Here is a 129,858-nt window from a genome sequence, read left to right as displayed (position 1 = left end):
CCTTGTGCGAGAGGTGGCCCTAGTGCACCTACTTCCCATGTAAATATATGGAGGTGTCAATATCTGTGACATTTAATCATTTGAAGAAAGTCTATATAAAGGGTTGTGTGTGTCTGTGGCTCTACTTCCTTGCACCTATGTGTGTGTCAACGGGTACACAGTGGTGTCACTGTGACTGCTGCATGGGCCCTCAGCTCTGCTGCTTGTTTCGCTCTGTGGGGCCGCATCTCCAGATCTCCACTGCAGCAGTCGTGTGCAGAGGCCACCCGCATTAACCAGTCTATTAACCAGTTATATTTATAGACTTCTCCTGCAATAATTAACTCCATTCCCATTGTTGAACTTTTAATAGCTTGCCTTGTTCAATTAAATGTGGATGACTTTCCCACTAATGAAGTATGACATACTTGAGTGCCACCAATGTAGCCCACCGTTACAAATCAAACACACACCTGTTTCATAACAATAGACCGCTGTAGACCGTAGCCCTGAGAAGGTGCTGTGGGACAGAGATTGCTCCAAACCCCTCAGGTCACCTTAACTGACAAGATAACATGCAGGAGAGGAGATGCCGCATGCACCAATCTGCAGGGTGCAGGTTGATAAGTCAGTAAGCAGCCTGTCAAAAAGCAGCCTGCACCAGAGACTCTTGGTTTGCGCCCAGGCTCTGTCGTAACCGGCCGTGACTGGGAGGTCCGTGGGGCGACGCACAATTGGCCTAGCGTCGTCCGGGTTAGGGAGGGTTTGGCTGGTAGGGATATCCTTGTCTCATCGTGCACCAGCGACTCCTGTGGCGGGCCGGGCGCAGTGCGCTCTAACCAAGGTTGCCAGGTGCACAGTGTTTCCTCCGACACATTGGATGCGTGCTGTGTTAAGAAGCAGTGCAGCTTGGTTGGGTTTGTGTATCGGAGGACGCATGACCTTCAACCTTCGTCTCTCCCGAGCCGGTACTGGAGTTGTAGCGATGAGATAAGATAGTAGCTACTAAACAATTGGATACCATGAAATTGAGGAGAAAAAGTGCAAAAAAAACACACACAAAAGCAGCCTGCCAAAAAAAAACTGCCTGTCAGAAAACCAGCCTGTTAGAAAACAGCCTGTTAGAAACCAGCCTGTCAGAAAACCAGCCTGTTAGAAACCTAGCTTGTTAGAAATCAGCCTGTCAGAAAACCAGCCTGTCAGGAATCAGCCTGTCAGAAAACCAGCCTGTTAGAAACCAGCCTGTCAGAAATCAGCCTGTCAGAAAACCAGCCTGTCAGAAAATCAGCCAGTCATCTTTCGCCGTGCAGTTAGAGATGTGCAGTTAGAGATGTACTGCAGTACCATTGATGCTTTCTGAGGGGCCTGTGTCTGTGTGTCGGCTGGTCTTGTGGATAGAAGGCGTCTTTGTCATTAGGGAGGGCTTTTTAATCTGGCCCCAGGTCTTGTCTTCATCCTGTAGGCTGCAGCTTGGGTCCCCAGCCACACACACACACACACAACATGTGTGACACGCCCCGCGCCCATGCCAAAGGATTAGTCCCCCAGGCCGCGGCCCACACGGAAGGCAGGCAATCGGGGAGCCTTGCCAGGGCCTGCTTACAGGGTTTTATCCACTGTTCTACACTCCCTGGCCTCTCCCTGGTCATTTCAAAGCTATACACACATTGCCTGCCTGCCTGCTCCCTCCTGCTCCTTCTGTGGGAGCCATCGCAGTGCCACAGACCTGCAGCAGAGAAACACAGAGAGAGAGAGAGAGCAGTGTGCGTATGTGCGTGCGTGAACGTGCACTGCTGTGGCCAAACAACTTACGATGCAAAAAGCAAAAAAAGCACTAATCTCATTGGAGGAAAGGTTTTTAATAGGGACGAGCAGGTTGTCAGAGTAAACAGTCAGTCTAGTGTGGTTGCCTGTTGCTGGGAATAAATGGCAAGCCATGTGTCATGTTCTTCTCCAAAGAAGACAAGTGTCGAGGGCTTTAACAATGGACCGTGTAACACATAACAATTGGTGTGTTCAACCTAGCGACAGTTTCTCCCGCTGTGTCTATCAGCATTGGGGTGATTCATGCCACGCATTTCACAATTCAAATGAGCAATGTCTGCATCTCTGCATTGTCATGCTACAAAACTTGCTTGTATTCTAAAGTTGTTAGCAGGCATTATGTAAGTGGGGTGGGGGGTGGGGGGGGGCAATTGAATGGTTTCAGATGTGCAGTTGCTAGGCTGAGCTGGGATATCCAATCAGTTGCTAGGCTGAGCTGGGATATCCAATCAGTTGCTAGGCTGAGCTGGGATATTCAATCAGTTGCTAGGCTGATCTGAGATATCCAATCAGTTGCTAGGCTGATTTGAGATATCCAATCAGTTGCTAGGCTGAGCTGGGATATCCAATCAGTTGCTAGGCTGATCTGAGATATCCAATCAGTTGCTAGGCTGATTTGAGATATCCAATCAGTTGCTAGGCTGAGCTGGGATATCCAATCAGTTGCTAGGCTGAGCTGGGATATCCAATCAGTTGCTAGGCTGAGCTGGGATATCCAATCAGTTGCTAGGCTGAGCTGGGATATCCAATCAGTTGCTAGGCTGAGCTGGGATATCCAATCAGTTGCTAGGCTGAGCTGGGATATCCAATCAGTTGCTAGGCTGAGCTGGGATATCCAATACTATACATGAGTGGCAGATTCACCAGTAACACGCAGAAAGCTGAGCGAGCATACGTGTCCATCTCTAGAGGACAGAAGAGGTGGGAAGAGGAGAGGATGAGGGAGGAGAGGAGGCCTGGGTGACAGTGGGAGCTGCAGGAGGAAGTCTGACACCTTGCATTAATGCACTGCTGGCATTGTAACCAATGTTTAGCTAATTGTTCAGGAGCTGGTGGAGGAGAGAGGGAGGGGAGTCCGAGGGACGCTAATCCGCTAGTCTCCGGTTCTGTATTAATAGCACAATGCAACGCAGAAGCAAGGACTGACCTTTTTTAACTGATGGTTTCCCATGTGCTAACGTTCCCCCAACTTTCCCCACCTGAACGGATGCCACAAATAGCACAGTACAGCATCGCTGTGTACAAGGAGAGTCCCTGGGGAAGCTCAAAATTTACTCCTCGCAAAAACCTCAGTTAGCTGCAGGAAAAATAAAATATTCATCCTCGAGGTGGAGCGTTGGTTCTGTGGCAGCACTGCAGGTGTGTTTGTATGCCTGGTCGGGTGGGAAGAGTAAACATCAGGGAGAGAGAAGCTGCAGAGAGCCTAATAACATATGCATTCTGGAGCCAACAGTCATCTCCACTATGACTGACTGACGTCATCTCCACTATAACTGATGTCATCTCCACTATGACTGACTGACTGATGTCATCTCCACTATAACTGACTGACTGATGTCATCTCCACTATAACTGACTGACTGATGTCATCTCCACTATAACTGACTGACTGATGTCATCTCCACTATAACTGATGTCATCTCCACTATAACTTACTGACTGATGTAATCTCCACTATAACTGACTTACTGATGTCATCTCCACTATAACTGATGTCATCTCCACTATGACTGACTGACTGATGTCATCTCCACTATAACTTACTGACTGATGTCATCTCCACTATGACTTACTGACTGACTGATGTCATCTCCACTATGACTGACTGACTGATGTCATCTCCACTATAACTTACTGACTGACTGATGTCATCTCCACTATGACTGACTGACTGACTGATGTCATCTCCACGATGACTGACTGACTGATGTCATCTCCACTATGACTGACTGACTAATGTCATCTCCACTATGACTGACTGACGTCATCTCCACTATGACTGACTGACTGATGTCATCTCCACTATGACTGACTGACTGATGTCATCTCCACTATAATTTACTGACTGACTGATTTCATCTCCACTATGACTGACTGACTGACTGACTGACGGACGTTATCCCCATGATGAATGACTGACGTCATCTCCACGATGACTGACTGACTGACTGATGTCATCTCCACTATAATTTACTGACTGACTGATGTCATCTCCACTATGACTGACTGACTGACTGACTGACGGACGTTATCCCCATGATGAATGACTGACGTCATCTCCACTATGACTGACTGACTGATGTCATCTCCACTATGACTGACTGACTGACGTCATCTCCACTATGACTGACTGACGGACGTTATCCCCATGATGACTGACTGACGTCATCTCCACTATGACTGACTGACTGATGTCATCTCCACTATGACTGACTGACTTACTGATGTCATCTCCACTATGACTGACTGACTGACTGATGTCATCTCCACTATAATTTACTGACTGACTGACTGATGTCATCTCCACTATGACTGACTGACTGACTGACTGACTGACTGATGTCATCTCCACTATGACTGACTGACTTACTGATGTCATCTCCACTATAACTTACTGACTGACTGACTGATGTCATCTCCACTATGACTGACTGACTTACTGATGTCATCTCCACTATGACTGACTGACTTACTGATGTCATCTCCACTATAACTTACTGACTGACTGATGTCATCTCCACTTTGACTGACTGACTGTCATCTCCACGATGACTGACTGACTGACTGATGTCATCTCCACGATGACTGACTGACTGACTGATGTCATCTCCACTAAGACTGACTGACTGATGCCATCTCCACTATGACTGACTGATGTCATCTCCACTATAACTTACTGACTGACTGATGTCATCTCCACTAATAGTGACTGACTGATGTCATCTCCACTATGACTGACGGATGTCATCTCCACTATAACTTACTGACTGATGTCATCTCCACTATGAGTGACTGACTGATGTCATCTTGACTATGACTGACTGACTGATGCCATCTCCACTATGAGTGACTGACTGATGTCATCTCCACTATGACTTACTGACTGACTGATGTCATCTCCACTATGAGTGACTGACTGACTGATGTCATCTCCACTATGAGTGACTGACTGATGTCATCTCCACTATGAGTGACTGACTGATGTCATCTCCACTATGACTGACTGACTGATGTCATCTCCACTATGACTGACTGACTGACTGAAGTCATCTCCACTATGACTGACTGACTGATGTCATCTCCACTATGACTGACTGACTGATGTCATCTCCACTATAACTGACCGACTGACTGATGTCATCTCCACTATGACTGACTGACTGACTGATGTCATCTCCACTATAATTTACTGACTGACTGATGTCATCTCCACTATGACTGACTGACTGACTGACTGACTGATGTCATCTCCACTATGACTGACTGACTTACTGATGTCATCTCCACTATAACTTACTGACTGACTGACTGATGTCATCTCCACTATGACTGACTGACTGACTGACTGACTGACTGACTGACTGACTGATGTCATCTCCACTATGACTGACTGACTGACTGACTGACTGACTGACTGATGTCATCTCCACTATGACTGACTGACTTACTGATGTCATCTCCACTATAACTTACTGACTGACTGACTGATGTCATCTCCACTATGACTGACTGACTTACTGATGTCATCTCCACTATGACTGACTGACTTACTGATGTCATCTCCACTATAACTTACTGACTGACTGATGTCATCTCCACTTTGACTGACTGACTGTCATCTCCACGATGACTGACTGACTGACTGATGTCATCTCCACGATGACTGACTGACTGACTGATGTCATCTCCACTAAGACTGACTGACTGATGCCATCTCCACTATGACTGACTGATGTCATCTCCACTATAACTTACTGCCTGACTGATGTCATCTCCACTAATAGTGACTGACTGATGTCATCTCCACTATGACTGACGGATGTCATCTCCACTATAACTTACTGACTGATGTCATCTCCACTATGAGTGACTGACTGATGTCATCTTGACTATGACTGACTGACTGATGCCATCTCCACTATGAGTGACTGACTGATGTCATCTCCACTATGACTTACTGACTGACTGATGTCATCTCCACTATGAGTGACTGACTGACTGATGTCATCTCCACTATGAGTGACTGACTGATGTCATCTCCACTATGAGTGACTGACTGATGTCATCTCCACTATGACTGACTGACTGATGTCATCTCCACTATGACTGACTGACTGACTGAAGTCATCTCCACTATGACTGACTGACTGATGTCATCTCCACTATGACTGACTGACTGATGTCATCTCCACTATAACTGACCGACTGACTGATGTTATCTCCACTATAACTGACTGACTGACTGATGTCATCTCCACTATAACTGACTGACTGACTGATGTCATCTCCACTATGACTGACTGACTGACGTCATCTCCACTATGACTGACTGACGGACGTTATCCCCATGATGACTGACTGACGTCATCTCCACTATGACTGACTGACTGATGTCATCTCCACTATGACTGACTGACTGACATCATCTCCACTATGACTGACTGACTGACTGACTGGTGTCATCTCCACTATGACTGACTGACTTACTGATGTCATCTCCACTATGACTGACTGACTGACTGATGTCATCTCCACTATAATTTACTGACTGACTGACTGATGTCATCTCCACTATGACTGACTGACTGACTGACGGACTGATGTCATCTCCACTATGACTGACTGACTTACTGATGTCATCTCCACTATAACTTACTGACTGACTGACTGACTGATGTCATCTCCACTATGACTGACTGACTTACTGATGTCATCTCCACTATGACTGACTGACTTACTGATGTCATCTCCACTATAACTTACTGACTGACTGATGTCATCTCCACTTTGACTGACTGACTGTCATCTCCACGATGACTGACTGACTGACTGATGTCATCTCCACGATGACTGACTGACTGACTGATGTCATCTCCACTAAGACTGACTGACTGATGCCATCTCCACTATGACTGACTGATGTCATCTCCACTATAACTTACTGACTGACTGATGTCATCTCCACTATGAGTGACTGACTGATGTCATCTCCACTATGACTGACGGATGTCATCTCCACTATAACTTACTGACTGATGTCATCTCCACTATGAGTGACTGACTGATGTCATCTTGACTATGACTGACTGACTGATGCCATCTCCACTATGAGTGACTGACTGATGTCATCTCCACTATGACTTACTGACTGATGTCATCTCCACTATGACTTACTGACTGACTGATGTCATCTCCACTATGACTTACTGACTGACTGATGTCATCTCCACTATGACTTACTGACTGACTGATGTCATCTCCACTATGAGTGACTGACTGATGTCATCTCCACTATGAGTGACTGACTGATGTCATCTCCACTATGACTGACTGACTGATGTCATCTCCACTATGACTGACTGACTGATGTCATCTCCACTATGACTGACTGACTGACATCATCTCCACTATGACTGACTGACTGACTGACTGGTGTCATCTCCACTATGACTGACTGACTTACTGATGTCATCTCCACTATGACTGACTGACTGACTGATGTCATCTCCACTATAATTTACTGACTGACTGACTGATGTCATCTCCACTATGACTGACTGACTGACTGACTGACTGATGTCATCTCCACTATGACTGACTGACTTACTGATGTCATCTCCACTATAACTTACTGACTGACTGACTGACTGACTGATGTCATCTCCACTATGACTGACTGACTTACTGATGTCATCTCCACTATGACTGACTGACTTACTGATGTCATCTCCACTATAACTTACTGACTGACTGATGTCATCTCCACTTTGACTGACTGACTGTCATCTCCACGATGACTGACTGACTGACTGATGTCATCTCCACGATGACTGACTGACTGACTGATGTCATCTCCACTAAGACTGACTGACTGATGCCATCTCCACTATGACTGACTGATGTCATCTCCACTATAACTTACTGACTGACTGATGTCATCTCCACTATGAGTGACTGACTGATGTCATCTCCACTATGACTGACGGATGTCATCTCCACTATAACTTACTGACTGATGTCATCTCCACTATGAGTGACTGACTGATGTCATCTTGACTATGACTGACTGACTGATGCCATCTCCACTATGAGTGACTGACTGATGTCATCTCCACTATGACTTACTGACTGACTGATGTCATCTCCACTATGACTTACTGACTGACTGATGTCATCTCCACTATGACTTACTGACTGACTGATGTCATCTCCACTATGAGTGACTGACTGATGTCATCTCCACTATGAGTGACTGACTGATGTCATCTCCACTATGACTGACTGACTGATGTCATCTCCACTATGACTGACTGACTGACTGAAGTCATCTCCACTATGACTGACTGACTGATGTCATCTCCACTATAACTGACTGACTGACTGATGTCATCTCCACTATAACTGACTGACTGACTGATGTCATCTCCACTATAACTTACTGACTGACTGACTGATGTCATCTCCACTATGACTTACTGACTGACTGATGTCATCTCCACTATGACTTACTGACTGACTGATGTCATCTCCACTATGACTTACTGACTGACTGATGTCATCTCCACTATGAGTGACTGACTGATGTCATCTCCACTATGAGTGACTGACTGATGTCATCTCCACTATGACTGACTGACTGATGTCATCTCCACTATGACTGACTGACTGACTGATGTCATCTCCACTATAATTTACTGACTGACTGACTGATGTCATCTCCACTATGACTGACTGACTGACTGACTGACTGATGTCATCTCCACTATGACTGACTGACTTACTGATGTCATCTCCACTATAACTTACTGACTGACTGACTGATGTCATCTCCACTATGACTGACTGACTTACTGATGTCATCTCCACTATGACTGACTGACTTACTGATGTCATCTCCACTATAACTTACTGACTGACTGATGTCATCTCCACTTTGACTGACTGACTGTCATCTCCACGATGACTGACTGACTGACTGATGTCATCTCCACGATGACTGACTGACTGACTGATGTCATCTCCACTAAGACTGACTGACTGATGCCATCTCCACTATGACTGACTGATGTCATCTCCACTATAACTTACTGACTGACTGATGTCATCTCCACTATGAGTGACTGACTGATGTCATCTCCACTATGACTGACGGATGTCATCTCCACTATAACTTACTGACTGATGTCATCTCCACTATGAGTGACTGACTGATGTCATCTTGACTATGACTGACTGACTGATGCCATCTCCACTATGAGTGACTGACTGATGTCATCTCCACTATGACTTACTGACTGACTGATGTCATCTCCACTATGACTTACTGACTGACTGATGTCATCTCCACTATGACTTACTGACTGACTGATGTCATCTCCACTATGAGTGACTGACTGATGTCATCTCCACTATGAGTGACTGACTGATGTCATCTCCACTATGACTGACTGACTGATGTCATCTCCACTATGACTGACTGACTGACTGAAGTCATCTCCACTATGACTGACTGACTGATGTCATCTCCACTATAACTGACTGACTGACTGATGTCATCTCCACTATAACTGACTGACTGACTGATGTCATCTCCACTATAACTTACTGACTGACTGACTGATGTCATCTCCACTATGACTTACTGACTGACTGATGTCATCTCCACTATGACTTACTGACTGACTGATGTCATCTCCACTATGACTTACTGACTGACTGATGTCATCTCCACTATGAGTGACTGACTGATGTCATCTCCACTATGAGTGACTGACTGATGTCATCTCCACTATGACTGACTGACTGATGTCATCTCCACTATGACTGACTGACTGACTGATGTCATCTCCACTATAATTTACTGACTGACTGACTGATGTCATCTCCACTATGACTGACTGACTGACTGACTGACTGATGTCATCTCCACTATGACTGACTGACTTACTGATGTCATCTCCACTATAACTTACTGACTGACTGACTGATGTCATCTCCACTATGACTGACTGACTTACTGATGTCATCTCCACTATGACTGACTGACTTACTGATGTCATCTCCACTATAACTTACTGACTGACTGATGTCATCTCCACTTTGACTGACTGACTGTCATCTCCACGATGACTGACTGACTGACTGATGTCATCTCCACGATGACTGACTGACTGACTGATGTCATCTCCACTAAGACTGACTGACTGATGCCATCTCCACTATGACTGACTGATGTCATCTCCACTATAACTTACTGACTGACTGATGTCATCTCCACTATGAGTGACTGACTGATGTCATCTCCACTATGACTGACGGATGTCATCTCCACTATAACTTACTGACTGATGTCATCTCCACTATGAGTGACTGACTGATGTCATCTTGACTATGACTGACTGACTGATGCCATCTCCACTATGAGTGACTGACTGATGTCATCTCCACTATGACTTACTGACTGACTGATGTCATCTCCACTATGACTTACTGACTGACTGATGTCATCTCCACTATGACTTACTGACTGACTGATGTCATCTCCACTATGAGTGACTGACTGATGTCATCTCCACTATGAGTGACTGACTGATGTCATCTCCACTATGAGTGACTGACTGATGTCATCTCCACTATGACTGACTGACTGATGTCATCTCCACTATGACTGACTGACTGACTGAAGTCATCTCCACTATGACTGACTGACTGATGTCATCTCCACTATAACTGACTGACTGACTGATGTCATCTCCACTATAACTGACTGACTGACTGATGTCATCTCCACTATAACTGACTGACTGACTGATGTCATCTCCACTATGACTGACTGACTGATGTCATCTCCACTATAACTGACTGACTGACTGATGTCATCTCCACTATGACTGACTGACTGATGTCATCTCCACTATGACTGTCTGACTGATGTCATGTCCACTATGACTGACTGACTGATGTCATCTCCACTATGACTGACTGACTGATGTCATCTCCACTATGACTGACTGACTGACTGAAGTCATCTCCACTATGACTGACTGAAGTCATCTCCACTATGACTGACTGACTGACTGATGTCATCTCCACTATGACTGACTGACTGACTGATGTCATCTCCACGATGACTGACTGACTGACTGATGTCATCTCCACTATGACTGACTGACTGATGTCATCTCCACTATGACTGACTGACTGATGTCATCTCCACTATGACTGACTGACTGATGTCATGTCCACTATGACTGACTGACTGACTGACTGATGTCATCTCCACTATGACTGACTGACTGATGTCATCTCCACTATGACTGACTGACTGATGTCATCTCCACTATAACTGACTGACTGACTGATGTCATCTCCACTATAACTGACTGACTGACTGATGTCATCTCCACTTTTACTGACTGACTGATGTCATCTCCACTATAACTGACTGACTGACTGATGTCATCTCCACTTTTACTGACTGACTGATGTCATCTCTACTATAACTGACTGACTGACTGATGTCATGTCCACTATGACTGACTGACTGATGTCATCTCCACTATGACTGACTGACTGATGTCATCTCCACTATGACTGACTGACTGATGTCATCTCTATAACAAGTGGACACAATCATCCACTGAGTGTTACCTCTGATACAGACAGGCCAGGCAAACACAATTTTCCCAGAAGAGATTTATCTCTTTCCAAATACAAGTAGATATTTTCTGCTGGCTGCTGCCATGACATATTGGCAAACGTCACCTGTTCCACTATGAAGAATATCCTTGAAATGGACAGAAAAGACAAGCAGTGTATAAGTCCCTGATTTCCGGTGCTTATCTCTGGCTGGAACTTAACAACCGATGGCGTAGAATGTGGATTCATCTTGACTTTAGGCACATTTTGAGTTCTGAAAACATCTGACCAGCTTTTATTTCGGAGTGAAGTGTCCCTTTTAAACTCTGGTCTACTTCCTGACCTGCCCACATTCTGTCTAGTGAAAGCACTCATCCTTCATACCACTGCAGCACATTACAGTCTTTACAAAATATCACCTTGGTGCTCCAGGCCCAATGACACTCCAGTCATTTTGCTGTTTGCTGTGATCTTATTCATTTGGACAAAAGCCCCAGCAGTACTTGACGACATTGAATTACGTATTTTTTTTACTGTAAAATGGGGCAATATTTCCAAGGTTTCTCATTCATGTTCCGTCCGTAGTTCAGACGATGGGGCTATCTCGGCAAGGGCACGGGCCATTTGTAATGAGCCTCACATAAATAACTTCATTATTCTTCTGACTGCCGAGCAGCAAGGAAGGCAGGCAAAGGAAAGAGCAACCTTTTCCCCTTGCAAAGCACTGCAAATAATCCCATTGAGACAGACCACAAAGGTCATTCCTGCAGTCCACCAAGCCCATTTATTCTGGGAAGATCACATCAGAGTTGCAGAGACAGGATCCAAAATATGATGTAGCTTGACTGGGAAACTGATACGACAAAGGAGGGAGTGGAGAGGTTCCCTGAGGTAGGACCAGTCTGGGGTGATGCAATAAAGCCAAAAGCAAGGCTTTTTTTAATACGACTTCATCAGTCGCTGCCAACTAGGCTTGATACCTGCCTGGTGTGGTAATCGACCAGTTGGAGCGTTGGGCTAGTAACCAAAAGGTTGCTGGTTCAAATACCTGGGCCGACAAGGTCAAAGCTCCAGGGATGCTGTGCTAATATGGCTGACCCTGTAAAACAACACATTTCACTGTACCTATCTGGTGTATGGGACAATATAACAAAAATTATGGTAAAGGCTGGCATTGTGTTCTTCTATACGTTTGTGTCTTGAGTTTGTAAAGAATAGTTGCACTGAAGTCCTCATTAGTTTGAAGCACCCCACTGGGTACAGATGTCAGTTCAACGTCTAGTTTTCATTTTCATTTAGTTGAGTTGTCAAGTCATGTGAAATGAAGAAAACATTTCACCATGCCATTTGGCTCTACAGTGCCTTCTGAAAGTATTCAGACCCCTTGACTTTTTATACATTTTGTTATGTTAATCTAAAATGGATGAACAAATTTTATAATCTTCAGCAATCTACACACAATACCCCATAACGACAAAGCACAATACCCCATAACGACAAAGCACAATACCCCATAACGACAAAGAGAAAACAGGTTTTTAGAAATGTTTGCTAACTTATAAAAAACAGAAATACCTTATTTACATAATTATTCAGACCCTTTGCTTTGAGACTCCAAATTGAGCTCAGGTGCATCCTGTTTCCATTAATCATCCTTGAGATGTTTCTACAACTTGATTAGAGTCCACCTGTGGTAAATTCAATTGATTGGACATAATTTGGAAAGGCAAACACCTGTCTATATAAGGTCCCACAGTTGACAGTGCATGTCAGAGCATAAACCAAGCCATGAGGTCGAAGGAACTGTCCGTAGAGCTCAGAGGCAGGATTGTTTTTCAGGCACAGAGCTGGGTAAGGGTACCAAAACATTTCTGCAGCATTGAAGGATTAAACTCTTTGGCCTTTAATGCCATCACAACAGTGAAGCGTGGTGGTAGCATCATGCTGTGGGGATGGTTTTCAGCGGCAGGGACTGGGAGACTAGTCAGGATCAAGGCAAAGATGAACAAAGTTAAATACAGAGCGATCCTTGATGAAAACCTGCTTCAAAGCAATCAGGACCTCAGACCTGGGTGAAGGTTCACCTTCCAACAGGACATTGACCCCAAGCACGCAGCCACGACAAGCTTTGGGACATGTCTCTGAATGCCCTTGAGTGGCCAGAGCCCGGACTCGAACCTGATCGAACATCTCTGGAGAGACCTGAAAATAGCTGTGCAGCAATGGTCCCCATCCAACCTGACAGAGCTTGACAGGATCTGCAGAGAAGAATGGGATAAACTCCCCAAATACAGGTGTGCCAAGCTCGTAGCATCGTCCCCAAGAAGACTCAAGGTCGTAATCGCTGCCAAAGGTGCTTCAACAAAGTACTGAGTAAAGGGTCTTAATATTTATGTAAATGTGATATTTCAGTTCTTATCTTTTATAAATTAGCAACATTTTCTAAACACCAGTTATATTTTGGGGGTTGTCATTATGGGGTATTGTGTGTTGATTGAGAGGGGGGGACATTTTAAATCAATTTAAGAATTAGGCTGGAATGTAACAAAATGTGGAAAAAGTCAAGGGGTCTGAATATTTTCCGAAGGCACTGTAGATAAAAAAAATAACATTGGGGGGGGGGGTTGAGTTGAAATACACAGATTTGGACTTTTTACAAAATCCAATTAGTTTCCCACATTGATTAAATGTCATCGTTCAGTGTGTCTCGCGTATATTCTTGGGGGGTTGAAATGACGGGGAAACCAGGTTTTGCCCAGTGGGAAAGCCCATTCACGACTTATTGCAAATAAACTCAGCAAAAAAATAAATGTCAACTGCGTTTATTTTCAGCAAACTTAACATATGTAAATATTTGTATGAACATAAGATTCAACGACTGAGACATAAACTGAACAAGTTCCACAGACATGTGACTAACAGAAATGGAATAATGTGTCCCTGAACAAAGGGTGGTCAAAATCAAAAGTAAGTCAGTATCTGGTGTGGCCACCAGCTGCATTAAGTACTGAAGTGCATCTCCTCCTCATGGACTGCACCAGATTTGCCAGTTGTTGCTGTGAGATGTTACCCCACTCTTCCACCAAGGCAGACGTGCTCAATAGGATTGAGATCCAGGCTCTTCGCTGGCCATGGCAGAACAATTCCTGTCTTGCAGGAAATCGTTGAGATTGCCTGCAATGACAACAAGCTCAGTCCGAAGATGCTGTCTCAGCCTCCAGTATTTATGCTGCAGTAGTTTGTGTCGGGGGGCTAGGGTCAGTTTGTTATATCTGGAGTACTTCTCCTGTCCTATTCGGTGTCCTGAGTGAATTTAAGTGTGCTCTCTCTAATTCTCTCTTTCATTCTCTCTCGGAGGACCTGAGCCCTAGGACCATGCCTCAGGACTACCTGACCTGATGACTCCTTGCTGTCCCCAGTCCACCTGGCCGTGCTGCTGCTCCAGTTTCAACTGTTCTGCCTTATTATTATTGGACCATGCTGGTCATTTATGAACATTTGAACATCTTGGCCATGTTCTGTTATCTCCACCCGGCACAGCCAGAAGAGGACTGGCCACCCCTCATAGCCTGGTTCCTCTCTAGGTTTCTCCCTAGGTTTTGGCCTTTCTAGGGAGTTTTTCCTAGCCACCGTGCTTCTACACCTGCATTGCTTGCTGTTTGGGGTTTTAGGCTGGGTTTCTGTAAAGCACTTTGAGATATCAGCTGATGTACGAAGGGCTATATAAATAAATTTGATTTGATTTGATGCTGTGACACACTGCCCCAGACCATGACGGACCCTCCACCTCCAAATCGATCCCGCTCCAGAGTACAGGCCTCGGTGTAAAGCTCATTCCTTTGACGATAAACGCGAATCTGACCATCACCCCTGGTGAAACAAAACTGCAACTCGTCAGTGAACAGCACTGCCATCTTGTACCTGTCCCGCAGTTGTGATGTTCGGATCTACCGATCCCGTGCAGGTGTTGCAACACGTGGTCTGCCACTGCGGGGACGATCAGCTGTCCATCCTGTCTCCTTGTAGCACTGTCTTAGGCGTCTTATTGCCCTGGCCACATCTGCAGTCCTCATGCCTCCTTGCAGCATGCCTAAGGCACATTCACGCAGATGAGCAGGGACCCTGGGCATCTTTCTTTGTTTTTCAGTCAGTAGAAAGGCCTCTTTAGTGTCCTAAGTTTTCATAGCTGTGACCTTAATTACCTACCCTCTGTAAGCTGTTAGTGTCTTAACGACCGCTCCACAGGTGCATGTTCATTAATTGTTTATGGTTCATTGAACAAGCATGGGAAACAGTGTTTAAACCCTTTACAATGAAGATCTGTTGTTATTTAGATTTTTATGAATTATCTTTTTAAGACAGAGTCCTGAAAAAGGGATGTTTTTTTTTGTTGCTGAGTTTATATATTTGTCTAAAATATACAACTGCTATTGATTTTCCATCCTGCCTTCGGCATGTACAGATTGTTCAAAACATTCAGAATGAAAAATCATTTTTGTCAGTTCAGCCACATCCACCTACTTTACAATCTTGCTTAGGGTTGTTTTATTCGTTTTTTTCCTGTTCGTTTTTTTCTGCTTTACAACAGTCCAAAGATGAGTGGTAAATGATTTAAAATGATGCCACTGTGGCAGACCATGTATATGATGCCCTTACGTGACAAAGCACAAAATCATCTGACAGCACAACACATTTTTATCACACCATTCTCTACCTGCAAAAATTCTCTCCATAATTTCAAACAAAGTGTGTCACAAAGGCCATGCAGGCTGATTCATACCTGTAAAGTACCACATTTACCAAGGGGGGTTAAACATGGGAAATCATTTTGACATGTACATTTTATTTAAGGTGAATTCATAGATTTTTCATTGGTCCGTTCCCAGTGACTTTTTACATTTCCACCCCTGGCTGTAGCCTACTACTGTGTACAGGTTTGCTGTATATCTGGACAGCTTTCAAATTAACACTGGTGTTGTCCCGAGTGACACCATATTCCCTACATAGTGCACTACTTTTAAACACTGTCAGAATCCCAAATGACACACCATACCTACATAGTGCATTACTTTTGATCAGAGCCCAGAGGGCCCTGGTTGAAAGTAGTGTACTATATAGGGAATAGGGTGCCGTTTGAGATGCACACTGAACCCTTTCAGCCCTACTCCTCTCATCACCAGCAGCTATTTTCACAGCATTGTCAGGCATGTCAAATCAGATAGTGCTCTTTCCCACTGACGCAAGCTGATTAGGATGAGCCGGAGAGCCAGGTCTCATTCTGCTGACTCTAGCTGTAACTACATGACAGTGGGAGCTAGCGCTAGCTGTTTGCTACGGGTGGAAACTGCCCTCATCCAGCTAGCAGGTAACGCACACCAACTGTTCCGGTTGGTTTTGAATTGGAAAATATTCTGCTCCGTCTTTTTGCCAAGAAAAACTCTCTTTCATGATTTAGGCTAGGGTAATATCCAGGCAGTCACACATGCACAAACGATCAGCTGTATCTCATCCATAGCTCCATCATCTCTATTACCCTTTGTCCTCCATCCACAAATGCACACTAACAACAAAAAGCACCATTGTCTTATCACAAAGGCAACGTGGCAGCTGCCTGTATGATTGGCCCCTGGGATAATCTGGCAGTGAGCCGCCTGCCTTTGTGGATGGATTTGTGCTCAGAGATCGCCTACCTTGCATTGTAGGCCGGTGTGAGGAGCAGATTGCGTAAGAGGATCACCACAGTAACTGTGTAATTCAGAGGATGCTCAGCCCATTGCATCCTCTGCTACCCCAGCCATGCAGCCCCTCCATGTTTGTTTTACTAGTGAGTGTGCATGACTGGCTCCCCTGCTGAAGACCATTACCACAGGAAGACGCTGGCACAGGATTACCCAGCCCCATGGAGTCGAGGGGGAATTAGAGATCTAGAGACGGAGGGAGAGAGAATGGGGGGGTGGGGGGGGAGAAGCAGATCCCTCCTCCTCATACCCGCATGCAGGAAACCAGGGATGTTTCACACCCTCATGAAACTGTTCATACCTTCTGGAGCCTAGTCAATGAAAGCTGGAATGGACATTGTGGGATTTTGCTTTGTGTGTCTGTGACATATGTTACGTTTAGAACATTCTGTTTCCTAGAAATCCACTCCTCTTTCACATTATTCCATTGATGTCACTGGCAGCATTACGTGGTCAGCCTTGTGGGGGGAGGGAGGGTGAGAGAGAGAGAGAGAGGATTTTCACTCTGGTCCTCCCACCCCATGGTGCTCGGGAATCAGGAACACAACGACTTGACTAATTTAACCTGATCTCAGGATAGATTATAAAGGAACTTGTTGAGTGCACGAGAAAGGGCATTCGTCCCAAATGGCAGCCTATTTCTGACTTTTACAAGGGCCCATAGTGCTCTGGTCAAATGTAGTGCACTATATAGGAAATAGGGCACCATTTGGGAAACACTCAGGGGGCAAAACTCACAGGTCTCCTCCCTGGCTCCAGGGGACAGAGTGGGGCCTTAGTGGACCGAGGTGGCAGAGCGACTCATGATGTCCCATGGCCACGCTAGGCAGGCTTAGCTACTCGTTACATTAAAACAGGGGCTTCTGTGACAGAGTCAGCATTATGAAAGCTAAGAGGATTACGCTGATGGACATTTCTGGCGTTCTCGCCGTCAATTATCAAAATGAAAAGCAGTGACTGGGCAGGCCTGGCATGCCCTGCGGCACAGAAGAGCCTCTATCTCTCTCGGTCTGTCTGTCTTGTTTTCTCTGTTTATCTCGATCCCATTCTCTCCGTCACAGAAGGGGTTACTGACGTTCACAAGTTTTTTGTGTGTGTGCCTGTGCCATGGATTATAAAAAAGGGCATTTAAATTTTAATGTTTCTAAAGTGCAAAACTGTATGTTACGTAACTGTACTGTATAAAACTGTCCTAGTCGCACGTCAGTGGGCCAGCCATCCATGCTGCTCATGCCTATAACTCCCTCCATTCATGATCCCTCTCTCGGCCCACCCTGACTAGTTTGTGGCCCACCGTCCTCTGACTGGCCGCGGGGTCATGCGTGGGGCGTTCTACTAGCAGACATGGACGTTGATGTGACGTCATTGAGTGTGTATAGTGTGTGAGGTAGGGTGATGCTTTGTTGTGGTGGGTAGAGCCACGGCAGTGACCATGTGGTAGGAAGGCTTGGGCCCACCCTGGGGATTAGCACAACGCTGCCTGTGAACGTAATCAGCCGATACCATGTGCCCCCACTGCTGCAGCAGCGGACATCAGCCAATGACGAGCCACGACCGAGCAGGAAACATGTTAGTCACAACACTGACACCCTCACACACGGTTGTGTCTGAAATGGCACCCTCCTCCCTTTATAGTGCACTACTTTTCAGCATAGGGCTAAAAGAAGTGCACTTTAAAGGAATTAGGGAGCCCTTTAGGCCTACTGTCCATACACACACACTACAATGGGTAATTCAAACTACACAGGGATGACAACATTGACCTTATATGTGGATTACAAAAATTAACACAAACCAGCGAGCCATTTTAAAATCCATTTTTACTTTTCTCGGTCTCATAATAAACCTGATTTCAGTTACCTGAAATACAAGCATGAGAGAATGGACTATTCTAGCGTGTTATGTACATGACAGTGCATTATGCTAATTTACCAAGATATTACTGCAGGGACAATGTCATCTAACCCTGGAATTGCTGCTGTGTGAACACACTTGATAAAGGGAATCTGAGGCAGACAGAATGGATGAAACATGGCTCCATCTGGTGGTGTCATACTGTAACTGCAGCAGTACCATTTAGTAAAGCCCCTGTAATGGTACTTGCTTACATACAGGCAATTTCATTTCAATTCCATTTAATCAACTCAGGAAGTAAAAATGAAAATAAAATTTAAAAAAAATTAAAAAAAAAATGGACCTCATTGAAACATGGTTCACTTCCTTAATTGAACCCAACCCTGCAGACAGCGTATACGTCTCGTTCCCCTCTCTCGACCCACGGAAAAATGTATAGGAAACAAACACATTTATTTGTTCAGAAAAGGGAATTTAAAGGTCCAATATGCAGTAATTGAGTCACAATTTCCTGGTTGCTAAAATTCTAATAGTTCTCCTAATCTCAGTTTGTGTGACAAAACAAACAATGTATACTGTAGAGAATCATTGTACCATCTAAACCATAGTGAAATATCTTTTCAATAACCCAAAATATAGCAGTTTTGACTGTTAGAAGCTGGTGTATGAACCCGAAAGTAAAAGATGCAAAAACAAAACGTAATGGGAAGCATAGAAATACAACAGATCTATCACTTCTTAGCCTTGCTTTCAATGAGAAAGACCGATCAAAAAGTCCCATTTCATTGTGAATTTGGTTGGGTCACCCAAAACATTACATACATTTAATGAGAAACAAAACAGATAAACCATTTAAGCCTACGTCCAACGATGTTGGGACTCTCCAGCGTGTGGTAAGCTTTCACCTCGCCAGCCCAGTCCAGAGCCGAGGGGGCTTGAGGAGAGGTAAAAATGACCCTAAGGGTTACATCATGTGTTCACATCAAGAAGAGGTCACTCCAGAAAAGCCCATCTGTCTCTCACTGCGGTGGGGAAAGACGCACAATAAACAGTAAACAGATTTTTAAATGGGGGGGGGGGGGGGGAGGACAAATCAACACAGCAGTTGGAATTCAAACAGCTGGAGAGGCTCCCGAGGGGAGCTCAGGTAGCCTGTGTGTGGAGAATACCTAGAACCCTGTGGTCCTCTGGGTAATAGTCCTCGCTCCCCTCCATCCCGTCTGTGTGATACTGTCATGACTGACACCATCTCTGCTGCATGTTGCTCCTCTCTCCTACACCACAGCATACTGCTGATACAGCAGCTCACGGATCTTATAATAGTCATCACACAGGCATCCTTCCAGGCCGATGCGCCCCGCCTCCGTCTGTACGGGGGAGGAGATCAGGGTTAGAGGGGTCACACGTGCGTTATCACTGAAAAAATCACAAGCAGATGCAAAATGGAGATTGAGTGTTGTACAGAAGCAGAAATGGTTGATTGTCACAGGTTCCTAGTCATGGCTGTTACGTCTGCTCATTTCCAACGTTAAATAAAATGTATCATGTCGTTTCTGCGTCATCCTTCCTTCCCCCAGAGCATTCTTGTAAATAAATAACAATCGCTATTCAATTCAATTGAAGTTCAATACATATATAGCTGTTCATGTTGTTGACAACACAGGCCACCCCATGCACCCTCTGGGCTTATTCCCCATGTTTCATGCAGCAGCTCAGTGAAAGGGATGGTTTAGGCTGTCACAGAGCGCTGAATGTAAGGAGCCTTGGCTAGTGTGACCTGGAACGACACATAGGCTCCTGTTTCTGTAGCGTGAGGCATCTTGATGTACAAGTACACCCCCTGGACAGGACGCTCGTCTATCACAGGGCCTCACCCCCAATCTTTCTCCTTAATGCTGAGTGCCAAGCAGAGACATTGGTCTGACTCGGCCGGGGATCGAACTCCCAACCTCAGGGCAGACATTAACTACAAGGACACCGAGATTGAGCAGAATGAACACAGGGCTGAATTAATGACCGTACTGTGTGATGGGGAGACAGACAGACACACAGTAAACTCACCCTGCGGACGGCCACCATGTTGTTACACACCAGCACTCCTCCCACAAACTCAGCCTGGATGCCTTCCCTCAGCAGCACCTGCTTGAAGTCGGACAGGCGCGGCTCGTTGATAAACACTGACTGGTGGCCTGGGATCTGTGAGTTAGACAGGGTGTGCATGGGTTAGAACCACAACTGTTTTCTATACACCAGATCCAAGACAGTGTTGGACTCTATTGACTCTGCGGAACTAAAAACTAAAGTCTCTATACACATGATCCCAGACCAGTTGGACTCTGTGGAACTAAACCCATGCAGTCGCTATGCACTGGAGGTGAGTTTAACGCTTCGGTTTGCGGCAAACATGTTACTTAGAAACTATTTTAATGTATATTCCAAAATGTTATGGGGAAACATTGAAGGCACATTTTCAAAAGGATTTACTGTGGCATTTTACAGGCAATAATCAGACTGCAAATCACTTGGCTGTTACTAATACACGGCCACATGATTATCTGTGACGGCAGTTTAGACCCGAAACAGACACTTACGTTTGTCGCACACGACCAACTTTTTACGGACGTTAGCGGCTAACAAAATATACTGAACAAAAATATAAAACGCTAAGATTGAACTGAGTTACAGTTCATATAAGGAAATCAGTCAATTTAAATAAATTCATTAGGCCCTAATCTATGTTTTTCACCTGACTGGGAATACAGATTTGTTGGTCACAGCTACCATATAAAAAAAAGATGGGCCTCAGGATCTGATTACGGTATTCCTGTGCACTCAAATTGCCATCGATAAAATGCAATTGTATTCATTGTCCGTAGCTTATGTCTGCCCATACCATAACCCCACCATGGGGCACTGTGTTTACAATGTTGACATCTGCAAACCGCTCACCCACACAACACCATACACGTGGTGTGTGGTTGTGAAGCCGGTTGGACGTGCTGCCAAATACTCTAATACGGAGGTGGCTTATGGTAGAGAAATTAACATTAACTTATCTGGCAACAGCTCTGGTGGACATTCCTGTAGTCAGAATGCCAATTGCACGCTTCCTCAAAAAAGAGACATCATCATCTGTGGCATTGTGTTGTGACAAAACTGCACATTTTAGAGTGGCCTTTTATTATCCCCAGCACAAGGAGCACCTGTGTAACGACCATGCTTTTTAATCAGTTTATTGATATGCCACAACTGTCAGGTGGATGGATTATCTTGGCAAAGGAGAAATGCTCACGAACAAGGATGTAAACAAATGTGCACAACATTTGAGAGAAATAAGCTTTTCGTGCTTATGGATAATTTCTGGGATTTTTTTTGCTCAGTGTAAACGGAATATGTTAGCTAACATTAGCTAACATTTGCAAACTACTTCCCTTGTTGAAAGCACCTCTGATCTTAGTGAAAGCACCTCTGATCTTAGATCAGTTGGACTTTGTAGAACAACAAACATAAAGTTAATATATTGGTAACTCTGATCTCACATCAGTTTGACTGAGTGCAACCACAACTACACAGCTTCTGATCATTAGTTTTGACCATTTTATAATGAATTCATTTTGAAATACGTAAATCTAAATTTGGTTGATCACAATGTTTACACCATAGGACTATAACATTTGAACCTTAGTGTTGGTAAAGATTCCTGGGTTCAACTCTGTCGTCTCCCTCCCCCCCAGGGCCAGCGCTCGATCGCTCTCCCTCCCCCGGGGCCAGCGCTCGATCGCTCTCCCTCCCCCGGGGCCAGCGCTCGATCGCTCTCCCTCCCCCGGGGCCAGCGCTCGATCGCTCTCCCTCCCCCGGGGCCAGCGCTCGATCGCTCTCCCTCCCCCCAGCGCTCACTCGCTCTCCCTCCCCCCAGCGCTCACTCGCTCTCCCTCCCCCCAGCGCTCACTCGCTCTCCCTCCCCCCAGCGCTCACTCGCTCTCCCTCCCCCCAGCGCTCACTCGCTCTCCCTCCCCCCAGCGCTCACTCGCTCTCCCTCCCCCCAGCGCTCACTCGCTCTCCCTCCCCCCAGCGCTCACTCGCTCTCCCTCCCCCCAGCGCTCACTCGCTCTCCCTCCCCCCAGCGCTCACTCGCTCTCCCTCCCCCCAGCGCTCACTCGCTCTCCCTCCCCCAGCGCTCACTCGCTCTCCCTCCCCCCAGCGCTCACTCGCTCTCCCTCCCCCCAGCGCTCACTCGCTCTCCCTCCCCCCAGCGCTCACTCGCTCTCCCTCCCCCAGCGCTCACTCGCTCTCCCTCCCCCCAGCGCTCACTCGCTCTCCCTCCCCCCAGCGCTCACTCTCACCTCGTGGGCAGGCAGAGGCTCCAGGGTAGGGATGACATCACTCTCCTCCGACAGCTCGCGCACATCCTCGCCAAACAACGTCTTCATGGCGCGCTGCTGCGCCACCACGCTATGGTCTGTGGTGGCATCGTCAGCAGGGGTCACGTCCATGGCCAGCTCACTGTCTTCCACAACCTCCTCGCCAGTTCCCTTCTCGCCTTTCACCATGCCCTCCTCAGGCAGCACGCCTGTGTCCACCTTGACCACGCGCATGTCCAGTACGCCATCGATCCACGCCAGCTCTGTGTCCTTGGCGCGGCAGAACTGCAGCGAGCTCACCAGTGAGTCTTTCAACCGCACCTAGGGAAGAAGAACACAACCTCTTATGTACATAGAACAGAAAGTGGTTTAGCTCAACGTTTGTGTTTCTATACATTGCTGCACATAAATAAAACTACTTCTGTAGCTCAGTTTGTTGAACATGGCATTTGCAACACCAGGATAGTGGGTTTGATTCCCGGGACCACCCATACGTAATATTTATGCACGCTTGACTGGAAGTCGCTTTGGATAAAAGTGTCTGCTAAATGGCATATATTATAAAACATTCACAATTGACCCATTGTCTGATCCAGAATTCTAAGATGGCTTGACCTGGGTTTGATTAGTTACAGCAGGGGTGGGCAATTCCAGTCCTTGAGGGCCTGATGGTGTCACAGTCTTGCCCCAGCTAACACACCTGACTCCAATAATCACCAAAACATGATCTTCAGTTTAGAATGCCATTTGATTAATCAGCTGTGTTTGCTGGGATGGAGAAACAGTGTGACACCAATCAGGCCCTAGAGGACTGGAGTTTCCCACCCCTGAGTTACAGTAACCGTGACTAAAGCACATCAACTTTCTGACTGGTGAATCGTGATAACACAAAATGATATGTCAAATGGGTCAATTATTCACAGGGCATTAGTCAAAAACCTGTCCCAAAACATCCTACATGAGCATGTATTTTTTAATGACATTCTACCTGGTAAATGTGTGTCTCACTGGTGGCGTCCACAGTCTCCTGCAGCTTGGGCGTGTAGACCTTGATGTCCTTGGTGAAGGCCTTGCAGGACTCGGCCAGGTCCAGGCTGGCCTCGGGGGGGCCGTGCACGATCACCAGCTGCCGCGGTTTCATTTGGTTGATGATCTTCTTGATGGAGTCGCCGTCCGAGCGGCCCTCGTAGTCGATGTAAGTCACCCTGGCTCTGCACAGGAAGATCAGACCACAATTGATCATTTCTCAATATTTTAAATATGCATTATTAAGAAAAAATACTTTTAGGATCATATTAGAAAGAAATGGGCACAATTCATATTTTGTGCAAATAAAAAAATTACTTAGTCTAGGCAGTATAATTAAAATCACAAACGTACAATTTTTCAGAAATATGCCTATGTATGTCATTAGAATATATATCAGAATGATTTTAGCACTGAGAGGCTCTCAGCCTCCAGTATTTATGCTGCAGTAGTTTGTGTCGGGGGGCTGGGGTCAGTTTGTTATATCTGGAGTACTTCTCCTGTCCTATTCGGTGTCCTGTGTGAATCTAAGTGTGCGTTCTCTAATTCTCTCCTTCTCTCTTTCTTTCTCTCTCTCGGAGGACCTGAGCCCTAGGACCATGCCCCAGGACTACCTGACATGATGACTCCTTGCTGTCCCCAGTCCACCTGGCCATGCTGCTGTTCCAGTTTCAACTGACCTGAGCCCTAGGACCATGCCCCAGGACTACCTGACATGATGACTCCTTGCTGTCCCCAGTCCTCTCTAGGTTTCTTCCTAGGTATTGGCCTTTCTAGGGAGTTTTTCCTAGCCACCGTGCTTCTACACCTGCATTGCTTGCTGTTTGGGGTTTTAGGCTGGGTTTCTGTACAGCACTTTGAGATATCAGCTGATGTACGAAGGGCTATATAAATAAATTTGATTTGATTTGAATACATCTGCTCTCATTTAGGTGTTTGGGCCCAATTACTTGATCTCTAGGTTCTCCGTAGTGGAGGTACACTTGGTGGGTACTTTGGATGAGGAGTCCTGGTCCATGGGTTCGTCCCCGTTGGCCATGCCCGACTCCAGCTTGTTCTTCTCCTCCTCAGTGGCCTGGAGCTCTGGTACCAGGAAGTCCTCCGGTCTGGAGACAGACAGTCATTCATTCATTAGTACAATATTGTGTGACACCATCTGGAGCTGCTACAACAAAGATTCCAATGCATAGCTAGAGCTCATTATCCAAAGGGATTTCTTGTTTCTACATGACCTGATCTCTCCAGAATACTACTAGTTCACTGACGACCTCTCCATAATACTACTAGTTCACTGACGACCCCTCCAGAATACTACTAGTTCACTGACGACCTCTCCATAATACTACTAGTTCACTGACGACCCCTCCAGAATACTACTAGTTCACTGACGACCTCTCCAGAATACTACTAGTTCACTGACGACCTCTCCAGAATACTACTAGTTCACTGACGACCTCTCCAGAATACTACTAGTTCACTGACGACCCCTCCAGAATACTACTAGTTCACTGACGACCCCTCCATAATACTACTAGTTCACTGACGACCTCTCCATAATACTACTAGTTCACTGACGACCCCTCCATAATACTACTAGTTCACTGACGACCTCTCCAAAATACTACTAGTTCACTGACGACCGCTCCATAATACTACTAGTTCACTGACGACCTCTCCAGAATACTACTAGTTCACTGACGACCCCTCCATAATACTACTAGTTCACTGACGACCTCTCCATAATACTACTAGTTCACTGACGACCTCTCCAGAATACTACTAGTTCACTGACGACCTCTCCAGAATACTACTAGTTCACTGACGACCTCTCCAGAATACTACTAGTTCACTGACGACCTCTCCAGAATACTACTAGTTCACTGACGACCCCTCCATAATACTACTAGTTCACTGACGACCTCTCCAGAATACTACTAGTTCACTGACGACCTCTCCAGAATACTACTAGTTCACTGACTACAGTACCTGATGATCTCTCCGTACTCATCCCATTTGACCCTCTCCTCGTGGGTGGGGAACATGGGGTAAGACTTCTTGGCCTGTTTGAAGAAGCTGCCCTTGCGGACGCCGTCTCCCTTCATCATGAGATCGTGGTGTTTGGTTTTCACCACCGCCGGCAGCTCCAGGTCATCCTCCATGTCGCTCTCATCACTCGAGTCCACGTCCACCCTGAGACAGACACAAATATATTAGACACACACAATCTTGCTGTGTTTCGTCACCTCAAAGACGAACACATCTTCATTCTTGGAGAACAACCATGCTGTTATGTGGTTGTCTCGCCTAGTTCCCTTAAGATGGATGCACTGTAAGTCGCACTGGATAAGAGCGTCTACTAAATGACTAAAATGTAATCTGTGCACACATACAAACACACAGAAAACAGCTAAATAATACCCCTAACCCACCTGGAAGAATATTATTCACAGTGCAGTAGTATTGTAAAACGAATAGGCCAGAAATAAAGTGTCAGTGACTCACTCTTTTTCTTGTTCAAGTTTTTTGGCAGCTTCCTTCTTCATTCTCTCTTTCTCTAGGTATTCTTCCAGCTCTCTGCCTTCCAGCTTCACCCGTTTCCTAATCTGTCAACATGACAACAAAAATGTATGAAAAGGGGGGGGTGAGAAAGCCATTGTGACATATCAAGCTGTTCCCATGCTTGAGTTGAGATGGAAACTGGGAGACAGGAAGAGCCATATGGACACGCTGCACAAACAGATAAATCCAAAAATCTGAGCCAAAATGGCAGCTCGTCTTCCCTAAAGCCTTTTCTTATAGTTTCACCTCCAGGTCCAGCATCTTCTCCCCGGGGTTGTCGATGAGGTAGCGGCCCAGGGTGCCGGGCGTGGTACGGTAGGTAAGGATCACAGAGTTCTTGGCGTCCTGACACCATTGGATGAAGAGCTCACGGGAGAAGCCAGACTCCAGGTCGGGCTGACTGCAGAGCACCACCTTGGGGCTGGGCACGCGGGCCAGGTCGGCCAGGCTGTGGCACAGGGACAGGTGACGGAACTGGAAGGGGTTGTTGCGCTTGTCTTCGAAGCAGCGCATCAGCTTGTCACTCATCCACTCCACCTGTAGGGCAGAATATAACAGAGTCACCACTATTGTTACCATGCCTATTACAATGACAGAGTGATGCAAGACGAACTGTTTGAGGTACCGTGTTTGTGACATGCTATATTTTCCTAAATATATTAATTCCGTGCCACAAAATGCTAACATTTTATACCTTTCAGAAGATGCAGCATGTTACATATGACAGCCCATTTAAATGAGTAGTGAGCACTATTGAAACGTGAATAAAAGCACATAAGTACTTATATGTAGATGGTACTGGACCTGGGGAATTTTTACTTTATTTTTAGATCATTCAAATACTTTTTAGCTGTGCTTACATGTTGCAACTACACCAACAGAATAGTCCCAAAAGTGCAAACCCCACCCATCTGGCACTCCAGGCAGGCTGAAGCAGACTCAGATTGGACTGGTACTGTGTGGTCAGGTAATGAAAGGGTATGTGTGTGACTCTGACCTGAGACTTGGAGAACTCCACCACGTTGTAGCTGACGTTGTTGAGCAGGGCCAGAGAGTAGACCCCCAGCCCGGCGTCCTTTGTCCTCCAGATCTGGTCCAGCAGCTGAGCCAGCTCCAGTACACGGCCTGCCGTATCCACGGCGATCAGCACGTTGCCGTCGCCGCGTAGGGTCTCCATTACATTGGCTGAAGGAGGGGGGGGGTGGACAGAAGAATGGTAAATCACTTTTCCCTTCATATTCAACCAATAGGTATTACTTTAGCCTGGTCCCCGATCTTTTTGTGTTGTCTGGCCAACTGCTATGGTCATGACTTTCCAGTGACCACAGGTAGTTGGTAAGAAAGCACAAACATATCTGTGACCAGGCTAGGATTGCAGATGATTGAGTGTTGATTAACTTACTAAGGAGCTGCTCGTCCCTTTGCTTGCGACGCGGCTGCACGTATGTAGCGTTGAACGAGTCTGTGATGAGAAGAGAGGGACGACTCACCGACTCCAACGTACACCCATTCAGGTGGCTGGAGAAAACAAACAAACACTATAACCATCATTCCCCCTCTACTCAAGTCGCTCGCTTTCCCCCGCCACCGACAGCTCTCGCCTTCCCCGCCACCTCTCGCTTTCCCCCGCCACCGACAGCTCTCGCCTTCCCCGCCACCGACAGCTCTCGCCTTCCCCGCCACCGACTGCTCTCGCCTTCCCCGCCACCGACTGCTCTCGCCTTCCCCGCCACCGACAGCTCTCGCCTTCCCCGCCACCGACAGCTCTCGCCTTCCCCTCCACCCCTCAGCTCGCCTTCCCCTCCACCCCTCAGCTCGCCTTCCCCTCCACCCCTCAGCTCGCCTTCCCCTCCACCCCTCAGCTCGCCTTCCCCTCCACCCCTCAGCTCGCCTTCCCCTCCACCCCTCAGCTCGCCTTCCCCTCCACCCCTCAGCTCGCCTTCCCCTCCACCCCTCAGCTCGCCTTCCCCTCCACCCCTCAGCTCGCCTTCCCCTCCACCCCTCAGCTCGCCTTCCCCTCCACCCCTCAGCTCGCCTTCCCCTCCACCCCTCAGCTCGCCTTCCCCTCCACCCCTCAGCTCGCCTTCCCTCCACCCCTCAGCTCGCCTTCCCTCCACCCCTCAGCTCGCCTTCCCTCCACCCCTTCCCTCCACCCCTCAGCTCGCCTTCCCACATTTATCGCTTGCTCTTCTCTCCATCCCTCTACTCACAGAGTGTTTGTTTAATAGCTTACTGATTGATGAACAATTTCACAAATTCAGCTGTTCTTAAATCTTTGCTATGCTGTAATAAAGGCTTTACACTTGTTCGTTAGACCAGCCTCTCTGCTATTATTTATCATGTATTTAGTGTTGTTTACACTGTTCCAAATTACAAAAATTGATTTATAATAACCGCCTTTTATCTCCTTATTGCTATTATTATTATCACTATAATGATCATCATTATAATAATTAATGTCATGATCATAAGTAGGTTTAGTATAGCAGCCTTGTATAACCACCACCAAGCTGTAGGCATAAGAGCACATCCTGTTTAGACTTTATACTGTAACTTAGGCTTCAATACTTATATAGGCTACTGTCACACCCTGGTCTATGTATTTTGTGTTTTCTTTACTATTTTGGTCAGGCCAGGGTGTGACATGGGTTTATTATGTGGTGTGTTTTGTCTTGTTTTTTTTTGTAGGTATTGGGATTGTGGTATAGTGGGGTTATCTAGAAAAGTCTATGGTTGCCTGAAGTGGTTCTCAATCAGAGGCAGGTGTTTATCGTTGTCTCTGATTGGGAACCATATTTAGGCAGCCATATTCTGAGTGTTTTGTGGGTGATTGTCTCCGTCTCTGTGTTTGTGGCACCAGATAGGACTGTTTCGGTTTTTTCACGGTTCTTGTTTTGTAGATTGTTTTATTTTCATCTTTATTAAAGATGTACAAAACTAACCACACTGCATTTTGGTCCGCCTCTCTTTCACCAGAAGAAAACCGTTACAGCTACTGTATCTATCAATCATTCCTTCACACATCAGGAGTGATTCATGTTTTTAAATGCAATCAAGCATTTTAGTTTAAATGACAAAGTGACCCTTGAATAATTAGTAAATAAACTATTCCATGTTGGCAACTGCATTCACGAATGCATGCAACTGTTTTTAGTCTTTGCTGTCATAACCAAAAAATAAAACAGACTCTACGGTTCACCTAGAATGTATTTTGTGTTGTTCCAAACAGTCATAAAAAGTCTATTATAATCTAACAGCACCTGTTTGACATACATCATATGTACGCAGCGCTGACGACTCACCTTTTTATTGACCTCCAGTATTTACCACAACTATTTATTCCACACATCTGACTTCCTCTTTACCTCCTGAGCAACCAAACATTCCCCCGTTTTGTCACCCATCTGCAAACATTCCCCCGTTTCCAGTTTGTCACGACATCTGCAAACATTCCCCGGTTTCCAGTTTGTCATGCCATCTGCATACATTCCCCCGTTTCTAGTTTGTCACGCCATCTGCATACATTCCCCCTTTTCTAGTTTGTCACGCCATCTGCATACATTCCCCGGTTTCAGGTTTGTCACGCCATCTGCATACATTTCCCAGTTTCTAGTTTGTCACGCCATCTGCAAACATTTCCCCATTTCCAGTTTGTCACGCCATCTGCATACATTTCGCCGTCACATGTTCCGGTGTTCAGAGTTTGTTATAACCAATTTATTAATGTGATTATGATATGCTACAGGTCAGGCCCTATTGGTCACATGCATAAAATACATAAATGTGTCACGTGAAGACTAAGGGTTGAGGGAATAAGGAATGCTTGTTTTTTTGCGTGACAGAACTTTTGTCAGAATTGGCTGTAATTATTTTGCAGCTTCAGCAACACGGACAGCGTGATAAACATGTTGATGTTCTGTGGTATCGCTGCAGCAGGGAGGAGAGACAACGGGTGCAAGTCACACAGTCACTCAATGTTGTTTTTTTAACACAGAGCATCAAGTCTGATCCCGGCCCAATCAAACCAATTGCGTTCAAGATCTCTAGTCATCTGTGCGTCTTAATTATATCATCAAACAATGCACTTAAAGCATCAGACAAGCTCAGTGCATAGAGTTGATTTGATTAAAACACATAGGATGCGTCTACATATGGAAAAATACACATGATCAAATTTAGACCAATAGATTGGTCGAACAAACAGACGACCAAGATTTTTTTAAATTTTTAGTCTGGGATGGCCCTCTACTCACATCTCTCTTTTGTGGTTGAAGTCCACCGCGTAAACAATCTCCTCCTCCCCATCCTTCACAATCTTCCAGATGGTCCCTCCGATCATGTGACCAGCAGGAAGTGGAGTGATGGACAGACCATGTCCTTTCCCTGTAAACAAAATGTAGAAAGGTCGATTGAACCAGTGTTTTATGCTAGAGCAAAGAGATCACTACAACAGGAGTCAATCGAAATTGGACAGACTGTGTCTTTCCCTGTCAAATAGGAAAGATGGATTACTGGAGACCAATGTTATGGTTTGAACAGATACAGTACATTACTCAGGAGTCAATAGAAATGATATATTATAATTGAGTCATTATGTAACACTGATACATCGATTACTGACCTTTCAGATTGACAATCTGGGAGTACTTCAGCTGCTGGATTTTGTCGAAAGCGCAGTCCACATCATCCAGGGTGAACAGGTTGAAGTCCTCAGTGTTGTTGCGCGACTACCAAACAACAGATCACAAATGAGAGAACTTTTACAGTGCACTGTTACTCCCTCTGCCCCCACGTTTTGTTTCCCCACATTTAGGTTTTTACCCTAGCACTCCACAGCTGATTTTCCCCCACATTTAGGTTTTTACCCTAGCACTCCACAGCTGATTTTTCCCCACATTTAGGTTTTTACCCTAGCACTCCACAGCTGATTTCCCCCCACATTTAGGTTTTTACCCTAGCACTCCACAGCTGATTTTCCCCCACATTTTGGTTTTTACCCTAGCACTCCACAGCTGATTTTCCCCCACATTTTGGTTTTTACCCTAGCACTCCACAGCTGATTTTCCCCCACATTTTGGTTTTTACCCTAGCACTCCACAGCTGATTTTTCCCCACATTTAGGTTTTTACCCTAGCACTCCACAGCTGATTTTTCCCCCACATTTAGGTTTTTACCCTAGCACTACACAGCTGATTTAAAGAATCATCAGGCTTTGATTATTTTAATCAACTGTTTAGTGCTAGGACCCAAACAAATATGTGCACCTCTTGGGGTCCCCAGGACCAAGTTTGGGAAACGCTGGCGCAGTACATCGCATCCATCCCTTAGCCTGGTCCCAGATCGGTTTGTGCTGTCTTGCAGAGTTGGCAAGACAACAAAAACTGATCTGGGACCAGGTTAGCACCTCTGCCTCACCTGATACAGGTCATACATGAACATCTGACCCATCTTGTAGACGGGGATGGTGGCATATATGGGGCAGTTTAGGCCCAGCTTGCCCACAGCATAGGGCAGGGCCCCCAGGTGCAGGGGGTCAGGATGGGAGAGGAGCACCGCATCAACCTGGTGGACATACCTGGAGAGGAGGAGGAATGGTCCATAAGAAACCTGATTAACTGGGACAAGTTCTAGTTGTTGACATTAGGAATGAATTAAATTGAGACTGTGGTGGGGATGTCTAGATAGCTGACATCAAGACTCATTTTGACATTTTGCCCTGCCCGATGTACCCCCTTCATGTGTAACCAATCATTAGGCCTATGTTCTGAGTCTTCCCAAGTACCCCATTGAGACCTACTGGCTTAGATTATGGTGTGGGCTTCTACCTTTTCATGGAATCAATGATGTCCATGGAGAAGCTCTCATCCCAGCCACAGTCCAGGAGGAAGCGGAACTCATCCACCTGCAGCAGGTAGCAGAGGGCAGACTCCTCCTGCACCCCTGACACAGCAGTCAGTTTGATAATAGACGTCATTTTCCTCAGCTGTCATACTACAGGGACAAGACATAGAACCATTAGTTAATTAACTAGCTATTAACAAGATTATATTTTGAACCACTTCACATGCAGCAATATGCCTGCGATATGCATGTATTGTAAACTGAAAAATGTAAACAGCCATGGTCCATAGATGATATGGACATGATACAACTTCACAGCAGTTTCAATATTTACTAGACAATATAACACTATTTATCATACATCGCTAAGGTTAACTAGTTATGAGATCACAAGCTAAAGTAATTGTTAGCAGTCCTAGCTAGCTAACGTTAGCTAGCATGCTACGTTTGCTAGCAGACAAATGTTGCTATTATGGGCCATAGACTAACGAGTAACATACCATCAAGTGCCATACAGGTTTTAACTCCAATTGAGCAAAAAAATCAATAACACGAAGAGTCTAACATTACAATATTATGACATTTTTAGCAACGATTGTCCACACTTCTTCCATCGACTCAGACATTGTTTGCCGCTTAAACGTCAAAGGTCACTGGGAGATACCATTAAATCACATCTATGGCGGCGTAAATATACATAATTGTATTGGCAAAGAATAAATGCACTCGTTTTACTATTCAAATGAAAATGTTACTCCAGACTAATTAGCTCATATTCTGAATTTGAAGACATACTCAATTTAAAAGCATTTTTCATCACATACAGTTACAAGTTAACACCACCATTTTAGAGCACTTGGTAGGGTCCAATGTCCTATGAGCGAGTGAAGCCTTTTCTATATGTATTTCTATAGCCGTGCGTGCAATACTTCAACGTATATCTTGTAATCACAACATATTGTAGAATTCTTGTGGGAAGAACAGAGGCTTATTTGCTGCTAGATAACCAGCTGGAGTCCATCATAAATTAGCCCATGATGGGTGACTCTCAGTTCCACATGAGTCAAGAGACGCGATGTTCGGTCTGAACATGAACACGCATCGCTTGCGGTACGGGGTTAGAAGCACAAGGACCTTATCTTTCATAATGACAATAAATAATGTCCCACAAACAAAAGGTTACATTGATACAATTTTTTTTATGGTTAGGGTTCCCACATGGACATATTTCCATGTTACAGTGCTTGTTTACGGACTAACTGCTAATTAATTGTCTCTCCGAACACCTGTGTGTCAACTCAGCATGTCACTGAAAAATACTGCCAGCTGCAACTGTGTAAAACCCATTTAAAGCAGTGTACAGGAACATTGTGTGCCTTTTGCATTTGTGAAATTATTTTGTGATATAAAACTAGTGATTTTATGTTTCTAGACCCGTACCGTAATTGAGAATCGATTCGCATTTAGATGGAGTATTTGGCTGTAAGAGCCAATTCGCCATTTAAACACATGTATGGTCCATCCACCTTGGACTAAAGAGTGAAGTTAGGCTCCTTTAGTTCAATATTGGGCTAAAGTTGGCTTGCTGTGATAGTAACATCAACGATAGCTAGGTAGCTCAACAACAACAAAAATTAACGTGTATTTGCTGATAACAGTTATGTGGACACTTGGATAAACAGTTCGCTAACAACTAATGTTCATCTATCTTAGCCAACTGGTTGTGATCCACTAACAGTTAGCTTGCTATTATTTCCTCGTGTTCGAGTCTATGTATTCTTGCCAACTCCTTAGAACTTGACAGCAGAAAGGCTTGCATACACGCTGGTTTATTATGCTGTCACACAGCTATAGGTGCACCAAATATTTTTTTTCATACAATATGGCTGCATACAGTATACTGTAAATGCATTTGTGTTTTGCACCAACCAGGAAACATGGTGAACTTCGCTGCCCTGATGCGTGAACATATTTGTCCCCCTTGGCTTTGTGATCGGGATCTACATGGACAGCGCACAGGATCAGAAGCTGACTGCTTTCAGGAACAAAAGTGCATTGTACAGCAGGTGAGTTAAATCTGCACCCACTGATGCACAATTTTGAAGTAAACCATGCTGTGCTGGCGCAGATATTCTCTTTTCACAAACTATGGCAGATTCAAGACCAGGCCAGCCCTGTAGATGTCTTGTGGTTTGAATCAGGCATCAGTATCTAGCCTTCATATGAAATTATACATTCCTAGCAATAGTCCAAGTGTGTACTAATGGTCCTCTGAATATTCTCCCTTATGTATAGGGAGTTGAAGCCAGGTGAGGAAGTCACCTGGAAGTAGACCCACCCATCACCTGGAATATTTGTGTCCCAAGTCACATCTCCTGTTGTCTGGATGGTTTTCAAATCAAGTATGCCAATAAGAAGTTTCCCTCACTGTATCTTTATGGGTTGTATCGACTAATAAACATGTCCCTTTGTCAGCTAGTGAATCGATAATGCAAAGTTGGACATTTCTATAACAATGTACTTCCATTAGCAACACACAGAAACTAGGATTGATTTACACACCAATATGCAAGACTGTTTTAATGCAATACTTACTGAACAAGTAAAGGTTAATATTGTAAGTGGGCTATTACAGACCTATTACTTTTGATTGATCATTGTGTTCCAGCATTGCACCATCGTTTTTGGAAGAGCCTAGAGGAGTTAGTTGTAGAGGGCAATGCTGATGCAGTGCTCAGAGTTTATTCGACTGCTGTCCTAAAACCAGAAATTCTTCCTACACATAGTGAGAGGTGAATGATGCTGGTGCAGCATATATTTTTTGTGAAACTTGTTTTAGAGTCCCTCCATGATTCAGGATCGCTGCAGAGGTTCTGCGGTGTGAATAAGCCCTTTCTCAAACAGCAGCTCAGCCAAGGACACCTGGAAGAGAGCACAGAAATACATCTTTAAGAAAACTGCAGTGCAGAGTCCGACCCAAGCACTGACCAGCATAACGCGACCATCCACATATCTACACTACTGACATGCAGAAGACGGCATACATGTTGATAAACATACCTTGTCCTCAGCCGACTCGCATGGCAAACTGCCCACTGTCACAAACTTTGGATACGCATGAATCAGGAACTCCATGCCGTCTGTTTGCTGAAAGAGTTACATCATGTTGAGCACAAAGGCCATCACTGCAGTGCAGCATCTCAGGCAGGCACACGTCACTGCTATAGTAACAAGGCAATTCATTCATACCTCTGCTTTTATTTCAACGCTCTTGGGCGCCTCCTTGTGGTAGACTCTGGAGTTGTCTGCAGTGTAGTAAAGCCAAACTGCTTCTCCATCACTGCATAACCTGCAGCATCAAAAAGAAAAGTCAAGGTCATTTCTGGGAAAATGTTTGTAAGAGCTATGCTTTTGTAAGTCATAGGATATTTCCTGTCCGAGATCTACCTGGCGATTCCAGAACGGATTAGTCTGACTCTGGTCTGGCCCCTGATGGTCACACCCACGTCCACAGCCTCTCCATCCTCCCACCTGGAAGGAGCTCCCTGGACACTGCTGGCCCGCTCCTCTGTGGATTATCACTAGAATCAGTAATACTGGCCACGTGGCAGTCTAGTTTGGGAAGCCCTAGAGCAGAGGTTCCAGACTTTTCACTCAGGCCCCCCTTCCAGCATCAGGGAACATCCCGCACCTCATCCATTTCTATGGGCACTAGCACTGTTCATCACAAACTGTTCACACCCCTCTAGTTGGTGGAGAGAATATCTTGCAGGTTTACTTCCTACAATTATCCACATTTTGTCATGGGGTGCATAGAACATTTTGCCATTTTAAAGCACATTTTCTTGTGCAATTCTATACATTTTGCATGTCTAATGTGATATTAAATGAGTCTCATGTCAACAAAACCTATTGGCCCAAAAGAATAAACAGCTGAAATGGGCTAGTTTATCTGGACATTTCTGACAAGTTATAAATAGGTTAGCAATGACTGACATGACAAGAGGAACTGATGATGCACTACCCAACTTTGAAATTGCACTATGTACATTCAACTATTACAACTTTCAAGAGTAACTTAAACCGGATGGAGTTCCTTTGTTTGTTTTTTTGGAGGGGGGGCACAGTTTGGGAACTACTGGCTTAGGAGTCACAAAAGTCCATGTTTGAATTTCAGCAGTAGATACGTGGTACCTGCGGTGAGCATCGGGGGAAGACAGTCATGGAGATAGTCCCTCGCTTTCTGATCCACAGCAGCATCCACAGGAGCAAAGGTTGATAGCTTCTTCATCAGCCCTTCTATTCTGGATAGGAACTGCGCCCTGCGTGGATCCTCCTAGACACACACACACACACACGGCTTTCAAGAGGGTGCAACATTACAGAGAATGTTCAGATATACACTACCGTTCAAAAGTTTGGAGTCACTTAGAAATGTCCTTGTTTTTTGAAAGAAACGCACATTTTTTGTCCATTAAAATATCAAATTGATCAGAAATAGTGTATACATTGTTAATGTTGTAAATTATTATTGTAGTTGGAAACAGATGATTTTTAATGGAATATCTACATAAGCGTAAAGATGCCCATTATCAGCAACCATCACTCCTCTGTTCCAACACCAGTCTCAACGTCAACAGTGAAGAGGCAACTCCGGGAAGCTGGCCTTCTAGGCAGAGTTGCAAAGAAAAAGCCATATCGCAGACTGGCCAATAAAAAGAAAAGACTAAGATGGGCAAAAGAACAGACACTGGACAGAGGCACTTTGCCTAGAAGGCCAGCATCCCGGAGTCACCTATTCACCGTTGACGTAGAGACTGGTGTTTTGCGGGTACTATTTAATGAAGCTGCCAGTTGAGGACTTGTGAGGCGTCTGTTTCTCAGACTAGACACTCTAATGTACTTGTCCTCTTGCTCAGTTGTGCACCGGGGCCTCCCACTCTTCTTTCTATTCTGGTTAGGGCCAGTTTGCACTGTTCTGTGAAGGGAGTAGTACACAGCTGTGTATGATATCTTCAGTTTCTTGGCAATTTCTCGCATGGAATAGCCTTCATTTCTCAGAACAAGAATAGACTGATGAGTTTCAGAAGAAAGGTCTTTGTTTCTGGCCATTTTGAGCCTGTAATCAAACCCACAAATGCTGATGCTCCAGATACTGAACTAGTCTAAAGAAGGCAGGTTTTATTTAGTCTTTAATCAGAACAAAAGTTTTCAACGGTGCTAACATAATTGCAAAAAGGGTTTTCTAATGATCAATTAGCCTTTTTAAAATTATAAACTTGGATTAGCTGACACAACGTGCCATTGGAACATAGGAGCTGATAATGGGCCTCAGTACACCTATGTAGATATTCCATAAGAATGTTTATTTTTAATTCAGCCGTTTCCCACGACAATAGTCAATTTACAACATTGACAATGTCTACACTGTATTTCTGATCAATGATGTTATTTTAATGGACTTTTTGTTGTTGTTGCTTTTCTTTCAAAAACAAGGAAATTCTAAGTGACCCTAAACCTTTGAACGGTAGAGTATATATATTCTGTAGAACAGACATTCTAACTTGCCATGGGACATAGGCAATGATGTCAGCTCTATCCGTTCAACATTCCGAATTGTTCACCCTTCTGAACACACCCCTGTTGAGAGTAGGTGCTCAGAGGTCAATTGGACTCCAGAGACAAGTAAACAACGTGTCTGAAGTACCTTGTCGGAGTTCTGCACCCCCATGTAGGTCAAGTAATCCACAGGCAGGCCTCGTCTGAAGTCCACGTCCTCCTCCATGGCCATCTCTAGGGCTGCTGGGACCACCTGTCAGAGATCATGTTCTGCATCAAACACAACACAAGCCTATACTTCCAAGTACATCCATGTTGTATAGACATGACATTGTATATCATTCAATATATATATATTTTTGGACTCAAGTGTAAATTGAGCCATGCCCAATCTACATCAATGTTGATACAAAATGAGACAGAACTGGACAGTGTCACATACAAGGAGAGCAGAGGATTGATAACACACCTTTGCCAGTAGGTTTCCCCAGCTGTTCCTCTGGTAAGATGAGACAGTGATGTGGAGGGAGTGAGCATCCGGCAGGCAGTTCCCCTGGTGGATAAACCCTCGGGGGAAGTAGAGGAGATCCCCAGCCTCCAGAACCACCTCCAGGATGGGCTTCCCGATCTCCGACTGGCTGAAGTTAACTGGAGGAGGAGGAATACCAAACCATCTGTAAGGAATGAGACTGAGGCAGAGGGGACTGGGAAGTGATCGGTCGTGCTTATAGTCTATTTATAGGCACAAGGGTGGAGAAAGAAATACTTACGACTGGAAACGACAGGCAAGACCTCATCTTCTGACCTAAAAAGTGTAGCAATCAAACATCCCACAAAATATACAGAATTAGTTTCTCAGAGTTTAATTATATTAATCTGGTTCAAAATTGATTGATGCATGCTCTAGGTGCTGATCACCTTTTTGGGAATTTTATAAACTGGATTTAGACTGTTCATAACTCAGTCACCTGGGGTTGTAAACTCTCCAATGCTTCTTCCCTTCCAGCTGAACCACAAAGGCCTCGATGTCGTCATAATGTGGAGCAAAGCCTTGTGTTCCTGGAGGTGTCAGATACCTGGGGACACAAAACTACTTTGCTGTAATGTCACATGAGGTGAATCAGTATTCAGCATGAGGTAAGGATATAACATAATAGTTTGTCCTCAAAGAAGGAAATGTTCACAGTCCCATACATGTTCATTGACTTTCAGGGCTCTATTTTTAACAATCCTAACACAATGGTAAATCTTAGCGCTGGTGAAAGGGGTTTAGGATATTATTTCTATTTTCACTGGAGTAATTGTGAGCGCAATAGCTGGGGCGAAAGAGCTGGGTTTTGACTAATAAATAAAATTATAGGTGTGGAGAGGGCTTGGCTACTCACTGGCCAATCAATGCATGTCAAGGCTCAATACTGTATGCTGTTGTCTTAAGTTCTGGTTGTTATTGACAGTCTGCATTGTCATCCTAGTGGATTGATACAGTTTATTAAATAGCACAGGCTACAGTAACGAGTTAGAGCAACAGTATAAACATCCAGTGTTTGCTCAGTATGTTGAGGGTTGACAATCAACATTGTTGTAATAGGCTTCAACGAGTATAGGCCAACTCCGTTGACATGGAGTTATATGGCTGAAAGATACTTTTAGAGGAGCACATCTTTGGTAAGCGGACAAGAGGCGTTCTGTGGAAATGGGGAAACAAACCTAACGGAGTAGCCTATTCACTGCAGGTAGGCCTACGGGAATAACGCTTGACGGAAAAAGCCTCATGAGTAAACCATTTAGAAATGTTTTATGGATAGGCTATTTGGCAAATGCATGGCCATGACAAGAAAGACAGCAGACACATTGCTGTTATAGTAGGGTAAGGGGCCTATAAGGGATTTTTAACATTTTAATTCAAAGGAAACAGGAAAATAACTGACGTTTTTCTAAAAACGAAGGTCACTGGATCATCTCATCTCTTATTCCAAAACAACAGGAGCTGGCTAAAATAATGTACTATAGCCTACATAGATAACAGGAGCTGGCTAAAATAATGTACCATAGCCTACATAGATAACAGGAGCTGGCTAAAATCATGTACTATAGCCTACATAGATAACAGGAGCTGGCTAAAATCATGTACCATAGCTTACATAGATAACAGGAGATGGCTAAAATAATGTACCATAGCCTACATAGATAACAGGAGCTGGCTAAAATCATGTACCATAGCCTACATAGATAACAGGAGCTGGCTAAAACCATGTACCATAGCCTACATAGATAACAGGAGCTGGCTAAAATCATGTACCATAGCCTACATAGATAACAGGAGCTGGCTAAAATAATGTACCATAGCCTACATTGATAACAGGAGCTGGCTAAAACCATGTACCATAGCCTGCATAGATAACAGGAGCTGGCTAAAATCATGTACCATAGCCTACATAGATAACAGGAGCTGGCTAAAATCATGTACCATAGCCTACATAGATAACAGGAGCTGGCTAAAATAATGTACCATAGCCTACATAGATAACAGGAGATGGCTAAAATCATGTACCATAGCCTACATAGATAACAGGAGCTGGCTAAAATCATGTACTATAGCCTACATAGATAACAGGAGCTGGCTAAAATCATGTACCATAGCCTACATAGATAACAGGAGATGGCTAAAATCATGTACTATAGCCTACATAGATAACAGGAGATGGCTAAAATCATGTACTATAGCCTACATAGATAACAGGAGATGGCTAAAATCATGTACTATAGCCTACATAGATAACAGGAGATGGCTAAAATCATGTACCATAGCCTACATAGATAACAGGAGATGGCTAAAATCATGTACTATAGCCTACATAGATAAAAAGTGGCTGCTCCCAAATGTGATCTTTTAATAAAGCTTTGGTGATTAAGATTTATTTCAAAGAGTTCTCACAAGCCAAGCCCTTTATGGTAGTCTTGACAACTTGGCGAATGCATTACCCCAAAAAACAGACTTCATTGAGAGAGGAGACTATGCTTGGTTATGTTTTTAAATACGAGGTTACAGCACAAACATAACATTGCTCTCGTTCCATGTGCATATGGGCACTGTGCGTCAAGGCTGGATAGGCTGCGCTTCCGCTGGCAACCGGGTTATTGCTAAGACCAGCTTCTGGTTGGTCTTAAATAGCCCCACCAGCACTGCCTGAAATTGGCACACGTTTTTAAGGACACAGCTCAGATATTGCCACCCCGCCAACTAGCAAGCTCATATAAGACAGGTAAATCACCGATCCTGGCGTTAGGTGTACAAATGTCAAACGAGTATGCATTTGACAATTGCACTGGCTTAACGCAACCTGGAAATAGAGCCCTCAATGTTGTTCGAGAGCATCTCACTGGTCAGAGGTTGTCAGACAGGGTCACTCACACATTAGCTCCTGCCATGCTGCCAAACTGCTCCTGGAGGATGGACAGCACACTCCACACAGTGGAGGAGAAGGCCTGGGGGTTCAGCATACGGAGGGAGCAACCACTCTGTGGATTATAATAATAAGCTAACTAGCTAGCCGTTACACATGCATGCACACATTTTAGTCCCGGGAATCCAACCCACTACTGCCGTCATGTTCAACCAACTGAGCTAGAGGACACATGGTTGGGTTTCAATATTATGAGGTACTAAGAACTTACATGTTACACAGATATTGGTACGATCTAAATTCTAACCAACACTTGCTCACACAAAGTAAATACAAATTGGCTTTAATGAGGTTTTTACCTCATAGAACTCCCATACAGTGAAAGGAAGAGCCCTCCCTGGAGGATTGTGTGTCTCTCTTTTGCCGTTTGTGTAGCTGGTGACATCCAGGTTCACTCCATACTGAACATCATCCTGGAAATGTCAACAGCAACATTAACCTGATCTGATCAAACAAAAATTACCTTAGATGTCTAGCTAGTCATGACACCTTACCTGTCTTAAAATGCGATCAAACTCTGCTGTGGAGAACAGTCCCTTGTAGTAGTCTGGATTCTGACGTTTGATCAAAACTGGCTTCTTTTCCCATGTATCCCTGTGATGAAGGAAGTCAGTAAAGTTTAAAAAGTATATCTCCCTGTGCAATCTAGTTCATGACTGTACTGAGAAAACCAAAAGCTACCTGAAGAAGCTCTTGGAAGGAATGGGTTGGATGAGCCACTGGAACAGTTTGCTGGCCCTCTCCCGGCTGTTGCTAACTTCAGCCAGGTCACTCAGCAGAGCCTCTAGTGCTTCTCCGCTTTTCTCTCCACACTGCACCTCCTGCATACAGCAAGACAATGACAGGTATGGCTAGAGCACCACAGTCAAACAGTTAAAGAACGTGAACAAGTGGCTTCAATATAGAGGGAGAGTTTGATTGTACAAACTAACTTCTTCAAGTCTCTCCAACCTCTCCTCTCTCGGAGACGATTTGATGACCTGCTTGACCATCGGTTTCATTTTGGCCTTTTTGATGGGTTTAGGGGTCTGGATGCCATTTTCCTTCCGCTTCTTCTTCTTTGGTGTAACCTAGAAAATCATCCAGTAGGCAGAGGCAATCAGTTTGAAATCGTTTCATATAATCATATGCACATTACAAAAGTATATTCAACAGATGGACATTATTCAACAAGCCCACTTCACATTGCATCAGTTAGCTAGCTTTCTTCCGTAGATTTGTCAACCCAGTTGATTTGCGTGCATGCCTAACACAAGACACTGTAAAGTCACTTTTACCAAAACTATCTGAAATTGCAGGGGGGCAAACACCAGTAATAACGTAACCCCAAGTACCTGCACAGATGATGGTTTAACTTCAGGAGTCGATTCTAATAGCGCATTTTGGTACAATTCAAAAGCTGACACATGTTTCTTCTCCATGTTGTCGAATATTTTTCATTCCTGACGTCATCAGCATGCGACAAAAGTGACTCCTTTCGTGCTGTATGTAAATGAGACAACTCCAGCTTAATAAAACACTTTATCGCCCTCTATTGTGCAGGCAGTGAGATGCCGCATATCTCTACCAAAGATACTGGGGCCTCGCGCAAAAGTTGGAATTTATACAAATGTAACTTGATGTGAGAATGTGCTCACCTCCAGGCAAACTTTAGACCATGAGTATGCACATCTACTATTGTGCGGTTCGAGCAGATCCCTTTGTCAAGACGTTGACACATAAAACAACGAACCAGATATTTAACCGGATGTATAAATGTGAAGCATTCGGTTTAGCGTTTCCACTCACTACCAAATATGGTGATGAGAGTAAGCCCGGTGGCAAGCAGTGGGAGAAGATTGAGCTAGATGGGTTTTGGCTGACATTCTGCAAATGTTCTCATTGATGAAACATTTAATCCGCATGAAGTTATATGCTTTGTAGACTTTACCCTTTATCAAAGTTTGATTTTTTTTTTAGAAGGAGTGCAAGGGCGGATTGAGTTACAACACACCAGCACTTCACAGAGCAGGTGTTCCCAAATGGAAACATGCTAAATAAACTTAAAACTAGCTCTTATGAGAACCGCCAAAGGAAAAGAAGACCCAGAGTTACCTCTGCTGCAGAGGATAAATTCATTACAGTTAAATGCACCTCCGATTGCTTGCCAAGTAAATGCTTCACAGAGTTCAAGTAACAGACACATCTCAACATCAACTCTTCAGAGACCAAAGGAAACGTGAAACAGACACTTCATGGTCGAATTGCTGCAAAGAAACCACTACTAAAGGACAGCAATAAAAAGAAGAGACTTGCTTGGGCCAAGAAACACAAGAAATAGACATTAGACAGGTGGAAATGTGTCCTTTGGTCTGATGAGTCCAAATTTGAGATGTTTTGTTCCAACCGCCGTGTCTTTGTGAGACTCAGAGTAGGTGAACAGATTATCTCTGCATTTGTGGTTCCCACCATGAAGCATGGAGGAGGTGTGGGGGTGCTTTGCTGGTGACACTGTCTGTGATTTATTTAGAATTCAAGGCACAATTAATCAACATGGCTACCACAGCATTTTGCAGCAATACGAGATCCCATCTGTTTTGCGCTTAGTGGGACTATCTTTTTTTTAATCAACAGGACAATGACCCAAAACACTACTTCAGGCTATGTAAGAGCTATTTGGCCAAAAAAGAGAGTGATTGAGTGCTGCATCAGATGACCTGGCCTCCACAATTGTCACGCCCTGACCTTAGAGATCCTTTATTCTCTATTTTTGTTAGGTCGGGGTGTGTCTAGGGTGGGCATTCTAGTTTCTTTATTTCTAGGTTGGCTTGGTATGGTTCCGAATCAGAGGCAGCTGTCTATCATTGTCTCTGATTGGGGATCATATTTAGGCAGCCTTTTCCCACCTGTTTGTTGTGGGATCTTGTTTTTGTGTAGTGCCTGTGAAGACTGTATTGACTTCATGGTTCATTTGTTCTGTAATGTTTTGGTGACTTTAATTTATTAAACATGTGGAACTCTATGCACGCTGCGTCTTGGTCCGTTTATTCTACAGACGATCGTGACAACAATCCCTCAACCCAATTTAGATAGTTTGGGATGAGTTGGAACACAGGGTGAAAGAAAAGCAGCCAACAAGTGCTCAGCATGTGGGAACTCAATCAAGACTGTTGGAAAAGCATTCCAGGTTACTACCTCATGAAGCCTGTTGAGAGAGTGTGCAATGCTGTCATCAAGAATATAAATATATTTAGATTTGTTTAACACTTATTTGTTTACTACATGATTCCATATGTGTTATTTCATAGTTTTGATGTCTTCACTACTTTTCTACAATGTATAAATAGTAAAAATAAAGAAAAACCCTGGAATGAGAAGGTGTGTCCTACCTTGACTGGTACTGTACATTTCACTCCAACAATATTTTAGAATAAGTTGGATCTATTACCGTAAGCATGCGACACCAACACACCTCCAGGCTGTGTATGGGCTATTTGACCAAGAAGGAGAGTGATGAAGTGCTGCATCAGATGACCTGGCTTCCACAATCACCTGACCTCAACCCAATTGAGATGATTTGGGATGAGTTGGACCGCAGAGTGAAGGAAAAGCAACCAAGAAAGTGCTCAGCATTTGTGGGAATTCCTTCAAGACAGTTGGGAAATCATTCCAGATTAAGCTGGTTGAGAGAATGCCAAGCGTGTGCAAAGCTGTCATTAAGGCAAAGGGTGGCTACTTTGAAGAATCTACCATCTAAAATATAGTTTGAGTTGATTAACACTTTTTTTGGTTACTACATGATTCCGTATGTGTTATTGCATAGTTTTTATTTCTTTACTATTATTCTATAATGTAGAAAATATTTTAAAAGATAGAAAAACCCTTGAACGAGTAGGTGTGTCCAAACTTTTGACTGGTACTCTATGTACGGTCACTGTGGGGACGGTGCCTTCGATTAATGAAGCCGGTGACTATTGTGTTAAATTCCTCAATGTTATCGGATGAATCTTGGAACTTATTCCAGTCGGTGCTGGCGAAACAGTCCTGTAGCTTAGCATCCGCTTCATCGGAGCACTTCTGTAATGAGCGCATCACTGGTACTTTCTGTTTGTGTTTTTGCTTATAAGCAGGAATCAGAAGGATAGAGTTATTGTCATATTTTCAGAAGGGAGGGCGGGGGAAACAGTGGCTGGCAAACAGCCATGAAGTGGGTATACTCTAATTTTGCCAAAAAGTTCCTAAACGGCCCACCAAGCGAAGGAAAGATGCCCTGTGTGAAAAATTATTTGAGAAACAGTGACATACACTCTGAATGACCTAAAAGTATAAATCCCATATTGTCTTTCATAGTCAGGCCAAGCCAAACTGTACTTTGCAAGTAGGCTAATAGTATGCTTACTATTGAAACAGATACAGGAGGCTGTCAAATTAGTCAGATTTTTTTCATTAAGGTTTTCGCTCTCAAAGTCACACTTTTTAAAATAGAAAAACAACTCAATTACACGTTCTAAGTCCATAACAATGCTTAAACCACATCAGAAGACCACTTTTGACATCTGGGTAAAATCAGAGCACCTTCTGATCTGTTCCATCAGTCTTATTAATTGATACGGAGTATACCTCCACTGCATTACTTTGTGGGCTCCCGAGTGCCCCAGTGGTTTATGGCACTGCAGTTCAGTGTTGAGGTGTCACTACAGCCACTCTGGTTCAAGTCCAGGCTGTATCTCAACCAGCTGTGATTGAGAGGTCCGTAGGGCGGTATGGGTTTGGCTGGTGTAGGCCGTCATTATAAATAAGAATGTGTTCTTAACTGACTTGCCTAATTAGAAATATGTGTTTGGCATATACCCTCTACTGCTGGGGAAGTATCAGGATGTTTTCTCTGAATTTTAGATCAAATAAAATGTTATTGGTCACATACACATATTTACCAGATGTTATTAGGGATGTAGCGAAATGCTTGTGTTCTTATCACCAACAATGCAGTAGTATCTAATATTCAATTCCGTTTCAAATCATGAAATACACATTCAATTTATGAATTCAATGATAAAAATGTTGCATTAAACATAAAAAAAAATGTTATATTCAAATTCAATATCCTAATACAAATGTAAAATTATCAAATTCAAATAGAATTTCTGTTGGAACTGAAATCGCTCCATACCACATTTTCATTCACAGTTTTTATGCGAGTTAAGTCATACTGTATAAACAAATCATGACAGCTGTGATGGATACAGGAAGTTTCCTTACAATTTTGTAATTACCGGCAGATCATTTGTTCGTTGGACACGGCGGGATCTTTTTGGGGTAAAATGTATTATGCAATAAATGGCAGGGAAATGTATTTATGGGAAATATTGATATTATAGCCATCATATCAAAGTAAACTTGGAGTCACGCGATGATATGGAGGGTCCTCCCACTATGACTCGGGAAACCAAGCAGTTTATTAGGCTACATGTGAAATAAGTTATGATGAACTTCATAGGGTGGTGAAAGTGCAAGGTGATGAGCTTCATGCTCCTTTCCAATAAATATCGAGGATATTCTGTTGAAATTGTGATCGATGCTTGACCACCGTTTGACAAATAAAAATGATGCCCCTGCTACATACCCCTTAGTTCACATAATTTAAAGGGGAAATCTGTGATTGCAACATTCATTTTTGTACTTTTAAATTCATGATGTATGCCCATTGATTCTTGAAGAATACAACTTAGACTAAACTTGAGCTTAGTTCAACTGTCATACCCCATCAGGCTCCAAAATATAGGCCTAAGGGTGTTTTACTCCTTTTTTGATAAATAATGTAATTGTAAACAAACACTGTATAGCCTCGAAACATGGTTAAAACTGTAATATTGATGGATGATCAGTCCTTGCATCCAGAGCTCTCTGTCTATGACTCGAAGAGTTGTTACATTTCTCCACCTCATCCCCAAATCAGTGGCGAGATATTCTGCTTTGTTATTGTTTGAACTGCAGACTGCCCCTTTAAATGTTTAAATAATGACATCGACTGTTTATGGATGTAATCTTTTATTTTTCGTGTACATTAAGTACATCGTGTTGGCTTGTCCTACACTAGTATCAGACACCGTATACAACTCCCGAGTGGCGCAGCGGTCTAAGGCATCGCAGTGCTGTAGTTGTCTCTACAGTCACCCTGGTTCGAATCCCGCCGTGAATGGGAGTCCCATAGAGCGGTGCACAATTTCCCCGGGTTTGACCGGTGTAGGCCGACATTGTAAATAACAATCTCTTCTTAAACTGGCTTGCCAAGTCAAAGTAATACTTTTTTTCCCAACTCCTCAGTATACAGTCTACCCTTTATGGCCACCAGGTGTAGCACTTCACCTACAGTGTGTCCAAGGTTCAGCATCTCCTACTCCCAGAATGCCTCAGTGGTTTGCCAAGCCTTCAACAATGCAGCCTTGATCGTGCACACAGGGGGATCTAGCTACTCGTACAGCGCGCGATTGGCATGGACATGCTTACAAAAATAAAACTTAACACCGAACATGCCATTTTGTTATCAACTTTCATAACCCGAAATATGTTTTGAAGCTGATTGAAGTATATATATATTTTTTACATTTTGGAACCTCATACCGGGTGAGTAGCAAGCTAACTAAGCTATCTGACTGCTATTAATGAGGAGTCCTAGAAGAGGAAGGTTATCTGTGTTTCTCCCTCTGTCTTGCTCTGGCTTTTGAGTAGATAGTATACAGCTACCATCAGAATATACTTTTTCAGAAGTTTAGGAGAATTAATGTAGCAGGTTAGGAGAATGAGGTTAAGGTAATGAAAAGGGTGAGTTAGATAAAATGCTAAAATTCTCTCTGACATGCAACCTTTTGACATAAGATGTATCCCATCTAGCCATGTCACTGTGGTTCCACTAACTCTGCAAGAGAGAGGCCCTCAAGGTGGCTTCCAGTCAGCTGGCTGCATATGAGGCATGAGCCATGGCTGAAACAGCTGCTGCTCTCCTATTCTCACCCTCCAATTCCCCGTCCAGCCCTGTGCCCTGCTCCACAGCTGCCTTCCTCTCCCTCCCACAGCTCTGTGCCCTGTTCCACAGCTGCCTTCCTCTCGTCTTCCTCTACACCCCTCCCTGTACAGCCCTGTGCCCTACTCCACAGCTGCCTTCCTCTCGTCTTCCTCTACACCCCTCCCTGTACAGCCCTGTTCCCTGTTCCACAGCTGTCTTCCTCTACACCCCTCCCTGTACAGCCCTGTGCCCTGCTCCACAGCTGCCTTCCTCTCTCTCCCACAGCTCTGTGCCCTGTTCCACAGCTGCCTTCCTCTCGTCTTCCTCTACACCCCTCCCTGTACAGCCCTGTGCCCTACTCCACAGCTGTCTTCCTCTCCCTCCCACAGCTGCCTTCCTTTCCCTCCCACAGCTCTGTGCCCTGTTCCACAGCTGCCTTCCTCTCGTCTTCCTCTACACCCCTCCCTGTACAGCCCTGTGCCCTACTTCACAGCTGTCTTCCTCGTTTTTCTTCTCAGAGAATACTCTCTAAGGTTGCTGCAACATACCAGTGAATTCACTTGGTAGTTTACTGAAAACACACATCGAGGGATGCTATTAGGAAATCAGACATGCACAGGCCCAGGTAGAGCTTTTCAAAAAAAAATACACTTCCTCACTACTCACACATTGGTTGCTTCCCCAATTGCACCCTACTGCCTAATATAGTGCACTACTTTGACCAGGGCCCATGGGGTCTCTGGTTAAAAGTGATGCGCGATGTAGAGGATAGGGTGCCATTTGGGACACAGCCAGTGTCATCTGCTGTGGTCATGTGTTCATCAGCAGAGCACCGTGCCAGTTGATGCCTTAGGAAACTACAGAAAATCTGTGCATTCTGGATCACTAAGTACCTTGTGTGCTGTTCACTGTTTATGGCGGCCGTATATCGGCTCAACGATGGCCCCTCGAGGTATACCAAGGACCCCTGTCCCCAACAGGCAGCATGCTTTGCCCTGTACTATTAAGTCCGCCCGGGTACTAATGCAGCCTTATATAATGGGTTGTTGCGCTTTGCAGAGCTGCTATTTTACAACACTGATTCAGGAACTGAAGAATGACAGAGAGATCAAAGTCACCGTCTGAATAGTTTAGAGTGCGTTCTTTGGTACCCTTCTGGAGGAGTGCACACAGTACACTGGGCCTTAGTAAAAATACACACTGTGATTTCTCCCCGGTATGCCCTCTGTGTATCTCTCACGGTCGGTCTGTCTTGCTCTCAGTCAAATTCACATTCTAAATAACTTAGTAGGCAGACCTCACACTGTTCAGCCTTTCTGCAATAGTGTTGCAGAAATATGTTTAAAAAGGGTTTTTTCTTCATTTTCACCATTTTCCACATGTTTCTTGGCCTAAGCAAGTCTCTATTATTGGTGCCCTTTAGTAGTGGTTTCTTTGCAGAAATTTGACCATGAGGGCCTGATTCAGTCTCCTCTGAGAGTTGATTTTGAGATGTGTCTGTTACTTGATCTCTGTGAAGGATTTAGTTGGGCTGCAATTTCTGAGACTGGTAACTAATGAAATTATCTTCTGCAGCAGAAGTAACTATGGGTCTTTTTTTCCTGTGGCGGTCCTCATGAGAGCCAGTTTCATCATAGCGCTTGATGGTTTTGCAGCTGAACTTGAAAAAACTTTCAAAGTTCTTGGAATGTACCTGATTGACTGAACTCCATGTCTTAAAGTAATGATGGACTGTTGTTTCTCTGCTTATTTGAGCTGTTCTTGCCATAATATAGACCTATTTGGTAAAAGTCCATCTTCTGTATCCCCCCTACCTTGTCACAACACAACTGAATGGCTCAAATGCATTAAGAATGAAATCAATTCCACAAATGAACTTTTAAGAAGGTACACATGTTAATTGAAATGCATTCCAGGAGGCTGGTTGAGAAAATGCCAAGAGTGTGCGAAGTTGTCATCCAGGCAAAGGGTGGCTATTTGAAGAATCTGAAATATATTTTGATTTAACACTTTTCTTGGTTACTACATGAATCCACATGTGTTATTTCATAGTTTTTATGTCTTCACTATTGTTCTACAATGTAGGAAATGGTAAAGTGCCCCTAGAGCAAATTAGGGTTAAGTGCCTTGCTCAAGGACACATCAACCAAATTTTCAACTTGTTTACTCGTATTCCATCCAGTGACCTTTCGGTTACTGGCCCAACGCTGTAACCGTTAGGCTACCTGCCGCTCTGTACATGTATTACGTACTGTACACTGTGGACAAGCTACTAAACCTCTCTTCCTGCCATCCCCAAATCTAGTTGAGGCAATGTCCCAATGTCTGAGTCCACTCAAAGCTAATATCCCTCTCTATGGATGTAAGTTCTCTCTGACTTTCTTCCTTCTCTCCACAAGACGTGCCTTTAGGCTCTCTCTCACTCACCCAGCCACAGTGTGCAGAGAAACTGTTGAAACATTTAGAGGCACTGAAGGAGCTGACAGACAGTGCGGATGGGGTGGCACATTCATTTTCAATTCAACTTAGGCGGGGGGTGTAATTCTATCCAAGTGGAGTGCTCTGCTGTGCCTGTGGAAGCCGCTCAGACTAGGTGGAGAAAATAGGATTCTACTCTATTTTTGAAGTGGTGCCGTCGTTGTTGACCAATCACAGTACAAAACAGCCTGCATGTTGAGCCATCAGCACGCACTGTATGTCCAACAGTAGAACCTGCTTACTTGCCCACTCCAGCTAGCTAGCTATCAGTTTAGAATCCTTTTTAACAATACATATCTTTGTTTTCTAATACATTTGTTTATTCATAATTTCTGTTGCATGTAAATACGTTTTTACGCAATGTTTGTTTATTTTGAAGCAGTTCTCACCGCCAGCTGTCGCATCGACTGTGGGCTAGTAACCGGAAGGTTGCAAGTTCAAATCCCTGAGCTGACAAGGTACAAATCTGTCGTTCTGCCCCTGAACAGGCAGTTAACCCACTGTTCCTAGGCCGTCATTGAAAATAAGAATTTGTTCTTGACTGACTTGCCTAGTTAAATAAAGGTAAAATAAAAAAAATCACCACACTGTCTGTGTGGGTGGTCCATTTCAGTTTGTCAGTGATGTGTACGCCCAGGAACTTGAAGCTCTCCACCTTCTCCACTGCGGTCCCGTCGATGTAGATAGGGGGGTGCACCCTCTGCTGTTTCCTGAAGTCCACAATCATCACCTTTGTTCTGTGGACTTTGATTGAGAGGTTGTTTTCAAGGCACCACACTCCCAGAGCTCTCATCACCTCCCTGTAGGCTGTCTCGTCATCGTTGGTAATCAAGCCCACTACTGTTGTGTTGAGTTGGAGGCGTGCTTGGTCATGCAGTTATGGGTGAACAGGAAGGACAGGAGGGGGCTGAGCACGCACCCTTGTGTGGTGCAGATTAGTGGAGTGGAGGTGACGTTTCTTCACCACCTGGTGAATTCCTGTCAGGAAGTCCAGTTGCCCAGGATGGGGTTCAGAACCAGGGCCTCGAGCTTAATGATGAGCTTGAATGGTACTATGGTGTTGAATGCTGAGCTGTAGTCAATGAACAGCATTCTTACATAGGTATTCCTCTTGTCCAGATGGGATAGGGTAGAGTGATGGCGATTGCATCGTCTGTGGATAAATTGGGGCAGTAAGCAAAATGAAGTGGGTCTAGGGTGTCAGGTAACTTAGAGGTGATATGATCTTTAACTGGCTTCTCAAAGCACTTCATGATGACAAAGGTGCTAAGGGGCGGTAGTCATTAAGTTCAGTTACCTTTGCCGCCAAGGCTACAGGAACAATGGTGGCCATCTTGAAGCATGTGGGGACAGCAGAATGGGATAGGGAGAGATTGAATATGCCCGTAACCACAGCAGCCAGCTGGTCTGTCCATGCTCTGAGGACGCGGCAAGGGATGCCGTCTGGGCCGGCAGTCTTGCGAGGGTTAACATGTTTAAATATTGAATGGGAGTGACGAGTGTGTTGATATAATGGTAATATTTAAATTCCACTTTTAACAACCGTCATACTACTATAATAAGAAGATTCTGGGAGCTGTACTGTTAGATTTCATTGCAGCCTTTTGAAATTATTGACCATAACCTGTTGTTGAAAACTTTTGTTATGGCTTTTCAACCTCTGCCATATTGTGGATTCAGAGCTATATATATAATAGAACTCATGGTTTTCTTTAATGGAAGCTTCTCTAATGTCAAACATGTAAAGTGTGGTGTACCGCAGGGCAGCTCTCTAGGCCTTCTACTCTTTTCTATTTTTACCAATGACCTGCCATTAAACAAAGGATGTGTCCATGTATGCTGTTGATTCAACCATATACGCATCAGCAAACACAGCTAATAAAGTCACTGAAACCGTTAACCTCTCTGCACACGGAACCCGCTAGCGGGCTGAAATTCAGCCCGCTAGCGGTCGCTACATAAATAGTCATATTACACATTCATAAAAATACAAGTGTCCCACGTGTATCGAAAGCATAGAATCTTGCTAATCCAACTGCGTTGTCAGATTTTAAAAAAGGATTTACTGCGAAAGGATACGATGCGATTATCTGAGCATAGAACCCCATACAATTATGTTACGCACAGGCGTAACATAATCACAAACTGCATTAAAATAAATTATTTACCTTTGACGATCTTCGTCTGTTTGCAATTCCAATGCTCATTGTTACACAATGAATGATATTTTGTTTGATACAATCCGTTTTTATATCCTAACACGAAACATTTTGTGAACCGCTTGTGTCGTGAATTCCGTCTCATTCCATTTTCGATGACACATTCCAGGTAAATAACCCACACAGAACGTGACTTTTCCAGTCATGTTTGGCTTCACTGCAATCAACTGGTTTGTTTGTAACACAATCAAACGTGATGGGCCATTTCGCGGGACGTATTGACTGAAAGAAACCAATTTGAAGACAAGTCATGACATCATTGTGCACCAATGATTTGCCCGCTGTTTCGTTGATTGACTGTCTTTTAACCCAATGACCACTGATCGTCTTAATCTAGCTGGGTATATAGCCAATGAGCTGAGCAAAACGGAAATACGCCATGTTTATGTGTTGCAAGACCAACCCGTGTAGTAAGCTCCAGCGTAAAGTGAGTCATTCGCTATTGAAGTTTCATACCGTAAGAAGCTACGCATATTACGCACTGCATTGTTTGGTGAATGCGCAGATTCAGCTGTTTTATATATCAATCATTATGGCGACTAAGTCAGGGAAAGCTAAATCTAATTCTAGATATACAGATGTACACACAATTTTAGAATAAATTGATTGGGAAGGTGAGACAGACATTGTTGTAGGACGCTTCATTTAGCGATTGCGGAGGAATATTTTTTTTGAACGGGAGAGGACATCGTTTTGGACTGGTAAGTTCTTATCATGTTAATGCCCTTGTTTGAAATTAATAATATAGAATATTTTTTATTTTTTTATTTTTTATTTAGAAGGAATATATAAACATGTAATGTCATGAAATGTGAGATGCGTGTGTCTGCCGCCCCACCCCAACCCACATGAAATAGCCTATTTGAGGCTGTTGAGGAGAGGGCAGGACCACATCAATGGCCAAAGTGAAATGGAGACAGTAGATACAGCTGGTCTGTTGTAATATAATAAATCTAGCTGAAATGTCATAATATAAAAGAGACAGTAGATCTAGCAGGTAATAATAATATATTCTATCTAATATCTTCAACTTTCAACTCTGTATATATGTATGTATGTATGTATATATGTATGTATGTATGTATGTATGTATGTATATATATGTTTATTATACCTGTTGATACAGGGCTCATATGTGAAACTACTCTAACTGAACATTTTCTTTCACAGTGACACTGACTCCGAATGGGAGTCTTATCCGGTGTCCTGTGTGAATTTAAGTATGCTCTCTCTAACTCTCTCTTTCTCTCTCTCTCGGAGGACCTGAGCCCTAGGACCATGCGTCAGGACTACCTGGCATGATGACTCCTTGCTGTCCCCAATCCACCTGGACTTGCCGCTGTTCCAGTTTCAACTGTTCTGCCTTCGGCTATGGAACCCTAAATTGTTCATTTTTACTCTTGAGGTGCTGTCCTGTTGCACCCTCTACAACCACTGTGATCTCCACCTGGCACAGCCAGAAGAGGACTGGCCACCCCTCATAGCCTGGTTCCTCTCTAGGTTTCTTCCTAGGTTTTTGCCTTTCTAGGGAGTTTTTCCTAGCCACCATGCTTCTACACCTGCATTGCTTGCTGTTTGCGGTTTTAGGCTGGGGCTATATAAATTGATTTGATTTGATAGAGGACTGAGTGTCTTCCAAATATTGAAAGTGTGTAAATAGTTACCCATGTTATTTTGTAAATGTATATATTTTTTTCTTCTCCATATTTTTTTATCAATAATATTATTTATTTTCAAAAAAATAAAAAATAAATTTCCTCAATTTTTGGGGGGGGGTGTGTTAGAATACCATTTTGGTATTTTGTATATAGTTATTTGTTTCAAAATGTTTACCTTCACCAATTTGGCCACTTGGGTACATTTGGGCTACTTGTGTGGGACACCTGGGTGACTTCATGATAAATGTCATGTAGCACACTCCTTTTGGAAGTTATTATTCTGAAACTTTGCACAAGTACTGTTGCCGTCTTATATTTTTCACTGAAATTGTCCCCATCATCCTATCTGAATGTTTGTTTTGTCTTGTTCATTTTAAAGATGATGATACAAAAATAAAAATAAAATGTTTTCATTGTTTTATCTAAACCAGATCTATTGTGTGTTCTCCTACATTCAATTCACATTTACACAAACCTCCGAGTGTTTTCTTTCAAATGGTACCAAGAATATGCATATCCTTGGTTCTGTGCCTGAGCTACAGGCTGTTAGATTTGGGTATGTCTTCAGGCTGAAATTGCACAAAGTAGGGGGGAGCTGCAAGAGGTTAAAACAATGAACTCTTTATTTTGCCTAAAGACAAATCAAACTTAACATTCAGAAAAATGGCAGCATGACTGACTCGGCCTGGATTCTGTCTCTACTGGATGAAATCAAGGGGAGAAAGACATTCAAATTAAAAGTGCTTCTTAACTTTGACAACCGGTAGGTGCTTTGCCTTGTCTATTTTAAATAAACAGGGTACATATTTGAATAGGCAATATTAAATGTAAAAATAAAGTGCAACATCAAGTTGGCACCCCATATGAGATATCTATTCCTTCATGTTGAGGTTCTTCTGTAAAAATATAAGCATGTCAACATTCTCTGAAGCAAGACGAGAACGGCTTGCACTGACAATGTCCCCTGCGGTGGAGAACTCACTTGCAAGAGAGATTCCGGGACACGGAGGCTTTGCAACATGGTGAAAGTTTTGCAACATGGGGGAACTTGGACTGGTTTGTTTTCCACCACACAAAAGGATCAGCATCCACATGAAGGCATTCTTCTGCCTTGTATGTGGGGACCTCCTCAATAATTGTAGAAAAGGGCTTGGTCTGCTCCTCTGAAATGCTCCCCAAATAACTCTGACATGGGAGTCTTCTTTTGTGGAGGGGATAATGAGGATGGATTTTCTTCCTCTGTGGATAGCCCTGCTTGCTCTGCTTGAAATTGCAAGAAAAATGGCAAACATATTATTAAGTGTAAGTGACACACATCTCATCACAATGCACATGATAAAAACAAAAAACAATATGAAAAAATCATTTAAAAAAAGATCAAATACCTGATGTTCATGCACCACAATTTCTTTGTTTAGATCCTTGTAGTCTCTGTCACAGCAGCAAGGGCTGTAGCTCTGTGAAGGTAGTCTAGAAGATCTGGGTCTGTGTATCTTCTCTCCAAGTCCTGAGTGATGGCTGCCTTAGCCTCCCTGATGGTTGCACTGTCCTCAGGACCTGGTGCCATGGAGTTGAGAATCATTGTCTTTAGAGGGGGAATCATTGATGAGGTGGGACTTGTTTCACTGCTCATGAGACCCGTCATTGTTTTCAGGGGGATTGAGTAGCTGAATGCGTTCTTCTGCCAGCTTCAGTTCACCGTCAGTCAGCATGGCTATGTCTTTGACCGACTTCTTCACAGCCTTGTCCAATACAGCAGGGTAGATGGCCGGTTGCTGTTCCACAAAACATTCCAGCATGTCATGTATGGTATTCCAACAGGTTGTGACATCATGGATTCATTTGTGCTTTGATATACAGTTGAAGTCAGAAGTTTACATACACCTTAGCCAAATACATTTAAACTCAGTTTTTCACAATTCCTGACATTTAATCAGAGTAAAAATTCCCTGTCTTAGGTCAGTTAGGATCACCACTTTATTTTAAGAATGTGAAATAATAAGAATAATAGTAAAGAGTGATTTATTTCAGCTTTTATTTATTTCATCACATTCCCAGTGGGTCAGAGGTTTACATACACTCAATTAGTATTTGGTAGCATTGCCTTTAAATTGTTTAACTTGGGTCAAACATTTCGGGGAGCCTTCCACAAGCTTCCCACATTAAATTGGGTGAATTTTGGACCATTCCTCCTGACAGAGCTGGTGTAACCGAGTCAGGTTTGTAGGCCTCCTTGCGTGCACACACTTTTTCAGTTCTGCCCACAAATGTTCTATAGGATTGATGTCAGAGCTTTGTGATGGCCACTCCAATACCTTGACATTGTTGTCCTTAAGCCATTTTGCCACAACTTTGGGCGTATGTTTGGGCTCATTGTTTATTTGGAAGACCAATTTGCGACCAATCTTTAACCTTTTGCGTGTAGGGGGCAGTATTTTCGTTTTTGGCAAAAAAAACGTACCCATTTGAAACTGCCTATTTCTCAGCCCCAGAAACTAGAATATGCATATAATTGTCAGATTAGGATAGAAAACACTCTAAAGTTTCCAAAACTGTCAAAATATTGCCTGTGAGTATAACAGAACTGATATTGCAGGGCGAAAACCTGAGGAAAATCCAATCAGGAAGTGCCTCTTATTTTGAAACCTCTCTATTCCTATGCATGCCTATCCTCCATTTAAAGGGATATCAACCAGATTCCCTTTTATATGGCTTCCCTAAGGTGTCAACAGTCTTTAGACATAGTTTCAGGCTTTTATTTTGAATATGAGCGAGAAAGATCACATTGCGTAAGTGGTTAGGTGGGGGCTCTCAGAGTGAGTTTTGCGCAACAGAGTAAAGCGGCCATTGTTTCTCCCTGTCCTATTGAAAAACCTACACTCCCGGTTGATATATTATCAAATATATATTTTTAAAACAACCTGAGGATTGATTATAAAAAAACGTTTGACATGTTTCTGTGGACATTATGGATATTATTTTGAATTTTTTTCTGCGTTGTCGTGACCGCTCTTTCCTGTGGATTTCTGAACATAACGCGACAAACAAACTGAAGTATTTTGGATATAAAAATAATCTTTATGGAACAAAAGGAACATTTGTTGTGTAACTGGGAGTCTCGTGAGTGAAAACATCTGAAGATCATCAAAGGTAAACGATTAATTTGATTGCTTTTCTGATTTTTGTGACCAAGCTACCTGATACTAAGTGTACTTAATGTTTTGTCATGCGATCGATAAACTTACACAAACGCTTGGATTGCTTTCGCTGTAAAGCATAATTTCAAAATCTGAGACGACAGGTGGATTAACAAAAGGCTAAGCTGTGTTTTGCAATATTGCACTTGTGATTTCATGAATATGAATATTTGACTGTGGCGCTATGCTATTCAGCGGTTGCTGATGACAATTATCCTGCTTAAGGGATGGATAGCGTCAAGAAGTTTACTTCCTGACTGATGTCTTCAGATGTTGCTACAATATATCCACATCATTTTCCTCCCTCATGATGCCATCTAGTTTGTGAAGTGCACCAGTCCCTCCTGCAGCAAAGCACCCCCACAACACAATGCTGCCACCCCCGTGCTTCAAGGTTGGGATGGTGTTCTCCGGCTTGCAAACCTACCCCTTTCTCCTCCAAACGTAACGATGGTTATTATGGCCAAACAGTTTCATCAGACCAGAGGACATTTCTCCAAAAAGTACAATCTCTGCCCCCATGTGCAGTTGCAAACCGTAGTCCGGCTTTTTTATGGCGGTTTTGGAGCAGTGGCTTCATCCTTGCTGAGTGGCCTTTCAGGTTAAGTCGATTTAGGACTCGTTTTACTGTGGATATAGATACTTTTGTACCTGTTTCCTCTGGCATATTCACAAGGTCCTCTGCTGCTGTTCTGGGATTGATTTGCACTTTACGCATCAAAGTACGTTCATCTCTAGGAGACAGAACGCGTCTCCTACCTGATAGGTATGACGGCTGCGTGGTCCCATGGTGGTAATACTTACTATTGTTTGAACAGATGAACGTGGTACCTTCAGACATTTGGAAATTGTTCCTAAGGATGAACCAGACTTGTGGAGGTATACAATTTTTTTTCTGAAGTCTTGGCTGATTTATTTTGATTTTCAAGCAAAGAGGCACTGAGTTTGAAGGTAGGCCTTGAAATACATCCACAGGTACACCTCCAATTGACTAAAATGATGTCAATTAGCCTATCAGAAGCTTTTAAAGCCATGACATCATTTTCTGGAATTTTTCAAGCTGTATAAAAAGGCACAGTCAACTTAGTGTATGTAAACGTCTGACCCACTGGAATTGTGATACAGTGAATTATAAGTGAAATAATCTGTCTGTAAACAATTGTTGTAAAAATGACTTGTGTGAAGTGTTTGAAAAACAAGTTTTAATGACTCCAACCTAAGTGTATGTAAACTTTCGACTTCAACTGTATCTAGCATCTCTTGCTTGACCGTCACAACTTGGTGAGCACTGGTGCTTTTGTGAAAAAAAAGGCCCCACTTTTCTGACATTCCCCAGGAGGTGGGACACTGCCTTGAGAGACTGTCCTCTTGCCTGCGAGGTTCAGAATGTGTGCAAAACATCCAATGTGGGGCCCAAACCCATCAGATTCACGGATGGCGTTAAATGTTTTGTGCGTTATCTGTAGTGGCAGGGATAGTGATATTTGGCCTCTCTAACTTCCACTCAGTCACAGCATTCATTCATTCTAGGGGTAAGTGTGCTCTTGTATGACTCTCATACAGGGGAAGAGATTGCAACACGCAGCTCTTCATCTCCCAGACCAGTACATGGTGAACCATCACAGTGAGGTAGCTTCCAGTACATAGTGAACCATCACAGTGAGGTAGCTTCCGTTACATAGTGAACCATCACAGTGAGGAAACTTTGAGTTGCTCTGGAGGTCCAACTATCCTTGGAGAGAGCTAGATAGGGTGTCTGTGTCAATTCATTTTCAATTTCTCTCCCTGATGTTTCAGAATTTGGGAATTACTTTGCTGCTGAAATGCGTGCAGGAGGGAACATTGTAACGCGGTCCAATTTGTTTCATCAGGTGATGAAATCCTGAGTCAGTAACCACCGAATAGGGCTGCAAATATTTAGCTATGAACACTCCCACTGCTTTCGTTATTTCTTTATGTTTTTCTGAATTTGTCGCAAATTGTTGTTGGAAGGCAGCAGCGAGAGATTGTTGTGTTTTCACTAACGAGTGGACTCTCCTTGCTCCAGCTCCACCTGCAAGGGTGATGGCGACGTAAATGACATGTTAGAAGTGTTTCCACTCGAGTAGCCAACACTGTCAAAGAAATGTGTGCAGACTGTACTTTGTTTACGGTCTTCATCGTATTGAACACTGAATCCAAAATGTTTCCACATAGCGGATTCCACCTCTTCAAATTTGCTTCACTCTGTCTCGCTAGCACTCGCCATTGTCACATTGGAGCTGAGAGAATATTTGTTTTTAGTTTACCCCCCCTTCATGGGGCCCCTTTAGGGAGGTTTCCTACTGAGATCGTCCATTGGTTGTGTAAGGGGGAGGGGTTGCGGTCACTGCGGTTTCCACATTTGGAGACATTGCTGTGGAGTAAAGTTTGTCAGCCCTCAGGAGCCCCCTAACAGCCTGGGGTCCCAAGCAGTTGTCTGCCTTGCCTGTTCACAAGCTGCGCGTCTGGTTCTGTGGATCTAAATGTACAATGTGGGTGTAGTCTGCAGCACAATAAGCAAGTTTTGGAAAATATTGGAAAATGACAGGCATAACGTAATTTCGCGGTTCATGTGTGCGTATTGAACAGTAGGGGGCGTACAGAACGGTTCGACAACCAACTGTGTGCCGTTGCATCCCTAGTGGATAAACACTACACAACGCTCCTCTTCCTTGGAAAGATACTCTGGTTCCCCCTAGTGGATATACACTACACAAGGCTCCTCTTCCTTGGAAAGATACTCTGGTTCCCCCTAGTGGATATACACTACACAAGGCTCCTCTTCCTTGGTAAACTACTCTGGCTCCCCCTAGTGGATATACACTACACAAGGCTCCTCTTCCTTGGAAAGATACTCTGGTTCCCCCTAGTGGATATACACTACACAAGGCTCCTCTTCCTTGGTAAACTACTCTGGCTCCCCCTAGTGGATATACACTACACAAGGCTCCTCTTCCTTGGAAAGATACTCTGGTTCCCCCTAGTGGATATACACTACACAAGGCTCCTCTTCCTTGGTAAACTACTCTGGCTCCCCCTAGTGGATATACACTACACAACGCTCCTCTTGTTTGGTAAACTACTCTGGCTCCCCCTAGTGGATATACACTACACAACGCTCCTCTTGTTTGGTAAACTACTCTGGCTCCCCCTAGCGGATATACACTACACAAGGCTCCTCTTGTTTGGTAAGCTACTCTGGCTCCCCCTGGTGAATATGCACTACACAAGGATCCTCTTGTTTGGTAAGCTACTCTGGCTCTCCCTAGTGGATATACACTATAGATGAACGGTGTTAAGAGGGCCTATCAGGAGCCTCAGATTAATCACTGCGAGGTTTCAGGCCTGTGATGCAGATCTCCAGAGTAAATGGGAGACAGATGCTGCAGCCTCTCGGGGCAAACCAACTCCACCTCTAATCTGGGGCTGTGAACACAGAGATTTAGTGTTGACGTTAGCCCTGGGGTGAAACACACACACACACACCGAGTCTCATCTACAACGGCAGGATTTGGCTAATCCTCAGAGTACAGTCTTGACCCTCTACTACCGAGTTCAATTTAACCTGTATGGTATGGATGTGGAACACACACAAATGCACAGACAGTATCGATCAAGCCAGCCACAGTTTATGAGAGAATCAATGATAATCTAATCATCGGGATAGGCACGTGTTGCGAGGCAGTTTTATGTTATGCTCCTAATAGATGACAGTGCTGGGGGGGTGTCCACTTGCACTCTGGGAGAAAAAACAGTGCAAGGAGGAATAGACAGAGGCAGCCCAGAACACATTGCACTACAATGCATGCATTAAGATGTGGTGCCCTTGCCTTCACCTTCAAGCGGCTACATCAACAGGAATATGTAAAGCTGCCGGCCGATAATGTGTGAGAGCTTGGGCTAGCACTATTTCAAGGGGTCAGAATTCTGCAACATTTTCAAATCAGGAGGCCAGGGCGGGAGGAGGGAGAGGCAGAGTCTGTTTGATGACCCAGATAAAGGATATTTTCACTGTTGAGCAGCCAGTCGATGGGTTAGTAAGCACATCGGTGCTCAGAGCTGGGAACAGCGCAGTCTACGCATTGGCGATTCTCCAAATTAATTTCATTTCGGCCATATAAACAACGCTCCTAGGAACTCATGAGCTATGTTGGCTAACTTTGTGAAGTGATATAATGTGTGTCAGGGGACAGTGACAAGGCAACGCGATGTATGATAAAGTATGATAAAAGGGTGTGAAAAGTGGTCATTGAGTCTAGAATGATGAAAAGGGTGAATCTAGGCCTTGTGAGCCTGGAAGGCTTTAGGCTTATATCTTTATGGTGAAAACCAGACGGGTCTAGACTAGCAGGACAAGCGTCACACACTGGCTTACCCTCCAGACAAAGTTTAAAGGGATACTGCAAGATTCTGGTAATTAAGCTGTTTTTCTACTTAACCAAAACATACGCTACCATACCTGTTCACTTCCAGTCATTGCGCAAACGCTATTTAGCATTGGCTCGCGAAACATCAAACTTCCAGAAAAATAGAAACCACCAGGGACCGTATCCAAAAAGCATCTCAAAAACGGTCCTGGGAAGCCTGGTAAAACCTGTTTTAAGACAAAAAACCTCCTAGTTCTGAGTAGGTTTTTCCGATGATGTTAAAACACTGCTCAGACAAACTCTGAAGTAAGAGTAAAATCAACTCAAAAGTTTCTCAGCTGGTAACCATGACAGTTTGAGGTACCCCAAAGGAAATACACCCATAGATTTTTCCCAGATTTTGTTCTGTTACAAAGTGGGATTAAAATGTATTTCTTAGGGCCACACAAGTGGCGCAGAGGTCTCAGGCACTGCATCGCAGTGCTTGAGGTGTGACCACAGACCCGGGTTTGATCCCGGGCTGAGTTACAGCCGGCCATGACCGGGACACCCATGAGGCGGTGCACAATTGGCCCAGCATTGTCCGGGTTAAGGGAGTGCTTGGCCTACTGGTCTTTCCTTGTCTCAACGCGCTCTAGCAAATCCTTGTGGCAGGACGGGCACCTGTAAGCTGACTTCGGTCGCCAGCTGGACGCGTTTCCTCCAACACATTGGTGCGGCTGGCTTCCGGGTTAAGCAAGCAGTGTGTCAAGAAGCATGGCTCTCAACCTTCACCTCTCCCGAATCATAGGGGAGCTGCAGCGTTGGGACAAGACTAACTACCAATTGGATATCACAAAATTGGGGAGAAAATGGGGTAAAAGTACACACAAAAAAAAAACTTTCTTGTCAACGATCTACACAAAATACTCTGTCAGAGCGGAAGAAAAATTATAACATTTGTAAAAAAATAAAATGAAAAAAAAGAGAAACCATAATCTTAATTAGATAAGTATTCAACCCATTGAGTCAATACATGTTAATATCCCCTTTGGCAGAGATGACAGTTGTGAGTCTTTCTGAGTAACTGTCTAAGAGCTTTCCACACCTGGATGTGAAACATTTGCTGATTATTCTAGTTCAAAATTCTTCAAGCTCGGTCAAATTGGTTGTTGATCTTGGCAAGACAACCATTTTCAGATTTTCAAACAAATTTAAGTCGAAACTGTAACTCGGCCACTCAGGAACATTCACCGTCTTCTTGGTAAACAACTTTAGTATAGATTTGGACTTATGTTTTAGGTTATTGTCCTACTAAAAGGTGAATACATCTCCCAGTGTCTGGTAGAAAGCAGACAACCAGGTTTTCCTTTTATTTTTTATCCTAAAAAAACTCCCCAGTCCTGATTATAAGCATACCCATAACATGATGCAGCCACCACTACGCTTGCAAATATGGAGAGTAGTACTCAGTAATGTGCTTTATTGGATAGCCACAAACATAACACTTTGCATTCAGGACAAAAAGTTAATTGCTTTGCCACATTTTTTGCTGTATTACTTTAGTGCCTTGCTGCAAACACTGTGCATGTTTTGGAATATTTTTTATTCTGAACAAGCTTCATTTTCACTGTCAATTAGGGTCATATTGTGGAGTAACTACAATGTTGTTGATCCATCCTCAGTTTTTTCCTATCACTGCCATTAAACTAACTGTTTTAAAGTCCTATTGGCCTCATGGTGAAAACCCTGAGTCCGAATCCCTGAGTTTCCTCATCGGCAACCGAGTCAGGAAGAAAGCATTTGTCGTGACTGGGTGTATTGATACACCATCCAACGTGTAATTAATAACTTCACCATGCTCAAGAGATATTCAATATCTTTTTTTTTTTATAATCTACCAATAGGTGCCCTTCTTTGCAAGGCATTGGAAAACCTCCCTGGTCTTTTTGGTTGAATCAGTGTTTGAAATTCACTGCTTGACTGAGGGACCTTACATATAATAGTATGTGTGGGGTGCAGACAGGAGGTAGTCATGGAAAACACTATTTTTGCACACAGAGTCCATGCAACTTCTTATGTGACTTGTTAAGCACATTTCTGGCCATAACAAAATGGTTGTATACGTATTGACTCAAGACATTTCAGCTTTTCAGTATTATTTCATTTGTAAAAATAATTCTACTTTGACATTATGGGTTATTGTGTGTAGGCCAGTGACAAAAACAATCTCAATTCAATAAATGTTTAATTCAGGCTGTAGCACAAAGGAATGTGGATCAATTCAAGGGGTGTGAACACTTTCTGAAGGCACTGAAGTGATGACGTTCATTGACCAAGTCATAGAATTATGGGGAATAACCAATCGCGATGAGGCATCGCCAGCTGTGAACTCAATAGCACGTGTCAGGCAACACGTGAATGTAACTGTACATCAAACGTCACAATGGTAAAACATTTGGATATCATTTTTGCCTGACAACCACTCTTACCTCTTTCTTAATATGTAGGCAGGCATTACCTTTTTTTTATCAATTCTGACCGGCATACTGCACTGAATCATACAGTATTTGGTATTAGGATCCCCATTAGTTGTTGCAAAAGCAGCAGCTACTCTTCCTGGGGTCCAACACAAAACAGGAAACATAAAACAGAACATCAATAGACAACAGCTCAAGGACAGAACAACATATATATATATTTTATAAAGGCACACGTATCCTACACATCAATACATACACACAAACTATCTAGGCCAAATAGGGGAGAGCCGTTGTGCCACGAGGTGTTGCTTTATCTGTTTTTTGAAACCAGGTTTGCTGTTTATTTGCGCAATATGAGATGGAAGGAAGATCCATGCAATAAGGGCTCTATATAATACTGTACGCTTTCTTGAATTTGTTCTGGATTTGGGGACTGTGAAAATACCTCTGGTGGGGTAAGCGTGTGTGTCAGAGCTGTGTGTAAGTTGACTATGCAAACAAGTTTCTTATAAAAAGAACTGATGCAGTGTCTCTCCTCAACTCTTAGCCAAGAGAGACTGGCATGCATAGTATTTATATCAGCCCTGTGATTACAATGACGAGCAAGACGTGCCGCTCTGTTCTGGGCCAGTTGCATTAATTAGGTCTAGACAGGACAATAATCAAGATAAGACAAAACTAGACCCTGCAGAACTTGCTTGTTGGAGTGTGGTGTCAAAAAAGCAGAGCATCTCTTTATTACGGACAGACCTCTCCCCATTTTTACAACCATTGAATCTATATATGTTTGACCATGACGGTTTACAATCTAAGGTAACGCCCAGTAATTTAGTTTCCTCAACTTGTTCAACAGCCACACCATTCATTACCAGATTCAGCTGAGGTCTAGAACTGAACCTGTCTACGACTGGGGTTCTAGGGGAACCCCCTTGCTAGCGGAACCCCCACGCAACAGCCAGTGAAAGTGCAGGGAGCCAAAATCAAAACAACAGAAATCTCATAATTAAAATTCTTCAAGCATACAAGTATTCTACACCATTTTAAAGATACAATTCTCGTTAATCCAGCCACAGTGTCTGATTTCAAAAATGATTTACAGCGAAAGCACCACAAACGATTATGTTAGGTCACCACCAAGCCACAGAAAAACATCGGAATTTACATTGGCGCGTTGCGTTCAGTAGTTCTAAAACATGCAGTGATTGTGCAGAGAGCCACATCAATTTACAGAAAAACTCATAATAAACATTGATAAAGATACGACTATTATACATGGAACTTTAGATAAACTTCTCCTTAAAGGGCGATGTGTTTAAAAAATAAAATAAAAATCGTACATTTAAAGATACCGAAACCATACAGTTACTGTGGCCCACAAACTGATGCATACGGAACCCTGGGACCACTGTACCGGTGCATCCCTAATATCCACTAGGGGGAGCCAGAGTAGCTTACCAAACAAGATGAGCCTTGTGTAGTGTATATCCACTAGGGGGAGCCAGAGTAGCTAACCAAGGAAGAGGAGCCTTGTGTAGTGTATATCCACTAGGGGGAGGCAGAGTAGTTTACCAAGGAAGAGGAGCCTTGTAGTGTACATCCACTAGGGGGAGCCAGAGTAGCTAACCAAGGAAGAGGAGCCTCGTGTAGTGTATATCCACTAGGGAGAGCCAGAGTAGCTAACCAAGGAAGAGGAGCCTTGTGTAGTGTATATTCACTAGGGAGAGCCAGAGTAGCTAACCAAGGAAGAGGAGCCTTGTGTAGTGTACATCCACTAGGGGGAACCAGAGTAGTTTACCAAACAAGATGAGCCTTGTGTAGTGTATATCCACTAGGGGGAGCCAGAGAAGCCACTTCTGCAGACTAGTCCAATGACTGGTGCAGTCTTCGTCAGAGCTAGGAGTTTTTCAGGCTCATCAACAAATGAACCTTTTCTGTTGCCAAGGTAAACACGTACTCCATCACACTTCTTCTTTTATGAAGATATATGTCAGTGTGAACTCTCCAATCTGATTTCCATTCTGTGATCTTAGCCAGATCAGGATGTTGTGGGTTTAGCGTTCAGGCCTATTTGATAAGACCTAGCTACCAACATCTGCAGGTGTAGCAGTGAAGATACTACACCGTGACCTTGTTGCCTTGTCAGAGACTGGAACCAGCATTCATTAGTTTGTGTTCCGCCTTTTTATTTTATTTTGGTCTGCCAGAGAGTAGGCTATTTTCATTCTTCACTGATGCATTAGGGCTGTTGTCTGAGGAGTAACACCCAACATTTTATTTTAGGTGTCCTTCCGTTCACCACTGCCCTTTACGCTGAATCAGTCTCTTATCTGCACTGGGATTTATCTGCTGATAGCAAACCTAAACCTTTTTTGTTGCTGTTTACCCCAACACAGAGAAGCCTAGTCGGTATTGTGATTCTGCAGCCTCTTTTGTTTTTGAGCTGTTCAGGAGGAAGACCTGTCTGGTAAGTGATGTAGCCTGTGATGTGAAAGCTGGTGAGGAGGAGAAAGCCCTCGTTCCAAATAAGGATGTAGAGTCGAGGAAGGAGATGCTGTTGGTAGAATCTTACCGTGTCAGCAGTTTTGATACAGTACGCCCAGTGCTGCTTTTCAGATAATTTACTGATCTCAGGCCTGTAGAGAGAAATGAAAAACTAGGCTGTGTGTTGTAATGCAGTAAATTATGCACTATATAGGACTTTTAAATTAACTTTAAACATCTGTCACTCACACAAAAGCACACATTTGAATTCTTGACAATGTTATTTATCCTAGTGACATCCTCAGTGAGTGTATTGTTCTGGTTTGATGCCTATTTGGACTATGATGTGAAGGCTAAACTTTCCGTGAGTTTATTAATCTGATATACTAAGAATGCCAGCTAAAGGCCTTCCCATGCTGTAAATCAGATTGTCTTTTCCGATTATTACGTCACACTGTGCGATGTTACCAAATTACAATCTCTGGCCAGATGGTACATTTTGCTTCCGTTCTGTCATCACATTCTGCGATTGGTTTGCGAGGCTATGTCAACCAATGTAGGCTACGTCAACTGCAGAGGTGTATTTAATCTGCGTATGTGCCAGCGCCAGCAGCTGAGACTGCAATATCCTACAGTATGTGCAGGCCTTTAGGGACCTTATACATTCTCATTTTGACTGTGTTTTTCTGTATCTGTTTTAGGTTTTGACATTTGGAGGCCTTTCGCTCTTCGGCAGACCCACTCGGACCCAGATAATGGGCACAACCTGGGCAGGAGCGGCCGACCGATGATGACACTCTGCTGCACTGTGACCAGCCATGCTCTCGTCCAAGGCGTTTCCCAGAAGGGGCTCCCCTCTCCGACACTGTGCTTACATAGGTCAGGAATACAACTACATCATACAAAAGGAATGATGGCATGGACTTATCTGAACTATGGCACACCTGCAGGATAAAGGTGAGGTCCCCCGACATCTGATACCAAAAGCAAAACCAAGATCAAGTAGATCTACATTTTATAAGGAAAAAAGTCGATGAACAACTGATGGTTTAGCATCCACACTTTCACCATGTTGACGAGGTTGCACCATGGCTGCTGATTCCTGTAGACTAGTAGACTCTCTGGTGCGGCACTGAGCCCAGTGACCCTAACCCATGATGCAGCGTAACGGTGGTGGGGTGGGGGCTGGTGGCCAGCCGTGGGTGCTGCGGCGCGTGCGCCTCACCTGGCTCAGCTTCATGCTCTTCTTCATCCTGGTCTTCTTCCCGCTCATTGCCCATTACTACCTCACCACCATCGACGAGGCAGGCGGCCCCGACAAGCGCATCTTCGGCCCTCGGCCCGGCGGTGAGCTGTGCGAAGCCAAGCACGTGCAGGACCTGTGCCGCATCCGTGAGTCGGTCAGCGAGGAGCTGCTTCAGCTGGAGGCCAAGCGGCAGGAGCTGAACGGGGAGATCGTCCGACTCAACCTACGTATCGAAGCGTGCAAGCGTAGCATCGACAGTGCCAAGCAGGACCTGCTGCAGTTGAAGAACGTCATCAGCCAGACGGAGCACTCGTACAAGGAGCTGATGGCCCAGAACCAGCCCAAGCTCTCGCTTCCCGTGAGGTTATTACCTGACAAGGACGACCCAGGACTACCCCCGCCCAAGTCTGCCCGTGCCTGCCGCCTGCGCTCCTGCTTCGACTACGCCCGCTGCCCGATGACCTCGGGCTTCCCTGTGTACGTCTACGACACGTCCTCCTACCCCTGGGGTGAGTCCCTGGACCCGCTGGTCAGGCAGGCCTTCGCCACCTCGGTGAAGAGCAGCATCTACGTGACGGACAACCCCAGCATCGCCTGTCTGTATGTGGTGCTGGTGGGGGAGCTGCAGGAGTCTCCTTCCTCCCCCCTCCCGGCCCCCTCAGCGCTGGAGAAGCAGCTGAAGGCTTTGCCGTACTGGAGGTCTGACGGACACAACCATCTCCTGGTCCACCTTTCCAGGAAGTCCATGACACAGAACTTCCTGTACAATGTGAGCACGGGCCGGGCGGCAGTGGCCCAGTCCACCTTTCTTGAGCAGCAGTACCGCGAGGGCTTTGACCTGGTGGTGTCCCCACTGGTCCACGCCCTCTCTGAGCCCAACTTCCTGGAGGTGCCGCCCCAGGTACCCGTCAAGAGGAAGTACCTGTTTACCTTCCAGGGCGAGAGGGTGGAGTCTCTGAGGAGCAGCCTGCAGGAGGGGCCGCCTCAATCCTTTGAGGAGGAGATGGAGGGAGACCCGCCAGCCGACTACGACGATCGCATCATCGGAACGCTTAAGGCAGTGCAGGACAGCCGCCTGGATCGGGTGCTGGTGGAGTTCACCTGTAAGAGCCCGCAGCCCAGCCTCCCCACAGAGTGGGCCCTGTGTGGGGAGAGGGAGGAGCGGCTAGAGATCCTTAAGGCCTCCACCTTTGCCTTGGTCATCTCCCCCGGGGACAGTCAACTGATGGCCTCAGCGGGAAACAGCATGAGGCTGTTTGAGGCCCTGGAGGTGGGGGCCATCCCTGTGGTACTGGGGGACCATGCCAGGCTGCCCTACCATCAGCTGGTCCACTGGAGCGAGGCGGCCATTATGGTGCCCAAGCCCCGCATCACCGAGCTGCACTTCCTGCTACGCAGCCTATCAGACAATGACCTGCTGGCCATGCGGCGGCAGGGCCGCTTCCTGTGGGAAACCTACTTCTCTACCTCAGAGAACGTCCTGGGCACAATTCTGGCTAGCGTCCGGACCCGCATCCAGGTGCCCCCCGCGCCCATCCACGAGGAACCAGCCCAGGAGATCCCCCACAAGGCGGGCAAGATGGCGGGCACGGACGCTAACATGGGTGACAATGGCGACCTGGACCTGGGTCCCGTGGAGACGGAGCCACCCTACGCCTCACCACGCTTCCTTCGAAACTTCACCTACACAGCATCCGACACCTACCAGACCTGGAACCGTGCCCCGGGGCCATTCCACCTCTTCCCTCACACGCCACTGGACCCGGTGCTGCCCTCGGAGGCCAAGTTCCTGGGTTCGGGCACGGGCTTCCGCCCCATTGGCAGTGGCACAGGTGGCTCGGGGAAGGAGTTTCAGGCAGCGCTGGGTGGGAACGTGCCCCGGGAGCAGTTCACCGTGGTCATGCTGACCTATGAGAGGGAGGAGGTTCTGATGAACTCCCTGGAGAGGCTCAACGGGCTGCCTTACCTCAACAAGGTGGTGGTGGTGTGGAACTCCCCCAAGCCTCCTTCAGACGACCTGCTGTGGCCAGACATCGGCCTGCCCATCGTGGTGAGTACCTTCCACCGTCGCTGAATACCAAACATACCCCTGCTGCTTAGTGCTCTCACTGCTCAGAATGAACAATATTATTGAATGGGAGAGAATACTCTGAAATGCAAAAAGTGTAACCTCAACCTGTGATGTGGTGCAGCAGTCTGAGGCTGTGTGTCTGAGAGAGTGCGCTCTAGTACATCAGGCTAGCTCCTGAAGCTGATTTGATCTGCTCTCCCTGCTTCGCTTTGAAGCTTTTCCCTACAGGTCTGCAGGCCAGCCAGTCAAAATACACCCACTGATATAAAAGGGAATAGAACATGTTTAGTCCACAGAAAAGGTCTGGCTTTTATAGTAGATGAGAAGTTAAACAGAATATTCAAGAACCCCAAATGACACAGCCTGTGGGCGAGATTCCCTCTCTGCAGGGGGTTGTGATGGGAGGATAGTTGAATGATCTTGAATTAATAGCCTAATTGGTTGACACATTTTAAAAGCCTCTTAAATATTTATTACTATTGGACATACCTTCATGTTTTTAAAGAGTGGTTAGTCTAAGAATGTTGTTGAGAAAGGGGGGCTGAGTGGTTTGGCCCATGGTTTACTACCCTGTGCTCTAGGCCTACTTTAATGAAATTCTACATTAGGACTCAAAGGATGCACAACACACTGTTTTTGCTCTGTACTGGAAGTCCTCTATTTTGAAAATGTGACTGCTGGCATGCACACATTATTGGGATTGTATTACAAATGAACTAATAAACAAAATACTAAAATATGTTTTTTCAGTGAAGATTCCTGTGGACTTCCAGTCTTTGCGCTAACACAAGTTAGCGATGGCTCCAGAAAATACCTTCAACTTCCTTCAAACTGCACACAGAGACATAAAAATGGTATCCATGACTTCATCCAGGAGTTAATTTGCCTCTGGGGAAGTAGACAAAAGGGCCAAGATATTGCACTATCCCTTTAACATGTCTCCTGTCCTGCAGGTGGTGCGCACGGAGAAGAACAGCCTCAACAACCGGTTCCTGCCCTGGGACGTCGTGGAGACGGAAGCCATCTTGTCCATCGACGACGACGCCCACCTCCGCCACGACGAGATCATGTTTGGGTTCAGGTCAGTGAGGGGGGGGGGGGGGTCTGTGTTGGGACCAGTCATTAGAGCCAAAGTTCTTTGGAAAAAGAAAGTGCCATATGTTTTGTGTTTAATAGATTTATAAAGAGACATTTTTCTTTGGAACCCAGCAGACAGATGATCTGTCTACATATAATGACAAATGTGTGAATTGACACTTATTCCAAAATATTTTTTTAAACTCTAACATTCAGAGAGCTACTATCAATACCATGCATGTCAGTCTCTCTTGGCTAGATGTAGAGGAGAGACTGACTGCATCACTTCTTGTTTTTATAAGAAACATTGTTAAATTCAAAATGTTTGCACAATCAACTTACATACAGCACTGACACACACACTTACCCCACCGGCCATGCCACCAGGGGTCTTGTCACAGTCCCAAAATCCAGAACAATAAAAAATAAACCTTCAGTATTATATAGAGCCATGATTGCGTGGAACTCCTTTCCATCAAAGATATTGTGTGTATGTACTGATATGTAGGTTGTGTGGGACGTTTTACATTGAGCTGTTCTTGTCTATTAATGTCCTGTATTATTTCATGCTTTGTGTTGGACCACAGGAAGAGTAGCTGCTGCAACAGCTCGTGCGGATCCTAATAAAATACCAAATACCAACCCACACTGACATTGAAAAGCATTTGAAGCCAGAATATACCACACAAAACAAACACATCTCACTGACCCTGACAGATCAACAAGAGAAAAATGGACCATGTTGAATTTTCAAGCACCACCCGAGCTAGACTTGCCTCATCTTGAATATATACAGTGCATTCGGAAAGTTTTCAGACCATTTACTCAGTACTTTGTTGAAGCACCTTTACAGTGATTACAGCCTCGAGTCTTGGGTATGGCGCTACAAGCTTGGCACACCTGTACTGGGGGAGTTTCTCTCATTCTTTTCTGTAGATCCTCTCAAGCTCTGTCACGTTGGATGGGGAGTGTCGCTGCACAGCTATTTTCAGGTCTCTCCAGAAATGTTCGGTCGGGTTCAATGGGTTCAAGTCCTGGCTCTGGCTGGGCCACTCAAGGACATTCAGAGACTTGTCCTGAAGCCACTCCTGCGTTGTCTTGGCTGTGTGCTTAGGGTCGTTGTCCTGTTGGAAGGTGAACCTTCGCCCCAGTCTGAGGTCCTGAGTGCTCTGGAGCAAGTTTTTAATCAAGGATCTCTCTCTACTTCTTCTCGCTGCATTCATCTTTCCCTCGATCCTGACAAGTCTCCCAGTTCTTGCCGCTGAAAAATATCCCCACAGCATGATCCTGCCACCAACGTGCTTCACCGTAGGGATGGTGCCAGGTTTCCTCCAGACGTTTCCTTGATCAGACCAGCGAATCTTGTTTCTCATGATCTGAGAGTCCTTTAGATACCTTTTGTCAAACTCCAAGCGGGCTGTCATGTGCCTTTTACTGAGGAGTGGCTTCCGCGTGTCCACTCTAACGTAAAGGCCTGATTGGTGGAGTGCTGCAGAGATGGTTGTCCTTCTGGAAGATTCTCCCATCTCCACAGTGGAACTCTGGAGCTCTGTCAGAGTGACCATCCGGTTCTTGGTCACCTCCCTGACCAATGTCCTTCTCCCCTGATTGCTCAGTTTGGCCGAGCGGCCAGTTCTAGGAAGAGTCTTGGTGGTTCCAAACTTCCAATTAAGAACAACGGAGGCCACTGTGTTCTTGGGGACCTTCAATGCTGCAGACATATTTTGGTACCCTTCCCTAGATCTGTGCCTCGACACAATCCTGTCTCGGAGCTCTATAGACAATTCCTTCGACCTCATGACTTGCTTTTTGCTCTGACATGCATTGTCAACTACGGGACCTTATATTGACGTGTGTGCCTTTCCAAATCATGTCCAATCAATTGAATTTACCACAGGTGGACTCCAATCAGGTTGTAGAAACATCTCAAGGATGATCAATGGAAACAGGATGTACCTGAGCGGAGTATTTAATCATTTTTAGAATACGTCTGTAATTAAACAAAAAAATGCTTTCCGAATGCACTGTAATACCATATATAAAGCTACGTTCTTGGATAAAAATAAACAACAAAATGGCCGTGCTAGGGAAATGTAACCCCTCCCAAATCCATAGACGGCGCTCTACATGCAATGACTGAACATATTTTTACAAAAACCATATTTTGAAGCTATGCATTGTTTACATTCTTGCTGTTCTTAAACAATGGAGAAATAAAACCTCAGTCTATATTTTGGGTTATGATAAAGACATGGTTATATTCTTACCCCACCGGCCAAGTTATATTCTTCAAGGATCAATGGGTAAATATCAAGGATTTAATTTACTATTGAACAGCTTTAAATCCCAGGCTGTAGCTTTAAGTACCGTTTAAAGCCTAAGTGGGGCCTTGTGATTATGTGAACAGCACTCTGTGCATCATCTAAAGGTTAGCCACTGCAGCATGTCCAGGCAGGCAAAATGCTGCACTGTATGAATGGTGTCATTTGTCATTAATTATCCTGAACTCTCCTGGAATGTTTCTCCTCTCCTGGGAACTGACCTGGAATGGTTCCCCTTACCTAGAACTCTCCTGGAATGTTTATCCTCACCTAGAACTCTCCTGGAATGTTTCCCCTCACCTTGAACTCTCCTGGAATGTTTATCCTCACCTTGAACTCTCCTGGAATGTTTCCCCTCACCTAGAACTCTCCTGGAATGTTTCCCCTCACATTGAACTCTCCTGGAATGTTTCTCCTCACCTAGAACTCTCCTGGAATGTTTCCCCTCACCTTGAACTCTCCTGGAATGTTTATCCTCACCTTGAACTCTCCTGGAATGTTTCTCCTCACCTTGAACTCTCCTGGAATGTTTCCCCTCACCTAGAACTCTCCTGGAATGTTTATCCTCACCTTGAACTCTCCTGGAATGTTTCTCCTCACCTTGAACTCTCCTGGAATGTTTCTCCTCACCTTGAACTCTCCTGGAATGTTTAGCCTCACCTTGAACTCTCCTGGAATGTTTCTCCTCACCTTGAACTCTCCTGGAATGTTTCTCCTCACCTTGAACTCTCCTGGAATGTTTCTCCTCACCTTGAACTCTCCTGGAATGTTTAGCCTCACCTTGAACTCTCCTGGAATGTTTCTCCTCACCTTGAACTCTCCTGGAATGTTTTGCCTCACCTTGAACTCTCCTGGAATGTTTCTCCTCACCTTGAACTCTCCTGGAATGTTTTGCCTCACCTTGAACTCTCCTGGAATGTTTCTCCTCACCTTGAACTCTCCTGGAATGTTTCTCCCCACCTTGAACTCTCCTGGAATGTTTCCCCTCACAGTGAACTCTCCTGGAATGTTTCTCCTCACCTAGAACTCTCCTGGAATGTTTCCCCTCACCTAGAACTCTCCTGGACTGTTTCCACTCACCTTGAACTCTCCTGTAATGTTTCTCCTCACCTAGAACTCTCCTGGACTGTTACCCCATCATCTAGAACTCTCCTGGAATGTTTCCCCTCACCTAGAACTCTCCTGGAATGTTTCTCCTCACCTAGAACTCTCCTGGACTGTTACCCCATCATCTAGAACTCTCCTGGAATGTTTCTCCTCACTTAGAACAACCGCTCCACTGGGAATTTATAAAGCATGCATGTAATGAGAATGTGCTAGATCGCCAAGGAAAAGGTCTGATGTTTGATAGGAGTATATACTTGACGTGTGTGCACTCTGGTGAACAGAGGAGAATTCCTCTGTTCACCAGAAGTAGACATGTAGGTAACTCCAGAAGAGGTGTGTGTGCATGCAGAGAGGACACCCCCCCCAGAGATGAGGGTGGGTGCAGTGTGTGGGAGAGAAGCGAATGCACAACGTATGCCTCTATACAGCTCTTCTCCTTGTAGATTGCTGTCTTTGCTGATGAGCTGTAAAGACCTTGTTGTCAGCTAAATCATTTTCATTATAGGCCTTCATGTACAGTACAATATGTATATATTGTGGTCACATTGTGATGAAATTCTCCGCTCATTCCCCCCTGTATAATGCTGACTTTTCCTCTACATAATTGAATAAAACTGTATAAGTCTGGTTTGTATCAGAGTATGGTTAGTAACTGTATAACAGTCTGGTTTGTATCAGAGTATGGTTAGTAACTGTATAACAGTCTGGTTTGTATCAGAGTATGGTCAGTAATTGTATAACAGTCTGGTTTGTATCAGAGTATGGTCAGTAATTGTATAACAGTCTGGTTTGTATCAGAGTATGGTCAGTAATTGTATAACAGTCTGGTTTGTATCAGAGTATGGTCAGTAACTGTATAACAGTCTGGTTTGTATCAGAGTATGGTTAGTAACTGTATAACAGTCTGGTTTGTATCAGAGTATGGTTAGTAACTGTATAACAGTCTGGTTTGTATCAGAGTATGGTTAGTAATTGTGTTTCTCTACGTGTTGTTGGGTTTATCAGACTATGGTCAGTAATCGTGTTTCTCTATGTGTTGTTGGGTTTATCAGACTATGGTCAGTAATCGTGTTTCTCTATGTGTCGTTGGGTTTATCAGAGTATGGTTAGTAACTGTATAACAGTCTGGTTTGTATCAGACTATGGTCAGTAATCGTGTTTCTCTATGTGTTGTTGGGTTTATCAGACTATGGTCAGTAATCGTGTTTCTCTATGTGTTGTTGGGTTTATCAGACTATGGTCAGTAATCGTGTTTCTCTGTGTCGTTGTGTTTATCAGACTATGGTCAGTAATCGTGTTTCTATATGTGTCGTTGGGTTTATCAGAGTATGGTTAGTAACTGTATAACAGTCTGGTTTGTATCAGACTATGGTCAGTAATCGTGTTTCTCTATGTGTCGTTGGGTTTATCAAACTATGGTCAGTAATCGTGTTTCTCTATGTGTCGTTGGGTTTATCAGAGTATGGTTAGTAACTGTATAACAGTCTGGTTTGTATCAGACTATGGTCAGTAATCGTGTTTCTCTACGTGTTGTTGGGTTTATCAGACTATGGTCAGTAATCGTGTTTCTCTATGTGTTGTTGGGTTTATCAGACTATGGTCAGTAATCGTGTTTCTCTGTGTCGTTGTGTTTATCAGACTATGGTCAGTAATCGTGTTTCTATATGTGTCGTTGGGTTTATCAGAGTATGGTTAGTAACTGTATAACAGTCTGGTTTGTATCAGACTATGGTCAGTAATCGTGTTTCTCTACGTGTTGTTGGGTTTATCAGACTATGGTCAGTAATCGTGTTTCTCTATGTGTTGTTGGGTTTATCAGACTATGGTCAGTAATCGTGTTTCTCTATGTGTCTTTGGGTTTATCAGACTATGGTCAGTAATCGTGTTTCTCTATGTGTTGTTGGGTTTATCAGACTATGGTCAGTAATCGTGTTTCTCTATGTGTTGTTGGGTTTATCAGAGTGTGGAGGGAGGCCAGGGACCGCATCGTGGGCTTCCCTGGGAGGTTCCATGCCTGGGACGTCAACCACCAGTCATGGCTCTATAACTCTAACTACTCCTGTGAACTGTCCATGGTACTGACGGGCGCCGCCTTCTTTCACAAGGTACAGTCCCTCCCCCTCTCCCATCATTCAACCCTGTGACCCCTGACCTCTATGCGACATAACTCTGCTGCCAACTCGCCTGTCTTACTCATCCCAATGTTTCAAATATTATGTGCCCTAATGAACATGAATGTGGTTGATCCTCTGCTGCAGTACTATGCGTACCTGTACTCGTACGTTATGCCCCAGGCCATCCGCGACATGGTGGATGAGTACATCAACTGTGAGGACATCGCCATGAACTTCCTGGTGTCGCATATCACCCGCAAGCCCCCTATCAAGGTCAGTGGGCCACGCATGCGCACACACCCACACCCACATCGAACGTACACATTTTGAACACACACAGGTACTCTCAAAAACACACACACACCCCGGGCCCTGCTGATTTATTTTTCTGCTCACTTAGACCGACCATTACTCAACCTGACATGTTCGTTATACTGTTGTGAATTATAAATCAGAACACAGCGAGATTGAATTGTTGCCCTAAGCTTGTGTTTCCCTCTAAATCTATTTGCAAGACATTTCTGACTAGTATTTACAGATTTATGGCTTGTGGACTAATTATACCAACCAAGCCAAGTGGAAGTTGTGAGACCCTCAGTTTTAGCCCCTTTGATATACAGAGCCTTGATTCTGAGGTGTTTCTTCGAATTAGTTTGGGAATTTAAGGACATGCTTTGATGGAGTGTGTAACTTGACAGGAATTCTCTGGTAGGAATTAGGCTGGTGAATAGTGTAGGTAGTGGAAGTAAACTCCTGTAACTAAGTGACTTGAATTTTTCTGGAAAATCAGCCTTAAGAGATGCAGTAAGCCTCCATCTTGTTTGTCGTGGACAATTACATTTGTCATTTTGAAGACACTCTTATCCAGAGGGCCTTTCAATTAGATCTGAAGTGCCTCTCTTCAGGGCACAGTGGCAGACTTTTCACCTAGTCGACTCAGGGATTCTAATCAACGACCTTTCAGTTACTGGCCCAATAGCTTTCTGTGCTAGTATTCATTGACACACACTGAGTGTACAAAACATTAACAACACCTGCTCTTTCCATGACATAGACTGACCAGGTGAATCCAGGTGAAAGCTGTGATCCCTTTTTGATGTCACCGGTTAAATCCACTTCAATCAGTGAAGATGAAGGGGAGGAGGCAGGTTAAAGAAGGATGTTTAAGCCTTGAGACAGTTGAAACATGGATTGTGTATGTGTGCCGTTCAGAGGGTGAATTGGCTAGACAAAATATTGAAGTTCCTGTTGAACTGGGTATGGTACTAGGTGCCAGGCACACTTTTTTTTTTATCAAGAACTGTAACGCTGCTGGGTTTTTCACCCTCAACAGTTTCCCGTATGTATCAAGAATGGTCCACCACCCAAAGGACATCCAGCCAACTTGACACAACTGTGGGAAGCATTGGATTCAACATGGGCCAGCATCCCTGTGGAACACTTTTGAGACCTTGTAGAGTCCATGCCCCAATGAATTGAGGCTGTTCTGAGGGCAAGGGGAGGTGCAAAGCAATGCTTGGTATACTCCGTGTACGACCATATGTTACGACTGCATGTTCACGGTATCAACAAAGCAATAGAAGTGGTTGTTACATTGTAATTAGATATGTATACACACTCACACCCTGTCTCACACACTCCCACCCTGTCTCACACACTCCCACCCTGTCTCACACACTCCCACCCTGTCTCACACACTCACACCCTGTCTCACACACTCACACCCTGTCTCACACACTCCCACCCTGTCTCACACACTCACACCCTGTCTCACACACTCACACCCTGTCTCACACACTCACACCCTGTCTCACACACTCCCACCCTGTCTCACACACTCCCACCCTGTCTCACACACTCCCACCCTGTCTCACACACTCCCACCCTGTCTCACACACTCCCACCCTGTCTCACACACTCACACCCTGTCTCACACACTCACACCCTGTCTCACACACTCACACCCTGTCTCACACACTCACACCCTGTCTCACACACTCACACCCTGTCTCACACACTCACACCCTGTCTCACACACTCACACCCTGTCTCACACACTCACACCCTGTCTCACACACTCCCACCCTGTCTCACACACTCACACCCTGTCTCACACACTCCCTCTCTCTCCCCATCTCAGGTGACATCTCGTTGGACCTTCCGCTGCCCCGGCTGCCCGCAGGCCCTGTCGCATGACGACTCTCACTTCCACGAGCGCCACAAGTGCATCAACTTCTTTGTCAAGGTGTATGGCTACATGCCCTTACTCTACACGCAGTTCCGCGTGGACTCTGTGCTCTTCAAGACACGCCTGCCCCACGACAAGACTAAGTGCTTCAAGTTCATCTAGCCCAGGGCTAGGCCCAGCTAAGAACGTTGGGCAGAACGGAGCTAGAGACTGAGGAACTCAGGCAGGACGGAAGAGAGAGCAGACAGGACTGGTTCTGAGAAAGAGGGAGGTTTTGGGATGAGGGCTTAAACCCAGGAATGGATCTAGGATGAATGAGACAGACCACACCTTCACTGGAAGCTGAGAAGAACCTCTGCCAATCAAGAAGCCTTTTCATTTTTTTTTACGTAATTGTATTCTTCATCATGTCGTTCATGTGTGTTACATCATCAACTACTACAGATTTAATTTAGCTTGTTATGGGCCTGCAGAGAGAAAGAGGAGAGGACGCTGGCCACACTGCCTATCCAAGGACAGTGACTTAACTTGACTCTGCAAGACAAACTCAAACTGGTATTGTAAACAGACTGGTTTTAAACTGACACAGGGAGAGAATGAGACAGTGGACTGCCACGTGGGCCAGCCCTGAGCTCCTGAATTGCTAGCTAGACATTTCACCCTTTGAGAGAGAAACAGAGGCATACCATTTGTCATTGCACACATATTTTTTTTTTTTTGTCGTTTATTTTATATTTGTAAACTAATTTGACATGTATTTACTCTACTCTTGTATATGAAACCGTGAGAGAAGCACTGAAGGTCGCAGAAGTATTCTATTCAATGATCTTACTTTTTTTACATAGTGTTTAGTAGTGTAAATCTCCATGTGGGATGGTCAGTCGTCACCAGAACCTCTTGTTATTAGCTGACCCATAGAATCACTAGAACGGGTAAAGGCCCTCAGACCATGTCAATTTCACAGTAGATTATATTTCTATGGGCAGACCTAAACTAAGCTAGAAAGTGGTCTTTGTCATTCTGTCTTTAAATGACCTCAGATGGAGACTACAGGACCATTATACCACAAGTTCTACAAGTTTACCAGAAAAATCTGTAAAATATTCATAGGAAACTGTATTAATTGGAATCCCATTACCTAACACATTCATTAAGCCTACAGCAGACTACATTGGTGTAAAGTCAGACCTTGGCTTTTTTTCTGACTTTTTGGATGTTAGTGATATTGGTCTACCAATGGTAAGTAATGGAGTGTTCAGTAATGGAGTAGGGTGACGTTGCCCCTAGATGCAGATCTTGGGTCAGTTTCTAACTTCTCCCACTAATGGTTAATGTTAGGATTGGGGAGGGGAACCTGATTCCAGATCTGGACCTAGGGGAAACTTCCCGCAGGAGCATCAATTGTACAAGGAATTGGAAAAATAAGCTTATTTCGACTCTGAAGATGTTTTGGTGTTTCTGTCTCTCATCATGATGGTCCAATCATGTCAAAGGTTACAGTTTCATTCAGTTTGAACCTTCAAAAGGAGCTTCTTCTCTGTACAGCGTCTCCATGTCGGTCCCTCAAGTTTAATTTCATAACGATTTCATGCTCAATTAATGTTTTTTTTTGCCAAATAGGTACGATGTTATATGCTGAAAAACAGCACAATGTTTTGTAAAGTGCACAATGCAGTCTGGTACCCCCCCCCCCCGTTAGACGGTACTCTTCCACCTTGGCCCCCCCCCCAAAAAAATAGGTCCCCCGGCTATGAAAATGGCAGCGCCCGCCCTTGTACTATGCAGCCCTTATTACTTCATGTACCTTGACCATTTCTGGCTTCATTCCATTCATTTGACTGGATGATATAAACTAACAATGCATCCTTTATTTGAGATGATTCAGGAGAGATGACAACACTGTTGATCAGAAAATAGGATCGGTCTTACTCTGGGAGGCTACTTTTATAGAACTCAACATTATCGCCCCACATATACTTTCTGTGTATTTATTTAATTGAATATATTAAATGGATCTTCTAAGGCTTGCTTCTAAAGGGGTTTGTGAATAGAAATGACTGCAATAAAATGGAATGTGATCTTGGTCATTAGCTCTCAGACAACGGAACCTGCTCCCTCGACTGACCCGGCATCAGTGGGCCCCATTACAACACTAACGAAAACCAAATCAAGTGTTATTTGTGACATGCTTTGTAAAGAACTGGTGTAGTCTGACTGTGAAATGCTTACTTACCCTTCCCAACAATGTAGAGAGAACGATAATAACACAAGGAATAAATCCACAATGAGTAAAGATAACTTTGCTTTATACACGGGGCACCAGTACGGAGTTGATGTGCAGGGGAATGAGATAGATATGTACATATAGGTAGGGGTTAAGTGACTTGGCAATAGGATAGATAATAAGCACTAGCAGCAGCGTATGTGATGAGTCAAGAGTTGATGAAAAAGGGGGTCAGTGCAGATAGTTTGGGTAGCTATTTGGTTCACTATTTAGCAATCTTAAGGTTTGGGGGTAGAAGCTGTTCAGGGTTCTATTGGTTTCAGACTTGGTGCATAGGTACAGTGATGTACTGGGCCTCATGCACTGTAGCGCCTTGCGGTTGGATGCTAAGCAGTTGCCATATCAAGCGATGATGCAGCCAGTCAAGATGGTGCAGTTGTAGAACTTTATGAGGATCTGAGGGCCCAGGCCAAATATTTTCATCCTCCTGAGGGGGAAGAGGTGTTGTCGTGCCTTCTTCACGACTGTGTTGGTTTGTTTGGACCATGTTAATTCCTTAGTGATGTGGATGCCGAGGAACGAGACGCTCTCAACCCGCTCCACTACAGCCGAGTGCTACGGGGCGATAGTGATTTAGACCGGTTACCTTGGCATTCTTGGACACAGGGTCTATGGTGGTCTGCTTGAAACATGTAGGTATTACAGACTGGGTCCTGGAGAGGTTGAAAATGTCTGAAGACACTTGCCAGCTGATCAGAGCATGCTCTTTGTACCCGTCCTGTGAACCCATCTGACCCCGCGGTGAATGTTAATCTGTTTTAAAGGTCTTACTCACATCGGCTATGGCGAGCGAAATCAAACAGTCGTCCGGAATAGCTAGTGCTCTCGTGCATTCCTCTAGGCGAGCATTTCGCTCGTCTGGTAGACTTCCGTCACTAGGCAGCTCATGACTGGGTTTCCCTTTCTAATCCTTGATCGTTTGCAAGCTCTGCCACATCCGAGTGTCAGAACCGGTGTAGTAGGATTCGATTTTAGTCCTGTATCGAGGCTTTGCCTGGTTGACGGCTCGTCAGAGGTCGTAGTGGGATTTAGTGTCCCTGCTCCTTGAAAGCGGTAGCTCGATGTGGCATTGACTGCACGTCGTAAAACTTGCCCTAAAATGCAGACCTGGGATCAACTCTAGCCTGCACCAATCTTAACCGGATCCTTTCAGGTGAAAAGCAAAAGTGATCTGAGATCAGGACTTTGAGACAACAACAGTCTGAGTATGTGCTCAGTTAAACCGGTTTTATTACTCTGGGTCAATCCATTTGCAATAAGGTGCAGTAGCTTCAGTTTGAGCTCCAGATTTAGGCTGCATAATTACCTGGCTGACAGACTTCTGACATTTCCTGAGGCAGGGAGGGTTCTGGTCGGGTGACGTCTCACACAGTGCTTTGAAAGTCCCACCTCCATCCTTCCCCTTTCAGTTTCCTTCGGGGCCAGTGGCACAGGAGGTTTTGCCGTGGCAACAAGCAAGGAAAGAGGGCCAGGAAAAAGCCGACACTCGTTCCTTTAGCCAGGTGTTTAAGTGTTCTGAAACTGTGCTCCTGTGACTGTCCCTCACCCAACCCTGGGTCTTGTTCATTATACACCAAACAGACTGAAGCAGAGGGAATATATGGATTTAGTCCAATAAGAAAGGCTTGTTTTGATTTAGTTTTAATTTACAACACTAAAGCTTTTTGCTTTTGTTCGCTAATGAATATGGCCTAAGACTAGCACCTGCAACTACTACTGCCAGCCCTGTTCTGTACCAGACTGACCAATGATGACAGGGTAAAACAAACCATTGAAGGCCAAACATGGAATTAAAGTTGGTTAAAAACATGGCTCTGACTCGTGTCGTTCTTTCGTCGTCCAGCTCCCTGTCTTCTCCTTTACCGCAGAAATAGAACAGTAGGCCTACATTCCTGACATGCAATGCTTCATTCTCTTGACCCACATGTTATTAGCCACTTCATGAGCTTGTTCAGCTTAGTCCATGATACTGCAAGATAGACTATGGGATTTAGTCAGCAAACTGGGTCTCAAACTAGACTAGAGCAATGTGTCACCAATCTCACCATGGGAGAATCTCAATTGCATACTCCTCGCCTCAAAACCCATTGGAGGAGAAAGTCACAGGGGAGCGAGCTCTGGTTTTCTCATCCAATCGGGTTTTGAGGAGGCGAGGAGAGTGGACGTGAGGAGTATGCAATTGAGATTGTCACAGTGACTCCATTCCACAGGACTTTGTGTTGTTTGGCTGTTTGCTGCAGGACACCTGGCCCAATGGGAGTGGGGTGTTGGGCAACATGCCTGAACTAAACACTGAGCCTCTGACATCACAGAGAGAGAAGGAGAGATGAGAGAATACACCCCCGCACCCCGCTGCTCCAGCCAGGAGTGAGGAGGAGGTTCTTGTTACAGTAAAACATGGGTGCTACTACCAGTGTTCACCTCTTCGAACATGTTTCACAGTCAAATGTGTGTCCAGTCCTGCTTCAGGGTCAGCAGGACACGTGTCATGATACTACTGTGTGGAATGCTGCTTGTCATACAGTAGGTCTATTCCTCACCAGGGATTCTCTACATAGAAATAGAAAAACTAGATTATATTTCCATGGAAGAACATAGTGTGGAGATGTCGTGACATTCATGCAGGGTGACACAATAGCTCTAATTTGTGACACATTAAAGGTGCTGGGTTGGCCACCAACCGGTCGATCTCCAAGGCCTTCCTAGTCGATCACCAACTATTTCTGTAAAAAAACAACGATAAAGCCTTCTATGCGTTTCACGCTGTTGGCGGTATGTGCACTTGGTTCTGCTGCCCTAGTACCGGGAAGGTAAATTGTTCCCAGAGAGCCAATCAAGTGCCCCCTATAGGCACACCGCTGGCCAACCAGATAGCTCCGACCATGGTGTCTGCACAGTGTTCTCGAGCCATAGACTTTAAATAGAAGTCTTGTTGCACAGCAAAGAGACCCAACGAATACAGTGAAGAGCTGCTGTTTTTACATGTAAGTTTATGTTCTAGTTCTTATTCAACACCTTTACAAGCCACCAGCACTGCAGCTGCAATGAATGAGTTTAGCAAAGTGTTTCCATAAGCTTGCCTTATTATTATTAGCAGCTTGTCTTCTTTTAAATCGAGGAATATTTCACTTTCTCTGGTCATAGGAGTAACAACATTCATTTGTGCATGATGCAGAAGTAATGCAGTGTGATTTGAGTTTCACCATCAGCTGGAAGACTGTCCCCTTTTCTCCACAGAGGGAAGGAGGGCGGAGGGACCGTGAGTGAGAGGCAGCCTCCCCTCCCCTCTCCTCCCTCCCTCCCCTCAGATTGACCATCAGATGCAAGCTAATTATTATGCTCACTAATTTGTGCCTCACAAGTAATACAACAAATGATCTATTACCAGTGTGATCATATACCTAAATGTTCTAAATTTAATTTCAAAATGACCTGAGAAACAACATTGGCAGGGCAATTCAAGCATAGCCAATGCAGTGATAATGTATTGGGCCTCATTGCTACAGAACTGTTTTTAATTGGTTAATGTTGCATAGGCTTAAGATTTTTCAGTCATGTTTAAAAAAAAAATCTGAGCGGTAGATCTCAGCTTGCATTTTGACTCAGAAAAGGTTGTTGACCACTGGGGTACAGTGCTGTGTTTTGATTCTGCAACAATGTTTAAAAGACAACCCAGTGACCCACAACAAAACCAATACTGTTTTTCTATTCTCAAATGATGATTCAGATGACCACAACAAAAAGACGTGTAACAAACAATGCATCGGGAGATGAAACAGCCGTAAAAAGAAACCCCTAAAATAAGACGAAAAATGAGTCTGTCAAATGGATCATGCATAATGTAACGAGAATGTAAACAGTGAATAAATAAGCATTGCTCATTAGCATACAGTGCCTATAGAAAGTCTAAACCCCCTTGAACTTTTTTCCACATTTTGTTGCATTACAAAGTGGGATTGAAAAATACTTAATTGCAAAATACTCCATAATGTCAAAATTAAAAGAAGATTCTACACATTTTTACAAATTAATACAAATGAAATAACACAAATACAGTTGTTGCATAGGTATTCACCCACTTTGTTTAAGCAAGCTTAAATTAGTTCAGAAGTAAACTGTGGCTTAACAAATCACATAAGTTATATGGACTCACTGTGTGAAATAATAGTAGTTGACATTATTTTTGAATGACTACCCCTTCCTCTGTCCCCCATACATACAGCACAATATATAGAAGTCAATAGTCAAGTATTGCACTTTTTCCCCCATTAATACTAAAAAATAAAAATACATTTTGACATTCCATCGTATTTTGTGTAGATCGTTGACCAAAGAAATGGAATAAAATCCATTTTAATACCACTTTGTGACAATAACAGTTTAAGAAATCCAAAGGGGTTGTAGACTTTATCTAGGCACTGTAGTTGTAGCAGACTGTTACAGGCCCAGCTGGCTCTAACAGTCATGGTAACACTATTCCATTGCATCATCCTCGTTGTCGATGGCTGCGAGCTTCAGATGAGAAATGTCTGATATGCTGGTGTCATTTGAGGACAGTACCGTAGAATTGTCAGCCATATTGAGTGAACCCGTGAGTTGTTCCAGTCAAATTGCCATGTCTGAGGGGCTTTGTCCCTTCTAGTCATTCTATTTATATGGTCAGTACAACCCCGGAAGAACGGTTGTTGAAGTCGTTGTTCTTCTCCACACTCTTTGCTCTTCGGTTCAGGATGAAAATGGTCCATTGTAGGAGATACTGTATGTATGGTCGTATTTTGATCATCTTCTGTAAACAATTACATGAAGATATACTATTGTGGACCAGAATCTGGGAAATTAATGACAAAATTGTTCTCAATCTGAGACTGAATGGTCCATTTCATGACCAGAGGTGTCCATTTCATGACCAGAGGTGTCCATTTCATGGCCAGAGGTGTCCATTTCACTGTTGAGGTTATTACAAAGATGAGTCTAATTTGATGACCCCATCGACCATGACTGGAGCTGGGAGTTTAGCACCAGACCAGTCTGTCAACCAGACCCGTCTGTCTCAGATTAAGTGGCCGGTTTACAGATTAAAGAGTAGTAAAGCAGCTGTCAGTGAACGGGAGACTCCAAGTGGAATCCACGTGCTCCTCAAAGTGCTGTACCCTCACACACATCCCACACCAGGTGCATAGTATAGGTGGATGGTTCCTCACAGCTCCTCGTCTGCTTCTCTGAATGAAGGTCATGGAACCCATTCTCTCTCTCGACACTGAGGTCAACATACCCCGCAATCTTCCTCTTCCTCCAATGTATTCCTCCTCCTATTTAACCATTTCATTTCACATATATTTATACAGATTATTCTTTGTTAACAAGATCAAACCTGGTGATTCTCATCAAGACCTGTTCAAGATTCCAAGAGCGTGTGCCAATGGCACACCTGCTGTCCCTCGTCCTCCTTCATCTGGCTCCAGTGGGCCTGCTGCTCCTCTCCAGTGCTGTTGAGCCCCAGGGACAGCCAGCCCACCTTCTCCCTGGCCTTCATGCTGCTCCTCCGGCTGTACACCGACACCACCAGGGAAACCTCGGAAAGCTGGAAGAGGGCCACCTGGAAGACAACAGAGATGGGGTGGGTTGTTTCTCTCTGTCTCTATATCCCTTCTCTGTCTCTTTCTTTCTGTCTATCTCTATGTCTCTCACTGTCTCTCTCTCTGTCTCTCTCTGTCTCTCTCTCTGTCTCTCACTGTCTCTGTCTCTCTCTGTCTCTCACCTGAAAGACAAAGGTCTCCTTGTAGGTGGGGTTGGGCTGACCACGGCACACCGACGTCTTGCACTTGGACATCTCCTTGCCCTTGGAGTCCAGCATAGTCAGCTTTACGTAGGTGTCTGGGGACGTAGGGAGGGAGGGAGTGAGAGAAGGGGGAGGCTGCCATCTAGTGAAGATTAATGAACATAACAGTGAAGAACGGCCTGTGGATAGAGTGTCATTTTCAATCCCTGAAATGTTTCGGTTCTCTTTCACGATATGCCAACATTATCGGAGAGGAGCAGACACAGAGTCTCTGATATAGATAGAACAGGTGTATGGATTGAGAGCAGAGGACTCACCTCTCATGATATAAAGTTGTCCCCCTATTAGCTGTTTTATACAACAAAACAGACCATCTGGGACACAACACACAGAGGGCCAGGAAGGAACGAGGAGAGAAGAGGAAAACAGAGGGAAGGAAAGAGAGTTTAGAGAGGATAAAAGGAAAGTCAATTTAGAGAGAGGATAAAACACTGTGAAAGTAAGTAAATAAGAGGCAGGAATATAGAGGTTATTCCACCATCATGAATAAAACATGTTATTCAAATCTATGGATTTTAATGCTATAGCTACCCTACTCAATAACATGATCAACTATGTCTTATAGCAGAAGAGAGCAATGCCTTCCATTCCTGTCTCATGTACAGACCTGGGATCAAAAAGCCTTTGTTTCTTTCGAATACTTAAGCTGCGCTTGATTGAGCTTGCCTGGCACAATGGAACCAATGCAGTACAACTTCAACCCAGGAATGCTATAGCTACCCTGATACTATAGCTACCCTGCTGCTATGGCTACCCTGATACTATAGCTACCCTGCTGCTATAGCTACCCTGATACTATAGCTACCCAACTACTGTAGCTACCCTGCTACTATAGCTACCCTATTACTGTAGCTACCCTACTACTATAGCTACCCTAGTACTGTAGCCACCCTACTACTGTAGCTACCCTACTACTGTGGCTACCCTACTACAGTAGCTACCCTGCTACTATAGCTACCCTGATACTATAGCTACCCTACTACTATAGCTACCCTGATACTATAGCTACCCTACTAGTATAGCTACCCTACTACTATAGCTACCCTGATACTATAGCTACCCTACTACTATAGCTGCCCTACTACAATAGCTACCCTACTACTATAGCTACCCTGATACTATAGCTACCCTACTACTATAGCTACCCTGCTACTATAGCTACCCTACTACTATAGCTACCCTGATACTATAGCTACCCTACTACTATAGCTACCCTGATACTATAGCTACCCTGATACTATAGCTACCCTACTACTATAGCTACCCTGATACTATAGCTACCCTACTAGTATAGCTACCTTACTACTATAGCTACCCTGATACTATAGCTACCCTACTACTATAGCTACCCTGCTACTATAGCTACCCTACTACTATAGCTACCCTGATACTATAGCTACCCTACTACTATAGCTACCCTGATACTATAGCTACCCTGATACTATAGCTACCCTACTACTATAGCTACCCTGATACTATAGCTACCCTACTAGTATAGCTACCTTACTACTATAGCTACCCTGATACTATAGCTACCCTACTACTATAGCTACCCTACTAGTATAGCTAGCCTACTAGTATACCTACCCTACTACTGTAGCTAACATACTACTATAGCTAGCCTACTAGTATACCTACCCTACTACTGTAGCTAACATACTACTATAGCTACCCTACTACTATACCTGCCCTACTACTGTAGCTAACATACTACTATAGCTACCCTACTACTGTAGCTACCCTACTACTGTAGCTACCCTACTAGTATAGCCACCCTACTACTATAGATATCCTACTAGTATAGGTTCCCTTCTACTGTACCTACCCTACTACTATAGCTACCCTACTAGTATAGCTACCCTACTAGTATAGCTACCCTAGTACTATAGCTACCCTACTAGTATAGCTACCCTACTAGTATAGCTAGCCTACTACTATAGCTACCCTACTACTATAGCTACCCTACTAGTATAGCTACCCTGACACTATAGCTACCCTAGTACTATAGCTACCCTAGTACTGTAGCCACCCTACTAGTATAGCTACCCTACTACAGTAGCTACCCTACTACTGTAGCTACCCTACTACTGTGGCTACCCTACTACAGTAGCTACCCTGCTACTATAGCTACCCTGATACTATAGCTACCCTACTACTATAGCTACCCTGATACTATAGCTACCCTACTACTATAGCTACCCTACTAGTATAGCTACCCTGATACTATAGCTACCCTAGTACTATAGCTACCCTAGTACTATAGCTACCCTACTACTGTAGCTACCCTACTACTATCGCTACCCTGCTACTATAGCTACCCTGCTACTATAGCTACCCTACTACTACAGCTACCCTGCTGCTATAGCTACCCTGCTACTATAGCTACCCTACTAGTATAGCTACCCTACTAGTATAGCTACCCTGATACTATAGCTACCCTACTAGTATAGCTAGCCTACTACTGTAGCTACCCTAGTACTGTAGCTACCCTACTAGTATAGCCACCCTACTACTATAGATATCCTACTAGTATAGCTACCCTATTACTGTACCTACCCTACTGCTATAGCTACCCTACTAGTATAGCTACCCTAGTAGTATAGCTAACATACTACTATAGCTACCCTACTAGTATAGCTACCCTACTAGTATAGCTACCCTACTACTATAGCTACCCTGCTACTATAGCTACCCTGCTACTATAGCTACCCTACTACTATAGCTACCCTGCTACTATAGCTACCCTGCTACTATAGCTACCCTGCTACTATAGCTACCCTACTACTATAGCTACCCTGCTACTATAGCTACCCTGCTACTATAGCTACCCTGCTACTATAGCTACCCTACTACTATAGCTACCCTGCTACTATAGCTACCCTACTACTATAGCTACCCTGCTACTATAGCTACCCTGCATCTATACCTACCCTGCTACTATAGATACCCTGCTACTATAGCTACCCTGCTACTATAGCTACCCTACTACTATAGCTACCCTATTACTATAGCTACCCTGCTACTATAGCTACCCTGCTACTATAGCTACCCTGATACTATAGCTACCCTGATACTATAGCTACCCTGATACTATAGCTACCCTACTAGTATAGCTACCCTACTACTATAGCTACCCTACTACTATAGCTACCCTACTAGTATAGCTAGCCTACTAGTATACCTACCCTACTACTGTAGCTAACATACTACTATAGCTAGCCTACTAGTATACCTACCCTACTACTGTAGCTAACATACTACTATAGCTACCCTACTACTATACCTGCCCTACTACTGTAGCTAACATACTACTGTAGCTACCCTACTACTGTAGCTACCCTACTAGTATAGCCACCCTACTACTATAGATATCCTACTAGTATAGCTTCCCTACTACTGTACCTACCCTACTACTATAGCTACCCTACTAGTATAGCTACCCTAGTACTATAGCTACCCTACTAGTATAGCTACCCTACTAGTATAGCTACCCTACTAGTATAGCTAGCCTACTACTATAGCTACCCTACTACTATAGCTACCCTACTAGTATAGCTACCCTGCTACTATAGCTACCCTGCTACTATAGCTACCCTACTACTATAGCTACCCTGCTACTATAGCTACCCTACTACTATAGCTACCCTGCTACTATAGCTACCCTACTAGTATAGCTACCCTACTACTATAGCTACCCTGCTACTATAGCTACCCTGCTACTATAGCTACCCTACTACTATAGCTACCCTGCTACTATAGCTACCCTGCATCTATAGCTACCCTGCTACTATAGCTACCCTGCTACTATAGCTACCCTGCTACTACAGCTACCCTACTACTATAGCTACCCTACTACTATAGCTACCCTACTAGTATAGCTACCCTGCTACTATAGCTACCCTGCTACTATAGCTACCCTACTACTATAGCTACCCTGCTACTATAGCTACCCTACTACTATAGCTACCCTGCTACTATAGCTACCCTACTAGTATAGCTACCCTACTACTATAGCTACCCTGCTACTATAGCTACCCTGCTACTATAGCTACCCTACTACTATAGCTACCCTGCTACTATAGCTACCCTGCATCTATAGCTACCCTGCTACTATAGCTACCCTGCTACTATAGCTACCCTGCTACTACAGCTACCCTACTACTATAGCTACCCTACTACTATAGCTACCCTGCTAATATAGCTACCCTACTACTATAGCTACCCTGCTACTATAGCTACCCTGCTACTATAGCTACCCTACTACTTCTACATACCATTATTAAAGATACAACAGAAGAGAGCCCATCCACATGTTATGTCATCGATATGTGATGTCATTCATATGTGATGTCCACTCACTGGGAGGTTTGTCTGAGGCTGTGTTGTTGAACTGTCTGCCCTGGATGACCTCTGCAGAGAGCCTGCCAGTGGTGGAGTTATAGATGAGGCCCAGCAGGATCTCTGGTGTGGAGTCCCATGTAGAGCGGTAGGACAAAGCTGCCACGCTGCGAGACACACTCACCAACGACCCACAGCCCTGTATAGATAGACAGGAGAGGACAGCTAACACCACATACAGAGCTACAGAGAGGCCTTGGTATGAGAGTGGCCTTGGTGGGAATCAGTACAATGCAACTGGATGGCTTGGATTGTTTGAGACTATGCTTTGCCTAAGGGTCAGTCTACGAGATACTGTACCATTATAGTGCATGCATTTTAAACGATAGTTTCTACTGGTCATTTATCTTCGTTCATATCATACAAATCAGACTTCTATGGCGAGAAATTGCACAAACAGACTCCTCCCACACACACACGCCCCTCTCCAACCCCCAGCCCTTTCTCCCCAGCCACTCACCGTTAGTGCTGTGCCAGGCTCCAGTGTAACGGGCAGCGCCATCTTGCCCTGCAGGTTGAGTTTGGTCAAGTAGAACACCTTCTCTCCCAGCACCTTCTCCTTCTTCATCCTCCTAACGCTGTAGAGACGGAACCTGACGGCGTGGTCCGCCAGCGCCCCCTGCTCCACCCGGGTGAAGCGGAAGGTCTCTGTGAACATGGGACACGGCCCCCTCTGCACCCCCGTCTTGGCCCGTTGCTTCTTAGTGGGCAGCAGCACCAGGTGCACCTACATTTATATTTACAGATAACATTTTACTTAAAACATACATGTATCCTGTGTGGGGTTGCAAAATTCCACGAACGTTGAATAAATTCCCTGGTTTTCCAGAATCATGGTTGGAGGATTCCGGATTCCCTGCTTATTCCCTGCAGATTCCCTGCTTATTCCCTGCAGATTCCCTGCTTATTCCCTGCTTACTCCCTGCAGATTCCCTGCTTACTCCCTGCTTACTCCCTGCTTACTCCCTGCAGATTCCCTGCAGATTCCCTGCAGATTCTCTGCTGATTCTCTGCTGATTTCCTGCTGATTTCCTGCTGATTTCCTGCTGATTCCCTGCTGATTCTCTGCTAATTCCCTTCTGATTCCCTGCTGATTCCCTGCTGATATCCTGCTGATTCCAGGAATCCTCCATCTGGGATTTCGGGAAACCAGGGAATTTATTGAAAGTTCCTGTACTTTTGCGATCCTGTGGCTCAGTCGGTAGATCATAGCACTGGCAACTTCAGGATCGTTGGTTTGATTCCCGCTGGGGCCACCCATATGAAATGCACGCATGAGTTTAAGTCGATATGGATAAGAGTGTCTGCTAAATGGCACGTATTTTTTATTATAGTTATAATGCTTTTGAACTTGCTATATGCATGAATGAGCCTTCATTATGTATTATATGTATTATAATAAGGGTTATAATATATTACGCCTCTTTTTTGTATCATTTCAAAATCATTTTAACTGAAGCTGAAGCTCTTATCCAGGGTGACTCAGTACAACTAAGGTAGGTACTAAGGTAGGTACTAAGGTAGGTAGTAAGGTAGGTAGTAAGGTAGGTACTAAGGTAGGTAGTAAGGTAGGTAGTAAGGTAGGTACTAAGGTAGGTACTAAGGTAGGTAGTAAGGTAGGTAGTAAGGTAGGTACTAAGGTAGGTACTAAGGTAGGTACTAAGGTAGGCACTAAGGTAGGCACTAAGGTAGGCACTAAGGTAGGCACTAAGGTAGGCACTAAGGAAGGTACTAAGGTAGGTACTAAGGTAGGCACTAAGGTAGGCACTAAGGTAGGCACTAAGGTAGGCACTAAGGTAGGTACTAAGGTAGGTACTAAGGTAGGTACTACCACATGAAACAATCACTGCAAGTCAAACGTTCTTCAAAATAACCACCATCTGCACAAATTCAGTGCTAGTAAGGAAATACATTTAAGGGTGAGTGCAAGACAGACAAGTACAACGGTAAAGTGTTAGTTTGTTTATCCCCCACCTGCCACGCAATGTTCCCTGTCTGTTTGAGTGCGGGGATGTCGGTTGCTGCGGTGACAGTGACGGCAAGGCGTTGCTCGCCCGAGTCGTACTCGAAGGCCACGTCCAGTGTGCCGTACTTGGCCAGCGGCTCCGGCTCATAGCCTACGTGAAGATGGGAGGTTGAACCATCCTTGGAGGGGTGAAATAAAGAGAAAGAGAGGAAGACGATAGAGGGGAGGAAAAGATGCATTGAAATTCATGAATCTGTTGGATTCAGTCCTCATCTGTGACATCACAGAGTGAGGTTAGATATAGGCCCTTAGAGCAGGACACAACACTGGGTGAAGGGGAGACGGGAGGGTGAACCATCCTGTGGGGGAGAGGGGGTAAAAGAGAGTGAGAGAGAGAGAGAGAGAGAGAGAGAGAGAGAGAGGATGGTAAGATGGATTTGAATGAATCCGTCAGTCAGTCTTCATCTGTGACATCACACAGTGGGGGGGGGGGGTCATGAAGCAGGTCATGGCACTGGGTGAGTGAGGGGTAAGAGACTGATGGTAGGCCTATCATAGCCAAACAGAGTACTAGCCAATAGGCTTATGTTGGTTGCATTTGCTAGATATCCGGTATGCAACTGAGCGTGTCCGGCTAGCGTGACACATTTCCCTATGGGACATGCTAACAGTTCCCCATCTGGCATACGAGCATCTATGTCCTAGCTCACCTCTGGTCCCAGGACGGCAGTGCTGTCACTAGGTACATCCTCATCATAGCCCTTGTTGAGGTAACTCTCAGTGTCCGGGTCAACGCTGGCCTCACTGGAGCGCTGTGTACCATTAACGTCTGGGGACGACTCCCCCAGACCCCCCGCCCCAGAACGCGAGCGAGACACCCGGACCGGACTATTCTCGTCCTGATACGGGGGTGGCTGGAGCTCATTGAGGGGAGAGCCTCGTCTCATCCGCTGGATGCTGTTGGCTGTGTAAGACAGTTATGGATATGTTTGATAGGTCTCTTGGGAAATGTTTCAAAGATGTATGTGTGTTCTGCCAATCAGACATAGCATGCGTGTGACTGTCTGCCTGCGTGTGTGTCTGTGTCTTTCTATGTAAGTTGTCACATCTGTGAGTTTCTCACCTTGTCCGGCGGAGGCCTCACTGCTGTGGTCGCTGGTGTGTTTGTGTCGGTTGTCCCAGACTGAGGCTCTGTGCTGGGCTGAGGGTTCAGAGTGTCCCCCTGGCCTGTCCTCTTCACTGTCCTCCTCAGAGCCACGCTCTGGGCAGCTCTGCTCTGGATAGGTGCAAACCGACACACACACACACACACACACACACACACACACACACACACACACACACACACACACACACACACACACACACACACACATACAAGATCGTAGTGCCTCATCACAATCAGCCCAGCATAAGACACAACTCCACTCTCAGAGCCAGTATTCACAAGAGCAGGAGTGCTGATCTAGGATCAGTTTGGCCTTTGATTTCATAATGAATCAGATTATATGGACAGGGTGCAGATCATAGACCAGAACTGCTATTCTGAGATGCTATGTGGATATTGGCCCTGATCATTGAGGATGTGTTTGTAACTTTTCAAGCCCCTATTCCATCTCCCTGTTCTATCTATTTAATGGTCTCCAGATAGAAGACGTATTAGATATAAAACTGATAAAATCGTACACTACAGTTGATCTTAGCCGAACATCATAGAAGAGAATGATCATATTTCTAACTGGTAAACTCTGTCCCTGTATCCATGATGTCACATCTACAACAATCATTGAGAGAAATAGGTGAAACCGTGAGAAATAAAACACGTGAACATGACAGCCACAGACAGATGTATTTTGATCCATCCATGACTGTTAAAAACTTAATTTGTTTAGAACCCTAAACACTGAGTAACAGTTAGGTCACAGGTCACAGGCCACAGCCATGAAGAGTAGAGGTGAAGAAGAGGGGGAATGTGGTAGAAGAGAGCAGGTAGGAAGCAGCACACCCTCTCACCTTTATCCTCTTTATTCATCTTCTTGCTCTCTTTCTTCCCTTTCACTTTCTCTTTCTTCTTGTCACTCTTTTTCTTATTTTTCTCAGAAGCGGGAGACATAGCAGGTTCAGTCTCTCCATCTCCCTCGGGACTCATCTCATTCTCTTCCTCCTCTTCAGCTTTCCCCTTGTTTTTCTTTTGGGATGCTCTCGACTCTTCCTCAGGGCAAAGAGATTGCGGTGGATCACTATGGTCGTCACTCTGGTGGACCCCATTGGATTTGTCCTCTTTCTGGCCCTCTTTGTTCTGACTAGCAGTGTGGGTCTCTTTCGGCAATGAGCTGGTTTCTTTATCTTCAGGCTCTTCCTCAATGGTCTCTTGATGGCTATTTTTCTTCTCTTCCTCCTGTTTCAGCCTCTCCTCCTTCTTCTTGTCTTTCTCTGCCTTTCTCTTCTCCTTCTCCTCTTTCTTCGTCTTTTCCTCCTCCTTCCTTTTCTCCTCCTTTTCCTTGTCCTCTGCAGAACTCTCCCCTGGTTTTACCACTCGCCAGCCTCCATCTTTCCACACCCATTCCAATTGGGCTGGAACATAGTCCTCTGCTGTCATTTCACTTGATTGGTTATTCTTCGAGTCATTGGATTGGCTGAGGTTGGAGCTGTAGTCTGCCAAGCTTGAGCAGGCCTCAGAAGCCTGCCTCTTGATTTTGCTCCTGAATGAGTCTGCTATCCCTTCCTGGGCCTTTCCTTCCTTGCTGTCCTGGGCCCCCTCTGTCGCTTCTGCAGCCTCCTCCTCCTCCGTCTGCACCTTCTTGATGACCTGGTCGCTGAGCTCGGTCAGCTGGTCACTGACGCTGTAGGTGGCATCACTGACAGCACTGGCTAGGTCGTCCACTCTGCTGCTGACTGAATCCAAGATGGAGGAGATGTTTACAGATGGTAGGTTCTGCCCAAAGCTCTTGAAGAACGCCATGTTGGGTGGACTTGCTGACGGCTGTGGTGGCTGTCCTTCTCCACACTGTCTGGTGGGTTCTAGATTATCTCCTCATCTCATCACAGGCTCTGGCTGGGACATTTGGTTCATTAGAGTATGTGGGCCAGGTATTACTGTCTGAAATCCATGACTTACACTTTATACATGTATGAGGAGGACAATTTGTGGATAATGTCTATGCATGACCTTCTCATCCACAAGCATGTATCGTAACAGTGGTTGTTTGTCAGACAATCAGATATGGATTTATTTGTATTATTTAGGGACAATCCCCAGAACCTACATTAAGCCTAAACCTGAATCAATAAATTAGCTTTTCATTCCAGAACTAGGCTTTATCTGCGTCCAGGAAACTAGCCTAGGACCATAGAACAATAAACAAACTGCTTACAGACTTTGAGTGTTGTACCACTTGATGTGTTTACCTTGCTGGTTGGGCCTATAGTCGTCGAGGCATGGCAGCTCGCTGGCACTCTCCACTGACAGCTTGTTGCTGACGTAAAGAAAAAATAGAGCCATCAAGGCCACGAAGGCCGCAATGGAGGATAGGACTCCTAGCAGCTCTGGAGACACTGAGGAGAGGAGCGGAGAGAGCGAGAGAGAGAGAGAGAGAGAGAGAGAGAATAAAAGACAGACATATATAGAGACAGAAGAAGACAAAAACAGAGACCAGGGAAGGAGATTGTATGCTGAGTAGAGAAACCTGATAACTTCACCAGTATAGTACAGTAGAAACATGATAACGTCAGTATAGTACAGTAGAAACCTGATAGCTTCACCTGTATAGTACAGTAGAAACATGCTAACTTCACCAGTATAGTACAGTAGAAACATGATAACTTCACCAGTATAGTATAGTAGAAACATGATAACTTCACCAGTATACTATAGTAGAAACATGATAACTTCACCAGTATAGTACACCATTACAGTACAGTTAGTTTCACCATTACAGTACAGTACAGTTAGCTTCACCATTACAGTAAAGTAGAGTTAGCTTCACCAGTACAGTTGTTAGCTTCACCAGTACAGTGCAGTTAGCTTCACCATTACAGTACAGTACAGTTAGCTTCACCAGTAGTTATCTTCACCATTACAGTACAGTACAGTTAGCTTCACCATTGCAGTACAGTTAGCTTCACCAGAACACTTAGCTTCACCATTACAGTACAGTACAGTTAGCTTCACCATTACAGTACAGTACAGTTAGCTTCACCAGCACAGTTAGCTTCACCATTACAGTACAGTACAGTTAGCCTCACCATTACAGTACAGTACAGTTAGCTTCACCATTACAGTACAGTTAGCTTCATCATTACAGTACAGTTAGCTTCACCAGTACAGTACAGTACAGTTAGCTTCACCAGTACAGTTAGATTCACCATTACAGTACAGTACAGTTAGCTTCACCATTACAGTACAGTACAGTTGGCTTCACCAGTACAGTTAGCTTCACCATTACAGTACAGCACAGTTAGCTTCACCATTACAGTACAGTACATTTAGCTTCACCATTACAGTACAGCACAGTTAGCTTCACCAGTACAGTACAGTACAGTTAGCTTCACCATTACAGTACAGTACAGTTAGCTTCACCAGTACAGTACAGTACAGTTAGCTTCACCATTACAGTACAGTACAGTTAGCTTCACCAGTACAGTACAGTTAGCTTCACCAGTACAGTTAGATTCACCATTACAGTACAGTACAGTTAGCTTCACCATTACAGTACAGTACAGTTGGCTTCACCAGTACAGTTAGCTTCACCATTACAGTACAGCACAGTTAGCTTCACCATTACAGTACAGTACATTTAGCTTCACCATTACAGTACAGCACAGTTAGCTTCGCCATTACAGTACAGTACAGTTAGCTTCACCAGTACAGTACAGTACAGTTAGCTTCACCAGTACAGTACAGTACAGTTAGCTTCACCAGTACAGTAAAGTACAGTTAGCTTCACCATTACAGTAGAGTACAGTTAGCTTCACCAGTACAGTACAGTACAGTACAGTTAGCTTCACCAGTACAGTACAGTACAGTTAGCTTCACCAGTACAGTACAGTTAGCTTCACCAGTACAGTACAGTTAGCTTCACCAGTATAGTACAGTACAGTTAGCTTCACCAGTACAGTACAGTACAGTTAGCTTCACCAGTACAGTACAGTACAGTTAGCTTCACCAGTACAGTACAGTTAGCTTCACCAGTACAGTACAGTTAGCTTCACCAGTATAGTACAGTACAGTTAGCTTCACCAGTACAGTACAGTACAGTTAGCTTCACCATTACAGTACAGTACAGTTAGCTTCACCATTACAGTACAGTACAGTTAGCTAATAATGGACAATATACACTGAGTGTAAAAAAAATAAGAACACTTTCCTAATATTGAGTTGCAGCCCCTTTTGCCCTTAGAACAGTCTTAATTTGTCTCTACAAGGTCTCGAAAGCTTTCCACATGTTGACTCCAATGCTTCCCACAGTTGTGTAAAGTTGGCTGGATGTCCTTTGGGTGGTGGACCATTCTTGATACACATGGAAAACTGTTGAGCCTGAAAAATCCAGCAGCGTTGCAGTTCTTGACACACTCAAACTGGTGCACCTGACACCTACTACCATACCCCGTTCAAAGGAACTTAAATATTTTGTTGTGCCCATTCACCCTTCTGAATGGCAAACATACACAATTGTCTCAAGGCTTAAAAATCCTTATTTAACCTGTCTCCTCACCTTCATCTACACTGATGGAAGTGGATTTAACCGGTGACATCAATAAGTCTATGTCATCAAAATAACAATTGTTCCTTTTGTTTTGTACACTCGGTGTACAGACCATTGAAAAGCCACTGGTACATGAGTGGCTGTTGAATTACAAAAATAGAACAGAGCTGCCAGAGGAAAGAAAAGTTCAGAACATACTTCAAAAGTCTACATGAGAGGCTGAATGTTGATCTGATGTGCACATGCACTGCCACTGAGAACAATTCAGGAACACTGAGAACAATTCAGGAACTATGAAGGGTCATTGGTAGAGTATTGTGGGTGGACGATCATCAATATGAAAACTTCTATTGCCTGAGGAGTCAAGTCATTACAGCTCTCGTTCACACTACATCTCCAGAGAAAAGGCCCACCATTCAGCCAACCTCTTGCCCTCTTCCCCCGTGCTCCCGCACATTGGCTAACCGGGTTATCTGCATTGTGTCCCACCACCCACCAACCCCTCTTTACGCTACTGCTACTCTCTGTTCATCATATATGCATAGTCACTTTAACCATATCTACATGTACATACTACCTCAATCAGCCTGACTAACCGGTGTCTGTATGTAGCCTCGCTACTTTTATAGCCTCGCTACTGTATATAGCCTGTCTTTTTACTGTTGTTTTATTTCTTTACTTACCTATTGTTCACCTAATACCTTTTTTGCACTATTGGTTAAAGCCTGTAAGTAAGCATTTCACTGTAAGGTCTACACCTGTTGTATTCAGCGCACGTGACAAATAAACTTAGATTTGATTTGACTGAGTTTAAAAGGAACTACTTCTCATGGACTATCTATTCTTCTCACCATGGCAACAGGCAGACACCACTGAAGCCTGACAACTGACAAGAAGTAGTGCCTTCTCCTGTGTCCTCCTCTCCCAAACGAATAGACTGATAGTCAAAGCTCAGCGAAAAGAGTGAAAGATAGGGAGAGAGAGATAAGAGAACAAAAACCCACAGCTCACCTTCTCCATTCTAGCAGCTTTTCTTTTGTTTACATTGAAGTGTCTGAAGCCCCTACCGGGAAGTTTTCCATTCTGTCAAAACAGCATTGTTGTTCCTCTTAGTGGTAATCTGGTTATCCAAGACAATTATTGAATCCTACACAAAGAAAATGCTAAAAAGTCCAAAAACATACAAATTGGTTATGATCCTAATATTGAGTCCAACATAAGCAAAAGCTGTTACAACACTTGGAGACCATGTGGTGATCTTTTCAGTTTGGTACAAAAATTTCTCGATTCTCAACAACACCTAACACAGATACAGTACCTATCCTCTCTCACTGGCGACAATTCTGGTAATTGAGTCAAGTTAGGTCCTGAAGTGTCCCTGAAGTCCAAAAGCCAGGCACAACTGTACTGTATGTCCCTCTCCCTGTCCCTATCCGGAGTGTGGTGTGTACTGCTGTGTACATGTCAACTGCCCCTAAATAATTCAAACACCTGCAGTAACAGGATGCTTCTCTCATTGACAGATGCTAGCTGAGCGTTAGCCACCCCATGCTAACCTGACCTGAGCCTGTGTTCACAAAGTCCAAGTGCTGATAGAGGAGCAATTTTGCCTTTTTAGATCTTAATGTAGGTGATTATATGAGCATGGGACCTGATCCTTTGAATATGTGCCCTGAGCCCCACGTTGTCCCACTCTGCACTCACTAAGGAGTACTGTAATAAAACAATGGAGACTATGGTCATGGAGGCTGGTGGTCATGGAGACTGCAGGTCATGGAGGCTGCTGGTCATGGAGGCTGCTGGTCATGGAAGCTGCTGGTCATGGAGGCTGCTGGTCATGGAGGCTGGTGGTCATGGAGACTGCAGGTCATGGAGGCTGCTGGTCATGGAGGCTGCAGGTCATGGAGGCTGCTGGTCATGGAGGCTGCTGGTCATGGAGGCTGCTGGTCATGGAGGCTGCTGGTCATGGAGACTGCTGTTCATGGAGACTGCTGTTCATGGAGACTGGTGGTCATGGAGGCTGCTGGTCATGGAGGCTGCAGGTCATGGAGACTGCTGTTCATGGAGACTGCTGTTCATGGAGACTGGTGGTCATGGAGGCTGCTGGTCATGGAGGCTGCTGGTCATGGAGGCTGGTGGTGAGTGAAGTCATGGATACTGTGTGTGTGTGTGTGTGTGTGTGTGTGTGTGTGTGTGTGTGTGTGTGTGTGTGTGTGTGTGTATGTGTATGTGTATGTGTGTGTGTGTGTGTGTGTGTGTGTGTGTGTGTGTGTGTGTAAGCGGGTGGTGGAGGTGAGTGTGTAGGGTTGCTTGGGCCAATCTATGTACAGTACGTCAACTGAAGTCCAGAGCGTTAGGGCTGAATCTGGTATCCAGGTAACAGCCACAATATATTTTAAAAAGCACAAAATCAGCACAAAATCAGTCATTAAAAGTGAAAGAACATGAACATTTAACATCCACTTAACAAAGTATATATGTTGACAGCCGAGTTACTCTGACAAATGTCTACCAGGTTTGTCCACACAATTCTAATTCAAGGAGTCATGTGATTATCTGAGATTCTTTGATAGGACAATAAAACGACTGATTAGAAAGAAAAAACATGTTTATTCTAATAATTCCTCTTTGCATAATTCATTGTTTGCATTCAGGCAAGCTGAGCATGGTAACAATGGCAACAATGTTTTGATACCCTTTTTCAGGACCCACTATCAGGGCGCCATTGTAAGTGTGTTTGAGGTTACCACAGGAAATGTAGAGTGTGCGTAGTGGAAACGTTGCTTACACATGGACCCCCACATACGAAAACAAAACCTCTGTGGTAAATAAATCATGAATACTGCTGCTTTCTCTAGAGAAGAGCTTTAAAACTTGATATGCCCCCCATAAATAATTCACAACCAGATATGCAGTAGAATCTTCAAGAAGTGTGTAACTATAAATATTGAGTATCCCTCTACATATGTAGGATCTTAATTTGAGACAGTTCGCTGCGGCAGGAAAATAATCCTGTAGCAACAAGAAATGTGAATTATTACGTGGATTATAATGAACGTAAATTTTTTGTAGGGGTTGATACATTTTTCATTACGAACAATAAAGGCCGACATTTTAAAGTGGAAATTACAAACTTTAGAAGCCTTTTTAACCTTGAATACACTACAAGTTTGCATTTCCTGCAGTGCAGAAACATTCGCAGCAACAAAAGAGTGATCAAATTAAGATCCTACATGCAGTGAATTCGGAAAGTATTCAAACCCCTTGACTTTTTCCACATTCTGTTATGTTACATCCTTATTCTAAAATGCATTAAATTCATTTTCCCCTCATCAATCTACACTCAATACCCCATAATGACATAGCTAAAAATAGGTTTTTAGTCATTTTTGCAAATGTATTACATTTTTTAAACAGAAATACCTTATTTACATAAGTATTCCGACCCTTCACTATGAGACTCAAAATTGAGCTCAGGTGCATCCTGTTTCCATTGATCATCCTTGAGATGTTTCTACAACTAGGTTGGAGTCCACCTGTGGTAAATTCAATTGATTGGACATGATTTGGAAAGGCACACACCTGTCTCTATAAGGTCCCACATTTGAGAGTGAATGTCTGAGCAAAAACCAAGCTGCGAGGTCGAAGGAATTGTCCGTAGAGAGCCGAGACGGATTGTGTTGAGGCATAGATCTGGGGAAGGGTACCAAAATAAATCTGCAGCATTGAAGGTCCCCAAGAACACAGTGGCCTCTATCATATTTACATGGAAGAAGTTTGGAACAACCAAGTCTCTTCCTAGAGCTAGCCACCCAGCCAAACTGAGCTATCAGGGGAGAAGAACCTGAGGGAGGTGACCAAGATTCCGATGGTCACTCTGACAGAGCTCCAGAGTTCCTCTGTGGAGATGGGAGAACCTTCCAGAAGGACAACCACCTCGGCAGCACTCCACCAACCAGGCCTTTATTGTAGAGTGGCCAGACAGAAGCCACTCCTCAGTAAGAGGCACATGACAGCCCGCTTGGAGTTTGCCAAAAGGCACCTTAAGGACTCTCACACCATGAGTAACAAGATTCTCTAGTCTGATGAAACCAAGATTGAACTTTTTGTCCTGAATGCCAAGTGTCACATCTGGAGGAAACCTTCACCATTCCTACGGTGAAGCATGGTGGTGGCAGCATCATCCTGTGGGATGTTTTCAGCGGCAGGGACTGGGAGACTAGTCAGGATTTAGGGAAACAGAGAACAGAGAAAAGTGCAGAGAGATCCTTGATGAAAACCTGCTCCAGAGCACTCAGGTCTCCAGACTGGTCCGAAGGTTCACCTTCCAACAAGACAATGGCCCTAAGCACACAGCCAAGACAACGCAGGAGTGGCTTTGAGACAAGTCTCTGAATGTCCTTGAGTGGCCCAGCCAGAGTCTGGACTTGAACCTGATCTAACATCTCTGGAGAGACCTGAAAATCATGAGGCAACGACGCTCCCCATCCAACCTGACAGAGCTTGAGAAGATCTGCAGAGAAGAATGGCAGAAACTCCCCAAATATAGGTGTGCCAAGCTTGTAGAGTCATACCCAAGAAGGCTTGAGGCTGTAATCGCTGCCAAAGGTGCATCAACAAAGTACTGAGTAAATGGTCTGAATACTTATGTATATGGGATATACATTTGCAAACGTTAATAAAAAACTGTTTTTACTTTGACATTGTGGGGTATTGTGATGTCATTGTGGGGTATTGTGATGTCATTATGGGGTGTTGTGTGTGGATTGATGAGGGGAAAAAACTGTTTCAAACATTTTAGAATAAGGCTGTAACGTAACAAAATGTGGAAAAGGTAAAGGGGTCTGAATACTTTCTGAATGCACTGTATGTGTACTCCAAAGATCCAAATGAGCATGTTAGATAGCTACTGCTTTGATGGAGCCATCTCTCTATTTTTAAGGGGGATACAAGTACAGTCAAGCAGACAGACACAGATACATAGAGAACAATGGAGTACAGACAGAGCGATAGAAAGAAAGACAGACAGATATGTAGACAGACAGGACGCCCCCCTGATCTTACCTCTTCTGGCACAGATGAGCTCATGCACGCCACAGCTCCTCCCTCCACCACCTAGGGGTTAAAGGGACAGGAGCGTCAGGGGCGAGGGGTTTAGACATTGCTCTGCGTCTCAAGGGTGCCACATGTCGGTCCCTATGATGGTTCCTCCACAGCCTCTCCCATAGAGGTAAACCAAGGCTATTAGAGGCAGGTGACACACTAATTAACTCCAACCAACTAATCTCATAGAGTTATCAAGTGTTTAATTACATGTAATATCTCTGAGGAATCCTAACTGAATAGGGTTTTAGAATGGAACAACTGTGTCTGTCCTTAAAACTGTCTAATTTATAGTATACAGAGTAAATGGGAGGGATGAACGCAGACGTTCAGCACATTACCTTGGAAATAATGGACAAAGCAGCGGACGAGGTGGAGCCGAGACCCTTTGCGGAATAAATCATTTATTTGTACTGCTCTAATTACATTGGTAACCAGTTTATAATAGCAATAAGGCACCTCAAGGGTTTGTGGTATATGACCAATATACCATGGCTAAGGGCTGTATCCAGGCATTCCGCGTTGGGTCCTGCATAGGAACAGCCCTTAGCCATGGTATATTGGCCATATACCACACCCTCTCCTGCCTTATTGCTTAAATAGATCAGTGTTCTTAACCCTGTATTCAAACATTTTCGAACTCATAAGACAATAAAGACACACAGGCACGAATACACACACACAGACACACACACACACACACATACGGGCAGATGCACACATATACACACACACATACGGGCAGATGTGCGCACACACACACAGAAACAGACACACACACACACACACTTGGCACTATGCTATGTAGGACTTAATGTTCTGAGTGGCTACAGAGAGAGTGTACTATAACTCTTAGTCTTACTGTAGTTCTTGACTTTTCACCCTCATATTACACTACTGAGTGTGTACTATACTCCCTATGGAGGGTGAGTTTACAGGCACAGGAAATAAAAAGACATCCCTGAGGTCAATAAGGCAACAAGGGCAGTCAGAGCAGCCTGACTCCTGACCTTTCACAAAAATCAACCTATGCACTCAGTCTTAGCCAGCTTGATTAAAGCTCTCCTTTCCCATCGACATTTTTGCAGAGTAAAAATAAACGGAGATTGCTCTAATAGTGCAACACAGGCTATAATAGTGCAACACAGGCTACTGCTTAAAAATGTATGATGTTTTTACTTTGACAGTATATGACCCGTAGAGTCTACTCTTTCTATCTCTTTTCTTCTATGTTTTATATCAACCATACAGCAAACAAGTCAGGTAAAAACAAAAAGCATCGTAAAATAGGCAGCTTTTATATCCTCTGCAACAGCTGTAGCCTACAGAAAATGCGTCCTATTTACGCTCAATTACATTTTGTGTTGTAGCCGAAGCCTGCCCCATAAAAAATGGATATAGGCTACACAAAAGCTATAAGTAATTGATAAACATCTGTCTTTACACCGGTGACCAGTAAAGTATAGATTTGCATTGGCTAAAGACCAGCACATTCACCAGCTGACAGTGACTCTTTCTCTCTTCTCTCTCACAGCATTGCATTTGCCAGGTGTGACGGCAACACTTCCAGTACTGAGACCGGATAGCAACCAACCAACGTGCGAGAACACGTGACCAAGTAGCCTATATATGTGTATGATACAATATTGCGCAGAAGCAGCCATGCAGCCTTGAATGTAGGCATTGTAGGAGTTTACCTTTGATAGCATTTATCTGGCTTCAACAGTAGTAAAGTTCACATTCCATTATCCTATAATAAACTTGAACACTTACTATGCTATGCTATCCTGTTTCTAACGAACCATTTATGAGGACTCGCACACGTTCATGCGTGATGACCGAGTCACATTTATTTTGGATCATCGCTGTCCACTTCAGGACCACTTCGCGTGGTATAGTAAAGTGTCACGCGGCGCATCCCACAACATCTTTGCCGCTACTCTTCAGCATCTCTGCAGGCTATGTAGGCTACAGCACAAGCTGACGAGACACCGCAATGTGCATGTATATCATTGCTAGACATCTATCTGGCTGAATAAATGGTACTGACACAAGTATTCTAGCTCTGTCCCATGCAAGTTATATGAGTACAGCAGGTCACCTGTTCCGGCTACTTACCATCAACCGCCATTATGTTCTGTTCCAGATGGAACCAAAGCGAGGGGGTAAAAATTGGGGAGAGGTTATTCTTGTGTTTGAAGGAAGGGGGCATTGTTTGATAGCCTGATCCAAGACCATCCTGACCGCTGCGCTCTCGTTGCGTTTAGCGAAGCCGAAAGTAAACTCGCGAGATCAGACTGATTTGTATGAGCACCGCACACTGACTTTAGCCTACCTGTGGTTATTTGCAAGAGCTACTTATCTTTATAATTGCATGTTTAGAAAGTATGATGGATTATGTATAAAAATATGATAGTGCAACATAAATTAATTATATTTGTGTATCACATGGCCTATGTTATGTATTGCTGCATACAGTTATATAAAGTTATACTATTGTAATAGTAAAAGTTTCATAAATTAAATGAAAATTGTGTAGTTATCAACAGGCCTATTGGTCAGTTGTTCCATTCAACTTTTTCCCCCCAATGATGAATTACTGTGTAATTATTGGTAAAAACACCCAGATAAAATTAAATGTAACGATATGGCGGGTTGGCCGATATGCAAAAAGTAGCCAGGTAATGTGATTAAAACTAATTATTATGTACATTGTGGTGTTTTTCCTTTTTTTCGAATGAGCATCATGGGTAAAAAGACACGCCCGTCGAAACCTCTCAAACGTTTCCGCAAACCAGCCTGTGGCCGCTTGTTCTGATCTTCTACATTCGGAATCACTGTTACGGAACTATCTGACTTTGAACTTTTCGATCCCAGGACAAATATGAGTGAAATCAAACCTACCGATCCAGCAGCCACTAACGCTGGAGAGGAAAAGGACTGGGCCGCAGCAAAAGCCTTTTTTGACAGTTTAAAAACAAGGAAACCTAGACCCGTAAGTGATACATGAGCCGTTCTTATTTGCCTGTGCAGATAAGTGTCTACACGGGTCTATAGTATACTATTAGCTAATCTCTTGTATCGTAATTTTTTCTTTACTGTTCTTGTTTTCCAAATAGCCCAAACCCCAATATGCCGTCACTATCGCCGTCTCTTCTCGCACCCTGTTCAACATGGTTGCGGAGCGGAAGATCTATGAGGAAGAGGGGGTCGAGAAGTATGTGACGTTTCAACAGGAGCACGAGAATGAGCCGCTCATGCCAGGTGTGGCGTTCCCTCTCGTGAAGGTAAATTAGAGGGATTGTATTAACATAGCTAAGGGTATGGCCTACCTGCATGTCCGTGCGTGGGAGAGTCAGAGGGTAGGGTTGCCTTACAATTGCATGTGGATTCCTTAGTGGAGGTGAAGGGGAAACCTCATTCACTGTGATGCCAATGCCTTTAGGCCTAGATACAATTTGTGTAATACATCTAGAATAGTGTTTTGCTCAGAATTACAATAGGCAATATTGTTTCCCACTGTTATGCACCATCTATACATCAACACATAAATGACACTCCCGAGTGGCGCAGTGGTCTAAGGCACTGCATCTCAGTGCTAGAGGTGTCACTACAGACCCTGGTTCAATCCCAGGCTGTATCACAACCGGCCGTGATCGGGAGTCCCATAGGGCAGTGCACAATTGGCCCAGTGTCGTTAGGGGAGGGTTTGGCCAGGGTAGGCCGTCATTATAAAATAAGAATTTGTTCTTTATTGACTTGCCTAGTTAAATGAAGGTTAAATTAAAAAAATACTGTTGCATGTGGATTCCTTAGTGGAGCTATGTTTTAGCGGGTTCTTCTGGTTCTTCTGGTTCTTCAACCCATGCTCTATAATGGTATGCAAGCACAGGATTAGGCCATGTTGTAATCTATAGCAGAACGACAAATGTCCCCTTCAGATAAAAGACCCCTTCAGATAATCTGTGTGGGTGTGTGGGTGTGTTCGTGCATGTGTCCGTGCGTGTTGTGTGTGCCAGTGGCGATTTTAGCATGTAGATCATGTGGGATGTATGCCAGCAAAGCCACAACACAACACTAAACAATACATTAATTGTACTATAACGGTGACAAACGGTGCCCACAAACTATTAGGCCCCTCATAAAGCTGTTCCAACAGCAGCCGCAACACCTTACCACTGCTACACCTGGCTATCAGCGGAGCCTTGTCTGGCTGCGAAACAGTTCATTCAGCCTCATTTACTGACTTAAAAAAAAACATAGCTCTTATGGCTGACTTGCTTAAACAAATGTGGTTTATACTGACAATTGAGATGTACAAACTATGGCATAAGGGGACGACAACCACATAAGAAGCAATCTGTAATTTCGATTAAGACATTAATGAGCCAGCGACGACGGGCATAGTCATTATAACTATTTGTTCAGCACTTTTGAAATGTACAGCAACAGACGTGGGCCGTTCTTAGTGTTCTCCCTGTACACCAGGTCAGAACCATAGGATAAATAAAGGGGGCATATAAATAGACAATGAAAGCTCTTACAATATTCAATGATGACATTTCTCTAAAACAGGTTTTAGGCTACATGTGCACCACCAAGTTAGAACAGTAGGTGATATTAAGAGGTGAAAACTGACCAAATTATTAGGGTGAGGCACATTGAACACCGTTTGGGTCTTTGCGTGTCAGAAAAGATACACGTCATATAACACTATTTGACGGGTTAAATAAACTTTTAATTTGACACGTCAAATAACACAATTCTATTATACAATGTTGTGTGTGATGAATTTGCACGTGCAAGCCAAGCACCATCACTGCTATCAGTAGCATTGTCAAAGCTGTAAGTTTGCAAACAAGCAAACACCGGCCACGAACGATGTGTTTACAATACCGCGTTGGTGAAAATAGACCAAATTAGTAGGGTGAGGCACATGGGCTACTAACAGCTTACCCACGATATACACTTAGTATTACTTTCTTAGCGACAGTATACATATCTCTCTGTCATCATTTATGAAGCAGCATAAGACATTTTTGGACTCACGTTGTTGTGATGTGCTTGAACAGGAAAGTGGCGTGGTGGTCCTCCGTGGGCAAAGAGAATTGAATGACCGCTCAAAATGTATTTTCCCAGTTTGCGCTGTTTATTCCCGACTTCCCAGTTGCAATGCTTGCAGTTAGCCACTGTCACCAATTCCTTCCAAACCTCTCATTGTTGAATTTGCAATCTCCAACTTGTTGTGTAATGTTTATGTCCAATGGCCGATGAGCACTGATACATTTGATCTATAGATTTTCCAGTAGATTGTCGACTTGATTCATGATGATGATGACTGCTAGCTAAGATTGGACTGAGCATGTCAACATCTTACTTTCACAATCAAAGCTACTGTACATATAACTTGATTTGACATAATTTCTCTGACCAATAAATAACCTTGAGCCTTCTTGGAAGGGCACTTGTCATATAACTCTATAACAGGACCCAAAGGGCTAAAATGTTGGATGTCTACCCTTACTAAGGACTGAAGCTTTGTGATTCCGTAAGGTTCCCATGAGTGACAGAACACTGAGCCAATCACGGCTCAATGCTCCTATTTTCTGCTGGCCCACTCCACCACCACAGAAAGCACTGAGCTAGGATGAAACCTGCATTTTGGAGCTGCCTTACTCAAGTAAACAAAAAAAGAGACCATGTTTGTATGGGGCTTTATAAACTCAATTATATATATGTTTTTTTTTTTACAATGTTTGCAAACTGATATGTGACACATTAATGCCAAAATAACATGCAAAACAGGCAAGCCCCCCCCCCAAAAAAATATGTATTTATATAATAATATATAATATATTATATATATATATCTGCCCCACCTGTCCTGAATGACGGGTCGCCACTGGTGTGTGCACATTTGAGATGGAATATTCTGAAGTAACACCCTAGAAGTAGTTGCTCTAGTTCATACCAGACAAGTTTTGTAATTGTTTCTTAATCCCTGTGTCAATTCTGTTCTGAAAACACACACACTCTGCAGGCTCTGATGACGGTGAACTCCAGACTGAGGCAGCTCTACCCCGACAGTGAGGAGCTGTTTGACATCGTCCTGATGACTAATAACCACGCCCAGGTCGGTGTGCGCCTCATCAACAGCATCAACCACTACGGTCCGTAAAACACGCTCTGAAACTCGTACTGCAGTGTTACAGCCACGCCTACAATGTCATAAGACACCTGTTTTGCAAAGTATGTTCATGTTTCATTGAATGATTGGACATCCAACTTTATTCTGCTCTTTTGACCAAATATGTTGTTTTCAATGTTTATATGCTGTTGTTCATGATATGTAGTGGCAATCTTTGGCTACCAGCCTGATGACCATACCATCATATTTCTATGAGTTTCTGATAAAAAAACAATGGTTCCCTCTCACAGATTTAACCATTGAGAGATTCTGTATGACTGGAGGGAAAAGCCCCATTGGATATCTGAAGGCCTACATGACCAACCTGTACCTCTCCAAGGATGGAGAGAAAGTCACTGAGGCCATTGAGGAGGGTAGGTGGTGATGCTTCTGGTTTAGGATGGACTGGTTTAGATTAGCATGGATGCTAAGTCAACAACTGTAGATGTACATTGTGGTAACACTTTATAGTATAGCCTACAGCTGTAATGCATGGATGATGCTGTTGTAATGGGTTGTGACCAGATGATATACAGCCAAGGACGAGTTTACAATTGAACTACCATAAGAGTTTAGACTTAATTCTGGAGAGGATGAGTCGGATTTCACTGTTAGTTTTACGCACAACATAATTGTGCAGTTTCAGTTAATAAACCTGACGATTGTTTATTTTTGATGAAATGACTGATGATGAGGGTACTGTTGCTTGTATGCGTGTGCTTGCTGTAACTGTCACCTCCTAATGTCATCCCCCTGTCATCCTAGGTAGCTAGTTGCACAGTAGTTGCAGGATGAAGTATATCGTGTCCTGATGTTGTTGTCATTCATGTTCACCCCATTGGGTAGACTGTATCACGGTGACATCTAGATGCTTACCAGTATGAGTTATTTCTTGGGTAGTACAAGACATAAATCCTAGACAAAAATAAACACATTGTTCATATTATACAAGCTACCGGCGACTCGGTGAAAGTACAGCTGTCCAGTGAGAAGCACAACGCCGGTGCACTGGTCATTCACACTGGCTTGGCGTGTTGTCGTTATTGCCCTCTGTCAGCTAATTGTCATCGCCTAGTGACTCATAGCTAGCTAACTAACCTAACTCTCTTGCTAGCTGTTGCCATAGTAACAGAAACTGACAAATTGCACAGCGAGAGAATGGCAATTTTTGCATCACTTCCGTAGCTTTATACCATCTAGCCATAACTGTTGTAAAGCGTTGTAAGACTTGTAACGAGCATGTATAAACCCCTTATGTCTTATAAACAGGCATTGCTGCAGCGACCATGTTTGCATCTGGAGATGTGGAGAACCAGCTTTCTGACACACAGCTGAAAGTAGCTTTTGACGGGGACGCAGTCCTCTTCTCTGACGAGTCAGAGATCATCGTGAAACAACACGGCCTGGACACGTTCTTTGAGCACGAGAAGGAATTTGAGAACAAACCACTTGCACAGGTGATCATGAGAGGACTCTGAAGCAGAATACGTCTCCATTTGATGTTAGCTTTTGACATGGTCGTTTGTGTCAGATTTCCATGATTTCCTTATCTCCCTGTAGAGGGCTTATAGATTTTCAACTAACTAGTAACAAACGTTTTAACTAACCATCCCACTATGCCTAATACTAGACCTAACCCTTTCCTTATGCCTACCAAGTTGTTGCATATCTAAAGACCATCTATAATAGGGGGCCAATAAAGTGGAACCCATTTATGTATTATATGCTTTGATTTTGGACAAAAGTAAAAACAATACTATGGTAACCCTGTGTCTCATTTGTTTCACTCAGGGTCCCTTGAAGTGTTTCCTGGAGGCGCTGGGGAAGCTCCAGAGAAAGTTCTACGCCAAGAACGAGCGTATGACCTGTCCCATTCGTACCTACCTGGTAACAGCCCGCAGTGCAGCCAGCTCAGGGGCCCGTGTCCTCAAGACCCTCAGGAGCTGGGGCCTGGAGATCGACGAAGCCCTGTTCCTAGCCGGGGCCCCCAAAGGGCCTCTCCTGCAGAAGATCCGGCCCCACATATTCTTTGACGACCAGATGTTCCACATCGAGGGAGCCAAGGAGCTGGGGACCATCGCTGCACACGTGCCTTATGGGATCGGACAGAAGTATCACAAGGGGGAACTTATTGAGCAGCCTGTCAAAGACAAGAAGTAAAGAGCCTCCTAGTGGTGGGGAGATATCATACGTTATGCAAATGCTTAGTTGCACACAACCCTGTCATCAGCTGTAGGACCTTTATTGTTTATCAGGATTTTATATTATTTCTCTTTTTTACACTTTATTACAAACATCTATCAGAGAATATTGTATTAACAGGAGACAAAAACACATAGTTTTACTGTAGATGTAATACTCACATCAGGGACCAATGTCACCTAATGTTCTCTGTCATGAGGAGAGAAAGGATCACTTTCCTACAATCCTCATCACCATCACATTGTAGTCTTTAATAGTATTTGGTCAAATATGTAGTTTTTTATGAAAATGTATGTCAGTGTGTTCAAATTTGACACCTGAAAGTATATTTGGCAAAGTGTATTTTATATCTTTAGATATGTGCACTGTAGTGCACTTACAAGGTAGAATGGTTATTGATATGAAGCGCTGAAAAAATATATGCATTTTGGTTTTACTGCACACCATACAAAACAGACATTAACACATTATTTATTTATTATTTACACTTAGATGCAGTCGGGATCTTAAGCACTTACAAACTCGTACCATATTATACGAATTGCAGTTTTTTTTTGCAGAACATGACATCACACAAAATGGATGATGTAGTACACAATTGTGCATATTTTTCGGGGACCCATTTTGGCTCGTGTGCACGACTTAAAAAAATATTGTCTGAAATGTACTGAACTTTAGAAGCAAAACTTTAATGTTCAATCCCCCTTTACTATCCATGCATTGTTCTAATCTATTTCATTTTCTTATTACATTTAATAATACTTGTTGTTAGATGCAAGAAACCTCACCTTGCTCTTAGTAAAGCTGTATTAGGCTATATGTTATATCAAAACCTCAAGCAAGCTAGTTCAACATATCTGTTTCACGAGTAAAATGTTACGTGTCAGGCGTTGTGTTCCAAATAGTTTACAGCTGAATATACACAATGTTTAGTTTATTTTTCCAGTTTTAACTGAACCTAAAGGGTTCTATATATAAATGCAATATATAAAGTGTTGTTCCCATGTTTCATGAGCTGAAATAAAATATCCCAGAAATGTTCCATACACACAAAAAGCTTATTTCTCTCAAATGTTGTGCACAAATTTACATCCCTGTTAGTGAGCCTTTCTCCTTTGCCAAGATAATCTGACAGGTGTGGCATATCAAGAAGCTGATGAAACCGCATGATCATTACACAGGTGCACCTTGTGCTGGGGAAAATAAAATGTGCAGTTTTGTCACACACACAATGCCACAGATGTATGACGTTTTGAAGGAGCATTCAATTGGCATGCTGAATGCAGGAATGTCCACCAGAGCTGTTGCCAGAGAATTGAATGTTCATTGCTATACCATAAGCCGCCTCCAACGTTGTTCTAGAGAATTTGGCACGCAGACCACGCCAGCCCAGGACCTCTACATCCAGTTTCTTCACCTGTGGGATCGTCTGAGACCAGTCACCCGGACAGCTGATGAAACTGAGGAGTATTTCTGTCTCTAATAAAGCCCTTTTGTGGGGAAAAACTCAATCTGAGTGACTGGGCCTTGCTCCCAAGTGGGTGGGCCTACGCCCTTGCCCAGTCATGTGAAATCCATGGATTAGGGCCTAATGAATCTATTTCAATTGACTGATTTCCTGATATGAACTGTAATAGATGTGAATGACTGATTCATGTTTTTATATATTAACAAATCTCACCGGTAGATGGTGTTGCTGGATACAAAATGGCAGATTTTTTTCCACTGGTTTGTGTTTACATTGACCTTTGCTCTAGCATTGTTTTTGCACACACGTGCACAATCACTTGTGTTTTAAAACTAGACTAAACCAATCAAATATCTAACAAACTAATTCTGATTCTAGAGCACAATGCTCCATACGTCATATTTCCCCTGTTTGAGTTGATCGAGACCCTTGTTTTATATTCTCTTCCATGCACTTGCAAGAACATAACACTAGAGGGCACTCTCATTCACACTATTTACATGAGGCATTTTCTGCCTGTCAGGCAACAGACTGCATCTCTCCATGAGCTGGGCCCAGCCTGCAGTTTCCATGGATACTCTGGGTGCTGCTGACACCAGGAGGACTGAGTAGGCGCCGCTTGTTTAAGACACAATTAATAACAAAGGATTAGAGGCACATAGTACCCTGCTGCTTTCTATGAGAGACACGGCATCCTCATCACACAGCCACTACAATGTGTGTGTGTGCATGTGTGTGCGTGTGTATATGTGTGTATATGTGTGAGTGTGCAAATTGTATCTGTCGGTGATAAGTGTGTGTCGTGATGGGGGCCCATTGGGGATGTTTTGGTGTCAACATACAGCAACAACACTTGACTGTATGCTGCTCCCAGGGGGCTAGCATGTGGCACGCCTTTAGACTGTGTTCCATAGCAGTGACACAACATATACACAGTGATATGTCTGCATCATGCCAAGAGGACACTGTGATATGATAATGACATGAATTGAGGACAGCTGGGTCCTGTTCCATAGGAGGAGGAGCAGGAGGATTCCAACAGCAGCCACATTATCCAGGTCACCAACTGGAATCTGTGATGCCCTAAAATACTGTAATTCAACCCAATGTCTATCCACTAACTGTAATGTGCTGCAGGTCTATTTATAGAGGAACTTATTCAGTTGTTTAGTGATGACATTTCTTTAAGACATTGATGGGCCTAAAACAGAGTTGGAGGCAGATGTGCAGTAAGGACTATACTATAGATTGCTAGTGTAACAAAGATGGTTCTGTACACGTGCACATTTTATGGCTCTATGAATTGAGTTTGTGGATTTTAGAATGTATCTTAAAGTTCCGCTGTGTAAATGCCTGATACTCAGTGTTCCATTAGACCTTGTCCTGTCCTGTGTCATGATTCTGGCATTGGACATTTAATCCTCATAGGATTGTAGGCAATAGTTTAAGTATCCTACATGTTACTTATTCAATCTGAATTCAACATGATATGGAATTGTATGGAACTATTAATTGATTATGTCACAATCAATAGAAGAGTCTCTGGTTGCTATGACATTGATGACCTAGATTTAACTATTGGTGATGCGGTTATGATTATGATGCCATAATACGAAGGGATACCTCTGATGTTCCATCCATAGAAATATAATCTTATTCTAGTTCTGTGGTTCCATTATCCAGGCACAAGATAGAAAGTTGCCTGAAGGCTTGTGTATCACTAAATTGGCTTTATCTGAGAAAGAAAACCATGAATAACGCTCCTCGAGGTAACTATTTATACACTGCGCTTCTGATTGGTCTGATGTAAGGTTGCAAAATTCTGCCAACTTTCCCAAAAGTCCTCTATGAACAACCACCAATGGAGTAAGGATTGACTTCATTTGTACAGTTCAATAGTTGTGGTGTGATGAACATATCATTGGTAAACCAAGGCTTTGTCCTGAAATGTTGCTCATGTTCCTCCATCAGTAAGCCATGAGCAGGTAGACATCCCAATGATTGTATAGTATCACTCCATGGTGGACCCATATTAGGGTAAGGTTTTTCTACATAACACATGTAACATCTGCACTGAGGTGCATTTCCAATTAAATGAGAATTGGGTGAGAAAGAATCCTAAAGATGGTCCAAGTCTCTTAATCTCAGTCTGATAAACCCTCCTGATGTCTGCATGGTGATGAGATGATGCAGAGGGCCCACAGACAGGTAAACAACTAGCGGTAGGCAATGAACCTAATGCAAGGGATGCTGAATACCATGCAGGGCCAGTTTATTGAGATGCAGAGTGGCGTCTCTCAGGTAGTAGAAGTCTATCAGATAGTAGTAGTCTCTCAGGTAGTAGTAGTCTCTCATATAGTAGTAGTCTCTCGGGTAGTAGAAGTCTCTCAGATAGTACTAGTCTCTCAGGTAGTAGTAGTCTGTCAGGTAGTAATAGTCTCTCGGGTAGTAGTCTCTCAGGTAGTAGTAGTCTCTCAGGTAGTAGTCTCTCAGGTAGTAGTAGTCTCTCAGATAGTAGTAGTCTCACAGGTAGTAGTAGTCTCTCAGGTAGTAGTCTCTCAGATAGTAGTAGTCTCTCAGATAGTAGTAGTCTCTCAGATAGTAGTAGTCTCACAGGTAGTAGTAGTCTCTCAGGTAGTAGTCTCTCAGATAGTAGTAGTCTCTCAGATAGTAGTAGTCTGTCAGGTAGTAGTAGTCTCTCAGGTAGTAGTCTCTCAGGTAGTAGTAGTCTCTCAGGTAGTATTAGTCTCTCAGGTAGTAGTAGTCTCTCAGGTAGTAGTAGTCTCTCAGGTAGTAGTAGTCTCTCAGGTAGTAACAGTCTCTCAGGTAGTAGTAGTCTCTCGGGTAGTAGTCTCTCAGGTAGTAGTAGTCTCTCAGGTAGTAGTCTCTCAGGTAGTAGTAGTCTCTCAGATAGTAGTAGTCTCTCAGGTAGTAGTCTCTCAGGTAGTAGTAGTCTCTCAGATAGTAGTAGTCTCTCAGGTAGTAGTAGTCTCTCATATAGTAGTAGTCTCTCAGGTAGTAGTAGTCTCTCAGGTAGTAGTAGTCTCTCAGGTAGTAGTAGTCTCTCAGGTAGTAGTCTCTCGGGTAGTAGTAGTCTCTCAGATAGTAGTAGTCTCTCAGGTAGTAGTAGTCTGTCAGGTAGTAATAGTCTCTCAGGTAGTAGTAGTCTCTCGGGTAGTAGTCTCTCAGGTAGTAGTCTCTCAGGTAGTAGTAGTCTCTCAGATAGTAGTAGTCTCTCAGGTATTAGTCTCTCAGGTAGTAGTAGTCTCTCAGGTATTAGTCTCTCAGGTAGTAGTAGTCTCTCAGGTAGTAGTCTCTCAGGTAGTAGTAGTCTCTCAGATAGTAGTAGTCTCTCAGGTAGTAGTAGTCTCTCAGGTATTAGTCTTTCACGTTTGTATGAAAAGCGTGCCCAGAGTAAACAGAAGTGGGGGCCAATGAGAGGGGATTGAGTAAGGTCTCTCCCAGAGAGCCACAAGCTGACCAACAGCGAGCTCTGGTCCATTGCATTTCTGAAGACAAAGGAATTCTCCGGTTGGAACATTATTGAAGATTTATGTTAAGAACATCCTAAAGATTGATTTTATACTTCGTTTGACATGTTTCTACGGACTGTAATGGAACTTTTGGACTTTTCGTCTGCCCTTAGTGATCGCGCGTCATGAATTTCAAATACTGGGCTAAACGTGCTAACAAAAAGGAGATATTTGGACATAAATGATGAACTTTATGGAACAAATCAAACATTTATTGTGGAACTGGGATTCCTGGGAGTGCATTCTGATGAAGATCATCAAAGGAAAGGGAATATTTATAATGCTATTTCTGACTTCTGTTGACTCCAACATGGCGGATATCTTTTTGGGTTGTGTTGGTCTCTAAGCGCTGTACTCAGATTATTGCATGGTTTGCTTTTTCCGTAAAGTAAAAAAAAAATTCTGACACAGCGGTTGCATTAAGGAGAAGTATATCTTTAATTCTGTGAAGAACACTTGTATCTTTTATCAATGTTTATTGTGAGTATTTCTGTAAATTGATGTGGCTCTCTGAAAATTCACGGGATGTTTTCGAGGCAAAGCCAAATGTAAACTGAGGTTTTTGGATATAACTATGAACTTGATCGAACAAAACATACTTGTATGTTGGAGAAATTTGAATTATGAGATTTCTGTTGATTGAATTTGGCGCCCTGCAATTTCATTGGCTGTTGGCGAGGGGATTTCATTGGCTGTGCGCTAGCGGAACCCCGTTTCTAGACAGGTTAATCAGTACTTTGTTGAGAACCTTTGGCAGCGATTACAGCCTTGATTCTTCTTGGGTATGATGCTACAAGCTTGGCACACCTATATTTGGGGAGTTTCTCCCATTCTTTGCAGATCCTCTAAAGCTCTGTCAGGTTGGACGGGGAGTGTCCCTGCACAACTATTTTCAGGTCTCTCCAGAGATATTAGATCGCGTTCAAGTCCTGGCTCTGGCAGGGCCCCTCAAGGACATTCAGAGACTTGTCCCGAAGCCACTCCTGCGTTGTCTTGGCTGTGTACTTAGGGTCATTATCCTGTTGGAAGGTAAACTTTTGCCCCCGTCTGAGGTCCTGAGTGCTTTGGAGCAGGTTTTCATCAAGGATCTCTCTGTACTTTGCTCCATTCATCCTTCCCTCGATCCTGACTAGTCTCCAAGTCCCTGCTGCTGAACAACATCCACACAGCACAAAGGTGCTGTCACCACCATGCTTCACCGTAAGGGATGATGCCAGGTTTCCTCCAGACGTGATGCTTGGCATTCAGGCCAAAGAGTTCAATCTTGGTTTCATCAGACCAGAGAATCTTGTTTCTCATGTTCTGAGAGACCTTTAGGTAACTTTTGGCAAACTCCTTGCGGGCTGTCATGTGCCTTTTACTGAGGAGTGGCTTCCGTCTGGTCACTCTGCCATGAAGTCCTCAATGGTGAGTGGTTCTCTCATCTCCACAGAGGAACTCCGGAGCTCAGTCAGAGTGACCATTAGGTTCTTGGTTACCTCCCTGACCAAGGCCCTTCTCACCCGATTGCTCAGCTCTGGGAAGAGGTGGTTCCAATCTTCTTCCATTTAAGAATGATTGAGGACACTGTTTTCTTGGGGACCTTCAATGCGCCAGACATTTTGGTGCCCTTCCCCAGATCTGTGCCTCGACACAATCCTGTCTCGGACCTCTATGGACAATTCCTTTGACCTCATGGCTTGTTTTTTTCTGTGACATGCACTGTCAACTGTGGGACCTTATGTAGAGTGGTGTGTGCCTTTCCAATTCATGTCCAATCAATTGAATTTACCCCAGGTGTACTCCAATCAAGTTGTAGAAACATCTCAAGGAAACAGGATGAACCTGAGTTCAATTTTGAGCCTCATAGCAAAGGATCTAAATACCTATGTAAATGAGATAATTCTAAAAAACAGTTTTTGCATCATTATTATGGGGTATTGTGTGTAGATTGATGAGGAGTTTGATTTATTTAATCCAATTTAGAATAAGTGTCACGCCCTGACCGTAGATTGCTTTGTAGGTTTCTATTTTTAGTTTGTTCAGGGTGTGATGTGGGTGGGTATTCTATGTTGTAGGTCTAGGTTTTCTATGTGTTTGGCCTGGTATGGTTCTCAATCAGAGGCAGCTGTCTATCGTTGTCTCTGATTGAGAGCCATACTTAGGTAGCCTGTTTTCCCATTTTGAGTTGTGGGTGATTATTTTCTGGTTAGTGTTTGTTGCACCTGTCAGAACTGTTGGTTTATCGTTTTGTTGTTTTTGTTTGTGTATTCATTCTGGATTAAAAGTATTATGGATACGTTCCACGCTGCATATTGGTCTGATCCTTCCTACTCCTCATCAGACGAGGAGGAGATTCGTTACAATAAGGTTGTAAGGTAACAACATGTGGAAAAGGTCAAGGGGTCTGAACACTTTCCGAGTGCACTTTGTTTGGTGGCCTGCCTCCTTTCACTGGTCACAGATATGCGGAGTAGATATGTGATGAACCCTTCTATGATGACTGTCACCAAGCCGGAACACCCGGAGGCCAACCCTCCATGACAACCCTGGCACCCTATCAGCTGCCCAGCACACCCAGTACAGAACACACCAAACAGTGGAGGCTGGCTCAGCTGCTTCTTCAGAGGTTCATCAGAATAAGCTTAATCAACCAAATGAAAAGCAGGATTCTGGAAGAAAGCTGTTATCTATATTCTATAGAGATACATTAGTGGTTGAATGTTTTTCTGTGTCTTGATTCACATTGTGTTTAATATCTTCTTCTTCAGATCGTCTGGGTTTCAAACCTACACAGATGGGTTGACACAAGTCCCATTCCCAAGGCTGAGCTATTCACTTGAACACACGTCAATTTAAATCCGTATTTACGACTGTGAACGTTACTAATAATTTTGTGAATTTATTGATGCGTTTTACAGAACACACCTGTTTCACCTCCTCCCCCAATGGATATGGATTTGGGGAACTGTAGTCTTCCCAAAGGAGTGAATCCTCACACCATGAAAGCAGGTGAATATTGCTTTAGACTACAGGAGGTTTAACTCCAATAATGTGCCAGCCAATCATAGCTTTCTCTGGTGTTCTCCTGCTAAGACCTTTCCCACTAACAGAAAGTCTAGCAGGTCTAGGCGGCGGTATCCCAAGCTATTTTAACCTGCTGGGATCAACACAACGCCTCCATACTAGAGGCCAGGATCGCTGCCTCCCTCACACTTCACCCACAAGGCACCGATGGCTGCGTCATCCGATGTTGACAGGTAGCAATTTACCCCAGGCACTCTACCCTATTGACGTATGACTCTGGACAAACCTTCCACAATGTATTCATTTCATTAGCTTTACAGCAACACCTGGCTGAAGTAGCAGTGATGTTTAAGCTACAGGATTTATTTTTTGTCTCACACTTGCAGACTTGTTTTTTGTCTCACAGATCGTTTTAAAAGACACACAAAAAAGAAGATTTCTGTAACGGCTTTCTTCTATGTCCTCCTCTGACGAAGAGGTAGAACAAGGATCGGACCAAAATTCAGCGTGGTGATTGCTCATGTTCTTTAATGAAGAATAGCGAGACATGAAATAAATATAAATATTCAACAACAAACTGAACGAGAGAACCTATTACAGCCTATCTGGTGAATACTACACAGAGACAGGAACAATCACCCACGAAAACACTCACAGAATATGGCTGCCTAAATATGGTTCCCAATCAGAGACAACGATAATCACCTGACTCTGATTGAGAACCGCCTCAGGCAGCCCTAGACTACTTAGACACCCCATAAAACCCCTAAGACAAAAACACACCACAATAACCCATGTCACACCCTGGCCTGACCAAATAATTAAAGAAAACACAAAATACTAAGACCAAGGCGTGACAATTTCAGCGTAGAGGAAGAATTAAAAGATGATTTTTCTATCGTTCATTTCATCATGTTATTGTAACGATGTGTGCTTAGAGTCAGGAAGCAAGTACAGGGAGTGAGTGTTTTAATCAATATACAAAACAATAACCACGAACCACAAACAATGCACCGACATGAAACAGAGTCAATAACACCTGAGGAAAGAACCAAGGGGAGTGACAGATATAGAGAAGATAATCAAGGAGGTGATGGAGTCCAGGTAAGTGTCATGAGGCGCTGGTGCGCTTGACGATGGTGACTGGTGTGTGGGATAATCAGCAGCCTGATGACGTAGAGGCCAGAGAGGGAGTCTACGTGACAGTTCTCCTCGCTTTGATATGTTTTATTGTATCCTTGAAAGGCCATTGCTTGTTCATTGCTGTGTTACATACTGTACAGATGAGTGTATTTCATACAGTTCACAAATCAAAAGCTATCCCTTTTTAAAAACATTTTGCTAAACCTAAGCTTCCAAATACGCTGGATCTTCACAACTAGCTATCTAGCTAAACCGCAACCCTGGACGACTACCCCTGGCTAGCGTTTCCACCCACTTAGCTTGAAGCTAGCCCGGCCTGCGCTACCACCGTAGCATACTCCTGAGCTACAATACCCGGGCCCACGACCGGTCTATCGATGTCACCGCATGAAGAGGAATAAACAGACTCACCCCATCGCGACGTCCCCCAAAGGCTAACTCTCTAGCCCTCGCTATCTCCCTGCTTGCTAATTCGGCCTGCTAACTGCTAGCCTGTCCAGCTCCGGTCCGCTAACTGCTACCTTGTCTAGCCCGGGCCTACAAACTGTTAGCTTGTTAGCACAGGCCTGCTAACCGCCTGAATCGCCGCGTCCCAAACGCCCACCGGACCCATATTTACTTTCTATCTCTTTTGACTTTTAATTTGTTTATACCTTCCGGAAACCTGCCTCACCCAATGTGATACGGAATCGCTATTATTTTTTATTTATTTTTAGAACACACTCAAGAACCTCCAGAAGCTAACCAGCTAACTAGCTACAAGCTATTTAGTCATTGTTCGTTTTTTTAACCTGGATAACACTCGCCAGTCCAGCTTCCCTTCCCCATCCACCGCTGCCCCCTGGACACTGATCTCTTGGCTACATAGCTGATGCACGCTGGACTGTCCATAAATCACGGTACTCCATTCTGCTTGTTTGTTTTATCTGTTGGCCCCGTTGCCTAGTCTACGCCATTTTACCTGCTGTTGTTGTGCTAGCTGATTAGCTGTTGTCTCACCTACTGTTTTAGCTAGCTTTCCCAATTCAACACCTGTGATTACTGTATGCCTCGCTGTATGTCTCTCTCAAATGTCAATATGCCTTGTATACTGTTGTTCAGGTTAGTTATCATTGTTTTAGTTCACAATGGAGCCCCTAGTTCCACTCTTCATACCCCTGATAACTCCTTTGTCCCACCTCCCACACATGCGGTGACCTCACCCATTACTACCAGCATGTCCAGAGATACAACCTCTCTCATCATCACCCAGTGCCTGGGCTTACCTCCGCTGTACCCGCACCCCACCATACCCCTGTCTGCGCATTATGCCCTGAATATATTCTACCATGCCCAGAAACCTGCTCCTCTTATTCTCTGTCCCCAACGCTCTAGGCGACCAGTTTTGATAGCCTTTAGCCGCACCCTCATACTACTCCTTCTCTGTTCCGCGGGTGATGTGGAGGTAAACCCAGGCCCTGCATGTCCCCAGGCACCCTCATTTGTTGACTTCTGTGTTCGAAAAAGCCTTGGTTTCATGCATGTCAACATCAGAAGCCTCCTCCCTAAGTTTGTCTTACTCACTGCTTTAGCACACTCTGCTAACCCTGATGTCCTTGCTGTGTCTGAATCCTGGCTCAGGAAGGCCACCAAAAATTCAGAGATTTCCATACCCAACTATAACATCTTCCGTCAAGATAGAACTGCCAAAGGGGGAGGAGTTGCAGTTTACTGCAGAGATGGCCTGCAAAGTAATGTCATACTTTCCAGGTCCATACCCAAACAGTTCGAACTACTAATTTTGAAAATTACTCTCTCCAGAAATAAGTCTCTCACGGTTGCCGCCTGCTACCGACCCCCCTCAGCTCCCAGCTGTGCCCTGGACACCATTTGTGAATTGATCGCCCCCCATCTAGCTTCAGAGTTTGTTCTGTTAGGTGACCTAAACTGGGATATGCTTAACACCCCGCCAGTCCTACAATCTAAGCTAGATGCCCTCAATCTCACACAAATCATCAAGGAACCCACCAGGTACAACCCTAACTCTGTAAACAAGGGCACCCTCATAGACGTCATCCTGACCAACTGGCCCTCCAAATACACCTCCGCTGTCTTCAACCAGGATCTCAGCGATCACTGCCTCATTGCCTGTATCCGCTACGGAGCCGCAGTCAAACGACCACCCCTCATCACTGTCAAACGCTCCCTAAAACACTTCTGTGAGCAGGCCTTTCTAATCGACCTGGCCCGGGTATCCTGGAAGGACATTGACCTCATCCCGTCAGTTGAGGATGCCTGGTCATTCTTTAAAAGTAACTTCCTCACCATTTTAGATAAGCATGCTCCGTTCAAAAAATGCAGAACTAAGAACAGATACAGCCCTTGGTTCACCCCAGACCTGACTGCCCTCGACCAGCACAAAAACATCCTGTGGCGGACTGCAATAGCATCGAATAGTCCCCGTGATATGCAACTGTTCAGGGAAGTCCGGAACCAATACACGCAGTCAGTCAGGAAAGCTAAGGCCAGCTTCTTCAGGCAGAAGTTTGCATCCTGTAGCTCCAACTCCAAAAAGTTCTGGGACACTGTGAAGTCCATGGAGAACAAGAGCACCTCCTCCCAGCTGCCCACTGCACTGAGGCTAGGTAACACGGTCACCACTGATAAATCCATGATTATCGAAAACTTCAATAAGCATTTCTCAACGGCTGGCCATGCCTTCCGCCTGGCTACTTCAACCTCGGCCAACAGCTCCGCCCCCCCCGCAGCTCCTCGCCCAAGCCTCTCCAGGTTCTCCTTTACCCAAATCCAGATAGCAGATGTTCTGAAAGAGCTGCAAAACCTGGACCCGTACAAATCAGCTGGGCTTGACAATCTGGACCCTCTATTTCTGAAACTATCTGCCACCATTGTCGCAACCCCTATTACCAGCCTGTTCAACCTCTCTTTCATCTCGTCTGAGATCCCCAAGGATTGGAAAGCTGCCACAGTCATCCCCCTCTTCAAAGGGGGAGACACCCTGGACCCAAACTGTTACAGACCTATATCCATCCTGCCCTGCCTATCTAAGGTCTTCGAAAGCCAAGTCAACAAACAGGTCACTGACCATCTCGAATCCCACCGTACCTTCTCCGCTGTGCAATCTGGTTTCCGAGCCGGTCATGGGTGCACCTCAGCCACACTCAAGGTACTAAACGACATCATAACCGCCATCGATAAAAGACAGTACTGTGCAGCCGTCTTCATCGACCTCGCCAAGGCTTTCGACTCTGTCAATCACCATATTCTTATCGGCAGACTCAGTAGCCTCGGTTTTTCGGATGACTGCCTTGCCTGGTTCACCAATTACTTTGCAGACAGAGTTCAGTGTGTCAAATCGGAGGGCATGCTGTCCGGTCCTCTGGCAGTCTCTATGGGGGTGCCACAGGGTTCAATTCTCGGGCCGACTCTTTTCTCTGTGTATATCAATGATGTTGCTCTTGCTGCGGGCGATTCCCTGATCCACCTCTACGCAGACGACACCATTCTATATACTTTCGGCCCGTCTTTGGACACTGTGCTATCTAACCTCCAAACAAGCTTCAATGCCATACAACACTCCTTCCGTGGCCTCCAACTGCTCTTAAACGCTAGTAAAACCAAATGCATGCTTTTCAACCGGTCGCTGCCTGCACCTGCATGCCCGACTAGCATCACCACCCTGGATGGTTCCGACCTAGAATATGTGGACGTCTATAAGTACCTAGGTGTCTGGCTAGACTGCAAACTCTCCTTCCAGACTCATATCAAACATCTCCAATCGAAAATCAAATCAAGAGTCGGCTTTCTATTCCGCAACAAAGCCTCCTTCACTCAAGCCGCCAAGCTTACCCTAGTAAAACTGACTATCCTACCGATCCTCGACTTCGGCGATGTCATCTACAAAATGGCTTCCAACACTCTACTCAGCAAACTGGATGCAGTCTATCACAGTGCCATCCGTTTTGTCACTAAAGCACCTTATACTACCCACCACTGCGACTTGTATGCTCTAGTCGGCTGGCCCTCGCTACATATTCGTCGCCAGACCCACTGGCTCCAGGTCATCTACAAGTCTATGCTAGGTAAAGCTCCGCCTTATCTCAGCTCACTGGTCACGATGGCAACACCCATCCGTAGCACGCGCTCCAGCAGGTGTATCTCACTGATCATCCCTAAAGCCAACACCTCATTTGGCCGCCTTTCGTTCCAGTACTCTGCTGCCTGTGACTGGAACGAATTGCAAAAATCGCTGAAGTTGGAGACTTTTATCTCCCTCACCAACTTCAAACATCAGCTATCTGAGCAGCTAACCGATCGCTGCAGCTGTACATAGTCTATTGGTAAATAGCCCACCCTTTTCACCTACCTCATCCCCGTACTGTTTCTATTTATTTACTTTTCTGCTCTTCTGCACACCAATATCTCTACCTGTACATGACCATCTGATCTTTTATCACTCCAGTGTTAATCTGCAAAATTGTAATTATTTGCCTACCTCCTCATGCCTTTTGCACACATTGTATATAGACCCCCCCTTCGTTTTCTACTGTGTTATTGACTTGTTAATTGTTTACTCCATGTGTAACTCTTTGTTGTATGCTCACACTGCTATGCTTTATCTTGGCCAGGTCGCAGTTGCAAATGAGAACTTGTTCTCAACTAGCCTACCTGGTTAAATAAAGGTGAAATAAAAAAATAAAAATAAAAAAATTCTAATTCATAAACGTATTACAAAAATATTTTAAATTGACCACCATATATTTTAATATGTACTTTTCTGTATGGGTGTGATGAGTATACTTGCTTGAGACCGGAAGACTTCTGTAAGGGGTGCGTAACTGGTGGCAGCGAAGTCAGACGCAGCAGACTAGAACTGGGTAATAACCGGAGCAGTTTAAGAAAATTATATATAACCACTGGCATACACAATAATAAAGAATGGGTACAAAACCCGTCGCGCACCAGACAACAAATGTGCACAAGCACTTACAACAAACAATACCACAGAAAGACATGGGGGAAACAGAGGGTTAAATACACAACACCTAATGAGGGAATGAAAACCAGGTGTGTGGTAAAACAAGACAAAACAAATGGAAAATGAAAAATGGATCGGCGATGGCTAGAAGACCGGTGACGTCGACCGCCGTACACTGCCAGAACAAGGAGAGGAACTGACTTCGGAAGAAGTCGTGACAACTTCTGTTCTCTCCCTGATATAATGTCCAGGCTTTAGCTCAACATACTACCCCAGTTCTGTGCCATGTATGAGACCTAGGTTTAAATCCTGGTGGGTTACACATGCTCATTGAAGAAACAGATGCCAATGTTCCATGTTCTCTATTCTGAGGGACTGTAACTGGTCTGTAACTGATGTTATTCCAGACCTAACGGTGTTGATCAGTACCTGACGTTATTGTTGATCAGTACCTGATGTTATTGTTGATCAGTACCTGATGTTATTGTTGATCAGTACCTGATGTTATTGTTGATCAGTACCTGATGTTATTGTTGATCAGTACCTGATGTTATTGTTGATCAGTACCTGACGTTATTGTTGATCAGTACCTGACGTTATTGTTGATCAGTACCTGACGTTATTGTTGATCAGTACCTGACTGTCACGCCCTGGTCTAAGTATTTTGTGTTTTTCATCATGTATTGGGTCAGGCCAGGGTGTGGCATGGAGTTTTTGTATTGTGGTGTGTTTTGTCAATGTTATTCCAGACCTAACGATGTTGATTGGTAACTGATGTTATTCCAGAAGTAACGGTGTTGATTGGTAACTGATGTTATCCAGAAGTAATGGTGTTGATTGGTAACTGATGTTATTCCAGAAGTAACGGTGTTGATTGGTAACTAATGTTATTCCAGAAGTAATGGTGTTGATTGGTAACTAATGTTATTCCAGACCTAACGGTGTTGATTGGTAACTAATGTTATTCCAGACCTAACGGTGTTGATTGGTAACTAATGTTATTACAGACCTAACGGTGTTGATTGGTAACTGTTGTTATTCCAGACCTAACAGTGTTGGTTGGTAACTAATGTTATTCCAGACTTAATTGAGTTGGTTGGTAACTGATGTTTTTTGAGACGTAATGACGGTTTTCCACTGAGATCCCAGGAAACCCATCTTACTTCCTCCAGAATGGTTCTTCCCTTGCTCAATATCCGTTTGCTGGAGGTGAATCTGCAGCATGAGATGGGTTACTGATGTCATACCGACTGTCAGGTCTTTACCGTTATGACTTTCACAAGTTCACCTATTTAGCAGTTATTGACACACGTTCGTAAGATCATGTCCAATCGAATTTGAAGCCTCAGGAAAATGAACGGGTGAACGATTCTCTGAAACTGTTTCAAACCAGCTGAAATCAATGGTTACTCTGGCTGTGTTTTTTAAAGAGCAGAGATGTCAGGAGTGTCGTTAAAAAGACACATAGCCTTAGAGATGAGTGGGAAATGATTCTAGTGGTGTTCCCATACCTCTTATTAATTAGTTCACTGACAAAATGCTATCTATCTCAGGAGGAATCGCGTTAACTGATTCTGAGTGTGGGGATACAGTGGTGAAGATGATTGCTTTTGTGTCTCAGGGTTGGAGATTTATTTTTCTAAGTGTGATGGGAAATTGCCCAGCTCTTTGTTTTCTATCACACACAATGTTTGTTGCTCGAAATAATAAACGACAGACAGACAGACAGACAGACAGACAGACAGACAGACAGACAGACAGACAGACAGACAGACAGACAGACAGACAGACAGACAGACAGACAGACAGACAGACAGACAGACAGACAGACAGACAGACAGACCAAGCAAGGGACCTAATGGGTCTCCTGACATGATGTCTCCCAGACACAAGCTAATACCATGGTAAATACTTGGAGACACATAGCCATTTCCATGCCGTTACTGGCCAGCCATTGACCATGGCAATAAGCTATGGCTTAGTCTGAGTAGACC

At 44.2% G+C, this 129,858-nt stretch overlaps 5 protein-coding genes and 2 pseudogenes across 13 annotated transcripts; 3 read left to right on the top strand and 4 right to left on the bottom strand.

Annotated features, from left to right (window-relative positions):
* Nucleotides 1-19,201: 19,201 nt before the first annotated feature.
* Nucleotides 19,202-33,882, bottom strand: LOC109866360 (cleavage and polyadenylation specificity factor subunit 2). 3 transcript variants are annotated; one of them, XR_004204657.1, is made up of 16 exons: nt 33,541-33,700; nt 33,025-33,190; nt 32,615-32,774; nt 31,821-31,926; nt 31,453-31,582; nt 28,602-28,717; nt 28,197-28,384; nt 27,446-27,736; nt 27,143-27,243; nt 26,627-26,830; nt 25,591-25,746; nt 24,603-24,825; nt 23,597-23,935; nt 21,315-21,449; nt 20,423-20,620; nt 19,202-20,275 (listed from the first exon to the last, which is right to left on the bottom strand). XR_004204657.1 is itself a non-coding variant. In XM_031800367.1 (15 exons), the coding sequence occupies exons 2-15, from the start codon at nt 33,171-33,173 to the stop codon at nt 20,528-20,530; spliced, it is 2,391 nt and encodes a 796-aa protein (XP_031656227.1). In that variant the 5' UTR covers nt 33,174-33,190; nt 33,865-33,882; the 3' UTR covers nt 19,202-20,527. The 3 variants fall into 3 exon arrangements, 2 of the variants coding, with proteins under 2 accessions (XP_031656227.1, XP_031656226.1); XM_031800367.1 differs by lacking the exon at nt 33,541-33,700 and adding an exon at nt 33,865-33,882 and having other exon boundaries at nt 19,202-20,620; XM_031800366.1 differs by having other exon boundaries at nt 19,202-20,620.
* A 1,095-nt stretch (nt 33,883-34,977) lies between these two features.
* Nucleotides 34,978-35,755, top strand: LOC116356184 (NADH dehydrogenase [ubiquinone] 1 beta subcomplex subunit 1-like; annotated as a pseudogene).
* LOC109866362 (ribosomal oxygenase 1-like) lies at nt 35,590-43,783 on the bottom strand. The gene is made up of 16 exons (XM_031800368.1): nt 43,701-43,783; nt 43,398-43,545; nt 42,996-43,133; nt 42,745-42,884; nt 42,558-42,657; nt 42,363-42,476; nt 42,012-42,118; nt 39,568-39,675; nt 39,370-39,404; nt 39,069-39,247; nt 38,748-38,852; nt 37,235-37,376; nt 36,488-36,608; nt 36,290-36,389; nt 36,101-36,187; nt 35,590-35,962 (listed from the first exon to the last, which is right to left on the bottom strand). The coding sequence occupies exons 2-16, from the start codon at nt 43,482-43,484 to the stop codon at nt 35,894-35,896; spliced, it is 1,632 nt and encodes a 543-aa protein (XP_031656228.1). The 5' UTR covers nt 43,485-43,545; nt 43,701-43,783; the 3' UTR covers nt 35,590-35,893.
* Nucleotides 43,784-48,475: 4,692 nt separating this feature from the next.
* LOC109866359 (exostosin-like 3) lies at nt 48,476-84,147 on the top strand. Its single transcript, XM_020455002.2, has 6 exons — nt 48,476-48,666; nt 68,630-71,224; nt 72,199-72,326; nt 77,711-77,855; nt 78,009-78,137; nt 80,005-84,147. Exons 2-6 carry the CDS (start codon nt 69,083-69,085, stop codon nt 80,212-80,214), a joined length of 2,754 nt encoding a protein of 917 aa, XP_020310591.1. The 5' UTR covers nt 48,476-48,666; nt 68,630-69,082; the 3' UTR covers nt 80,215-84,147.
* A 1,162-nt stretch (nt 84,148-85,309) lies between these two features.
* On the bottom strand, nt 85,310-108,094 carry LOC109866439 (synaptotagmin-14). Of its 7 annotated transcripts, XM_031800570.1 has the most exons (12): nt 107,466-108,094; nt 105,309-105,359; nt 97,948-98,094; nt 96,553-97,594; nt 95,663-95,815; nt 95,250-95,503; nt 94,548-94,718; nt 93,034-93,300; nt 92,535-92,712; nt 88,433-88,489; nt 88,095-88,210; nt 85,310-87,932 (listed from the first exon to the last, which is right to left on the bottom strand). In XM_031800570.1, exons 4-12 carry the CDS (start codon nt 97,499-97,501, stop codon nt 87,732-87,734), a joined length of 2,346 nt encoding a protein of 781 aa, XP_031656430.1. In that variant the 5' UTR covers nt 97,502-97,594; nt 97,948-98,094; nt 105,309-105,359; nt 107,466-108,094; the 3' UTR covers nt 85,310-87,731. The 7 variants fall into 7 exon arrangements, with proteins under 7 accessions (XP_031656430.1, XP_031656434.1, XP_031656429.1 ...); XM_031800574.1 differs by lacking the exon at nt 96,553-97,594; XM_031800569.1 differs by lacking the exons at nt 105,309-105,359; nt 107,466-108,094 and having other exon boundaries at nt 97,948-102,430.
* LOC116356250 (uncharacterized) lies at nt 96,054-96,262 on the bottom strand (annotated as a pseudogene).
* LOC109866363 (cytosolic 5'-nucleotidase 1A) lies at nt 108,078-114,782 on the top strand. The gene is made up of 6 exons (XM_020455007.2): nt 108,078-108,342; nt 108,467-108,634; nt 111,388-111,517; nt 111,786-111,908; nt 112,804-112,991; nt 113,326-114,782. Exons 1-6 carry the CDS (start codon nt 108,232-108,234, stop codon nt 113,692-113,694), a joined length of 1,089 nt encoding a protein of 362 aa, XP_020310596.1. The 5' UTR covers nt 108,078-108,231; the 3' UTR covers nt 113,695-114,782.
* The last annotated feature ends 15,076 nt before the right edge of the window (nt 114,783-129,858 follow it).

Source organism: Oncorhynchus kisutch, linkage group LG21 (genome assembly GCF_002021735.2).
Source record: "Oncorhynchus kisutch isolate 150728-3 linkage group LG21, Okis_V2, whole genome shotgun sequence".
NCBI classification, from domain to species: Eukaryota; Metazoa; Chordata; class Actinopteri; order Salmoniformes; family Salmonidae; genus Oncorhynchus; species Oncorhynchus kisutch.
This window is presented reverse-complemented; position numbering and strand designations above follow the sequence as displayed.

What these genes read in the sequence shown, in the direction of transcription:
- LOC109866363 (XM_020455007.2), top strand. Translation starts at nt 108,232, where the DNA reads ATGAGTGAAATCAAACCTACCGATCCAGCAGCCACTAACGCTGGAGAG. An exon ending in AAACAAGGAAACCTAGACCC is followed by an intron (nt 108,343 to 108,466) that starts GTAAGTGATACA and finishes TTTTCCAAATAG; the next exon opens with CCCAAACCCCAATATGCCGT. An exon ending in CAACAGCATCAACCACTACG is followed by an intron (nt 111,518 to 111,785) that starts GTCCGTAAAACA and finishes TCCCTCTCACAG; the next exon opens with ATTTAACCATTGAGAGATTC.
- LOC109866362 (XM_031800368.1), bottom strand. Translation starts at nt 43,484, where the DNA reads ATGGAGAAGAAACATGTGTCAGCTTTTGAATTGTACCAAAATGCGCTA. An exon ending in TTGATCGCATTTTAAGACAG is followed by an intron (nt 42,477 to 42,557) that starts GTAAGGTGTCAT and finishes TGACATTTCCAG; the next exon opens with GATGATGTTCAGTATGGAGT. An exon ending in AGCATGGCAGGAGCTAATGT is followed by an intron (nt 39,676 to 42,011) that starts GTGAGTGACCCT and finishes TTGTGTCCCCAG; the next exon opens with GTATCTGACACCTCCAGGAA.
- LOC109866359 (XM_020455002.2), top strand. Translation starts at nt 69,083, where the DNA reads ATGATGCAGCGTAACGGTGGTGGGGTGGGGGCTGGTGGCCAGCCGTGG. An exon ending in ACATCGGCCTGCCCATCGTG is followed by an intron (nt 71,225 to 72,198) that starts GTGAGTACCTTC and finishes CCTGTCCTGCAG; the next exon opens with GTGGTGCGCACGGAGAAGAA. An exon ending in GAGATCATGTTTGGGTTCAG is followed by an intron (nt 72,327 to 77,710) that starts GTCAGTGAGGGG and finishes TGGGTTTATCAG; the next exon opens with AGTGTGGAGGGAGGCCAGGG.
- LOC109866439 (XM_031800570.1), bottom strand. Translation starts at nt 97,501, where the DNA reads ATGGCGTTCTTCAAGAGCTTTGGGCAGAACCTACCATCTGTAAACATC. An exon ending in ACAACTTTATATCATGAGAG is followed by an intron (nt 88,211 to 88,432) that starts GTGAGTCCTCTG and finishes CTACGTCCCCAG; the next exon opens with ACACCTACGTAAAGCTGACT. An exon ending in AGGAGACCTTTGTCTTTCAG is followed by an intron (nt 87,933 to 88,094) that starts GTGAGAGACAGA and finishes GTTGTCTTCCAG; the next exon opens with GTGGCCCTCTTCCAGCTTTC.
- LOC109866360 (XM_031800367.1), bottom strand. Translation starts at nt 33,173, where the DNA reads ATGACGTCTATTATCAAACTGACTGCTGTGTCAGGGGTGCAGGAGGAG. An exon ending in AAGGGACGAGCAGCTCCTTA is followed by an intron (nt 28,385 to 28,601) that starts GTAAGTTAATCA and finishes CCCCTCCTTCAG; the next exon opens with CCAATGTAATGGAGACCCTA. An exon ending in ACATGGTGGCCGTCCGCAGG is followed by an intron (nt 20,621 to 21,314) that starts GTGAGTTTACTG and finishes TCCCCCGTACAG; the next exon opens with ACGGAGGCGGGGCGCATCGG.